Source organism: Taudactylus pleione, unplaced genomic scaffold (assembly GCF_031769625.1).
Source record: "Taudactylus pleione unplaced genomic scaffold, aTauple2 ptg000296l, whole genome shotgun sequence".
NCBI classification, from domain to species: Eukaryota; Metazoa; Chordata; class Amphibia; order Anura; family Myobatrachidae; genus Taudactylus; species Taudactylus pleione.
Window position 1 is genome coordinate 7025085 of NW_028284698.1, and position 144179 is coordinate 7169263.

A 144179-nucleotide genomic window follows, 5' to 3' on the forward strand; every position below is an offset into this window, starting at 1 on the left:
TTTTTTACATGATCTGGCGTCACGATTCGTCGAAATCAGCCAAATTGGATGAAAAGTCGGTATGTGTGTAGGCACCTTTAGCAGGCAATGATGGAATGTCAAATCCAATACAAGGTAACAAACCTGCTCTCCAGTATAGTAACAACTGTAGCGGCTTGTGGGGATAATGTACACACAGATAGTCCCGTAATAATTACCCAGATACCTTTTCCCCGTTGATCCTTAGGAGTGACGCTGGTCTGGAAACAGACTCCGCTGTGCTGATTATACTTCCAGTGATTCCTCCCTGTATTGAACATTGTTTAGGGAGACAATGCCGCAGTTATAGTCCACCGCACACTGCTGATACACATTCTTTATAGCGAGAACTTAAATGGAGGGTATTGAAAGAATACCAGTATATGAAAGCTGGATAGTGGGTGTAGTAGTAACAAATTAACTGACGCTTTTCTCCATCTTGTGGCGGGGTCCTCAAAGGGTCAGTAGACTTATAGAAATATATGCATGGTAATACAATTATCATCAAATTACATAACAATTCATACAAATTTGAATTGTTATGTAATTTGATGATAATTGTATTGCCATGCATATATTTCTATAAGTCTATAAGTCTACTGACCCTTTGAGGAGCCCGCCACAAGATGGAGAAACGCGTCAGTTAATTTGTTACTACTAATTTGCTATAACGACAAATTTACAACAACATGAATTATAACTTCCACACACTAATATTATATTTTGTTATGCTAATGTTTCCTAACACCAGACTAATGCTGGGAGTTCTGCCTGGCCAAGGCGTTGAAGGTGCACATTTCAAGGAGCAAACAATTTAGTAGATTAATATTTGCAGCTAAGTGGACTCATTTAGATTTACTCCTAGGAGGTTGATGCTTCAGTTATGCTGGAGCTCACGCTGCCTGTCTCCCTTATTAAGGTAAGGTTGACTGATGAGTATTACAAATTGGCTTCAGTCACCTCACCACAGGGACCTTTAACTTAATGCTGCAGGTCCTGAGAGGTCTATCACAAAATTTCAAGGGGAAGTCTATTAAGTGACTTTTATAGGGGTATTCAATATGGGAGCGAAAACATCGGTTTTGCGTTAATATCGCACCTATGACATCATTATCGCAGGTTTTAGTTTTACACCGTATTCAATTTCAAAGACTTTTCGCAGGTTCGAAAAGTCTTTGATAAAAAACGGGGATAACTTTTCACCATTGAATAGGTGTCGAAAAAAAGTGCAGAATTGGGGTTTAGGGGTGCAGGCTTAAAAAAAATAGCCTGCACCCCTGGGAATGACATTTAAAAAAGAACTGTGTCAAAAAAACGTAAAAAAAAAAAAAATAGGGACACCCCAAAAAATTTATTTAAAAATTGGGGTGAAAAAAAAAAATGGGAAAAAATTGTTTAACAATAGGGAAATAGGTTCAGGGCTATTCTACAAGTATGTGCACAATTGCAGAATTTTTAAAAACTTACTTTAGGGACTTACAAATATGCTAGTACCCATTTTCATGTACCCCAAATTTGATGGGACCACTTAAAAAACGAAAAAAATAACCTAAGTGCTCTTCTGCAACACTTCTTCAATGTCGGGAAAAAACACCTGCTGCGGCTATTTAAATCCCCGACTTTCATTTAAAGGCTAAAACGGGTGTACCCATAGTGATCCCCCATGTTTTTACAACTTTAGGGGGGTCCTACAATTTCTTTAAGGAAAAATTCGTAACTTTACGCAAATCCAACTTCGCAGGCTCCCGTTTTCGTTAATTTCATATTGAATACGGGGATAAGCGGGCGCGTGCCCGATACTTTAACGCAGGTAAAATCTCCGATATGAAACGTAAACTTCAACAGCGAAGTTTACGTTTCATATTGAATTCCCCTCTAAGCAAAAATGTGCCTATGGCTCTTGTGGGGTTAAACCAGTGGCAAACGCAGGATTTCTAGAGGGGGGTTTCGAAATGCTTGATTATAGAGTGAGTGTAGCCAGTCCATGAAGAGGGCATAATTAGTACTTATCCAGCTTTAATATACGTCATACAAAGTATATTGTGTGTCATAATTTCAGCATGTACAGGACCAGCGATCACAGTAGGCCATTACATGCGGCAGTATGGCCATCCTGCCTAAGCTGAATGTTTTTATTTTAGATGTGGGCTCCATTCCGGAGTATTAGAGCAAGCCCGGGAGTGTGGAGCAACCTAGCACTGGTCTGGACATATATGTACATATTGGGCTCTAAAGCAGCACATCCCTAACAGTGCATGTTTTCCAGATCTCCTAGTTGATGCACAGGTTATTTATTACTAGCTGATACATGTAAAAAAATCCACAGGTAGTTCTAATTATTTCATTTGTGATAGTGAGAATAACAAGGCGCACTTGTAAAATTCTATTATATTACTATTTCTATTGTAGTCATGGTGTGGGCTGGGGAGGGGGGTTTTCCAGGCAGATGGCATTTGCCTATGTTAAGCGACCACAGCTATCCCAATATGCCTCACTATAACCATGTACTGTGAAGTGTAATAGTGAGGGTTATTTCCGTGGTACTCTCTGACCGCTCCAAAATTGTTGGGTTTTTTTATGAGTGAATTAGGTGAGGAACATCCATTTTAACTTATCCAAAATGGTCTCATTAAAAAAAATTGAAGACGCCGCCATCCTGAAGAGATCAAGATACCAATGTCGGCATCCCGACTGCCAGCATCCCGATGGGGGTTAGGTTTAGGGACCTCCCGGGGTGGGTTAGGCACCGAACAGGGAGGGTTAGGCTGCGGGGAGGGGGGGTCAGGGTTAGGCACCACCCAGTGGGGGTTATTTTTAGGGTGTAGGAAGGTAGGGTTAAATTTAGGCACCACCAGGGGGAGGTTAGGATTAGGCACCACCAGGGGGAGGTTAGGGCTAGGCACCACCAGGGGGAGGTTAGGGTTAGGCACCACCGGGGGAGGTTTAGGGTTAAGGGGAGAGAGGGGGTGGGTTAGGCTTCTTACCGGCCCCTGACGGGATCCTAAACATCTGGATGCCACTGTCGGTCTTCTCACCGCTGGCAGCCCAACTCCAGTCAATCGTATGTATTCCGTACCAACTTCCTGACATCTCAGAGTGGCAGTCACATCAGCACCAAGTGACTTTGTGACAGTTCCTGATTAAAGCTCCTTTCTGGTCCAGCCCTTCACAGCTGGAGCACTTGATCAGGGAGGTGCTAATGACTATGCCCTCCATTCTCTTTATTACCATGGGTATTGCTGTATAACAAGAAGGCAGGAGCAGCATTACCATCCTCTCCTCAAGCTCCATCGGGACTCCGCCTTTTCTTAGTCACCATAGCCCGCCCTCTTATGACACAGCTGTATTCTCCTGGACACAAGTTTCAACAGACTCCCCTTCAGGTCAGTGACAGACAGTTACTTCAGCCAGAATAATGATCTTGGTCACAATGTCTCCTTTTATACAAGTGGGGCCAGGATACTCTCCCTCCAGCTGCATATTCTAGCAGTGACGTGCGGAGAGGTCAATGGCTGAGGAGGCATACATGGCAATGGGTCTGAGTGCTGGGAGTCTCTCACCCCCTACTCACTGTAATTCTCCCCTCACTACACTAAGCTAAAGTGTCCATTGATTCAACTACCTGCATCATTGTGTCTTCTCTTGCTGCTGCTGACTCAGGCTCTCTACAGCGGTTATGCCACAATTTCTGGATTTAACAAACAGCGTTAATCTAAAATTACTGTTGTTTGTCAAGCATCACTCTCGCCATCTTTTAGACGGACCGTCGTGCATTCACATAAAACTGTGCTCCGTCACTGGCAGCGTTAGGCTGCCAGCAGCCCAGGGGAGGACCTCGCCGAGGATGAGGACTTCGCAGGACCTCGCCAGAGGGTTAAGTATTGGTAAATAGCAGTGAAGTTTTCGTTAGCATCATAGTGATACTAAACGAAAAATTCTCCTGGTATTTGCTTTTGTTGGTAAATGGGGGCCTCAGTGAGCTCCAATCTCTAAACACTGCAGTGCACTTCCTGGTCACATGACACGTACAAGGTGTCCATCAGTGCTCAAGGTACGCCCCCCATACTCAGAGGCATGCCTCTATTAGCTCTCTTTCTGTGCAGTTTACTGGCTGTGGTGTGGCCCGCCCCCAGCTCTGCAAGCAGTGTCTGACTATACAGAAGCGAGGCTGAGCTGTTGCTGCCTCATCTCTCATCTCCCTGCAGTCCCCAGGGAGCTCCACAAAGCTGGTGAGTGCACTATAAAAATGATTACAATAAACAAAGATGTTTATAAGTTATAAATATCTTCTTTGCATTATTCTAATCATTTTTATATCAAATCTCAGGAGTCCTCCACTGCCTACTCTGACTGCATGTCCCTGTATTCTAGTACCTTCTGGCCCTTTCTTCTCACGCACCATTCCTTTCAGTTCATTCAGCAGTCATAATGTCATAACAATTGTAATTTTACTATTATTGCACTTATTTTATTTCATCTTATTTCTATATAATCCCCAACATAACATGGGATACATAACATACCTCAGGATAATCCCACTCCATTTTCCTTATCCGATAATTCCAATTTACCTTTAAATGGGGGTTACATTAGTGTAGTGAAACTAGCAGAAAACTACTGTTCTACTTTGATAGAATGACATTTGCAGAGACATCGCTGCTGGGGCACTACTGGGGGCATAATCGGTATGTCAAATACTGACAGCGGCAGCCAGACGCTTCGGAATCCCAACAGCATCAGGTAAGCAGTCTAACCCTCACCTCTCCCCCCCAAGCCTAACCCTCCCTTAGGGGGTGCCTAACCCAAACCTCCCCCCGTTAGTGCCTAAACCTAACCCCCCCTACCCCACCCTAAACCTGACTTTCCCGGGGAGGGGTGCCTAACCCTAACTCCCCCCTAGTGGTGCCTAACCCCCCCCTTTCCCTCCCCCTGCGCGGCTACACACTAAAACACCAAGCTTACCTTCGTTCGGGAAGCCGGGAGTCGGTATTTAGTAGTGGGGCTAATGATAGGTGTCGGGATTTCGACGCCTATCTTTAGTGCCATGTCGGGATGTGTCTGTCGGGATATTGGCGGGCGGGATCCCACTGGGGGCACTGCAAAATGGGCACTACTGGGGGCACTGTATAAGAGGCACTACTGGGGGCACTGCATAGGGGGACCACTATTGGGGAGACCACTGTATAAAAGGCACTACTGGGAGAACTACATAGGGGGACCACTACTGGGGGCACTGCATAGGGGGACCACTATTGGGGAGACTACATAGGGGGGCAGTGTATATGGTTGTCCACTACTGGGGGCTCTGTGTAAGACAAACTGCATAGGGGGGCGGCGGCGGCGGCAGCTGGTGCTGGCATAGGTGCTGGGGGGGTGGTACATTTTAATTTGTGGGGGCACCAACATTCATCATGCCCCCATGCAACTGGGATGAAGTTACGCCACAAGGTACACACCTCAATGATCGGATGCAGAATGTTGTGCAGCCGACCCGATTCCATCACCAGCCCTGGGTACTGCACCGGATGATGATTATTGTGGTATGTATCTAGCATTACACAATGTGATATGATCGGACCGACAGTCAAGACTGAGCTGATCATCCTAAATATTGTGCTATGTTTAGCCCACTTAAGTAAAGCCGGCCATACACGGTGCGATATGCACCTTGCGACGTGACGGGGATCCGACATCCGACATATCGGGCGGTCCCCACACAAGGTGCGATCGGGTGGCTGACCATCCGATATGCCAGCTCCCCCCTCCCCAACACGCATGGCACTGCATGATATCGCACATCGCATCCCCCGATTGACTGAACCTGCAGTAAGATCTGAGGGTGCGATGTACGACCCCACAAGTGTGTACTCTTGCACTGATTCAGAGGCGCTCGCTGTTTGCGAGCGCTCGCTCTGAATCAGGGCGGGCCGTTTTTCTATGCACCGGCCTCCAGGCCGCTCGCTAAGCTGTGGGTGACCACCCACAGCTTTAGCGGGCGGCCTGGCGATGGTCGCAATTATCGCGACCATTGGGCTTGCGACGAGACCCTTTGGTAGGGTCTCATCCACCGCAAGCCCCAGCGAACTTCCTGCTGTAATAGAGCAGGAAGTTCACTACTGACATCACTGGTGATGTCAATAGGGCCACCCACAAATGGCACGTGTTCCTTCAGGAATGCCTCCGTTTGTCAAGCCACCCCCCCCTGCACACCTACAAAACGGGGCAAGCTGTCAATCACAATCGACAGCCACCCCGTCTTGAAGTGAGTCCCGCAGCGAGTGAAAATTTACTCGCTACGGGGCTCGCGCACGCGCTCGCGATTGGGTCTGAATCAGGCCCTCTGTCCGATATCATGCCCATACACGATGCTATATAGTAGCCAAATTGTACCAATCCATCGGATTGGCTGATTTATCGCACCGTGTATGGGCCGCTTTAGTCAATGCTGGTGTGGGGAATGTTAACAAAGTATCATTATCAGACAGCTCATGCAAAGATATATCTCTAGCAGGGCCGCAACTAGGGTGGTGCGGCCGGTGCACCCGCAGAGAATGCACGTGCCCTGTGGGCAGAACCGGCGGCCTCCACCCGCTATCACGGCCACTACCTCTTCTAACGCCCGCTACAATATATAATAGTAGCGGTGTGCCCGGCTCTTTATCTGATGGGCGCACCGCTATTAATACATATCACTGCAGGCCAGGCAGCGCTGCAGCTGCCTGCCCCTGCGGTACGCCTCTTCCCTGTAGTGTCATTGTCTCAGGGTGGGACTGGAAGAGACGTCATGACGTCTCTCCCAGTCCAGTTCCACAGTCCCCTGTGCCGAGGAGCCACGCCTTGGCGGCAGCGCTGCTGTTTCTCCGGCGTTGGGCTGCAAACCTGCAACCGCCAGATACAGATACTGCGGCTTCCCCCCCCCTAATCTGTAAGGGGCATTACTACTGTGTGGCCATAATGTGTAAGGGGCATTGGCTGCCGTGGGCATAATCTGAAAGGGACATTACTACTGTGGGTATATTGTGTAATGGCATAATAACTGTGTGGCGTAATCGGTAAAGGGCACTACTACTGTGTGTTCATAATGTGTAATGGGCATTACTACTGTGGGCATAATGTGTAATTGGCATTACTACTGTGGGCATAATGTGTAATTGGCATTACTATTGTGTGGAGTAATCTGTAAGGGGTACTACTACTGGATGGTCATAATGTGTAAGGGCATTACTATCGTGTAGCGTAACATGTATAAGGTATATTACTGTGGTGTAATGTGAATAAGGGGCACTACTTTGTCTTGTAATGTAAATTAGGGGTACTATAGTGTGGCCATGCCCATTCCCTATGAAACTACACCCTTTTTTTGGTTGTGCGAACTGTCCTTGTTTACAATATGGGAAGGGGGTACCAGGGCTGGCTCCAGGAGCGGGAGCACCCTGTGCCGGCTCAGTTAATAGCGACCAATACCAAAATAGGGGCGTGGTCTAATCACCATAGGCCATGCCCCCAAGTGATGTTATTTGGAGGCGTGTCCACATGTCAAGCCTCCAAATAACATCAGGCTGGGGGTAAGCCCATCACTCCGTCACTAGCATGCACGCAGCATCCATTCAGCTACTCCGGGGTCCAGCACCGCCGCAGAACTGCGGCAGTGGAGGTCCCCAACCTCCCGATTTGACCACCCGCTGAAATCGGGATGTTGGGGAGGGGTGCGCCCTCTATGGGGTGGCGCCGTTCGACCGCACTGGTTGAACAACCCAAGAGCCGGCCCTGGGGGGGTACCAAAGCACTTTCTGGCACAGGGCACCAAAATGTCTAGTTATGGCTCAGATCTCTAGCTCTGTTTTCCTAAAAATCTTCAATATAGTGATCAAAGTAATGTTTTGCAGGTAACATTATTATTATATTTTATTTATAGGGCACCACAAGCTGTCAGTGCGTCTACAACAAATATAAATTTATACATATATACATGGGACAAACGCAACACTATAACAACCAAAGGTAGGGTGAAGGGGCAGGAGGATGAAGCAGGGGCAAACGCAGTATTTTTATGGGGAGGGGTTTATATATATATATATATATATACTATATATATATATTTATATACATATATGATATACACACATACACATACACACACATATACTGTACATACACACACATATGTCACACATACCTTACACACACACAAACATATGTCACATACATTACAAAAAACTTCCCTTGCAGCAGATCTTATAGAGACAGGATCTAGCAGGCTGGCACCATGTTCTTAAGCCCAGCCTCCTCGCGGCAAATTGCCACGATTCGCTGGTCAATCGGGAGGGGGCGGGGCCAAATTACTTAAATCTAATTAAAACGCATCATATTGGCCCCGCCTTCTCCATATTGACCCGCGAATCGCGGCAAAATTGCTGCGAGGGGTGGGGATTAAGAACACATTGCCTGCACTCCAGTCTGCCAGGGGGGGGTTCTGGGTACTCAGAACCCCCCCCTGCGTGTGCTACTGTGAAGTAGACTGGATAAGGTAGAGCAACATCACATGACCTGATAATTTTCATATCAGAAATTCACAGACAGACAGTTTAAGCAAACACAAGAAGCAATTACCTTTATTAAACATACTTAGAATGTGTTGTAGTTCTCCAAAGGTGCAGTGAGGCACAGGGGCAAATGCAGGAGTTCTAGAGGGGGGTTTCAAAATTCTTTATTTTAGAGGGAGTGTGGCCAGTCCATGAAGAGGGCATAATTAGCACTTAAACATACAAAGTGTAATGTATGTCATAATTTCAACATATACAGTGCCAGCAAACAAAGTTAACTCATTAGATGCAGCTGTAGGGCCATCTTGCCTGAGCTGAATGTTTTTATTTCAAATGTGGGCACCATTACAGAGCATGGGAGTAAGTCCAGGAGTTCGGCGGAGTGTCAGAAGAACCTAGCACTGCCCTGGACATATATGTACACATTGGTTTCCTTCTGCACTGGATAGTGTATGAGATACAGTATTAAAAATTATACCTATAGGTGGTCTATAGTAGTGCACCCCTAACAGTGCATGTTTTCCAGATTGCTTAGTAGGTGCACAGGTGTAATCATGACTGGTTGTGGTAATTATTTCATTTGTGATACGGAGGTCTTTAAAACATGCAGCTCAAGTAAAATTTAATTATATACTGTTATTCTGATCATGGTGTGTGGGCAACCGGAAACCCCCCTGCGTTTGCATATGAGGCAGGTCATGTTCTCCATGGTAAACAGACCCTTAAATGTTCATAAATCATGTCCAATACATATTCATCGCAGACATGTTATAAGTGTTTAGGGAAATCCCGTTAGGGGTGTGTTGTTGTTGATGATCATGGCTGTTTACAATAGCCCGGGTTTATATGACTATTGCTCAGTGTACAGTAGAACTAAGCTCTCCTACATTCCTCTAGTGCAGTGATGTAAAAAAATACTAATTTTAAGTTCATATTCTTGGAAGATAATGATACTGTTAGTAAACAGTTAGGGGCACATTTATTATAGAATCCTCATCACCGCATATCATGGCACTAAGGATTCTATTTTCATTGGAATGTATTACTCTAAATTGAGAGGACACAGGCAAGATGTACAGTGTATGTATATATGAGACAGCTCCCCGACTGGGCTACTGCACATGTGCGGAATTACAGCTGCGCATGCACAATATGAACTCACAACGTGCTTCGGGACCATCTGCAGCCTGCTGGAGAGCTATAGCAAGATCCCTCTCTGACAGGGCTGCCCCACTGAAGGTAATGGGCTAACACCATCTGATGATGGCATTAGCTCACACATGCAACATCCAGAGAGCTATGTTTTGCCAATTTTGTTACATACCTTTCTATAGAAAAGTATGGGGATGACTCCTGCAATGACTGGCGGCTGTAATGCTCTCCTGTTTTCTGTCTTATTACATTCTATAGATACTTATTTCTTCCTTAAAATTGTGGAAACAATAATTTCCTCATATTTTAAGGGCAGAATTGCTTAATAAATAGGCCCTTAGTCTTTGTGCTGCCATATGACTAAATACTAACATTTATTCATCTGGTCTACAACACTAAGGGCCGTATTCAATTGCCGGCGAGAAGCTGAGATCGGCAAAAAGTTCTCCCCGGTGACGGGCTTGCCGGCGAGAACTTTTCCCCATATTCAATTGTAAAGACTTTTCGGCGGTGCAAAAAGTTTGCGCCTTGTAACCAGAGGAAAAGATTCGCCTGTGAGTGGAGGCAGAAAAAAGTGCAGAATTGGGGGTTTGGGTTGCAAAGTTGTGGGAACACCCCTGCAGCCTTGGGACAGTCCCCCAAAGGTAAACGCCGTCAAAAAAGTTTTAAAAAAATACTTTCGAACACCCCAAAACAGTACTTTCGTTTTGGGGGCAAAAAAAAAACAAAGTTGGGGTACAAACTAAAAAAACTAGTGAAATAGACTCCAGGGGGTCCCCCAAGTATGCCCAAGCTGTTTTTTTTATTGCAGGTGCTTGCTGAAGGTGCATTTTTTAAAAACGCACTTTGGCTATTGTTAACCATGCTTGCACCCATTTTCATGTACCCCAAATTTGCAGGGACTATTTATTTTTGCTAAAAAAAAACCCCTGCTAAATGCTATTCTAAACCACTTGTGCAAAGACGCTAAATAGCACCAGTTGAGAGCATTTGAGCACCCCAAATACCTTCAGCAAGGCTATTCGGGGATATCCATAGTGATCCCCCATTTCAGTGTATCTTTTGGGGGGTGTCAGGTTGATTTCCCCAAATCTGACAGGACTTTTCGCCGATTTCAGTTTCGACAGGACGTGTTCTCGCGTCCTTTACAATTGAATAGGGCGAATCGCAGTGACGAGAGCAACACTTTTCAGGAGCCAAAACTAGCGATGACGGAGAAAAGTCCGGCATGCGAAAAGTCCGGGACTCCGCCGGCAATTGAATACAACCCTTAGAGGAAGATTTACTAAGGAGAGGGTTGTCAAAGCTACCGATCATCGGTGGCTTTGACCAATAGTTTTAAAATGGCAATAGGAGTTTATGCTAAACCAGCCTTGTTTAGTATTTATTTCTATTGCCGTCTTAAAACTGTCAAAACTGACACTGATTTGGCAGCTGTGAGATCCTTCACCTTAGTAAATCTAGTGTTGGAGAGAAGTAAAGCTACACCTAAGGGTTTACATTGTGTTGGTAGTCATCGAGTTGCTGGCTGCCCAACAAGTCTTTTATAGTAAATTACAACTAGTTTGAGTGCTGTGATTGCAAAGTAGTCAGCTGGCATTTCCTGTAGACAAGTAGGAGTGTAACAGGAGCTCTAATGTGCCAAAGCTACTCACACATGTTTAAAAAGCAGAGTAATCTGGTCACATCCACAGATAACAGAGCATGCATGGGCTCCTTAATATCAGTGTCAAACAGTTATAACATGAAGATAGGGGCCTGATTTAACCCGATCTATTTTGAGTTTCCTGGAATGGTTTGGGTGCGGTCACTCCCATAAAGTGTAAGATCAATGCTTCTTAAGGATATTACATGATTATTTCCCCCCAAATCTGTAGCATCTCTTTCTTGAGGAGTGTCTCCATCTAGACCACGTGTTCCTCCAGTGGTTCCATATGTCAGGACCTTCTCAGTCAACAGGACTGTACTCAAACATTTTTTGGATATCCTGAAACGATGCCTGTGACAGGGTTTCCCACCACCACTAACAGAGCATTAAATGAGAGTTGAAAAATTGTGCTCCATAACAATTTTTAGCCATTGGTAGACTTAATGACACACACGTGTTAAGATACTTTATATTGGTATTTCCATTGTTTTTGCTGCCCATTTAATGTCATGTGGAAGAGATGCTGATGTTAATATGCAGGAACAACTGCAGAGCAACCCAAGAAAAATGCATTATAACCGGTGGGATGTCCCGTAATTCTGTGTGCAGTTTTTGCACTCTGCGGCTGCCATAATCTGAATGTCCAGATATCTGTCCAATGACCTGGAATATCTGTCTGTCTCAGTCTGTGTACTTTGCAGTTACTCCTGCATTTTGCCCACAGTAGACCGTTCTTGGACTGAGTGGTCACTTCAAAGGCGTCAGGATTGGCTTTATCACACTTTTGTGCATTTGAAACTTTCTTTTAACATCAGATAAAGTTCTTATAAAAATTGGCTTCTGTGCCATAGTGCAACTGGAAATTATAGGACAGCACTTAGGGACTGGTGCAGAGCTGCATGCATGTCTGTTTTGTGGCAAGATCTTGTGGTTTATGGAACTGCATATGCTATATAGTCGGTGGATTTTGAAACTGCGCATGCTATATAGCCGAGCGTATGCGTCTCAGTTGCATCTGCATGTGTGGCAGAACTGGTTGGAATGTGGCTGTTCACACGTAGCCGAAGTGTTCAGAGAGTGTGTAGATGTAACTTCTGGCTATAGTCTGATTTCAGATGGATCTCTTGCATCAGGGGTACGGCTAGTGTGAGCGAGCACTGATGATTATGATGGCTATATCCACAAGGGTATAGATAGCGGTGGTGTGTTCGTATAGATGCATGCAACTGCATAATGGAAAATATCTGCATTCATTACCATGCTGCAAACGGGAACTGCAATTGTGGCCAACTTGCATGCAATTCTAAATTGGCCTCTCAAACTCTGCTAGCTCAGAGCTGTTGCAAACATCAAGCAAGTCCTTTTGCGAAGTGTAAATGGCTGTGTGCCTGAGAATGAGAAACCCTTCTCAAAACTAGCAAGGAACACTCTCTTTCACAAGGCCTCCCATTGGCCGGGAAAAATTTCTGCTTCCCCACAAATGCCATCTTGCTCCACATAACAATGTATTTTGGCAGAAATGTGGGTGTACCTCTGTTGTTTTAGGTCTCATAATCTAGACTCAGGGCTGCCATCAGAAATTGTGGGGCCCGGGACTGACAAAATAGGCAGGGCCCCCAGCCCCTAACCCCCCCACCTTATTCATACATTTAAAAAAAATGGCAAATATTTTAAACATCTGACATGCTGCAATAAATTTAACACAAGAAGGATCAGACACACTTACCTTGGTTACCTTGCTCCTTCTTCTGTTCTGTATGACTGTCTCCTCTGGCTCCCAAGTCCTCAGCGTAGGTGGGAGTGTAGGTGAAGTGGGCGAGGTGCGGACAGCTGGATGTCACTCTATTGTGTGGCTGGGCGATATCTGGAGCGAGCAGGCTCCACCGAGTGCCCAGCTGTGGTGTCTGCCCGCGGCATAGTAGGCGGGGCGGGAGGGCGGCCTTGGGCTGGGCCTGTCACTGTCAGCCACTTTTGATGGACTTTTTTTGCCTTCACTTCTAGCCAAAACCCATCATTCCCCCCCCCCCATTTCTGATACCGTCTGTCCAGATAGCAACAGCATCTTTCTGTGTGCTTGCACTCAGAATCAGGCCCTATATGAGTACACATGGGGTAAGGGGCTTACTGTGCGGTCTACTGACAAATACGACATGATTGGCCTAGAGTGGATATTACAGAATTGTGAGGGTGTCAGTGGGTGCTCAGGCACTACAAACCCATAATCACCTTAGATAGGGAAGATTTATTTGATCACTGCATATAGCTGTAAATTACCGATTAATCCTGTATTATTATGGTAAACACTGATGGCTCTTCAGATGTTACATTACCCTCCCATAGCTAGGCTAGTAAAAACAAAATACACACCATTATTGGTTTACCATGATCTCCACACTCCAGGCTGAGACAGATCAACAACCCAAAATCCTTTGCAGAAACAATTTCTCTGACATGTCTGTTTTTCTCCAGTCTCCAGCGACCTCCAATTTTAAGGAAACCATTAACATTTCCTTTTATAATCACAAATCAACCACCCAGAGAAACATGTGTAAAGGAGGCAAAGTTAATTATAACTTAGTTACCCGTGCTCATGGCGGACTGGAGGTGTACAGTACACAGTGCTCTGGAACAGTTCCCACACAGTTTACATGTACTGCACTTCATATCGCATTCCGCGGCTCCTCTCTCCTTCAGTGGCGTGACATCATGACGTCACGCCGTGCCGGCCCACTAGAAAAACTTTATTGCGGCGAATGCAACGAAGGTAAGCGGGAGGTGGCTTGGTGTCACTCACTCGATTGCGGTGGGGGGTGGGTGGGAGCGAGCCCCCGCATTGGCCTGCCACTCACAATCTTTCAACAGCGGGTGGGTGGTACTGGGAGTGGGCAGGCTCCCTGAGTATCCGGCCATGGCGTAGATAGGCGGGGTGGAGGTTGGCATCCCTGGGCTGGGCCTGTCACTGTCCACTTCTTTTATTGTGCGGTGACAGGTGGATAGGAGCGGCTGGACAGCGGGCCCCCTGAGTGTCCGGGCCCGGGACTCTAGTCCCTGCAGTCCCCCCTGATGGCGGCCCTGTCTAGACTGTTCAACATAATAGACCAACCACTGAGGATAGTGATTGATTATATATATATATATATATATATATATATGAGAGATGAGCGGTTCGGATTCTGTGGAATCCGAACCGTTCCGAACATAGGGGATCCGAGTCCACCCGAACCCTGTTCGGGTGTTCCCCGCCTGACACGGATCCCCATTCGGGGCCGAACGGCGGCCGCCTGATGTCGGATTCTCACTAGAGAATCCGACATCAGGGCTCCTCGAGTGTAGGGCAGACCGCTGTGATAGCGGTCTGCCCTACACAGATCAAACACACAGCCGCCAGTGGCAGCTGTGTGTTTGTTACAGCAGCCAATGAGAGTCACATTGTATGGGGGCCTGCTAATGGAGGGGCCTACTACTGGGGGGAGGCATACTACAGGGGGCCTGCTACTGGGGGGCCTACTACTTGGGGGTCATACTACAGGGGGCCTGCTACTGGGGGGGCATACTACAGGGGGGGCATACTACAGGGGGCCTGCTACTGGGGGGCATACTACAGAGGGCCTGCTACTGGGGGGCCTACTACTGGGGGGGCATACTACTGGGGGGGGCATACTACAGGGGGCCTGCTACTGGGGGGCCTACTACTGGGGGGGGGCATACTACTGAGGGCCTACTACAGGGGGCCTGCTACTGGGGGGGCATACTACAGGGGGCCTGCTACTGGGGGGCATACTACAGAGGGCCTACTACTGGGGGGCCTGCTACTGGGGGGCCTACTACTGGGGGGGCATACTACTGGGGGGGGCATACTACAGGGGGCCTGCTACTGGGGGGCCTACTACTGGGGGGGGGCATACTACTGAGGGCCTACTACAGGGGGCCTGCTACTGGGGGGGCATACTACAGGGGTCCTGATACTGGGGGGCCTACTACTGGGGGGGCATACTACTGGGGGCCTACTACTGGGGGGGCATACTACAGGAGGCCTGCTACTGGGGGCCTGCTAATGGGGGGGGCATACTACTGGGGGCCTGCTTATGGGGGCATATTACTGGGGGGGCATACTACTGGGGGCCTGCTAATGGGGGGCATACTACTACTGGGGGCACTGCATAGGGGGCCCTACTACTAAGGGGACTGCATAGGGGGCACCACTACTGGGGGCATTGTGTAAGGGACACCACTGCTGGGGGCATTGTATAAGTGGCACTACTACTGTGGGCATTGTATAAGGGGCATTACTACTGTGGGCTTTGTGTATAAGGGTCACTACTATGGGCATTGTGTAAAAGGGGCACTACTGTGTGTTGTAACAAATAAGAGACACTACTTTATGGTGTAATGTGAATCAGGGGCACTATGGGGGTCATTCAGACCCGCTCGTGAGCGGCAGTACGTTCGCAAGAGGGTCGATGTTCCCCCACTGCGCATGCGCGAGACCCGGCGAGCGACGGGCTCTCCATTGCTCCGGGTCTCGCACCAAAGGGGGCGTGCTGTCGATGTTGATTGGGAACGCCTACCGTCTGAAGCCGGCCCCACTGACATCACTAGTGATGTCAGTGGGAGTGATTTTGGCTGTGATAGAGCCAAAATCACTCCAGGGCTTGTGGCAGCGAGACCCTACCACAGGGTCTCCGTCGCAAGCCCGATGGTCGCGATGGTCAAGACCATCGCGACCATCATCATGGACGCTCGCATATGCTGTGGGTGGTCACCCACAGCTATAGGAGCGTCCAGGAGGACGCTCCTAAAACAGTTAGGAGGGCCCTGATTCAGAGCGAGCGCTCTGGTCAGAGCGTTCAGCTCTGAATCAGGCCCTATGTGCGGTGTAATGTGAATAAGATTGTGCACTGTGACTCATAGGGCCATAGTCCACTTTGTAAACAAGTACTCTAATTCTGCTGGCCATACCCCACTGGGTGGGTGCACTACTTTTCATTTCTGCCACTGCTGTGTGGCAATGTGTCATAGAAGTGCTTTATACTGTGGTGTCTGTGTCGTTGTGCCGCTGCTTTGTCGCTTAGTAACCAGTCAGCTCACTCCAACCTTTGTCGAATAATGCTGAAAACAATATTATAAGCTGTGAGGTGGTCTAAATTGACTGGAAATTAATGTTATTGAGGTTAATAATACTCTAGGAAGAAAAAAAAGACCAATTTATGTGATTTTAGCTTTTTTTGTCAATTTTTGTAAAAAAATCCAAATCCAAATCCAAAGCCAGTCACCGCAGTTTGGCAAATCCAAATCCAAATCCAAACGACGAATTAGAACCAAATCCAGCAAAAATGTTCCGGCGCACATCCCTAATATATATATACATATATACACACACACACACATATATACACATATATATATATATATATATATATATATATATATACACACACACATTGTATATTTATACACACACACACGGCGTGTATATACTGAAGAGACCAAAGTCATGGGATAGCAGTATGTAAGGGTAATGATAGATGGAGTCACTGTACTGTGACATCTTGGAAATGCCCAGATCTGCATCAGTTATAATCTGACATCTTGTGAGTCAATTTGAACACTGGCTGCTCATGGCAAGGCAACGTGAATTATCGGAGTTCGAATGGGGCATGATAGCGGGTGTCACGTGTGTACTGGGAATACCTCATGAAAGGCATTACCACCTACAGTAGACTGCGCAGTTGCCGATCATGGGTGCTTAATGATCGTGACCAGCGACATCTGGCCAGAATTGTCTGTAGTAACAGACAAGCGACACTGGCTGAAATCACATCCACATTTAATGCAGAGGGTACCAGTCACATATCCAGCAGGCAGGGCCAGCAACAGAAATCACGGGGCCCGGTACATTGATGTCTCTGGGGACCCCACCTTCTCACCACCAGCCCCGACACATAACTCCCCTGCATGTATGATATGTGAAGATTGATAATGTTATCTGAAAGATATGCAAGCCTTTCAATAAAGTAAAATACACTATGGCTTACCACACTGTCACTGATGGATGCATCAGGGGTAGGAGGGATGACATCTTTAGCCAGCCATCCTTAGTCCTCAGCCCCTCATCACCTTCCTCAAATTCAGCATCTCACCATTCTCAGCCCAATAGTCCCTTATCACCTTCCTCAGCCTCAGACCCTCATCACCTTCCCCAGCCTTTAGCCCCCTTCACCTTCCTCAACCCCCACCCCCTTCCTCCGTACTCAGGCCCTGATTCAGAGCCCCTCGCTCTGACAGACCCCCCACAGCTATTGCGAGCGGCCAGGAAGATGGTTGCAATGGTCAAGACCATCGCGACCATCGGACTTGCGACGAGACCCTTTTGGTAGGGTCACGTTGCCGCAAGCACCAGAGATATTTCGGCTATAACAGAGCCGAAATCTCCTCCACTGACATCACTCGTGATGTCAGTGGGGCCGGCCTCCCCACCAAAGGGGGCGTGCTGTCACTCAACATCAACAGCACACCCCCTTTGTTGCGAGACCCGGAGCGACGGAGTGCCCGTCGCTATCCGGGTCTCGCGCATGCATACGACGGAGCCGTCTCAGTCGTGCGCTTGCGCCCTGGCCCATCGACCCGGTTGCGAGCGCACAGCGCTTGAGACCAGGTCTGAATCAGGCCCTCAGCCCCTTCCTCTGTCCCCAGCCCCTTCCTCCACCCCTAGCCCCTTCTACCTCTGCCCCTTCCTCCACACTCAGCCGCTTCCTGAGTGCCTGTGTGGCGGCGTGGCCAATCACGTCATGCTGCTGATTGCTGAAGATGTCATATCCGGCCTGGGTCATGTTTGAGTCACTGACAAGTCCAGCCCAGCACTGCCCAGGCCAGAGTAGAAAAGAACAGGGTGGCGGATATGGGTACCGGCGGTCGAAGCTGGAGCACTTAAATCTGCCATCCGCAGCCCCTCTTTGTGCCTGTCTGGACCTTGGGGCTGGTACGGGTGTACCCTTAGTCCCCCCCCTGTCGCCGGACCTGCCAGCAGGACAGTGCATCGTTCTTTAGCTTCCATGGGATATGAGAGCAGAAGACCCACGAAAGTGCCCGTAAACACTACAACATTGGACACAGTGCCTCACCAGGGCTCATGATGTCTCTAATTGGACCCTGGACTGGCAACAAGTTGCATGGTCCGATGAGTCACGGTTCAAGTTGTTTCGGGCTGATGGTAGGGTTTGGGTGTGGTGCAGACCCCATGAGGCCATGGACAGGTGTCAAAGAGGCACCATGCAGGCTGGTGGTGGTTCCATAATGATGTGGGGTGTGTTCACTTGGCATGGGTTGGGTCCGCCTGAACACATCATTGACCGGTAACCCCTACATTACATTGCTTGATGACCATTGACAGCCCTCCATGGAATTCATGTACCACCACAACAATGGAATATTCCAGCAGGATAATGCACAACATCAACGTCATCGGTCCCAAGTTGTCCAGAATTGGTTTGAGGAGCACTCTGGAGAGTTATGACAAATGGTATTGCCACCACATTCACCCAACTGAACACAATCAACCATTTATGGAATATGGTTGAGAGGTCCTTTTACACAGATCCTGCACCTACAAATATCAGGGAGCTGTGGGAAGCTATCCAGACAGCATGGGTCAACACCACCCCAGAGGTCTTAAATCCACTTGTGGAATCAATGCCATGTCGAGGTGCTGCACTACGCTGGGCTAAAGGGGCTCCTACACGATACTAGGCATCTATCCCATGACATTTGGCACTTCAGTATATATACAGGTGTATATATATATATATACACATACATACACAGTGGTTGGACATTGAATTAGGAATTTTTAAACTTTTGTGTATTTTTAATGTTTGTGCCTCAAAAATAATGAATATATAGTATTTCACCACAGAGTGTAGGATAATCTACGAGGAAGTTGAAGTTAGGAGAACCAGTAATGCCAACGAAGCATTCGAACTGCAAAATCGGTCGTAAAACTACGCTGTGATATGACAGATTGATCAAGAAAATTGAGAACCCAAAATTGCCAGCCAAACGTGTGATGATGATGATGTGGAAGGAAGCAGGCGCTAACATTTCTTTAAAAACTGTTCAGAGGCACCTTACATGTTTGGGTTTAGGGCTTGTTGACCAGTCATTTGAGAGTGGTACTGGTAAATAATAAATATACAGGAGACTTTTTCTACTTCAGCATATGATTATCAATGTGAGAGACATACCTCTGATTCATATATCCTATACTACACTTTTTACCTATATACATTTTATGGAATTGAATATAATTATATTCTATCCATTTATATGTCATTATGTCTATGATGTTTATTAAATTGTTTAATGTATGAAGATTTTCACACGACTCTATTTTTATACCAGTTATACACCAGCTAATCATTTCATTGGTTATTATATTTATTAGCCACACATGCGCCGTAGTGTGTATATATATACATCTTTGGTTTAGGTCAGTCAAGAAAATGAAGCTGACACCAGCAATGAAGAAAAATCGCCTAGCATGGACCAACAAATATAAAACGTGGGCTGTGGATGACTGGGCCAAGGTAAGAAATTAATTTTATGAAATATTAATGGATCTTGTGCGTTTCCTAATCAGAATTAAGGGAGTGTAATGATTTACAATATATTTTTTTTTATTCACATTAAAAAAAATGCTTTGATATCTATCAATTATATGCAAAGGAGGCTGGTTCACATCACAGATGTTATTAATTCTAAATCTTACTGTATTTGCTAATTATAGGTGTGCTTTTCTGACGAGAGTACTGTACAGACTATGAACGAACGCAACCAGTATGCTCGACAAAGACCTGGTGAGCAGTTCCTTCCTGAATGCATCAAGCAAACTGCAAAGCATCCAGAGAAGGTTATGCTGTGGTGTGTTATTTCAGCACAAGTCCCAGGGAGATTGTATATTGTTAAAGGGATGATGAGAAAGGAGCAGTACATTGAGCTTGTTAACAGTTGTGTTATCCCCCAGATAAGAGAGTGGTTTCTGGGAAATGATGGAATATTCATGTAAGATGGGGCCCCATGCCATACGGCAAAGGTGGTATTAGAGCACCTGCGTAGAAAGGGTATCTCCATTTTGGATTGGCCTGGAAATAGTACAGACTTGAATCCAGTTGAAAACATTTGGAAGTAGATGAAAGATGCAATCAGTGAAATTGCACAAATAAGTGACAGCTGATTGAACGACCAATTCCAGGTTTGGCATCATGAAGAAAGAATAAAAGAGTTAGCTAAGAAACACATTGGGATCGTACTGCACAGAGTAAAAGCAGTTATCAAAGCAAAGGGTGGCCCAACTGAGATCTAGCAGAGGTATATATACATAACGCATGCAAAGGCCGTTAATTAAAAATATAAGTTTATGTAATGTATTAAATGTGCATTTGCCATTGTTATCAAAATTTAATAAGAAATTTAATAATTCCTAAATCATTGTCCAATCACAGTTATATATATATATATATATATATATATATATATATATATATTCATTCCAAAAGCATGTGGCAGCACTCAGAGATTTCCAAATAGTGAACCCTTAGTGCGGGTCAGAAATAACGGCACACAACTGTATGTAGACCAAAGTTTCGATGCTCTTATTCTAGCATTTTCGTCAGGGTGTAAAACCCGGCTTGGAAGTTTGTGGATGTGGCTACATGAGGATTCATGTTGGTTTTGGAAGGCACCGGACAGTAAATATTATCTTTTGTTCATTGCTTCATTGAGGAGTGCCGCTTTTGATAGGTTTGTGTATATATATATATATACACATACACACATACATACATGCACACATACATACAGTATATAGCTATATATCCCTTGCACAGTGTATACAAGAGTACATTTTGGGTAGGATACCTGTTTACAGTGATTGTTATATCTACTAAAGAATCCAGATGAGCTGTACAAAGTACATCTGAAATGATACACAAATATTCTTTGTTGTCACATTTGTTTTAAAAGGCCTTTGCCAAGATCCAGAAGAGAGAAAACAAATCTCAAGGTATTGCAAATTATTCTTTAACCAATTGGTAGATTAGAACAAGTAGGTGTAGTACCACTATAATATCCTGCTTTTCACTAAAGTGTAATTTACAGAGTTGTGGCACAGTGGAGCCAGCTTTGTGTGTGGATGCTTGTATGCTCCCAATATTTGCGCTGACGCAGCCACTTGCCTCGTCCATGCAACGCATGTTCCTGTTATATGGAGGGTAAAGTAATGTGAACTCCCCCAATCACTAAAAAAAAAAAAAAAGAAAGACTTCTGTTTCATGGTCTAATATTATTTATAAATATAATTTGTGAACATTCTTTTTCCACCTCCTAAAAGGGGAACTCCACGGTTGTAAAACGTATTTAATACAAAATACCACCCCGCTACCTAGGATCTGTGTTTGTACCAGATGCTTTCTGGATGTGCTGCAGATGCGTAGAGACACGTTGCAATATGACTCTTGATTTTACTAAAGTTACATTTATTTTTGGTTTTGTTAAATGCAATGCTGATGTGGTATAAAAAAAAGACAACTGAAATGTAATTAATTTTCTTTTATTGAAAATGTACATAAAGGTATTAAGGGAGAGATGGTTCTGGTTCTTGGTTCTATTTTCAGGAAGCAAAGATTTATTCAGCATTTTACCATCTGCACATTAACTTCATATAAAGCAGGATTAGGCAACTTGTGGATGTCCAGTTATTTAACAGTTACAGCATGCTGAGATTTGTAGTTCAGCAAGCTGACAATCCACATGTTTCTAGTCCTGAATTAGAAAGGACAAAACATAAAAAGCAGAACAAACACTTATGGGAAATGTCATTATCCCTTATGAACAATGCAATGCATGGACCCACTCTCACAGGAGATTAGTCATTTATCCTTCCCTCCACCAGCAGCAAATTCTGCAGTGTACATTTAGAGTATGAGCACTTACAGGCTTTTGCCCACTTTAAATGAGGTAATTTTGGTTTATCTTATGCATTGTGCCTTTACATTAACTTAAAGGTGTAATTACTTGGCTTTGAACATACAATATAACTTTATGCAAAGTAAAAATACACAGTGTTACAGTAACGTTTCAAAAGATGTTGAACTAGTTTGGTCAGTAGAGCGGTTATAGAGTACCAGCTGCAATAGCTGCCATGGGTGGTAATTTCACACTTTACAGCACTGGCAGAATCCATAATCTTAAATGGTTTCCAGAGAGATGTCTTATGGTATAAGGAGCATGAGGTCACATTAGTAGGCCTACCACTGCCACACTTATACATACAAATTAGTGTATTGAGAAGTTTATATTTTCAACGTCACAATTTTATTTGTTTGCCTGTCATTCTTTAGGTGAGAAGAAATGGACATTATTACAGGCAATTTACTTGTTAGTTGCAACAATAGTAAAACTTGAACTTATTGAATGGGCAGTATAAAAGGGGTCCTTATCCACTGTGTTCCTCTAATTCAGTGATTCCCAACCTCAGTCCTCAAGGCACACTAACAGTCCTGGTTTTGGTGATATCCATGCTAAAGCACAGATGGATCACAAATCAAAATAACTGAGGTACTAATTAAGTTGTATGGCTATCCTTAAAACCTGGCCTGTTAGTGTGCCTTGAGGACCGTGGTTGGGAAACCCTGCTCTAATCCATGATCAGTTAATGTTCAGTTTATCGGAAAGTCTTAGGGGTAAGCGAGAAGGAAAAAAAGGACAAGATTTTCAGCAAGGGTCTTTCTCCTTCCTCCAGATGTGTGATCCATGTGTGCACCAGTATAATGTGTAAGTAAATGAGCAAATCCCCCTGCAGAAAACTATTTTTGTGCATAATCTTTTGATTTGGTCAAGTGCACAGAGTGTTTCAATAAGTTCAATTTGTCCTCTTATTGGTGATCTGTACTAGGAGCCTGATACAGAGGTGGACGAAGGGTCAATGTTTGCACAATTTGTTTGTTACTGCGCATGCACAAAAGGTCAGAGAAACCCCTACAGTGCACGCATACCACAAAGTGTACGCAGAGACTGCTGCTGCGATCGGAGATGCTTGTAACAGAGCTGCCGGCGGATAGCCATGGGCGTTCCTGGGAGGCGGCTTGAAGTGAACGCAAGAATGGCCGTCTCATGGGCGTTATGGGAGTGTCAAATGCTTGTTAGTGAATGTGGGTGCATTCTCAAATGCATAGCTACAACAGAGGCCACGATAAGAGAATATTCAGAAGGAGACAATGTGCCAGCCATAGGGCATCATAAGTGTCGATGGTGCTAGCGATGCTGCAAAGGCAGAGTTTGCATAGGAAACTAAAAGTGGACATCTCAGGCAGGACCATAAGGAGGTTAGTGCAACCGATGCCACCGCACAGGGCGCGATGCCCTGGAGGGGAACCCATCATACTCATCAGCCATCGCACCCCACCCGGTACGGCCTCACGGCTCTGGCCCTCTGTGGAGAGGGACTCCCAAAGTCCTGTGGCCGTGTCCAGGCCAGTGTGGTAATTTACCGGCGGTTACGGCAGCGTCCCACCAACCCCCTGGGGCGTGACTTTATGGCAGCATATGCTCAGGGGGCGACAGCGACACGGTGCACTGCTGCCCTGCTTACTGGGCTGGTCTCAGGACTTGCACTGTCCATTGCGCTCAGGTACACAAGGGAAAGGCTAAGACTAGCATTTGCATATTTTCGCAGCCGAAGAAAATTGCAGCCGATCGTTTGCGTAAAGTGAGATGGCGGGAGGAGAGCGCATGTGGATGACCCATTTTGTGCATGTGCAGAATGGGTCAGGTGTGGTCAAACGCAGCGCTCCCTAAGTTGCGGTCTGATTGGCAGACTGAAGAAGGGCAGGTGCTGGGCAGCATTCCGGAAAACGGGAGCATGGCGACCCGTTTTTTGCGAGTGCATTCAAAAACTTATTTTTGAATGTACTCGCTGCCTCATGCTGCCTCTTGAAAGAGAGTGAGAGATAGAGAGAGACATGTTGAAATTGTTTGTATAATTCTGTACTAGTCTTAGAACAACAAATAAGTGAAAAGCTTTTATCTTTGTAATGCTAGTTATACAATGAAAGCAATGATCTGATTAGTGGCTGCTGTTTTAGTCCAAATGTAATGTTTTATTGGTCACAGGCTTTACATACTTTGTCCTTCAGACTAGGAATATAGCTTACATCTCATTAAACTGCTATACTTTACATTATCAACTAATGAGCGGTCATAGTAAATGGATATGAATTGAGTGCCTCTCCTATTTCATTACTGGAACTCTTGAATTTCATGTTAGTAGTCTCTTGACTAGGTATACATGTAATTCATAGATATATATCATCTGCCATGCTGCATGGCCGATGCGATAGATCGTGCACATATATCGTTCACATTGTTCGGTGTGTGCATACAATCAAGGTACAGAATCCATTGAATATGATGTCACAAGTGGGCGGGCATATTCAAATAGAGTCTGCTGGGCTGACACATCAGGTGGACGATTGGTAAGTGTGTATGCACAAGATCGTTTGTACATAAACCTTACCAGTTGCTGAATTGTTCGGGCGGTCAATCCGTCAGCCCATTGTGTACTCCGCATAACTGTAATTTTCTAGCACAGCCTGTAAAATGACATAAGCTGATTGGTTGGTACTTTATCGCTCTCTTGGTACTTTATCGCTCTCCAAAACTTGATACATCTCTACCTGCGAGTGCTCACATTACTCCTCATCCATATGCTATGGAAAGACATGTTAAATGACAACACAAATACTAAAAGGTGTTCAAGCATCCACATAGCTGGCTCCTATGTTTACAATGTCATTCAGGACCAATGAGTCTGAGCCCAGTCCTGAAGGACTCCTTAACATTGGGAGAAAGATGTGGAGCTGTGAGATATATGGTGACAATTTGGAGAGAGGTCTCTGGGAAACACCTGGCTGGCATTTGGAGGGACTGCTGTGTGTGTGCGCTTGTGCCCTTTGCCAGGAGATTGAAGATATTGCTGTCACAAAAGAAAAATTGCAACCTAAGAGCAGCTTTGTGCTGGAATGATTGGACATAGAAGGCACTCTGTTTTCACTCTGGGGGAAATGTATCAAAGTTAGGGCATGATGTATCAAACATTGCATTTTGGATACGATACTTACTTGCATGTACAAATGAGATTAAAATGGCAAAGGACAGCTCTTCCGAAAAGTAAGAACTTCCAGGTTTAGGACCCAGGAGTCCTTCTGCGTATGCCCATAGACTTCTACTAGGCAACACCATCTATAAATATCATTGCCTACAGGGTACAAACTCAGTTTTCAGGGTTTTGGCCACATTTTGACCTTAGTACATCCCGTCCTTATAGAGTTAAAGTGTACAAGTTGCCCATAGCAACTAGCCAACTTCTGTCATTTTAGAAACGGTGTTAAAGCTGATTAGTTGCTATGAGCAATTCCTCCGCTTTCTCTCTAAGGTTTGATACATCTTCCCCATAGTACAGAAAACCAGTGAACAATAAGCATCTAGAATAACTGGTTTGGGTGAAAGTGTTTATATTCTTTTTAGTATGTGGTACAAAATGGGTTTTGTTTCTTATAAAAGAAGAGCACACAAAATAATGTATCTACTTAACATAAACAGAGTGGGTATTACAAGTATCTCTTCTCAGCGCTTCACAAAGGAGCAAATATCATCTTGAGATATCGGAAGGCTATGTCAGTCTCACACTTTATGTAGTAACAACCTGACCTGCCAGAGGAGATAACAATGGTGGATTCGGAAAAATGCTTCACATAACAGAAAACCCTACAGCATCACCCACTTTAATGTTATGCTTAAATTACTGACCAGGTGTGGAATTGAATTACTGGAGTCAAACAAGGCTACATCGGGAATTGCATCAGTGAGGTTTTCACTCTTAGAAAAGGGACATTTAAAACTTAATGCAAATATGGTTTTTTTCCAGCCTAATGATCATGGCATCCCTTACATCATGTTAGATAATGGTTATTCATCCAGTATTGCATGGGAAAGAGACGTGCACTACACCCATTGCCTTATAATGGATAAATTAAAATTGTGTGCTTTCCATCTTGTTACCAAACCATAAGTCACATGGAAAGGATTCTTGCCCGAGCTATGCTGCCTTTTTTAAAGGATAACATTCACCAGATCTAGAACAAACTTGCAGAATGGCTCTCTCTTCATTGTACTGCTCTATGAGTTAGTATAATAGCAAGACACATATAGCCTATGTCCATAGGGAACAAGGCAATTACATGTAGGTATTGTGTTACTGGTGGACATTAAGATGAAATACTTCTTTAAGTTGTGTTATCAATACATTGTATACACTGTCAAATGTTAACCCTTTTCCTACCATCTTGATGTATACCATGCAAGTCACAGAAGAACAGCAATGGTTGGGATTAGTATTTTTTTTCTGTTATAAATTACTTTTTCATCTCCCATTCCCAAATAAAATGGGACCTCTAAATCTTCTATAAGGAGCAGTCTTCTCCTTCAGGCATATGCGGAGACAGATTAAAAGAAACTAGAAAGAGAAAATAAGGAGAGAAAACACGGAATTATCAGGACAGGGAAAGATATAAAAGAACAGGCAACGCAGTGGTTAAAAGCAAAAACAGTCAAATAGAAAGAATTGATGTTATTTAAATCTTGAATCAGTCAATACAAGCCATAAAATGCATTGTGAATGTTAAGGCCTATTGAAATATTAAAGGTAACTTCCATTCCAACACTTGTCATTTACATGTGCACCCTCACATTGGTGCACATCTAGTTTATGGAGGTGTCCCCTGAATGTGTAGAGCAGGAAGGTAGGCAGCTTCATAGGCGCTGGGCAGAACATCTAACTAAAATGTTTGATGTTGCACATCCTATGTATTTGAAGTCCAGAGCTTGCTGCTTCGTGTTCGCTTGATTGCTACTTTGGCCATTCATAAAATAACATCCAACAAATAATAAAAACATTCCTCTTTGAGATTACAGTCAACCAGATTGCTATTGGATAAGTTACTCTACTTGCCAAAACACGCAAAGCTCTAACAACTTGAGCCGATCTTTAAAAAAAATAAACAAGATAAGTGATGATTTTCTTAAGTAATGGTGAAGTTGGTCTCCTAGAACAGACAAGTGGTGGTGTTGTCCATAGTAACTAATCTAGCTATAATTTCTTTATAGCATGCTAGAAAATGATAGCGACAAGTGGTGGTGTTGTCCATAGTAACTAATCTAGCTATAATTTCTTTATAGCATGCTAGAAAATGATAGCGACAAGTGGTGGTGTTGTCCATAGTAACTAATCTAGCTATAATTTCTTTATAGCATGCTAGAAAATGATAGCATCTGATTGGTTTCTTTGGGCAACACCTCCACTTGTCTATTTTAGAAAATTTAGTAAATGTACCCCATAAACACAAAAGTTAATACAAGAGTCAAAGCATTTTCACAGCTTCAGATACATTAACACAAAAAGGTAAAGGTGAGGCAGTGACCAAGTTGTAACACATATTTATCAATCAAAATTGGTTTCTTGACAACTGACAAAAATGTAGTTGTCAGCAGACCTGCAGTAACTTATTGAATAGTGACTGGTCGCCTGACTGTCATAACTCATTCGTAAGGAAAATTAACAGGATATGAGTGAATCTGCAGCACCACCTGAGTTGGATGATTATATACTGTACATTAAACTATTATATATATATATCAATATGGTTTAAGGTAGCTTATGGAGATCAAACACTTAGGGTCACTTTATGGAGATCAAAAGGAAAAACAATACAATTCATTAGAAAAAAAAAAACAGTTAAATTGTTGCTCAACTAAAGATTTAGGGAGCCTATGTATCACACCATTTTTTACATAAAATTATGCAGAGAATTTTATGTATCGATCCTATGTACTAATAGCACTTTGCAGATTTCACAGAAATCTCCGGCAAAGTGCTAATTAGCACTTCAGATCGCAGTCCCCATTATTATCAATGGGGACTACGATCTTCCCCCTATGTACTAACTCCAAAGAGCGACGTTTTTCGGAGTATAGCCCCGGTAGTTTACACCATCTTTAGATGCCCCATGAGGTATTAATCCTGCCTTGTCCACTCTGTTCTGGCATGAGCCCAGACCCCCGTCCCCCAGCAGTACGTAAACCTATGTTAGTCACACTGTAACCACTACAGTGTGTTACTGAGTTCCACAGCCACCTCACAGTGAACCAACCATGCAGTTCTGACGTGGGCCAAGGCCTCCCAGGTACCTCTATCATTTCCCCTTCCTTTGGGCAATGAGACCTATTTTAATGAATTCAACCCACAGGCCTACTACTAGGACTGAGAATATATCCCTTGGCCTAGAGGTGCAGCAACAAAAATGTGAAGATAATAAGGATGCCATTAACAGAGTGGGATGTATAATTACTAAAGTGCGGGTTTATAGAAGTGGAGGTGTTACCCATTGTAACCAGATTCTACTTATCATTTATCTAGCACCTTCTAGAAGATAAATAGCTAGATTAGTTGCTATGGGCAACATCTCCACTTCTATAAACCCACACTTTAGTAAATATACCCCAAAGTTTGGGAGCCAATGCCCTAGACCAGTGGTTCCCAAACTGTGCGTCATGGCATCCTGGGGTGCCCCAGGACACTTGCAGGGGTGCCTCAGGTTGGTGGTCCAGCACCAAATCAAATTATTTATGGTCAATGTAATGTAAATATGTGAACAAACAGAAGCGCAAACCTGTCCACCACTACATAACTGACCCTAAGGATGATAGGTCAGCACAATATACTTCACTTTACTACTTCTCTACATTGTTTTCTGAATTTCTCAGTAACAAACAAACTTAGGGGTGCTGTGAAAACAATGCTGATACTCTAGGGCGTGGTTATTCAAAAATGTTTGAGAACTGCTGCCCTAGACTAATACACTTATAGCGACCTCTTGTAGTGCTGCTAAACACAGAGGCCCTGATTCAGAGCCGGACGCTCTGATAGAGCGCTCGCTCTGAATCAGGGCCGTCCATCTGAATTTTAGAGCGGCCTCCTGGCCGCTCGCATAGCTGTTGGTGACCACCCACAGCTATAGCGAGCGGCTAAAAAGATGGTCGCGATGGTCAAGACCATCGCGACCATCGGGCTTGCGACGAGACCCTGGAGTGCTTTCGGCTCTATCAGAGCCGAGAGCACTCCCACTGACATCACTTGTGATGTCAGTGGGGCCGGCCCCAGACGGTAGGCGTTCCCATGGGAACGCCTCTGTCTGGGCAGCCACGCCCACCAACGGGGGCATGCTGTCACTCACCATCGACAGCACGCCCCCTTTGTAGCGAGACCCATAGCGACGGCTTGGCCGTCGCTATGCGGGTCTCGCGCGTGCGCACGACGGAGCCGGCTCCCTCGTGTGCATGCGCACTTGGCCAACATCGACCCGCTTGCGAGCGCTCAGCGCTCGCGAGCGGGTCTGAATCAGGCCCTGAGCACGGTACATATGTATGCTCAGGAAATTCATACTACACATGTGCAGATAATGAAGGTTATACACAACTGACATATTTAATCTAGACATCTACTTATATAATGGTGTCTGTGGAGCATAAAGTAAATTTTGGCTTCTGGGGAATACGAGAAAGACTCTAAACATGTAGCTTCAGGTTACCCAGATGGCGCTGTAGCACAATGTGCATAAAGTAAAGGTTTAGCAGTTAGTTACATGGTCACATCAGCACAGCCATCTGACAGTCACTTTAAGAACTTTCCCCTCCACACTTCCTCAGGATGGCTGGATAACCAACAAGCTTCTTTAATTAAGCTGTGTGGCCTCTGCCAACATGGAATGAATTAGGTTTTCATTTTATTGTACTGCTTCAAACTGAATGCTCGGAATATTTCATATGCACAGTAGAGCAGTGGCAAAATGGCTGGATCACCATGTTCCTTGAGACCTGCGCAGTAGACTGGCACAATGTCAGTGTCTTCTGTCCTTCGGAGAGGACGGGGCCTGTACAGAGCCTTCACACCCTTGTCTTAAACTGCCCCCCATCTACTACCTCATTTATAAATTTTGTAACCTATATACCCCTTAAATTAGTATATCCCTTCCCTTTTAAAAAAAGTAAAACAGCATATTGTACATAAAACACTACACTTCACCACGGTCATTATACATTATCCGTTCAGTGTCAGGGGTGTAGGGTCGTGCTAACACATTCTGATCAAAGGTGAACCTGGCTTCTTTTAGCTGCACAAGAACCTCCCACAACCCCCATACAGAGGCATCTAATGGAGCGTACACACGGTCAGATTTGTCAGACTTGTCAGATGAACGACTGAACGATTAAACGATTTGAACGATTTGGACGATTTGACCAAAGTTTTGAACGATTTGAACGATTTGAACGATTTTTGCCTGCATTAAAATGAATGGAATCGTCCAAGTCTGACTGCAAACCCATCAGATGTCAGATATCGTTATCTGACAAACGGGAACGCGCATCGTTGATCGTCCATCGTTCAGGCATGTCAGATATGAACGATTTTCCATCAGATATGAACGACTGAACGATTTTTAAATCGTTATCGTCCATATCTGAAGAAAAAATCTGATCGTGTGTATGCACCATAATAAATGGCATAGGTCAGACAAATGACCAAGTAGGAACAGCTGAAATTAAAATGGTCCACAATCATTAATAGGGAAACTGATAATTGATGTAAAATGCAGTTTATCATGTTAAGTTTCTCTGTGGTTTAGTTTCCTTAGTACTGCTGTTTGCCCAACTTCTACATGATACTCTACCGATGTCTATCTGGTCATGTACACCAGCGGTTCTCAACCTAGGGTATAAGTAACTCCAGGGGTACTTGCTGAGATGCTCAAGGATACATGAACAATTTTCTGTATTAGTGGGAGGGTGGACATCCAGGTGATAATTAGACACAGGGAATGCAGTGTCCAAGGGATAGCTACCCCATGTATCACGGTAGTACCCTGATAACAGGCGGAAAAATACAGTGACATAGGGGTCTATTTACTAAGCCTTGGATGGAGATAAAGTGAACAGAGAAAGTCCCAGCCAATCAGCTCCTAACTGTCATTTTTCAAGCACAGCCTGTGACATGGTAGTTAGAAGCAAATTGGCTGGTGCTGCTGGGGAAGTGGATGCAATGCAGTGGTCACTGATTATCTCTTTGTACAAAATAAAAGTGTTCTATTAGACAGAAGTCCATAGTGTCTAATTTGCATAGCACCACTTACCTGCACATATTATTAACCTTCACTACCACCTCTGCGAGCACCGGGACTAAGAGAACCAGCAGGAAACAAACTGCAGCATATGGTAAGTACATACATTTCTTACCTATCCTGCACAATAGTGTAAACCTAGTTCCGGATACTGTGCAATGTATTATATTTGAGGTGGAGAGGAAAGTGCCACGGTACCATCAGCATTTATTATAAGAACACCCAACCTACAGCCATAACGGGATTATTATTCTGGGACTGACCATGAACATCCTCCCTATGAGATTTGTTCCTGGACATACTGTAACTAAGGACATCCTTACTATATAACACACTGGGATTATATACAGACTTTTTTGAAGTACATTAAAGAACACCCTCCCTACAGATTAAAAATCGGGACTATTGATATTCAGCGAGAAGCTTTACACAGATGACATTTAATTACTTTAAGAATATAGATTTATAATAGTAAGAGAACTATAATCGTGTAAATTAATAGGAATGCCCCAGAGCGCACCATAATTCTTTTATATGTCTGTATTGATTAGTAGGCAGGGATACCTCTGTATGAGGAGCAGCTAGGGACATTCCCCATAGGATCTAGGGCCTGATTCAGCAAAGAACGCACGGATGCAGACACTCGCAATTGGTCGAAAGTTTTGCTGTGCGCATGCATCGCAGTGCGTGTGCCGACCAGTGAGATGGAGTATTCGTACGCAGGGAGTCCGCAGCCCCAGGGACAAGTGATTGACAGGAAGTGCCGTTTGTGGGTGGTCGCAGGGGAGTGGACAGGTAAACGCAGGCGTGCCTGTGCGTTTGGACAGTGTTTCAAGGGAGTGCATAATTAAGCCCTTGCGATGGAGGACGCAGCCTGAGGTCTAGTTGCAGACAGGAAGTCTCGCTATGTCTGCGGGAGGGTCAGGTCAATCACTATTGTGCGTATGGGTCCGATGGTTCTCGATGTTACCGCTGTCTTGCCAGGTTTAGAGGACGCAAGTAAAGGGAAGTGGGTGGTATTATGTAGTGCTGGGCGTCTGCGTATTCTGCTGCGATTGCCGTGTGTATGCATTCATTAGCATATTCTCGCAGCGGCTGGGTGTGTCTGCATCGTTGCGTTCCTTGCTGAATCAAGCGCCTAGAGCGCAGTACTCTAACTTCTATCATATTATGCAGAATTGATGTATGTTGTATCGGATTGTCACCTTTTGAAACACGTATGTGATTAAATTTGTGATTTGTTATGAATCCTTTATAAATACTGTTTTTTTAAGAAATGTAATAGACTCAATTGGGGGAACCTGTGCCAGAAAGGACTTTCACTAGTACAAAATGCGTCAGTTTTCAATAATTTTTTACATTAACAACTGTTTGTCATATGTGCCCTAAATGCATAATAACCACATTCCTATAAAAGAAGAGTCTTCAATATATTTTGAAGATTAATGCGTTATTCAGTTCATAGAAAACCCAGAGATTTTAGTGAGTCTCCAAAGAGCTACTGCGAAAGGAAAAACAATGCTGGTGACAATGTAGAATTTATTTATTAGAAGCTAAAGGTGAGAGCAGTAATATAACATGGAGCATTTTACTAGGTACTGATAGGATAGCTACCAAAAAAGATCTACATTACAGTGATATTATGGGAGGATTCTTTTCTGAAGAGGAACATTCCATGACTAAACAAAGGTTACACCTAACAAATAAGCTATAATTGGATAGGAACACCTTAATGAGGCGAGTGATAAAAATAAACTGCAATAAACTAGAATCCTGGACATCATCACATAGATCCTAGAATTTCTGTTGCCGTTTATGCAAATGCATAGCTATGATCACACAGTTGTAAACAGATGTTTGTATCAATTCACATATCATGTATATGTGTGTAAATGTCAATTCCCACATATATCCCTGCATATTGACCATGGGCTTCTTATTGGGATAAGAGACACCGGTTTTAGCTACCTTTTGTAACAATGCAAAGAGAACAACATTGAAAGGGGAAACGTTGGCCATTCTTAATACACAGTGCCTAGCATTAACAACCTCCCTAACACATATTAGTACATTGATGAATCAAATAAATGGACCCAATAACCTACACTTAGCCAAATGCTCTTATATAAAGGGGGTAATAAAGCCACATACAGGTCTGATTGCTAGTCAATATTTTCCCAGACATTTCTTATACCCCTTTCAGATCGCAATCCCAAGTCGCAATGGGGATTTTGTTCATACATCCATCACGGGTGCAACCCGGCTGAGAGCCCTTTCAGACTAGTGGTCTGACCCTGCTTATTGCTGGGTCGATGACGTCACCGCCATCACATGCTGAGCCGATGCTTGGTGATGAGAGCTCTTCCTACACTGTCAGGCCGAATCGACCCGGGGTTACCTGTTCACATTGCATTGCGAGCCGGGTTGAACCAGTGTTCAACCCTGCTCGTTACCAGGGTTGAAATGCTTGTTCGCTTGACCTGGCTTATTTCAACCTGAACCGTGAGATGGCAGAAAAACAACAACAGTCAGGGCTTCTTGTTTATCAAAAATTCATTTTAAATTAAATATATTCAATAAAATTGACCATATATCACATTTAAAAGGTAACAATTAATGACAGTAATCGCGGATATATGAATAACTCAATATTAAAAACAAAATCTCAATACTTTGTAAAAGCCTTCTTGAAGCAGAAATCGGTGTTACTTCAATAGACTTAGTATTACATATTAGGTATTAAATAGCAAGCTGGCAGAGTCTTATCCCAAGTCTTGCATAATTACCATACCGGGTCCATCTGTCTTATCCGGAAACTGTGTCCTTAGTAGGGGTACCATTAGACAGCTTGCTATTCCTGTTACATAGGAACTATATGTTACATTTTTTGCATTCCATTCCACACGGATTTCCCATCCTTCCTACCTCTGGATCCATTCCTATGGATTTAATACTAAGGGGTAAATTTACTAAAGTGAGAGTTTTTAGAAGTGAGTTTGAAAAGTGATGTTGCCCATAGCAACCAATCAGATTTTACTTACCATTTAACTAGCACCTTCTAGAAGATAATAGCTAGAATCTGATTGGTTGCTATAGACATCACTTTTAAAACTCACTTCTAAAAACTCTCACTTTAGTAAACTTACCCCTAAGTCTATTGGAGTAACACCGATTTCTGCTTCAAGAAGGCTTTTACAAAGTATTGAGATTTTGTTTTTAATATTGAGTTATTCAAATAACCGCGATTACTGTCATTAACTGTATTACCCTTTTAAATGTGATATATGGTCAATTGTATCGAATATATTTAATATAAAATGAATGTTTGATAAACAAGACTGTTGTTGTTTTTCTGCCATCTCACGGTCCAGTAGTTTATTATCATATTAGCGCAGTCTTATTGGCTTTTCGTATTTTGCCGAGTACCAGGAAATCACAATCCCTGGAATTTAGATGTGCAGCTACCAGTTATATTGTTTCCAGATTCAATAAAGTGGGAGGATGATTAATTAAATACACAATTGATTTAGATTTTGTTTATGGTTTATTAGCACTGAGGTCATTGGTTTGGTTTTCTTTCAACCTGGCCCTTTCACACTGCAGAGTAACCCAGGTTGCTGTGCATTCACGTGCAATAACCTGGGTTATTGCAGCAAGTGTGAAAGGGGTATTGGACTGCTTTTCAATTTGCAAGCTCTTTAAGTGAAAATTATATTTATGTGACTCCTCATTTGACTAGTGATACATCATGAGAACATTATGCATAAATCTCTAAGGCCGGGATGTACTAAAGGGAAAATGCCGTAAAAACCCCTAAAACGGGGCATTTACCACATTTCCATATGTACTAAGGCACGGACGCACTTTTATCGGTGCATAGGGTAACGCCAGAAAAACCTGGCGTTACCCTATAGAAGCCTATGGGCTTCTTACTGCACCTTGCTCCCGCCGGTTCGCCGCTGCCTCGTCGCCCAGCGCTAGCCCCACTCACCTGCTGTCCAGGGTCGCCAGCCTGCGCTCCTCTTGGGTCCTCCGTCTCCTCCTAAGCTTCTTCCGGGTGCAGGGAGGAGGAGGAGGAGCCCGGGGCTTCCTGCACAGGTTACCAGCAGGAATCTCCCGGGGCTCGGAGGGGGCGGAGTCCCACGGAGACCCGGTCACCCGGCGTCGGGTACTTCGCAAAGGGCAGCTCTTACCGCAAGAGCTGTCCTTTGCGATACTAATCGCATATGTTAGTACATATGCGATTAGTAAGGTTGCGGTGACTGGCCGAATGGTCACCGCAACCTTAGTACATCCCGGCCTAAATGTCATAATGTGTTGTGGTACCTTATTATATCTTGCATGTGGCGCTATTGCAGCTTGCAAATGTTGCTATAGCCTAAAATGTGGGGCATTAAAATAGATCAGCAGTCACCAGGGGGGTTAACAAGTGCAATGGTCTAGAATTGACAGCAGAAATGGTAAAAAGGGTAGTGGAGTAAAGGTCCCATATATCTGCAGACAGGTCTTGCGATCCTGCAATGGGTTCAGAAACGCAGATCCACTGGTCGGAAACGTCGACAGGCGGCCATCGATGTTCTTCTATCCATCGGAGGATCGGTGAAATTATACATGTTAAATTTCACAGATTTGCAAATCATGATCATATTTTGATTGTGATTGGCAAATCTGTGAAATCCAACCTGCGAACTGAGCCTTTAGTGATAGTTTGGGGATCATACGCCCATGATGCAATATATACTAATAGTACTTTGGAAATAATTAACACAAACATTGCTGCTAGTGAAATAAATAATAGGCTAGAGTGCTAGAAGTAGGGCACGAATACTGGTTTCATCACGTTTATGGGTTACACTGTAGCATTACTATGATTTATTGGTTCTGATACATGCTCTGTAATGTTAATTATTTCTTTATTAGGAGATTATTACACACAGGTTTGTAAAATATAGGAACAATTAAGATACTAATTATCCTCCTTTGACATCAGTGTAAAATTGAATTTTTAAGGTGTTTTGGCTTTCAATATGCATAGTTTGCCTATATACTTTGAGATCTTGTTATCACATTTTAAAACCGATACCCATTTTTGGCTAGAAGGGTCATTTGACCAATTTACAAGATAGCACACCCATGTGATGTTTTAGTCAATGTGATAGTAATGGTTTAATAAAACAAGCAGGTTTTGCTTATACAGACAATGTGCTACATTTTTCCTTAGTTTAAACACCAAATATTAATCATTAGTTATACAGTATCCTAGACTTATATGAAACTCAGCTAATATATCATAATTGGGATGTTCTGTTCCTCCCCAAATTTTACTAAGCGATAATATAATAAGCCATTATTGTTCTCTGTTGCTTCATGCAATATTACAGCAATACTGCTACTCGGGCTGAGAGTGGAGTAACGAGATCACTGTCAAAGTTGGGCCGGTGATTTAATATAGCCTGGATCAGATCACTTCCATGGTTACTGGGGATGGAATGCCATAACAAGACACATACCAGATAATAAATGTCTTGTTCTGACCCGATTTGTCAATATTTCTTATGATGATCACATCTATTCTAACGGTATGCAGTCAGGAAGCAGACGGTCGAAATGCTGACCGCCGGCTTCCCAACTGTGAAATCCCGGCATGGGACTAATGATAGGCGTCTAAATACTGACACCTATCAGCCCCACACCAAAATCCCGGTATACCGAACGTAGGTAAACCGGGCGTCGGGTCCTGTTAGTTGTGGGAGGGGGAGGGGGGGGAACAGGATCAGGCACCCCCCCCGGGAGGGTTAGGTTTAGGGAGCGGGGGTTATGTTTAGGCATCCCTGGGTGGAGGTTAGGGTTAGGCACCCCTAAGGGAAGGTTAGGGCTAGGAGGGGGGAGAGGGGAGTGTTAGGATACTTACCAGGCGCCATCAGGATCTTCATCTGCCGGAATTCCGGCGTTGGTATTTCATCCGCCGGGCTTAGGTCTGACGGTATGTCATACAGATTCCATTCTAACAGGAACCAAGCATCTACATAATTGAAACAATTGCACAATATTGCAACCTGTGTGGCAAGCATTACAAAATATCATTTAAAAAATGTATTTTATGACAATTACAGTATGAAATTACAAGGATATAGTCTGGGCTCCTGTAGTAAAACCCAAGTAAGAAGCACTTATTACAAATTGTCATGGAAGTTGATTTCTACAAAAAGTGTCCATGTTTAGTATCTATAACGGATGCAGGGTGTACTGCTCATACCGCATACCCTGCACCCATATAATTATACTTACCTCTCTTGGAGTCCCACATTGGCCAGAAATCAACGGAAAAATGGTGCAACGGCCATTTTCCAGAGACTTGTGCATACGCAGTAGAGAAATCTCGGGGTACATAGCATGGGTGCCATGTTCCCGGAGACCTGCGCAGTAGACTCTGGCACAAAGCCAAAGACTACTGCGCTGCCGGAGAGGAGGGGAACCGCACGGAGGTAGCACACAGTCCCCATCCTCATCCGCCACCGAGTGTCAGACAATCTATTAATGCAAAAACAGACAGCGAAAATAGGTTTGGTAACTGAAAGGCATCGTTATAGTAAACAATTATTAATAAAGTATAAAATTTTTGAATCTTCACATTGAAAACTATATAAATGAACATAAGCAATACTGATGGGACTCAAAGAATAAATCTATCGCTCCTATTTTTAACCAGTCAAAATAAAACAAGCTGCAAGTATAATACTGTTGGTGGTTTAATAAAAAAACATCATCTAGTTCCAATATAAAGTATTAAATCCTGCCAATAAAGAACAAACATCCAGTCAAAGAATGGAAGGCTCCTGCAGGTAAGTAAATATTGACAAAAACAATTACCCAGAGAAGAGAAAGAATATGGTAACTATATACTCGCACGATGTAACACGCCTCCACAAACTCTGTTAGTAGCGCTTCTAGTTCAGTGATTAGCAGATCATACATAATGAGCAATCAGATGTTTGCTCAAAACGCTTACGTTGTTCGTTTACACTTTATATCGGGGCTAGATGTTCCCTGTTTGGTCAAAAATAGGAGTGAAAGTTCAATCATTAAAGTCCGACCAATGCTTTTATTTTATATTCATATGTATGTTATGCAATTTTTTATATGTGGCTATTAGGTTTTATGCATAAGAGTGACAATTTTTTTTCATTTGATTAATAATTTAGTTCAACAAATTAATGCACCAGTTAGCGCTGTATGTTTTTGTGTTTTGCGTCATTTCATAGGACTATTGCTGCCTCCAGATACAGCTGCTGAGGTTTTGGTAACAAATTTAGCCCCTGAAAAGAGGTATAGTTAGTTTTTCTGTTTTTGACTATCTTCTGAGATGGGTGATAAATAGCCCTAAGTGTTATAATGAAGCATATACAATTGTCAGCATTACATGTGTATTACTCTCATAAAAAACAGCATGTATAAATTTATGTTAATCTAATGTTATAAATTAGGAATGACTAATGAACAAAATTAGTAATAAATATGATAACAGTAGAAATTTATTTTTTTTAAAAGACAGGAATTATAATTTAAAGTTGCTCCCACTTTATGGGAAGGTGGATGAACATTTAATACTGGGTCAGTCTATGGTAACTCACATTACAAAGTGACATAGCAAGTATATGCATGGCTATCAACCGCAAAAGGAATTTATGTGAAATAAATTTTATTCAATGAGAAAATAATAAGACCGGTCATGCTTTAAACATTTTTTTATACAGGAATTGCTTATTGTTTGCTATCTCACATTGTAACGTGATTTACCATGGAATGACCCCACTGTTCAGTGTCAGAATGCTTTAGTCAGTGACTGTATGATGGATTTATATAAAATTCTATACAACAAAATTAAATAACACATTTATATGGTAGAAATGTAACACTTTCAGTAGCAAATTCTTACAAAATATTTTTTTTAAGGGTTATGGAAATTTTCCAGAAAAATAAGAATGCGTAATAAATTATTACATCAATAAAATCGTAGTGCTCTTCAAAAACATGCATTGGAAAATAATTTCTGCAAACATTCTCAATGACTATATAGTATTGAAACCAACATATTTATATAAATGTGGGTCACATGATATAAAGAACATTGATGCTAAGGCAGTTTCCATCATTTTACTCAGTGCACAGCCATGGGTTACTGGAAAGAAAAAAAAAGTGTAAAAAGAAATTAATGTTATAGAATACAATTCTAAATATAAAACCCAAAGAAATAAAATCATCCACTATAGACCTGCATTTTTGCATGTTTGTTTATTATAATAGAGTTGCATATTGCCATTTATTCTGTTTGTTACGCCTATAGGTTTTTTTTTTTTTTCATGCAGCAAATATTATTGCCTTCTATATCTGAATTTCTGATAAAAGGGAGTTCTCCCAAGAGAGTAGGTAATCTTCCTGCTTTTCTTTCTTGTGAACAGGATGGAGTCACACAGAGGTGGGTCATGCCTGATGCAATGGGTGTCATCATGGCCTCACTTTCTGCTACGAATCAATGCAATGACAACAGTGGGCCATATTTAATTAGAGGCGAAAAGCCGTAATCGTCGAAAAAGTTTCGCTTATTACTGCTTTTCGCCTGGTCGGAGCTTACCTCCAAATTCAATTCCAGACGGATTTTGCTTAAACGGAAACTCAGGGCCTGATTCAGAGATGGACGCTCTGAAAGAGCGCTCGTTCTGAATCAGGGCGTTTTTTGGTGTTTTTTTGGGAGCGGCCTCCCGGCCGCTCGCATAGCTTTGGGTGACCACCCACAGCTATAGCGAGCGGCCAGGTTGATGGTCGCGATGGTCAAGACCATAGGGCTTGCGACGAGACCCTTGTGGTAGGGTCTCGTGGCCGCAAGCCCCAGAGAGCTTTCGGCTCTAACAGAGCGCCTCCCTTTGGCCGGCCACCCCCCGGCCCGCCCACCAAACGGGGCGAGCTGTCACTCACCATCGACAACTCGCCCTCTTTGGTGCGAGACCCAGAGCGACGGAGCACATGTCGCTAGCCGGGTCTCGCGCATGCCCAGTGGACAAACATCGACCCGGTTGCGAGCGTTCAGCGCTTGCGCCCGGGTCTGAATCAGGCCCTCAATGCAATGTAATAGACAAAAAAGATTTGCCTATGAATAGCAGGTGAAAAGTGCAAAATCTTTATTTTGGGGTGCAAAGCTGGGGAAACTACACAGAACCCTTGGGACAGTACCCCAAAGGACAAATCTAGCCAAAAATATAACAAAAAACCCTAAGAACACCCAAAAAAAAGAACTTTCATTTTAGGGGTGAAAAAGTAAAAAGTGGGGGGACAAGCATAAAAACTAGCGAAACAGACTTCTTGGGGGGGATCTGCAAGGATGGGTCAGGTGTTTTTGGGATCGCATGTGCATGCCGCAGGTGCATTTTGGACATTTTTTAAAAGTTCACTATAGCAGCATTAAAATATGCTAGCACCCGTTTTCAAGTACCAAAAATTTGACTGGTCTACTTATTTTCAGCACAAAATATACTGCATTATGCCATTCTTCACCACTTTTGCATAGACACTAATAAGAACCAAATTAAACTACTTAAGTACCCCAAACACTTTTATTAGCGGTATTAGTACACCTGTACATTGATTCCCTATGTTAATGCACCTTTTTTTGGGGGGTACAGACTGATTTCCCCACTTCTGACAGTACTTTCCGCCTGTTCCACATTCACTGGGTTCCGATTTCGCGCGGTTTGAATTGAATAGGGCAAAAAGCAGGGACGTGCACGAAAAGTTTTCACCTCAAACAGGCGAATAAGGTGGAAAGTCGGACAGGCAAAGCCTTTCCGCCTGTAATTGAATATGGCCCAGTGTGTGTGTGTGTGTGTGTGTGTGTGTGTGTGTGTGTGTGTGTGTGTGTGTGTATATATGTATGTGTGGACAATTAAGTAAATCACGTAATCATGACACACAGACACACACTTTCCTCTTAGAGAAAAAGTAGGTAAGAATCGAATTAATTGAGAGACTTGTAAAACTGTTGCTTACAAAGACACACTATTTTAGAGGTTGGGCTAGGCTACATACAATAGCTGTAGTTGTGATCATACGCATGCAACTGGATTCATAATTCGCTGAATGATGAAGTTGGCCGACTATAACCTGGCTGAGATTACTTCTAACCATGGCAGGAGACTGCAACAGGTACAGATGACCCTGCGGAATGCAAAGAGTGTAGGTAAAGCTGCAGAAAATTGGCCTGTGTTCAGTACCAATGTATAAAACTGTACAACACTTCTGCAGATGGGGCCAGTAATAAACACCTCACATGAAATGTGCCTTTAGTAATGCTATATTTTGTTTCTTTAATAACTGTTACAGCTTTCCATCCCTTCAACTAGAAACGACAGGTTGATTAAATTTAAAAGCTCATAATAATGGACCCTTTCACACCGTTCTCAAAACTAAAATAAAAATAGCTGTAAGAAATTACCATGTGCATCTCTATCATCCTTACAGCAAATAACCACATTATACTGTGGAGATGCTGCCACGGTATTAGCAGTTACAAAGGAAAGTATATGACACAATGGAGCTTATTGATAAGAATGAAGCTTTGTGCACACAGCAGCTAGACAGACATTTGCTTCTATCTTATAAGCTGCGCTGGAAAAAAAAATAGTTTTAGTTTTAAACTGATGGCCTGCTATGGATTACAGATCACTTATGTAAGCAACATCATGCTAATAAAGAAGTCCCAATATGTGCATAGCTTATCAAAAATTCAAGTTTATTGTATCACAAGTAATAGAAACACTACAAATACACAAATGGTTCTGCCTTTTAATATTTTAGATTGTCTCTGGCCATAACAAATAAAAATCTGGACAGTTATACTCTTCGAGGTTTAACTGTAATAAGAAATGTATTTGGACTTTGGATGGTAATGCACTGTAATGAACGTGAATTTATCAGCAGCACATGCGATAAGGAAAATAACAGGAGAATGAAAAGCCGCTCCGTGTGTAACTGGTGAGGTCTTCTACAAACGGCCACAAAGTCACAGACATTCATGCAAAGGAATAAACGGTGATGGGGCTGGGATCACATAATGTATTACATGAGCATAGGGGTAGTCAATGCAACGTGCCAAGGGTGAGTATTACAGGAAACCAGAACTGTAAATGAAACAGAAATAAAATAATATGGATTAATGTTTTTATGACTAATAGTAAATCGTTAAGGTGAAGTGCAGGGGTTTATTAGTCAGCATAGGCAGTATGCAACGAAAAAAAAAAATTATAAATCACAAGTAATTATATAGCAAGAAAACTACAGAAAAATTAAATGTAATTAACTCTATGAAGAATGAAGAGGCAGATTATACTTTTCTTAACACTTCAATTTTCAATTGACACACTGTACTTGTTTATGACCTGCAGTAACCTTGGTCTTCCACAAGGTGGCTTTTCAAATCCACTCACAAAACAAAATGGACCCTTTTCTGTGTCCTATACACCCATCAGCCATAACATTAAAACCACCTGCCTAATATCGTTTAGGTCCCACTTGTGCGGCCAATACAGCTCTGGCCCATCAAGGCATGTACTCCCCAAGAACTCTGAAGGTGCCAAGATATTAGCAGCCAATCCTTTAAACTCTTGTAAGTTGCAAGATGGGGCCTCCAAGGGTCTGACTAGTTTTGCCAGTACATCCCATAGAGGCTCAATCAGATTGAAATCCGGGGAATTTGGAGGCCAAGTCAACACCTTGGACTCTGTCATGTTCCTCAAACCATTTCTGAACATTTTTTGCAGTGTGGCACAGCCAGGGGCGTAACGTGACCCAGGGGGGTCCCTTAGCAAATTTGACCCCCTCCCCTTCCTCACTCGCCTCTTCTCGACAGTAGACTTACCTGCTCAGTGGTCGCGCTGCGCAGGGCAAAAACACTTCCTCTCCCGGTCGGCTCCATCTCCTATATCCTCACTGACTGATGCTGGGAGTAGGCGATGAGAAGACAGAAGAGTCGGAGCAGACCGGGAGGATGCGACCACAGACGGGGGGGTCCGCGACCATGGACCAGGTAAGTCGACTTGAGGGGAGTGAGGAGGGTGAGGGTGTGCCGCAGACCGAGGATGGCCTGGCAGGGGGTGGGCCAGGTCCCAGGTCGGTCCGGGCCCCATAGCAGCTGCACCCCCTGCACCTACGATAGTTGTGCCACCTGACCATCCACATGATGTGAAACAAAATGTGATTCATCAGACCAGGCCACCTTCTTCCATTGCTCCATGGTCCAGTTCTGACACTCACATGCCCATTGTAGGCGCTATCATCGATTGACACGGGTCTGCATGGGCACTCTGGCCGGTATGCGGCTACACAGCTCCATATGCACTGTGTGTTCTAACACCTTTCTAATATAGCCAGCATGAACTTCTCATTATTAATTTGTGTTACAGTAACTCTTCTATGGGATAGGACCAGACAGACTAGCCTTCGCTCCCCACGCGCATCAATGAGCCGAGGGGGCCTGTGACCCTATCACCGTTTCATCGGTTGTCCGCTCTTGGACCAATAGGTACTAACCACTGCATATCGGGAACACCCCATGAGACCTACCGTTTTGGAGATGCCCTGACCCAGTTGTCTAGTCGTCACAATTTGGCCCTTTACAACGTCGCTCAGATCCTTATGCTTGCCCATTTTACCTGCTCCAACACATCAAACTCAAGGCCTGAGTGGTCACTTGCTGCCTAATATATCTAACCAATTGACAGGTGTCACCATAACAAGATAATCCGTGCTATTCATTTCACCTGTCAGTGGTATTAATGTCATGGCTGATCAATGTATACTGCTGTACGGTTCAACATTAAAAGGGGAAATATATCCAACTTTCTAAAGAGTGGAGAACTTGCTAATCGCAACCAATCAGCTTCTAGTTAGCATTACAGTCTATAAAATGATAGGCAGAAACTGACTGGCTGTTATGGGCAACTTCTCCACTCTCTAGAAGGTTTGATACATCTCCACCCATATGATGATGTGAAGGAGGGGGGCTGATTGCACATAAGGTAGCCTCACACTGCACTACAAGTAGATTTCATTTTTCATACAAGTAAAGGGAACTGCAAGTAGCAGTTGCTGTGCATAGACATTACTGTATATTAATAGTCAATTTTAAGACGTGGCCTCTCCAACTTCAAAAGACACATAAGACTAAAGCTGGGTACACACTAGACAATGTGTGCACCCAGCGACGGCAGATGCGACTGGACGATATATCAGGTGGTCCATATGTCGATCCCCCGTCGCATCCACAAGCATGGTGTCGTTCCTCATATCTTCAGATTGGCCTGCACTGCAGGCCGATCTGAAGATGCGTCGAACAACGCTCGGGAGTGCGCAGTATTGTGTGCGCACTGGACGATATTGACAATTTGTCGTCCATTTCTTCAGGAATTGGCAAATCATCCAATATATAGTCTAATGTGTACCCAGCTTTAGATTGAATTAAAAAAAACAAAAACACAATTTGGCGCCAAAAAATTAAATCTTTGTAGATTTTATAATTGAATGAGATGACCACCAACATAAGTATTTTACTAGTGATACTACCCCCAGGGAGGAGAACAAAAAGGAGTACAGTGCTTGGGTTTCCTGCAGGCCAGGGGATGCACTCCCCACAACTGTGCAGCAACTGATCCTCACGGCGGGGGAAATGTGAAATATCTCTCCCCTAACCCACTGCATCTTGTAATGGGCCCAAAGCACCAAGTGGTTCTCGCCATCAACACACAATGGGTCGCAATTTGTCATTAGAGAGGAATTTTAAGATTCTACTATCAAGAGAAGTAGCCATAAGATGGAACTGGGGAGTACCTCCCGACCATCTGATTTCTGGGGTGAGGGTTTTTTTTTTTTTAATAAGATACTTCTCTGGGTGGGCAGCTCCATTAACCTATCAAAGATCTACTGTAAATTAAAATACAGTATGTTTTACAGCAGTTTTTTAAAAAAAGGGTTTATTCTTATTCTACCCTGTCAAGTGTCTGTGCATCAAATGCAGGGCAGGATCTGATAATAGAGACCATAAACAGGTAGAAATTAAATAGATGTGATCATTTAAAAATACATAAAGTGAACATAGATTTATATTTTAAAACAAACAAGTGTTCAATATGAAAGCATCAGCTAATATAGGAAACAAATGTATTAAGGAGGAAATTAGATTCTTCCTATAAAAAAAAGAACAGCTGATAATTGTTTGGCTGAGGTTTGCAGGAGCTTCATACCGCTTTTCCACCTATGTCCTGGGTCTGACCCGAAATTTGGAACACCGTTCCAAAACAGGTCAGACCCATTTTCTACTGCGGCACCGATCCAGGTTATTCCTGGATCGACACCGTTCACACTGCACAGTGGAATACTGCTCCGGGCACTTAGAGATGTCATCTCCAAGCGCCGACAAACCTGGAAGTCCCCATGCTGTAAACGGGACCGGGCTACCTGTTCACACTGCAGGGTTGCACGGGTCGTTCCTGTGTTAAACCCTGCAAGCTATCTGGGTTGGATTGCGGGGTCACCCGACCCGGGAATCTAACCCTTGCCCCTTTAAGACCTAGCAACATCCCGGGTTAACCCTACAATAACCCGGGTTTTAGCTGTGGTGTAAAAGGGGCATTAGTAACACAGGCAGTGCAGTTTGCTACTGGTGATTTTGGAATTTATGTCCAAAAAAACCGACAGTGTTAAAAACAGACATTACTGCAAAACACACGGCTTAAGCCACACCTGAATGAAGACTCCTGTGCTGAATATGTCTGGTGTCTTGTTTGTACACATAGTTTAATAATGATCACAAGATTTCTAGATCCGCATTGCATTCAGATTGCTGTATTACACCTGCTTTCTAATTGCGCACTTGGCAGAAAATAGAATTACACCCCAGGTGACTTGCATTCCTTACCTAGGTGAAATTTGATTTAGCTAAACAGGCTATCAGCAAATCTATATATACAGTGCATCCAGAAAGTATTCACAATGCTTCACTTTTTCCACATTTTGTTATGTTACAGCCTTATTTCAAAATGGAATAAATTAATTTTTTGCAAATTTAACAAAAAAAAAAAAATACTAAGAAATCACATGTGTATAAGTATTCACGGCCTTTGCCATGAAACTCAAAATTGAGCTCAGGTGCATCCTGTTTCCACTGGTCATCCTTGAGATGTTCCTACAGCTTAATTGGAGTCCACCTGTGGTAAATTCAGTTGATTGGACATGATCTTGAAAGCCATACACCTGTCTATATAAGGTCCCACACTTGACAGTGCATGTCAGAGCACAAACCAAGCATGAAGTCCAAGGAATTGTCTGTAGACCTCCGAGACAGGATTGTCTCGAGGTACAAATTTGGGGAAGGGTACAGAAAAATATCTGCTGCTTTGAAGGTCCCCATGAGCACAGTGGCCTCCAGCAACCGTAAATGGAAGAAGTTCGGAGCCACCAGGACTCTTCTTAGAGTTGGCTGTCCGTTTAAACTGAGCAATCGGGGGAGAAGGGCCCTAGTCAGGGAGGTGACCAAGAACCCGATGGTCACTCTGTCAGAGCTACAATATTCCTCTGTGGAGAGACGAGGACCTTCCAGACGGACAACCATCTCTGCAGCAATCCACCAATCAGGCCTGTATGGTAGAGTGGTCAGACGAAAGCCACTCCAAAGTAAAAAGCACATGGCAGCCAGCCTGAAATTTGCCAAAATGCAACTGAAGGACTCTCAGACCATGAGAGACAAAGATTGGATTTGGCGTGAATGCCAGGTGTTCTGTTTGGAGGAAACCAGGCACCGCTCATCACCAGGCCAATACCATCCCTACAGTGAGGCATGGTGGTGGCAGCATCATGCTGTGGGGATGTTTTTCAGCGGCAGGAACTTGGAGACTAGTCAGGATAGAGGGAAAGATGAATGCAGCAATGTACAGAGACATCCTGGATGAAAACCTGCTCCAGAGCGCTCTTGACCTCAGACTGGGGCGACGGTTAATCTTTCAGCAGTACAACGACCCTAAGCACACAGCCAAGATATCAAAGGAATGGCTTCAGGACAACTCTGTGAATGTCCTTGAGTGCCCCAGCCAGAGCCCAGACTTGAATTATTATTATCCTTTATTTCTATGGCGCCACAAAAGTTCCGCAGCGCCTCACACAGTACATAAATGAGCACACAAAAAAACAGTTATTAGCCGTAAAATACAATGCAGGACAAGGACATGGTTTATAGACATAGCTGCATAACACAAGCAGCAGGACATAAGCAACCAAGTGTTAGGTGGTGTTGTGGGGAGTTAGAAGTAAATTATACTATACATAGGGGGAGGAGAAGCACATGAGGGACGAGGGCCGTGCTCGTGACAGCTTACATTCTAAAGGGGAGAGGTAGATAGACAGGGGTGACACAGATGGGGTAGATAGTGAAGGAGGAGCATGGAGCAGTGGGTTAGGATATGTGCCTCGGAATGTGTGTTTCTAAGATGACCTGATGTTATGTCAAAATTAAGTCCTTCATTCATATACAGTCAGGTGCATAAATATTGGGACATTGACAGAATTTTCATATTTTGGCCTCTATTCACCACCACGATGGCTTTGAAATGAAATAAACAAGATGTGATTTAACTGCAGACTTTCAGATTTAATTTAAGGGTAATTACATCCAAATCAGGTGAACGTTGTTGGAATTACAACGGTTTCTATATGTGCCTCCCACTTTTTAAGGGGCCAAAAGTAATGGGACCATCAACTCAAAAGCTATTTCATGGACAGGTGTGGGCTATTCCCTCGTTATTTCATTATCAATTAAGCAGGTAAAAGGTCTGGAGTTGATTCTAGGTGTGACATTTGCATTTGGAATCCGTTGCTGTCGACTCTCAATATGAGATCCAAAGAGCTGTCACTATCAGTGAAGCAAGCCATCATTAGGCTGAAAAATCAAAACAAACCCATCAGAGAGGTAGCAAAAACATTAGGTGTGGCCAAATCAACTGTTTGGAACATTCTTAAAAAGAAAGAATGCACCGGAGAGCTCAGCAACACCAAAAGACCCAGAAGACCACGGAAAACAACTGTGATGGATGACAGAAGAATTATTTCCCTGGTGAAGAAAAACCCCTTCACAACAGTTGGCCAAATCAAGAACACTCTCCAGGAGGTAGGTGTATATGTGTCAAAGTCAACAATCAAGAGAAGACTTCACAAGAGTGAATAAAGAGGGTTCACCACAAGATGTAAACCATTGGTGAGCCACAAAAACAGGAAGACCAGATTAGAGTTTGCCAAACAACATCTAAAAAAGCCATTACAGTTCTGGAACAACATCCTATGGACAGATGAGACAAAGATCAACTTGTACCAGAGTGATGGGAACAGAAGAGTATGGAGAAGGAAAGGAACTGCTCATGATCCAAACCATACCACCTCATCAGTGAAGCATGGTGGTGGTAGTGTCATGGCGTGGGCATGTATGGTTGCCAATGGAACTGGTTCCCTTGTATTTATTGATGATGTGACTGCTGACAAAAGCAGCAGAATGATTTCTGAAGTGTTTCGGGCAATATTATATGCTCATATTCAGTCAAATGCTTCAGAACTCATTGGACGGCGCTTCACAGTGCAGATGGACAATGACCCGAAGCATACTGCAAAAGCAACCAAAGAGTTTTTTTAAAGCTAAAAAGTGGAATTTTATGCAATGGCCAAGTCAATCCCCTGACCTGAATCCGATTGAGCATGCATTTCACTTGATGAAGACAAAACTGAAGGGAAAATGCCCCAAGAACAAGCAGGAACTAAAGACATTTGCAGTAGAGGCCTGGCAGAGCATCACCAGGGATGAAACCCAGCGTCTGGTGATGTCTATGCATTCCAGACTTCAGGCTGTAATTGCCTGCAAAGGATTTGCAACAAAGTATTAAAAAGTGAAATTTAGATTTAAGATTGTTTAGTTTGTCCCATTACTTTTGGCCCCTTAAAAAGTGGGAGGCACATATACAAACCGTTGTAATTCCTACACCGTTCACCTGATTTGGATGTAATTACCCTCAAATTAAATCTGAAAGTCTGCAGTTAAAGCACATCTTGTTTGCTTCATTTCAAAGCCATTGTGGTAGTGAATAGAGGCCAAAATATGAAAATTCTGTCACTGTCCCAATATTTATGCACCTGACTGTATCTCGATGTCAAAAAATAGATTTTGATTATGTGTTATTTACATGAGAGATGTACAAAATAAAGTTGTAGCACTTTAATTATTATGTTACATTTTAGCATCTAAATACATCCAGATAAAAATGCATACAATATGGGACTGTCCCGCCATCCTAATACAGTAGTTACTACTTTAATCCCAGCTGCTGGGTGCTATGCCATGCTCCTGTGTGTAGGTGCATCTCACATGCTAGACCCACCCACAAATGGGTGCAGCCATGCCCAACATGCTGTGGTCCCACAGGTTGTTGCTGTACCCGGGCCCAGAATTTGTCTTGGCAGCCCTGGAGGTGACAGGCAGAGCCAGGAGGGAATGGGGCTTAGTGGTGGGGTAGCAAGGCCATGGAGGAAGGGAGGTGGTTGAGAGTGGAGGAACAGGAAAGGCGGGGGAAAGAAGTAGAGGGTTGGAAAGCAGACCGATGAGAGAAAATAGGGGGAACAGCAAGCTGAGGAGACAAGAGGGGGAGGATAGAGATGGATAAAGCAGAGAATTATGTGGGCATAGAATATGGGGGTTGTTTGAAGTAAGAGTGTTCATGCTGTGGACGAGGTAATAAGTGAATTGAAAACTGGAGTTAAATGTTCAGAAATACAGGTAAAAGAACAGTGCTGCTAATGTATGAGCACAGCTCCAAAAGTGATGCATAAAGAGAGGTGTGCGAGTAGTGGGTGCAGGAATTCATTATTAAAAGAATGATTAAGGTGAACATATGTGACGCAAAGGAAAAAGGCAATACAAACAAGATTTTTTTGTAGTATGAAGGGAAAAATTACAATGTACAGAGCCAATTATGAACAACAAAGATCAATCAATCAATAGGAGCAGCACACAGATAGGGGGTTACTTGCAATGTCCAAGCAGTGAATGCAGCAAGGATTGTCCTGGGTATTCATACAACAGCAGATGGTGAATTTGGTAACTCACTTAAATATGTTGCTTGATGTCGTTCAGAAGGTGTTCTGGCTTTGAGGATGTTTTCCCTCAGTTTTCCTCCAGCGTAACTACTTCTTAGTTATTAAATTGTAATTACACTGATAATCTAGCACTTTGAATCTAATGCATCCTATGTCTTTGCAGCCTTACTGATCACTAATAACTAATGTTTCAAACATGTGTCTGTGTGCTCACTGTTTGGGACCCCACCCCCAGAGCTCAACACACACTAAATTGGAATGCAATAAAGTCTAAAGCTGGCCACACACTAGACCAACTTTCATCCAACTAGTTGATTGGTTGAAATGAAAATCTGGTAAGGAATGGGAGTAACTGATGATCAGCAATTTGCTCCTAAATGCCAGCGAACAGATGAAAATGGTCATCAGACAAGTTTGTTAAATGTTAGAAATAAACAATTTGTTCAAAGAACAGTTTTTGTCCATTTTCCAGCATTTAGGAGCAAATTGCTGATTGTCATTTGCTTTCATACCTTACCAGATTTTCATTCCAACCAATCAACTAGTTGGCTGGTTGGATGTAAGTTGGTCTAGTGTGTGGCCAGCTTAAGATAAACAGTTTGTGAGAAGGGAGTGGACCATCACAGATTCACAAAAAATTCCTAACTTACTCTATAAAAATTGCTCCCAATATAGCAGTAGTGATAACTTACCTAGAATAAATCTTTAAAGTTGTGCAATAGCAATCATGGTAACAGCATCTGATGAGAACTGTAGTAGCAGATTACCTTTCAGCAGTACAATGACCCTAAGCACACAGCCAAGATATCAAAGGAGTGGCTTCAGGACAACTCTGTGAATGTCCTTGAGTGGACCAGCCAGAGCCCAGACTTGAATCCAATTGAACATCTCTGGAGAGATCTGAAAATATCTGTGCACCGACGCTTCCCATCCAACTTGATGGAGCTTGAGAGGTGCTGCAAAGAGGAATGGACAAAACTGCCCAAAGATAGGTGTGCCAAGCTTGTTGCATCATATTCAAAAATACTCGAGGCTGTAATTGCTGCCAAAGATGCATCAACAAAGTACTGAGCAAAGGCTGTGAATACTTATGTACATGTAATTTCTTAGGTTTTTCTTTTTTTTTAATTAAATTTGCAAAATTTCAAAAAAACTTTTTACACGCTGTCATTATGGGGTATTGTTTGTAGAATTTTGAGGAGAAAAATTTATTTTTTATTCCATTTTTTAATAAGGCTGTAACATAACAAAAATGTGGAAAAAGTGACGCGCTGTGAATACTTTCTGGATGCACTGTACCATGGTGTTTTCCATATGGGATTCTTAGCTATTGGGTCTTGACAAAGCCAGGTCTATCATCAATTTATCAAAGGTCTATCATCAAATCAAAACATCAAGAAGTGTTAAGGATATTAATATGTGAGTAATAAATCTACACTTAGGAGAACCATGGTGACTGCCCTTTGTCTGTTTTGAGGGGAAAAAATAAAAATAATGAAGTCAACACTGCTACACTGGTGGACCTTTAGAGGTAATGGTGAAAGCTATAGGGATGGGTTTGGTATGTTAGGTCGACATTGATCAAGTTGACATGGTCATGATGTCCTCAGTGAATATGTCAACACTGATGAAATGACGACATGGTCAGAGGTGTCAAGCTAAATATATCCCTAGCATCGACATTTTGACAATGTCAACATTTATGATGTGGACATTTTACCAATATCAACTTAACTGTCGACATTATAAATGTCGACATTGTTAACATCAACAAACTGCACACCCTTGGGATGCATTTCCATCAGCAAGCTACAATTGGCCATACATTTTTTTTTCTTGAAAGACGAAGCTACAGTAAATACGTTATGAAGCTGTAACACCTCCTGACATTTATCTCATATCCCCATATCCTTATGTGTTATAGCTTACCAGAGCCAAGCGGCCATGCAGAATACATCAGCATTAACTGTAAAACAGCACATTATTAACAAAATGGTGAAATGTTAATATTACCAATCATAAGATTACACATAACAAGAACAGCAGCAGTGAGCTAAGACAACAAACCATGGGGAGATGTATCATCCTTCTACAGAGGACAGGTGGAGACATTACCCATACTATAGCAACCAATCAGCTTTTAGCTATCAATTTACAGCATATACTTAATAGAGCATAGCTAAAAGCTGATTGGTTGTTATTGGGAACTTGTCCTCTTTAGAAGATTTGATACATCTCCCCCTTAGATGCGTTTATACATCAATTGCAAACAGGAGAGCATTCAAGAGTTTTTTTCTTCAACCTTTTGCTACATCCTGCTAATTACTTCTTGCCATTGAGCTGCGCCGTGTCTACGACAAAATGGCGTCCTTAGTGGTGGTGCAAATTACAGCCCTGCATTATGAGCCAATTCCAAGTTTACATATAAATTATTTATTTGCTTTTGTGTCACAGCTATCTCATATTGCTGTTGTTTTCTTTAAATATGTACCTTTTACACATTGCTGCTCTGAAAGAGCTGGATACTTAATTGGACTTGAAGCAGTGTGGTGCCGGAACAAATTGGAGGAAATACCCCACCCTACTCTGACAAGTGACATATATAAAAACGGTTATAATACAGTTTGGATGTGGTAAACTATTTTTACTGTATTAAAGATTAAAAACACCAAAAATATGCCCATTTATTAATGGTGTTCATTTTTTTGTTTTGTTTTTTTTAAATACATAAATAAAATAAATAAATCAGAAATTTGTGTTTTTAACTACTGTGAAGAAAAAAAAAATCATCTAAGCAAAAAGGGCCAATGGTGTGTTAATTAGGGGTTGAACGTAAACTTTCACTGTTGGCAAGAGCAACAACATTATTAGAGGAGTCGTCTCCCCTCAACGTTTTCTTTTTTGAGCCAGATGGTGGAGGAGAGATAAGCACTCTTAGATTTTGCGGATCTCTACAGAGAGATGAACGGACCATACACACAGCTACTATACAGAGGAGAATGTCTGAGAAGGAATGGGGCAAAGTACAACAAGCTCTGTTTTCCTCATCCCTGCGCAGACATCTCTTGCTGTAGGCATAATGCGCCCATACAGTCTGTCCAGCTCGCTTACATTCTCCAATCAAACACCAGGACAAAGGACTGACGAAAATGGCCGCATAGACATGGCCATAAAACATGCACGTTGCAGTGCTCAAAGCAAATAGAACATTACAAAAACAAATTATGGAGAAAGCAGTGACCAGATAATAATTGTCAAAGTACAAACAAGATCATGAAAAAGCAGTAAGTAAGCAGTTAATAAAGCACAAACTCTGTTCTGTTGTATAAGTATTTGCATAATCAGCCTGACAGAGTCACACCATTATGTACAGTAACTTAACTGCATCACATACAAAGACCAAGGGGCATATTCATCATGAAGGAGTTTTCACTTGTGATAATTTAGATTTTGAATTGTTAGAGAATTGTAAAAATTATAGATATTCATCATACCACCCTTACTAAAGTATCACTTCCGAAAAGCTGCTGTTTTTGCGAAGCAGCTTTTCGGACTTGTGATACTTTTCCCCTTTATCTATGCTGCTATCTCCCTCTTAGCCCGCAACCTCTGGACCGTGTCTAACCCTCTTCCCACCCTCTGTATCTCCTATCCATGCGCTCCCCTGCCCGCTGCCTGTCCCCGATGTCCCTATCCCTGTGCTCCCCTGCCCGCTGCCTGTCCCCGGTGTCCCTATCCCTGTGCTCCCCTGACTGCTGCCTGTCCCCGGTGTCCCTATCCCTGTGCTCCCCTGCCTGTCCCCGGTGTCCCTATCCCTGTGCTCCCCTGACTGCTGCCTGTCCCCGGTGTCCCTATCCCTGTGCTCCCCTGCCAGTCTCCGGTGTCCCTAACCCTGTGCTCCCCTGACTGCTGCCTGTCCCCGGTGTCCCTATCCCTGTGCTCCCCTGACTGCTGCCTGTCCCCGGTGTCCCTATCCCTGTGCTCCCCTGACTGCTGCCTGTCCCCGGTGTCCCTATCCCTGTGCTCCCCTGACTGCTGCCTGTCCCCGATGTCCCTATCCCTGTGCTCCCCTTCCCGCAGCCTGTTATGCTCCCTGCGCTCCCCTGCCAGCGCCTGAGCAGTCTTCGGTGCCAGTGTAGGGCCGCCAGCAGTGTTGTAGATGGAGGCAGGAGCAGTGACAACCCTACGGAGGGGCTGCGCAGAGCCGGCCCTAGGCATTCTAGGCAAATGCCTAGGGCACTTGGAATGCCTAAGGGGCATCCAGCATCTCAGTACTCTTAGCGGTGCAGTGCACTGGGTCCCGCGACAATGAAGGGGCCTGCAGCCGGCAGTACTGATAATGAGTCACACACTGACTCATTATTACAGTACTCTGCGCTGCGGCTGGCCTCGGGCAGTCTGACTGTAGCTCCTTCTTATCCTCGCTTTGGCCAGGCTGTTACTATGCCTGAGACCATCCCCTCCCCCCCGAGTCCACATCCCCTCCTGTCTATACTACATACATGCCCACTGGTTTCCCTGCCCGAGACCACGCCCCCTAACCTCGGGTCTCTGCCCCCTGTCTATTCTACATGGACATTGCTTTCCCTGGGTCTCTGCCCCTTCCTCTCCAGTCTCTTCTCTGTCATCATCTCACAGGCTCTTCCCCAGCAGGGACCACACAACTTCTTCCAGGACAGGTAAGTGCCAGTATCATCTAGGGTGGTGGTCATGGAGTATTAATGTAGTGTGTGAGTGGGGGGGTGTATTCATTTTATGTGTATGTGTATAAGGGGTGCGTTTATATTATCTGTGCTATAAGTTATATGTGGGTCACTGATCACTGTTCTGTGTTATGGTGCTCACTGTGACGCACTCTGCACTATATGGCCCTCGCTGTGATGCACGCTGCTTTATATGTCCTCACTGCTGCACACTCTGCATTATATGTCCTCACTGTTACGAACTCTGCACTATATGTCCCTCACTGTGACGCACTCTGCTTTATATGTCCTCACTGCTGCACACTCTGCATTATATGTCCCTCACTTTGACACACTCTGCTTTATATGTCCTCACTGCTGCACACTCTGCATTATATGTCCCTCACTGTGACGCATTTTGCACTATATGGTCCTCGCTGTAACGCACTGTGCATTATATGGCCCTCACTGTGACGCACTCTGCATTATATGGCCCTCACTGTGACGCACTCTGCATTATATGGCCCTCACTGTGACGCACAATGCATTATATGTCCCTCACTGTGACACACTCTGCATTATATGACGCTCTCTGCATTATATGGCTCTCACTGTGACGCACTCTGCATTATATGTCCCTCACTGTGACACTCTCTGCATTATATGGCTCTCACTGCAACGCACTCTGTATTATATGTCCATCACTGTTGCGCACTCTGCACTATATGTCCCTCACTGTGACGCACTCTGCATTATATGTCCTCACTGCTGCTCACTCTGCTTTATATGTCCTCACTGCTGCACACTCTGCATTATATGTCCCGCACTCTGCATTATATGTCCCTCACTGTGACGCACTCTGCATTATATGTCCCTCACTGTGACGCACTCTGCATTATATGTCCCTCACTGTGACGCACTCTGCATTATATGTCCCTCACTGTGACGCACTCTGCATTATATGTCCCTCACTGTGACGCACTCTGCATTATATGTCCCTCACTGTGACGCACTCTGCATTATATGTCCCTCACTGTGACGCACTCTGCATTATATGTCCCTCACTGTGACGCACTCTGCATTATATGTCCCTCACTGTGACGCACTCTGCATTATATGTCCCTCACTGTGACGCACTCTGCATTATATGTCCCTCACTGTGACGCACTCTGCATTATATGAATGAGGGGTGCTGACAGAAGGATAAGGAGTGCATAATGAGGCATGGGGAGGTATTCTGGATGTGGGGTGCTGGATGAGGCCAGGGGTGCTGTGAGATGGGCAGCAACTGGATCAGCGTGTATGCTGTATGTGTGTACATGCAGCTATATATTTATCTATAGAGAGAGAGATGTAATAGATTCATAAAATGGGTGCAAATTAATCACAATTTTATGTCCTCTGCCAGACTCCTAAAGCAAGGAATAGTATGTATGAAGAGGTGGGGGAGAGTGTCTGCAGAGTGTGGTGGGATTATCTGTTAGGGGGCACCATCCAGGGCAGGCTCTGGGGCTGCGGGTGCTGTGGAGAAAGTCACTGCTCTCCCTCCTGGGGTCGAAACATCGATTGTATTGTATTTGGTAATGTTGAAATATATCAATAAATATGGATGATCTTTTCTATTGATAAGCGGTGAGTGCCCTCTCTCTAGCTCAAAGCCAGTATTTGGATAAATATATATAATACCGAAACTGGAACTCAGCTTAATATTGTACACTAACAAACAGTGTTTATAGTGATTTTGGCCCTGCATATTGCTGTTCCATATTATATATATATATATATATATATATATATATATATACACATACACACACACACACACACACACACACACACACACACACACACACACACATATATATATATATATATATATATATATATCTTTTTTGAAAAGGTAGCTACTGAAATGCATGTATCTATTTTATTGATACACACACATACGGATAATTAATCCTAATGGGTGGTACCATCTCATACCTCCCAACATTTTGGCTTTTGAAAGCAGGACTCCTGATTGCGTCAAAGATGCAAGAGCCCCAAAAAGAGGGCTTGGTCTCAATCCAGATAGGCCACACCCCCTGGAGAATGTTGTTTTAGTTACGTGATAGTAACACCCCCGTTTCACGTCATGCTAAGGGTGAGCCCAGCACTACTGCAGCTGCTGGGCTGCCCCCATCCTCTCTGCACTGAATGGACATCATCCATTCACTGGCACCGCAGACCAGAGCAACGGCAAAGACAGTGTCCCCAACCTTCCGACCGCGGGACAGTCCCTGAAAAGCTGGACTGTCCCACTAAAATCGGGATGTTGGAGGTACTCTGTATGTGTTTTCACTGTGTTTGCATTAAGTTTTCTCTGTGTGGTCAAATTTCCTCCCACAGTCCAAAAACATTTGTGTTAGATAATTATGACTGTGAGCTCCATCGAGGCAAGTGCTTATTCTTGGCAAAGCTCTGTATAATATGTTTGGGCTGTATAAAAGGATGAGAATAATGAGAATGATAACACTGCCAGTGCACCTTCTCCCTTGACATACTACAAGGCAGCAGCTGCAAAGGCAATTATAATAATGAGACGCATAAAGATAGTGTTTAATTTTGGTAACTAGGTGTCTCAGATGTGACCTAATTAATATGTCTAAATGCAAATGAGGTCAAAAACAAAAAGGACAGTCTAATAAACTTATTGTACGAAGTACCTTGCTACAGACCAGTGCTTCTCAACTCCAGTCTTCACACATACATCCCAATATTTGGGAGAGTGGAGTTGGGACATTGTGCGCACACCTCCAGCACACTCACAAAATGAAGGGTGTGTGATGGCGTGTCACCACCCCATTGCGGGTCAGATTGAAGGTCTGGCCACTCATCACGCCCCAGCTGCTCATCATGCTTGGGGCATGCCCATTGCTTCCAGATCTGCTGGGATGCCCTCAGATTCTCTCTACACTGCTTAGATGCCGCATGGGATGTTGGGAAGTATGCTCAAGTATCCCCAACAGGTCATGTTTTCTAGATATTTTTTAATCATGCAGAGTTTATCTATTTTGCTAGGTCAGTAATTATCCCATATATTTTCACAGACAGAAATCCTGAAAGAGAAGCAAACCAAAAGTATAAAAACTGGGTGCTGGCCACATTTAAATGTTTAAAAACAATGATTTCGGAAAGCCACCGATTGGTTAAGGCGGAGAAACGCGTCAAGTCATGTCTGCGGATGTTGTTCGGCACTCTCTGTTCCCAGCTACATGCTGCAAATACCAAAGCAAGTCAGTCTTTAAAGCCGGGGACCACACTCCTGTGAGCTACAGTCACATTGCCTAATTGGAAGCCAGCAAGTTCTATGCACATGGGACTGTCCTCCCTAGAGCTGTAAGCAAACTATACAGCAGCCAGGAGGTAAGAACCTGCTTATTAACTCATTACGTCATTACTTGCTGTCCTACCGCGGGCTGCACAATAGGATTAGCAGCAGCCCGGATCCGCAAGATACAGCGGTTCTTGGAGTTCAGAATAAGGTTTAATAATAACCCATGTGCAAGTGTGTTTTAGACTTTATCCATTGGGACACTGTTTGAGTCTATATAAGGAATACTAACAAGTTCCTTACTGAATACTAACAACTAATATCACTACAGTTTTGCCTTCAGTGCGAGCTGGAAAAATTTGCATTCTAACATTTTTGCATAATTCTAACTAATGCATGCCAAGCATATAATGGATTAACTAAAGAATCTTTCTCTACTAATAATACTCAATTAATGAACTGTCCTATGTAGGTTATTATATAATTATTCTGCATGCAAGTTGTATGTAGTTTACATTGCATTGGTTTCTACCTTTAGAGTTAAGGGGGGCTGCAAATGCCTAGCTACTGCTTAATCAGGTATAAAATATAAATCAGCGGTTCTCAAACTCAGTCCTCAGGACTCCACACAGGTCACATTTTCCAGGTCACCTAGCAGGTGCACAGGTGTATTCATTAATCACTGACACATTTTAAAAGATCCACAGGTGGAGCTAATTATTTCACTTGTGATTCTGTGAGGAGACCTGGAAAACATACACTGTTTGGGGTCCTGAGGACAGAGTTTGAGAACCTGTGATATAGGGGATTTGAAATTGCAGATGATGCTATAACTTTTCAAGCACTTATTTGGTGCACTGCATAACTTTCACCTGAATTAGTCACTGAAAGTTTGCACATGCATACCTGCAGTAAAACGGCTTCTAGGGTTGCACAGTCTGCAGCCCTTAGAAGAATGTTGTGGCCGGCGATTCAGCACAGAGTGGCTTACTGCTGGAAGCGGTTGCGAGGGTAAGGAGTTTTCCCCCCTAGGACTGCCAGTCCTGCCACTAAGATTAGCAGTAACAGCTTCCAATAAGAAGCCACTATCCGGCAAACTCCTCCTCACAGGGCAGGTCTACACAAGGAGACGGCCTCTATTTCCCTGGTCGGCCTGCCCTGCACCAAGGACTCGGAGTGGACTATCAAGCACAAGGGTAGAGCAGGACTGGAACAGGGGAGGTGGGGCACAAGACTAGAGTGGGGGCGCAATTGCTGCAACCAGCGACGGAGCTAGAATAGTTGTCTTAGTGGTGGGTATTTTACTGGAGGGGCTGCAACCCTGCAATATAACTATTGTGATATTAAATTCTTATTTGGATTCAGAGCTTCTTTATGTATCTAGAAATCCTGAAAACATGGCCTGTTGGGAGTACCTGAGGACTGGAAATGAGAACCTCTTTTACAGAGGATGAGGAGTTATTAACTTAGAATAGAAGATAGAACGTTTCACCATCAGCACAGGAAATGAAGGGTGGTTAAATTTGATTGTAAATTTACTTTAGGATCATATAAAAATAGATTGGACAAGAAATGGTACCTGCAGCTAATTTAGTGGTGAGGAAGGTATTTTTGGGCCCCCTTTGAGATTTAAGTGATAAATATCAGCCTAGGGCCCTCATTCAGAGCCGTACGCTCTGAGCAGAGCGCACGCTCTGAATGAGGGCTGCCCTCCATAAAAATGGAGCGTCCTCCTGGACGCTCGTATAGCTGTGGGTCACCACCCACAGCCTATACGAGCGTGCAGTTTGATGGCCGCGATGGTCTTGACCATCGCGACCATCGAAACTGCGTGCCGGAGCCTGCGGTTGAGGTTTTCAACCGCAAGCCCCGGAGTGATTTTGGCTCTATCAGAGCCAAAATCACTCCCACTGACATCACTAGTGATGTCAGTGGGCCGGCTTCTGACGAGAGGCGTTCCCGTGGGAACGCCCCCGTCAGGGAGGCACGCCCCCGGCACGCCCACCAAAGGGGGCGTGCTGTCAATCAACATCGACAGCACGCCCCCTTTGATCAGACACAACGAGCGAAGGAAAGTCCTTCGCTCGTCGCGTCTGGCGCATGCGCACGACGGAGCTCCCGCCATCGTGCGCATGCACAGAGCACAACATCGACCCACTTGCGAGCGGACAGCCGCTTGCGAGTGGGTCTGAATCAGGCCCTAGGTTTTTTGTACTTAGAATTCCGGGGAAGTGGGAGAACCATGGGTCAGGTGGCAAAATTACCAGCCCCTAGTGCTGGTACAACAAGAGTGTTGCAATCAAGTTTGGAGCTGACAGCTATCTCTGGACAGGAGCCATGTATAAACTGTTTACAGCCGCCCCTGTATTGCACTTGACGGGCCTGCCTCTGTTTTTCATTATTATTAATGATGTTACTATGTAAATGTAGCATGCTGCACCGTGGTAAGTGAATAGAGAAGATGCACTGCTGAAGGATCAAATATCCTGATGCCTTCTCTATTTTCAGTGCTTTTAGCAATCAGCATGGTCTTATCGTGCACAAATCATTGCTGTAACGTTTGGGAAGTCATTCGTATACTGAAATCAGGAAAGCAGATAAAAATCAGATACCTTACTGAATTGATGATGTCTCTTCTTTACTATTGTATTTGCAATATCTTGTTGTTTTGTATTTATTTGTGTGTATTGTAATGCCTCAAATAAAAGTTTTATAAAAAAAAATCAGTCTACACAAAAACATAGCGTTCTGTAGTTCTCATGATCGTATACTATAGGCAATGGCCAGAGCTTGGCTTAAGGTGCGTACACACTGGGCGATAAAGTGGACGACTGAACGATAACGATATCGTTATCGTTCAGTCGTCCACTTTATCGTCCATTTTTAAGCCCAAAAAGATGAACGATGACGACGACACGCGTTCCCGCGGGTCGTTCGTCATCATCGTTCATCGGGCTGACATGCAGGCCAACCTGACTATCTCGTCAGGTTGCTGCATGTCAGGGAATGGGGGAGAGAGCCCGGCGCTGAACGATATCGTTAATGATATCGTTCAGCGGCTGTGCTCAATGTCATGAACGACGTTGAGCACAGCCTGCCGGGGACACACTAGACGATATCGCTCAGGGAGCATATCGTGTAGTGTGTATGCACCTTTAGAGCTGCATCAATAAGTATAATTTTAATTTAACATCTGTATATTCTACGGTTTCATGGTGTAATAACTTTCACTAGTTACTAAGATCATGCATAAATGATACAGGCTGTAGAGCTTGTTCCACAGAACAGGAAAGGAGAAGCACAAACAATATTCTATCTTCCATGAGCACATGCATATCAATTATCTAAACACATGTCCAGTTATACATCCACATATTATTTATATATACTCTATATATTTGGCAGATTTCACAAAGTAGTATGTTCTGTACATTTTCTTGATACATGTGTTCTGCGGTTACTTACTTTTTTCTCTCTTTTTCTCTTTTTAGGGTCTGTGATCCTCCTGCTTGCTGTGCCTGGGACTGGAGTAATTCTGCTGCAGTCTTCCGCTTTTTAAATTCATTGAGCTCATCGTCAAGGCTTTTCTTCTTGTCTTCTAGCTTTTTCTTTTCATCTTGATGGAGTTTCTTCAGGCGGTCAAACTTTTCATGGAGCTTTAACAAAGGTGTAAAACAGACAATATTTCTCACACACACAAAAAAGAGACAGAGTAGTAATATCTAGTGGCGAGCAGAAATCCCTAGTGCTCACACACAGAATATTTGCTCCACGTTATTCTGGTCACAGAAGCCCAGGGCAAATAGAATGTTAACAATTTAAAATGAAATGACCTATAAATAATCCTGCCTCAAGGAAGATTATGGGGTCTATGTACTAAGCCTTTGAGACAGATAACATACAGTAAAGAGCAGTCGTTGATGGGGCAGGGGCAGGCAGCGCAGGAAGAGGAGGAGAAGTTTCCCTACCTGTTCATGGCTCTGATCGGGATGGTGCTGGATGAAAACCCGGGGAAGCAGCTGTCAATGAGCGGTATCTATGAGGCCATAGCCCAGCGCTTCCTGTACTACTACACCCAGCTGCATGGAAAGGGCTGGCAGAGCAGCATCTGCCACAACCTCAGCCAGAACAAGTGCATCACCCACCTGTCCGGACACAAAGCCATCCTCTGGGCGCTGGACCCCTCATTCCACAACATGTTTGAGTGGGTCAACTCCGCCTGCCCAGCGCCGCACTCAGCATCCCATTGCCTGCTTTCCGCTACCAGGAGCCAGCTGCATACCACTATCTGCTACTCAGTGGCCCCTGGGGGCCCGGGGGCCCATCTACTCATTTCACAGGCTCCCACCCCATCTACCCGACCAATAGCCCAGACAGAACCCACAGCAAAATGTCCGCATCACCCTATACAGCAGGAGATGCAGTATGCAGCTGAGCCTAGCAGACTAAGTAAGTGTGACTGGCATGTGAAAGGGGAGGAGGGGGAGAGATGCCGGGGGGGGGGGTGGGGGAATAAAACAAAGCAGGAGGAGAGGGGATATCAGGTGGCACAACAGTACAATTCAGTCACAGAAATCCTGGGATTGAGTTTTTTTCAATCCAGAATCCCGGGATTACAAAAATAGAGCATGAAGTTCTGCACTGATGGGGACAGCATATAATTGGATAGGAGCCAATCATATTATATATTCCCCAGCTCATATCCAATCATGGTGGGCTGCTCTCTTTTTGGTGGGGGACTCCACTGTCTCTAGTCTTTGCAGTGTGTCACGTCCAAATGGGATAACTAAAAGCGGGAAAACAGATTACTTGTGTGCACATCATTTTATTTTGGTAAATTCTAAATATGAGGGCCTCTGTCAATTCAAACAAATACATAAAACCTAAAAAATGAGGTTTAGGCTAATTCAAAAGTTCAAAATGATGCAACATAGATAGCAGCTGGAAAAACGCAGTTTATTTACAGTGGTTTGTGCCAAATTAAAATAAGGAGGGAGTCAACATTTCTCTAGTAAGATATGTAAATCTGCAAATCATTTTTGGTCATTAGCCACCACTTAATCAAATCCAGCAATGAAAGCAAAATGCACCCTAAATAAATAGAACATAATGAGACGTTGGAGGTTACCATGTGCATATTTATTATAAAGAAGGCCAAAACAAATATTCAAAAAGTAACACAAAGGAAAGGATAGATTTGATATAAGAACACTCCCAGTTTAAGGTTAAGTGTAACTGAGCTGCTTCTCCTCCTTAATGGAGCTGGGAACTGCTGAAACCATGTTTCCTGAGGCTCCAGAATTGTGCACAGAGCTTATGGCATGTGAACACATAGACCATTAGGAGAAGCAAATCGAGATCTGCGACTTCCTATTGTTCTGCAGGAGAATACCCCCAATCTAGCAGACATTCAGCTGGTAAATAATATTAAAACAGCCAAATAAGCCAAAAACAGTTTCACAGAAACAGAGGAGTCTGGGGAAAAGTGCTTTATCATGCAGTTCCCAGGCATCACTAAGGAGAAAGAGCTTACCTGGAAGTGCACAATAACGATACATTGTGCTTTCCGTACAATCTGCACGATCCAAAGTAAAACGGCACAATGTATCATGTAACTACACCGCGTCATTCATTGCATCGTCCTATCTGATGTGCAGGACAACAATGTGTAGGATATATCGTTCCGATCCACAACTAAACTATATATTGTACAATTGATCATATAGTGTGTACCCAGCTTTATGCGCACTTGGACGATTCTTGAACAGTCTGCCAAAAAGAATATGTGCGGTTTCAATTCACTTTATTTCTTTTAGTAGTTGGCGCACTTCTAATAAAGGTTGCTGATCCCTAGAGGTAAATTTAATAAATGTCGATTTTGGTATTTTGGTAGTTTTTCGGTCGGTTTTGCAATCCAACCATTTACTAAAGGTAACACCAAGGCAAAAACAAACATATGATCGGACCCTTTCACATAGGCAAGTATACAAGCCGCAGATTTACTAAGCATAGGTTTGCAAACCGATCATAAAACGATGGGAGACAGTGGCAGACTAGTTTGGGTGAAGCACTGCACAGATCACTATGGGGACGATTTAAGGTCTGACGCTATTGCTATCGCAGCTGCTATCATAGTAGCAGCTGCGATAGCACTATAATGCAGCTATATGCAGTAGGAGGCATCACGCCTCCTGCATGCATTACTGTTCCGAGCTGCAACCATGGACGCATCATTGGAAAATCTGCGTGATCCGCTGCCGGCTGAGTGACCAGGGGGTCACTAAAGACTGCAAACGCAGTTGCTCAAAGAAGGCCAGGAAATCTCCACCAGCCAATGGAGATCCTAGCCTCTTCCCTCCATCAGAACGGTGGCGAGACACCTCCGTTTAGGGAAATGACAGCCGTCGCCGCCCCCTTCCCACCCAGAAATGGCAGCAGACTGTCAATCACTGAAATCTGCTGCCGCTCTGAATGCGCTAGCACAGCATCCATACTGCACACGAGCAGTACACGTCTTACGCCGGTGCAATCAGAGATGTGCGCTAACCATTGGAAAATAAGGGGAAGATTATTGGGTTCCCCCTATTTTTCATTAACCAGCATTAGGCTAAGCCGGGTGGGGGGGGGTTTGACTATAGCAGATGGACACAAAGTGTGGGGTCCCCCTACCAAAACTGCAACCAGCCCCAATCTGGTCAGGCAGGGCTAGAATCAGTAAGTGGGAAACCCAAAAAATGAGGCCCCCCCACCCCAACCAGCTCAGGGCTCTTCTCCACACCCCACGGGCTTTGGGTGCAGTTGTAATGAAGGAGTTGAATAATATTGGGGGGTTTTTTTACAGGTGGCTTACAGGTCCTAGCAAGCCTGCCTTGGCATCATGGCACTTGGCATGCTGGCACTTGTGGATAGACAAGACATTAAAGGCCCACTGGCACCTGTATTTCACCAGTAAAAAAAAAAAGAAAAAAAGACAAGACACAGACCTGAGGGGGAAAATCAATTAGCCATGATATTTTATTCAACTAGCCCCGAAACCGGTAGGTGGTAAAAAAAAAATCCCGATCAGTAGTCCTGTGTTCGTGATCGCAGGCCGTGAAAACACATAGGATGCGTGATAGGGTCATGGACCTATGTGTATTTGCCTGAAAACTGATAATATTTTGGGCGAATTGTATTGACGAAGGCAAAAAATGTGGTCAGTCCTGTGTTACTCACCCAAAAAATTATCGGGGCTAATTGAATTCCCCCCCTGAATGTGGAAGTGCTTTATTAAATAAAAACATTCCCACACCGCCCTCACTCTCAAATGTATTACTATCGGAAGGGGTCACGTCCTCTTCGGCCCATGTAGCATCCTGCGACTTGTAAAACAATAACAAAGTCGCTACTGCTGCTCATGGAGCCCCGTCGCAATGACAGGTCACTCTCCATAGGAATGAATGGGGACGCACTAATTGGTCAGAGCGTGGGAACGGAGGTTTTGGCGTCAGATATGCTGCGGAATAGGGTGAAGAAAATCGAAGAGTATCAACATTGGCTTTTAAAAGAAAATCAAGACTGATGCATAGTAAATTGTGTTTTTTATATAACTGCAAAACCAATGTTGATACTCGTTGGTTTTGGAAACAAGACAAACTGACGCTTAGTAAGTTAACACCCTCCTCTTACCTGGACCCCCCATCTCCCACCTCTCTTCATAACCAATCTGTCCACAATGCTGCAGTCCGGCTCATCTTCTACAAGCCCTTCACTGTTTCCCCTTCAGAACCCAATTCAAACTCACTTACAAAACACTCACCCAATCCCTCCTATTTACATCTCTGACCTCATCTCCCATCACACCCACTTGGCTCCAGAAATGAACGCTGTCTCTCCTTAACTACTAATTACTTCCTCCAACTCCTGCCTCCAAGATTTTGCCTCTGCTGCTCCCTACCACTGGAACTCTCTCCCTCTCCCAACCAGACTCTCCACAATTTCAAACGAGCTCGCAAGACCCACTTCTTTATCAAAGCTTTCCAGCTGTTATCCTAACCCATCGCTCCATTGCTCACTATCTCCTCCCCTCTGTGTCACCCGTCTGTCTCCCACTCCCCTTTAGAATGTAAGCTTTCACAAACAGGGCTGTCTTCCCTCACTTATACTATCATCTCCTTCCCATTGCCAACAACAGCACCAAACCTACGGATTTGGCCACCTTGCTGCTCATTTCAGCTTTAGGACTACTGCTGCAGCAATGTTTATACACATTGTCTATGTTCTGCAATGTTTTAGTACTGGAAGTCACTTTTTCTTGTTTTGTTTATATGATTTCTGCTATTGTATTCTGTAAGGTGCTGCAGAGCCCTTGTGGCGCCATATAAAGAATGATAATAATCTCTCATTGATATCAGCAGTAAGGCGGTTACAGTATTTTATTTAGCAGCAGCAAGTAATGAAGTTGAGACTTCTAACCGAATATGAAAGATTAAGGCTCTACCTCTTTTTCAGCTTCTTTCAACTCAGCTTCTTTCTCTTTTACCCTTTGTACAAACATCTGTCTCATTTCTTCCTCTTTCTTCTGCAATTCTCCCAGAAATTCATTTCTTTTTGCTTCATAGGTCTCCTGCAAGCTAAATAGAGAAATAAGAATATATAAAATAAATAACCCCATGACTAGGACTTGGACATAAGTTGTTCACACTTCAAACATATAGGAGTATATGTACTAAGTCACGGAGAGAGAAAAAGTACCAACCAATCAGCTTCTAATGGTGCATACACACAGTACATCCTGCACAACCAGCGATATCGCTGATAGATTTCACTTCAACTTTCTGGAGTGCACGGCAAAGGACTTTGGGTGTACAAACTGATAGATATCTATGATAGATATTTCAGTGAAGTCATCTCTTAACATACAAATCGTGTTGAAATCGTCCAAGTTGGCCAGTATGTACGGACGGCCATAGATATCGTTATCGTCCATGCTGAACTGCGCATCGTTGGTCGATGTCAGGTTGGTGACTGCAAAAAAGTAAACGATATGAACGATATCATTATCGTTCATTAAAATCGTACCGTGTGTGCGCACCATAACTGTCATTTTACTGGCTGTGTTTGAAAAATGACACATAGGAGCTGATTGGTCGGTACTTTATCTCTCTGCAAGGCTTAGTACATCTACCCCATAGAAATAAAGCAGTTATGATAACTGGAAAGTGATCAATGTGGAGAAATGTGTAAGAGCAGTAACATGCCGTTGAATAGAGTTCCTGCTGATTACTTTAAACATTAGATTTTTTCCTGCATTTAATATTTCTAGGCTATGGAATGAACCCCTGATGCACTGCAAATTGTTATTTGGAGAATTGGCTTCTGGATTCTAGTTAACAAAGGAATAAAGGACGACTAAGACTCTGTATTAAACAACATAGGATTTACTAAGCAGGGACGTAACTAGGGCTGTGCAAGAGGGGCAGCTAGCCTGTGCAGAAATCGGTGGAACAGAAAATTACCTTTTTACTTAATATGATTACAATTAAGGGCTTGGGAGGGCGTCAATTTTCCTTCATACCACATGCACTAACATTTATAGTTACAACTCTATAGTTAAGTATCCTACATTTAATTTGACTTAAAAGAGAAACAAATGAAGTTCCAGAGTGAATATATTACTTTTCTATTCATATGTTTGTAGTCTACACTTGGCAATACACTACATGTTCAATTATTTGTGACATATTTCACCAATATTTCACCATTTTCTAAGTATTAATAGTTCAACACATTGGGCCAAATGTAATAGGGTGAGAGATTAGAAAATGTGAGAGTTTAGCAGTAAACGCTCACATTGGTTGAGTTTTATCTTCAAAATGGGAAAACATTGAATGAGATTTTAAATCGTGAGTGTTTTTTAAATCTAAAAAAACATGCAAGTTCGCTCTGTTACTTTGTTTTTGGACTCTATTACATTAGCAAAGTTTAAAAAGTGTCAGAAACTCTCACTTTTCTAAACTCTCACCCTATTACATTTGGCCCATTGTCTTTTATTCCTTGTTATTCATATTATACTGTTATTTGAATTAAAACTAATGAATATTTTTATTGGCTAGGTTATTGTTTGAATCCTTTAGCATTCTGTATGCTTTTTCAAATACATCCTTAACGCTCCTTATATGGTTATATTATCTTCTTGCATAGTAACTAATTTAGCTTCATTAACAGCTTAAATCAGGGCCGGACTGGCCATCTGGCACTTATGGCAAATGCCAGAAGGGCCGATGGCCTGATTGGTTGGTCCAAACTGAAACCTGGCTGAGTAGCTCCGCCTCCCAGTGCACTTTCATGCCAGGGATGATTTGGAGCCCCAGTCCGTCCCTGGCTCAAATTGATCATGAACTAGAGTGTATACTGCGACAGTCTTTAATAGACTAATAAATTGTGCAAAGTGCATCAAGAAGTCTTTGTGGAAGTGTAACCCGAGAGGTGCGAGGATACTTTTCTAGCTGCATCTAATACGAGCACTCTCACATCTTAATTATTGGCTACACAGAAACCTGTGCAACAGAACATAGGTATTGTGTGCAGTGTTCTAATGTTGCGTGAAGGTTGGCAGGGATACATATTCCTATAGAATAGCCATAACATGGCAATTATACAGAAGCTGCTGGATGTCTAGATGACGCAGGAAATAAATCCATCTGGTCTGCAGAGAATTTGGTTGAAGTCCAACATATATTTCCCCAATAACAATACTTGACAGAAAATATTTTCACCAGTTAATCTGTTGATAAATACAGCAACGGAGGAATGGCCAGGTTGTCCTATGATTTGCCATATATCCAAGATATTAATTGATCCCATGAGGATTTTCCGCTACCTGAATGGTTTACTGTCTGGGTCAGTGTCTTTGAACCCCATTTCTTCCAACTTGCACCTTCGGTACAGCTCATAATGACGTGTGTGTGTTTGCTCACGCAGATCCTCCATGTTTACCCGTATCAGCATCTCTCGCAGCTTGACAAAGTCACAATGAGTTTCATTTTCAACTAGGAAGGAAAGTGAAAAGGGGAGGGAGGTGTTAAAGGCCTAATATTTACCGTCCTTTTATTTCCTGTAAATATTTAGTACAATATGTGGGCAGCGGTTACTCTACATAGAGAACCTTAGTTGTGTTTTATATGAGTTGCACCAGTCACAGTAGAGACACGGTTGTATCCCAGACACAGTAAGCAGTGGCAGTGACTTGATTCGTATTCACTAATTATTCATTATCATGACCATACTCGGGGTACGCAGTACCGGCACCAATTTTAGGACATAATTTTTAATTAGTTCTGGAAATAGGAAGAAATAATTTCAGGAATTCAGTAAATGTCTGAATACTTGTACAGAGTACGGCAGGTACTATAAATTTTGCATCAACTTATAAATCTACTGACATACCGGTAACTTTTTAGTGGACCCTTTATTATTAATAGAAGTAAAGCCCTGCAGGTAGTTCACACAGAAGCAAAATCTGGCATACGTGTGAATTTGGAGGATTCAGATATACCTTGTACAGTTCCCCATGGGTACTGCCGAACCTTCATCATTTTGTTTCCTATTTTGGCTTCTTCTGTACTCCCAACAACCGCAAATGGTAAGTGAGCCTGCAGTAATCCAAGTAAAAGGTGTTAATGTTCTAAACACGGTTTGGAGTCATAAAATCAAACCTGTCAATATTTTTAATCTTTCAAATCGGGACTCTTCACATGCCGAAGGCTAGGCTTCCCCCAGGCTCTCCCTGCGCACTGAACAGAGCACCAAGCTCATACGCTTGGCATCCGTCCACCCACTGCACTGCTATGCAGAGCAGCAGTGAGACCGATTGCTCCTGCTTCTCCCCAACTCCGCCCTCCTCTCCCCACGCAGGAGCCTGCAGCCTGCGAGTGGGATGCTAGTAAAGTCGGCGAGAAACATTGGGGAGGTATGTAAAATGCACAATAAAAACTATATTAAACTGCACCAATTAGAATAAATTGCATTTCTATAAACATTCACACAACTAAAATACAGACTGAAATAAAATAGCAGTAAATAAAAGAGATCTATGTCTAAACATCATTTTGTCTAACACAATTTTGACAAATTCTTATTAAAAATATATTCATACCAGAACGTCTGGCTTATCAGTACATGACAGGTGGGCCATACTGCAATGAAGCACAAATCATACTTACATTCATTGTCCCATTTATTTCTGCCACGGTCTCATCGTCGGTGGGAAACTGGTAGATTTGCACGCCATTACTAACCAACTCACTTGTGATCTTAATCTTGAATTTTGTCAGCTCACTCTTTGAAATGGCATCTGACTTTGCAATAATTGGAATGATATTGACCTAGAGAATTAAATTAAATATTAATAAACATAATAAAGCGGATGTACGGATCGATCAGCATTAGCATGTCTTTAGAGTGTGTAAAATCCAAAATATACATTATTTATTAATTAATTTTTTTAACAGAGGTACAATTTAAATGCATACTTCAACATAAACAGCTGGATATTTACATTTATTTATTTGAAAAGAGGTGCTGAACAATGGGATACTTTTATTTTTACCATGTCCCCTGCCCAGTATTCAAATTTGTGCTTCCACTGGCCAACTTGGGCCATTCAGCATAAACCTCTCATTACCATAGCGCTTCATGGTCCCAACATTCAGAGTGTCTAATACACAATGTATATGACAAAAATAAATGTATATTGCCAGTAACTGAAATGGTTGATTATGCTGGCAGGTATACATATGTTGGCTTCCCTTTGTGGTTTTCTCAGGAAAGTCCTACTGCATACTGTGATCAATATACACACTGAGCTAGGCCGTGCATAGTACATAGGGGACCAAGATATTTGTGCACATGGGGAAGACATGTGACATGTTCAGTGTATTCATGCACATGGGTCATGTACCAAATATCAGTATTTGGAAAATGTATAATAATACAATGAATAGCAGACCCCATTACAGACATGTGTCTTCCTTAAAAAGGACAATACTTAACTATTATATGGTCAAAGAGCTTCTCATTATAGTTTACACTTGGAGATATACTGCATCAGCCCATGTGAAACCAGTAATATTAACAGTAAGAATTGCAGACTAGAAGCATCTTCAATTCAAATCTATCCTCTGTGCGCTATGAGTCGCATTACACAACGCGTGAGCGCCGTGTGACTCGGTAGCGCCGAGCGTCTTTTGGTGCGACTTTTTACCTTCCAGTGCATCTTATGTGCACAGTGATGCAAATAGGGCGCACAAGCAGCTTGCCTATATTCTGTGTGCAACTGCGGGTGTATCTGCATGTGAAACACTAAACACATGTACACGCACACACTAGGGTTCATGTATCTGTTGGGAGCCAGTTAACCTACTAGTATATTTTTTGGAGCGTGAGAGGAAAGGAATGCAAGTACGGGGAGAATATACAAACTCCACACAGTTGTGATAGGGTTGCCTACCCTCCTGATTCGGCCGATAAACGGGTGCAGCTCCCGGCCCCCCGGAAAGGCTGCTACCGATTCCCCCCCCCCCCCCCCGGCCCCTCCGCAATTACCTGTTAAACCTCCGCTACTTGCTTCAAATTGTGTAGTGGGGGAAGGGCAGATATGACACGATCGCATAGTTCCACCCCTGTTACGCCCGCAAATGTCATCAGCCCACCTGGCTACACCCCCTTTTTGTCGGCCACACCCCCTGCTCTGCCGATCTGGCTCCTCCCTCCTGGAAGGTGCAGCCGGATAGTCAGCAAGTATGGACTGTGGTGGAAATCAAACCCATGACCTCAGTGCTGTGAGGCAGTAATGCTAACCACTACACCATGTTTGTAACGTTTAAAGCTTTGAAAGGAGGAAAAATAACAAATAATCTAAGGGACATTAATCAGGAATGAAAATATAGTGTGATGGATTGTGTAAGGGAAGGGGGCCCCAAACTGGTATCCTTGCCTGGGCCCCATGAGGTCTAAATCCGGCTCTGGGTGTTCCTCGCAAGATTTCTGACAGAGGAGTGAAAAGAATCAGAAGAGTTGTCCAAGAACCAGGGACCACTTGTGGAGAGCTTAAGACCGAGAATTAGCAGGTCCAATTGTTTCAAAGAAAACAATAATGCACTCAACCGGCATGGCCTGTATGCACGATCACCACGCAAGACTCCATTGCTGAAGATAAAGCATGTTTAAGCTTGTTTAAAGTTTGCTGCACAACATTTGGACAAGCCTGTGAAATACTGGAAGAATAAAGGGGGTCATTCAGACCAGCTCGCGAGCAGCAGTACGCTCGCAAGCGGGTTGATGTTCCCCACTGCGCATGCGCACGACGGAGGGAGCTCCGTTGTGCGCATGCGCGAGACCCGGGGAGCGACGGGCTTTCCATCGCTCCGGGTCTCGCACCAAAGGGGGCGTGCTGTCGATGTTGATTGACAGTACGCCCCCTTTGGTGGGCGTGCCGGGGGCGTGCCTGCCAGACGGAGGCGTTCCCATGGGAATGCCTACCGTCTGAAGCCGGCCCCACTGACATCACTAGTGATGTCAGTGGGAGTGATTTTGGCTCTGATAGAGCCAAAATCACTTCAGGGCTTGTGGCAGGGAGATCCTACCGCAGGGTCTCCGTCGCAAGTCCGATGGTCGCGATGGTCAAGACCATCGCGACCATCTTTTTGGCCGCTCGCATATGCTGTGGGTGGTCACCCACAGCTATACGAGCGGCCAGGAGGCTGCTCCATTTTCATGGAGGAGGGCCCTGATTCAGAGCGAGCGCTCTGGTCAGAGCGTCCGGCTCTGAATCAGGCCCATAGTCTGGTCAGATGAGACCAAAATGTAACTCTTTGGATGCCATAATACACACCATGTTTGGAGGAGAAATGGCACTGCACATCACCCCAAAAAGGAATCGGTATGAAATACCGCCGGCCGCATGAGGGACTCACTGGCGCTGGACATGCACCTGAGAAAATCAAATCAATAAAGAGATCCCCAGAGATCCCCGGCCTGGGCTGACTAGCGGTCAAGGGTGATGCTTCGGTTGGAAGGCCTGGTGAAAGGGCTCCCCTTGCTGCGGAATTACCCCCCTGCTAGAAAGGGTCCGGTGATGGTTCTGGATTATACAGGTGAACCCTACACATTTTTTTTCCTGTATATCCAGAACCAGTGTACCCTCTGGAGTTCTCTATGGAAGAATTCTGTTTTTTAGATGCAGCCTTAATATAAGGGCATGACTGTGAGCTAGCACCCATGTACCACTACTTCAAACTCCCAGTTAGATTAAGTATAAGCGTGATCTAATGGTAGCTACTCCTGAGCTCCAGTGTGGTCAACGTTTAATTTGATCCAACCTGAATCTCCTCTAACTGACTTTTGTCTACTGCCAGCTGTGGTAAAAGCCAAACAAACATGAAACTTTCTATTCCCTACAGATAGACGTACATGCTGTATATCCATGCAAAATAATGGCCTACAATAAAATGGTTAATAATTTCACAATTCCATGTTAAACTATTAATTTTTGGTCACCTACCTTACTGTCCAATTTCTTCATGGTCACCAAGTCCAAGGATTTCAGGGAGTGGCCCGTGGGAGCGATGAAATAGAGGCACGCATGGATACGAGAGTCATAGTAATTATGAAGAACTCGCTTAATCTTCAGTTCTTCCTGCAGGTACGACTCAAACTGGGAGTCGATGAATTCAATGATGGGCTTGTAGCTTTAGGAAAAAAACAAAAACGAATCAAGACAGTATAAAAACTGCCACAGATATACAAATACAAAATTGTGTAACTGAAACCAGAAACTGCTCATGGTATCCATTTGCTTAAAAAATGGTAACTGTCCAAAAATAACTGGTTAAAGATCGATCAAGTCTGGCTCAAGCTGGGTACACACTTGCCGATATTTTGTACTAACAATATATCGGTAACAGATCGGCAGGTTTGTACACCCAATATGATTGTGAACAGCATTGTTCACAGAAATATCAGGTCAGCCCTGCAGCACAGCTGATATGTCTTGCAGATATATCTGTACGTCTGGTTGTGTGTATGAGCGACCTGCTGACACTGACTGCAGGGACAATCGACACTGAGATTGCAACAGTGCGGGCAAATTTAAATGGCTGCCCAGTTGTGATGTCTGGAGAGACAAATCGAGTGGCCGATTGGTAAGTTGGTATAGTTTACCAAATTGGACACTCAGCTGGCACAAAGGCTGGTCGGTCGTTTCGTCTTTTAAGTGTGTACCCAGCATTAGTAGGGAGAATGTTTCTCTTACAACTGCTTGTATAGGTCAATCATTTCCATAATGCACCAGCATAGGTTTCATAGATAACTGAATAAAACCCTGTCCCAGAAGTTACTTTGGCTATATCACGAACGAGATGTGTTCTGTGAAGACTATAGCGTCACTGACTTTACCCATTACCCTGCTACAATCCCTATAAAGTACGCAATGCATTATTATGAGCCCGCTAAAGTGCAGTAATCTTAATGTGACTGTAAATATCACGGCAATAGCTGTGACTATTTGTTATAGTCCACTTAAAACCCACCTGTCTTCTTTATTAATTTGATCTCCGAAGCCTGCAGAGCTAACAATGGTCATTTTCAGACGTACGTTGCTCTCAGTCAGGTCATAGGTGCTGGATTTCAGCTGAACGCCAGGCTGAGAATGAGACGTCTGTTCTGCTTCAAATTTTGTATTAAATAACGTGTCCATAAGAGTTGATTTTCCAAGACCTGTCTCACCTAAAAATTAGCCACAAAGAAACTTAAAATTTGATATTTACTGTTACAAAAGGCGTTAGGTAGGCGGGCATTAACGCAGTTATAGACATAAGAAAATAATGATCGTGTTACAAAGGCATTATTCAGTATATGTTGTAGCAGTCACATTCATACAAGCAGGAGAAAATAGAAAACAAATTAGAGGAGGGGTAATTTGCACATTGTCCCCAGCAATCCCTTTCTTAATAATAATTGTTTACTGGGTCTTCTCACAGTGACTAGAAGGAAACTCAGAGCTATGTCTGCACATTACTGCCAGAAAGCTATGCTTACTCACTATCCCTTAGGTGAGATATCCATTAATATAAAGTTCTGGGTTTGTACCTATCAGGAGGTCGTAAGGAGGAAGCACCAACGTTCTGCAGAAATGATGCAAAAGACTCGGCCTTATTTACAAAGTGCCAGGCTGTAAAACCCGGAGCTTCTGATCGGGTTTATTCACGATATTTAAAAGGACAATCTTTTACTTGCAAGACACAGCTAATAAAAGCACTGGCCTTTTTAAATATCGTCACAAACCTGATCATAAATAAACCCCTCAAAGTCCTATAAAAAACAAATTACTTATTAGTTGTTGCTGCTAAAGATGTGGCAACAAGCTGAATAATGGTGGGTGAGTGGGTGAGTGAGTGAGTGGGGGAGGGGGTAACCTACAGTACATTTTCACACAAAGCTTCTTGTGTTGAATAAACAACGAAAAGGTAAAATCTGATATGTGGTGTCACATGAGATTGGATTTTAGGCCTGCTCTTGTTTTTTTAAATGTCCTCCCAACATGCAACATATTTTTCAGCTACATTTCTTTAAAAAAAAAAATAAAAAAAAAGGAACATGCCAGTGACAGTAAGAGGGCGGAGACACGTCTGACTGGGGTGTGGCAAGTCTTCACCTGACCCTACCTAGCGCTTCTGAGCAGTGAGTGGGGAATATCTTGCAACTGTCCTACCAGTTGGAACATAAGTCCTGGCTTACAGCACAGTCCCCTCTAATCAGGGCTGTCCTGCTTATATTGGGACAGTTGGGCTGTATGACTGAAGCACTGCTGATATGTTAACACTGATCTTCAAAGAAAATGTAATTTCTTTCACATAACACGATATGGATTTGTGTGTACATTGATCTTTACTTACCCAACCTCCCCTCTTAGATTTATGAAGCACATTATACTTATGGTTTTATGTGTTTTAGAGAAGTGTTTATTTTACATGATTTACACTTTTTGCTGAACATAATAAACACCCATAGAAATCAGACTTATGTGCTAAGGGCGTGTTTGTCGCACTCTGGTGTAAATGTCATTGTTAATGCAGATGAATAGTGTAGTGTATAAACAAACAGTCTTGTTGCTGGCGGACAGAACAATCAAGCGTTCATGCCTTTATTACCAAAATAGGGGATGGAAATAACATTTCCTCTCATCAGTAAAGGAATGGAATATACAACATATGTAAATCAGATTACGAACAGCAGAATATACTGGAACTCTAACAAACCAAAATAACCAAACTATATTTAGTATTTTTTTAGTTCCCCTAGGTATAATAGCAGCTTGCAAAGCAAACCGTTAGAGCCATGGAAAAGTTCAGCTTTGTGGAAGATTTGCAAGCTATAGTTTTAAACACACAAGAAATCTCTTTGAAGAAAGAACCAGAGTATAGACTTACTATGTCGGCTTTTGCAAAACTCATATTTTAACACAAAATTTAAAACAGCAATAATATTGAATGCAAAGCACACCTGGCCTTGCATTTACAATGCATCCGGAAAGTATTCACAACGCTTCATTTTTTTCCACATTTTGTTATAGCCTTATTCCAAAATGGAATAAATTTATTTTTGTCCTCTAAATTCTACACACAATACCCATAATGACAACATGTAAAAAGTTTTTTTGAGATTTTTGCAAATTTTATAAAAAAAAAAAAAAAAAACTAAGAAATCACATGTACATAAGTATTCACAACCTTTGCTCAATACTTTCTTGATGCACCTTTGGCAGCAATTACAGCCTCAAGTCTTTCGGAATATGATGCCACAAGCTTGGCACACCTATCTTTGGGCAGTTTCGCCCATTCCTCTTTACAGTACCTCTCAAGCTCCATCAGGTTGGATGGGAAGCGTCGGTGCACAGTCATTGTCAGATCTCTCAGAGATGTTCAGTCGGATTCAAGTCTGGGCTCTGGCTGGGCCACTCAAGGATTTTCACAGAGTTGTCCTGAAGCCACTCCTTTGATATCTTGGCTGTGTGCTTAGGGTCGCCCCAGTCTGAGGTCAAGAGCACTATGAAGCAGGTTTTCATCCATGATGTCTCTGTACATTGCTGCATTCATCTTTCCCTCTATCCTGACTAGTCTCCCAGTTCCTGCCGCTTAAAAACATCCCCACAGCATGATGCTGCCACCACCATGCTTCACTGTAGGGATGGTATTGGCCTGGTGATGAGCGGTGCCTGGTTTCCTCCAAACATAACGCCTGGCATTCACGCCAAAAAGTTCAATCTTTGACTCTCATGGTCTGAGAGTCCTTCAGGTGCATTTTGGCAAACTCCAGGCGGGCTGCCATGTGCTTTTTACTAAGGATTGGCTTCCTACCTGGCCACTCTACCATACAGGCCTGATTGGTGGATTGCTGCAGAGATGGTTGTCCTTCTGGAAGGTTCTCCTCTCTCCACAGAGGAATGCTGTAGCTCTAACAGAGTGACCATCGGGTTCTTGGTCACCTCCCTGACTAGGGCCCTTCTCCCCTGATCGCTCAGACGACCAGCCAACTCTAGGAAGAGTCCTGGTGGTCCCGAACGTCTTCCATTTACGGATGATGGAGGCCACTGTGCTCATTGGGACCTTCAAAGCAGCAGATATTTTTCTGTACCATTTCCCAGATTTGTGCCTCGAGACAATCCTGTCTCGGAGGTCTACAGACAATTCCTTGGACTTCATGCTTGGTTTGTGCTCTGACATGCACTGTCAAGTGTGGGACCTTATATAGACAGGTGTATGCCTTTCAAAATCATGTCCGATCAACTGAATTTACCACAGGTGGACTCCAATTAAGCTGTAGGAACATCTCAAGGATGATCAGTGGAAACAGGATGCACCTGAGCTCAATTTTGAGCTTCATGGCAAAGGCCGAGAATACATGTACATGTTATTTCTAAAGGTGCATACACACTATTTTTGGAACGATATAACTATAACGACGTCGTTCTCGTTCAATCGTTGAAAAAATCGTTCAGTTTCTGAGTTATAACAATGAGCGATTATCGTTCATGTGCGTTTCCGTTTGTAGTTCATTCTGACTGACCAACTGAACGATTTTCATTAAGGGAAGTTACAAAAACGTTAGTAGTTCAAAAAATCGTTCATTACACTTTAAAAAATCTGACAGAAAATCTGACAGAAAATCTGACAGAAAATCTGACAGAAAATCGTTAACAAAATCGTTGTGTGTGTATGCAGCTTTAAGCTGCATACACAGACAACGATTTTGTTACCAACGATTTTATGAACTGTCAGATAGTCAGATTTTTTAGAGTGTAATGAACGATTGTTTTGAACTACAAATGATTTTTGCATATTCCCTTAATGAAAATCGATAAGTTGGTCAGTCTGACTGAACTACAAACTAAAAAACGTGAACGCGCATGAACGATAATCGTTCATCGTTTTAACTTAGAAAGTGAACGAATTTTTCAACGATTGAACGATAAATATCGATAATCGTTCAAAAAATCGTTGTGTGTGTATGCACCTTGAGGTTTTTTTTTTTTTTAATAACATCTTCAAAAATCTAAAAAAAACTTTTTACACGTTGTCATTATGGGGTATTGTGTGTAGAATTTTGAGGACAAAAATGAATTTATTCCATTTTGGAATAAGGCTGTAACATAACAAAATGTGGAAAAAGTGAAGCGTTGTGAATACTTTCCGGATGCACTGTATTATTATAGCGCTTTGAAATTACAGGGGTCAAATCGCAGAGAACAAGCAGTTTCCAAAAGCAGACGCTTAGTAAATCTAGTCCCGAGACATAGTAGAGCTATTCTCCCCCCCCCCCCCATAAAAAAGCAATATACCCTATTTATAGGAAGGGTTTATCTAATATTCAGTAATAACTATAAACACAGTTAAAACCTATGTGTTATCGTACAACACAACGCAAGAAATGTTGAACTTGATACCACGTGAACACTTGTCAAAACAGTAATTAAATGAGATTGAGGGGTGTATTTACTAAAGTGCGGGTTATTAGAAGTGTAGATGTTGCCCATAGCAACCAGTTAGATTCTGCTTAACATTTATCTAGCACCTTATAGAAGATAATAGGTAGAATCTGATTGGTTGCTATGGGCAGCATCTCCACTTCTAAAAACCTGCACTTTACTAAATATACCCGTGTAAGAAGTATATATTTAAAATAGGAAAACTCTACTTAAAATAATGTAGATTTTTTTTTAGAATAGCCCCAAACTAGCATAACCAGGTATCAGTGGCCATGCTGTCACTGCTGTACTCCCCCTATTCTTGGTCGGATAATGGTCAATTCTCCAAGAATCCACACTGTACAGAGAGATGTGCATGTGTATAGAGATCGTTTTTTTTACCTACTTCTTTTATTATTTTCACACAATAAAATTTTACATTTCAATATGTCTTGTGAGTATTATATGTTCAAACAGACTAAATGGAGAAATCAAATATTTACTTTCACACAATTTGTGCCACCCCATTGATTTACACTAAAATGTAATAAGTTAGTTCACTTTAATTGCGGGATATTATTTTACCACGGTATTATCCCTTACAGAGCCACGTGCTATCCCCTCTTCCCAGCACTAAAATACCCACTACAGAATAAATGGCCAGTTACTAAATTACCTACTAGATGAATCTATTAGTGCTGCCTGACAGAGGAGGCCAGATGAGTCATACAAGTCTGACTCTGCCATTAAATGATATGGACCCACAACTAATGGAAGGTAATGGTAGGTAAGTGCCACTGAGGGTAGCATGACTCTATAGTCAGAATTATATAAAAACGCTACTAATTGGAATTAAATCCTGCTCAAAACTTAAATAGTACAGGTCTCTGGAAATGCACACACAAAAAATGGCTACACAGGAAACACCTATTTGAAAAATGTTTAGAAAATATGATGACTATTTAGTGAAATAAGCCTAAAAGCGCATTCGGTATGATTTACCACTGGCCGCATTCAAATCCCGGCAGCGGCAGCCTGACACAGGAGGAAATCCGGATTGTCCTAAAGGCGAGTATAAACTAACCCAATTTTACCCCCTAACCCTCCTTTAGGGTGCCTAACCCTAACCTCTCCCCCCTGTACCTAACCCTAATCCCCCCTCTAAGTGCCTAAACCTAACCCCCCCTTCCCCGCCGCCTGACCCTAAGTCCCCCGGGGGGGTGCCTAACCCTAACCTCCCCCTGGGGGTTCCTAACCCTAACCCCCCCCCTTCCCCTAGCCTGACCCTAACCTCCCCCCGGGGGTGCCTAACCCCAAATCTCCCCCGGGAGCCCTAAACCTGACCCTCCCAAAATCCCCCCCCCCCCCCCGCGGCTGTCCGCGCCCGGCATCCCTTCGATCGAGATGCCGGGCGCTGGTGTCGGTAAAATGACAGGCGTCTAGTAGTTTAACCCTCGCCGGGATTAAGCAGTTGGGAAGCCGGAGGTCGGCATTGCGTCCGCCGGCTTCCTGAACGTATACCCTAAAAGCCTGTGTCACTTGTGTCATGTAACTAGTTTTAGAAGTGCCCCACATCTGTCACTGAGATTAAATCACACCTAGGCGTGAGGTATCAGTTTATACAAACAGCTTCTTCTTATTTTTATTTATTACCAGTTCTTTATATAGCGCACACATATTCTTGAACAAAGCATCTGAGATATAAAAGAGGAAAAATTAACATGCACAAAAATATTCTTTTCAGTAAGGTGAATGAGAACCTATGTTTGAAGTTTCATTTGTGGTTTCATTTTCCACGAAGACAGCATCTGTCCCTTCAGTGTGCGTGCAAGCGAGCTCTGCTGTCAGAACCACTTCCTATTGAAACTGTTATTATTCAATAAACAGGCCTCAAGCCTAGTAGCTACAATGAAAGAGGAAAGATGTCAAAGCATACCTATTAGCTGATAATTAAATTGCAGACATAGATACAGTATAAAGGAGGTTTTTGAAACTGGGTGGACAGATAAAAGGTGTGGAAAAAGAAAAAGTGCAGTAGAGTAATGGAGCGTACACACGGTCAGATTTGTCAGACTTGTCAGATTTGTCAGATGAACGACTGAACGATTAAACGATTTGAAAGATTTGAACGATTTTACCAAAGTTTTGAACGATTTGAACGATTGAACGATTTTTGACTGCATTAAAATGAATGGAATCGTCCAAGTCTGACTGCAAACCCATCAGATGTCAGATATCGTTATCTGACAAACGGGAACGCGCATCGTTGATCGTCCGTCGTTCAGGCATGTCAGATATGAACGATTTTCCTTCAGATATGAACGACTGAACGATTTTTAAATCGTTATCGTTCATATCTGAAGGAAAAATCTGATCGTGTGTATGCACCTTAACACATTAGAAAATGAAAGCAAACATCTTATTGGTTGATATGTCGCAGTAATGTTCTTCAGTTAACTGTTTTTCAGTTATATAAATGTAATTCGAGCAAATCCACCAAATGATTAAATAAAATTCACCTGCACATATCAGATAACGTAAATGCAGAAACCCTATTAGCGCTGATATAATTAGTACCACAGAGGGCTGAGTCTGTAGAGTATATACATCAGCATCTATCTGCTAAGTGCAGTGATACAGCATAAAAGCACCAATGATTAGTGGTCAAATAGGCCAGTTTATAAAGGCATGTTAGTTTTCATATTGTAGGTAGACTGTCAATGTGCACGACTAAGATTAATTATATCTGATACTAACAAAATGTTAGCCCCAGCTACTATGATAAACCACTGCTATTATGACATGAAGCTTGGGATCGACTTGTTACAATGTACTGTGTAGCTGGCTGTAAACAAGTCATACACACAATGCACTGTATTCATCTATATCCGGCCATTGAAAGGACTCATTTTCAGGACAACTACAGAAGACTTGCTCCTCCTGTGCTATTCAAACACGGGCTATCCTAATAAAAGTCAGCGTATCTGTAAATACTCACCCACACAGAGTATATTAAAACTAAAACCATGATTTATTGATTTGTTAACCAGCTGGTCCGGCAGGCTGTCAAATCCCACATGTCCAGAGAGAGGAAGACTGCGGCACCCTTCACCCTTAAATACAAAATCAACATTTGAGTTACATCTCATGCATTATTTGCACATGTAAATTGCACACAGCAGTGTAACACATACACATCACTACGGCAACGATATGGTCCTCACACTACTGAGCACAGCATGGGTCACTGCACAGTCCTTGGACACTAACAATTAGGTGCTGGACTGAACAGGATGTTTAGTTATTCAGGTCAGTAAAAGGATCTGCACAGAGGTGCTTCATGCTGCATGCAAAACAGGTGCTCATTGTGTGTGTGACATGAGCCGTAACAGACCCAGGCTTAATAAGGAGCAGAAAACACTCGTGTGTGCAAAGGACCAATGTCCGGGAGCTGTAATACAATACAGGATGTGCAGCAGTAATACTACACTGTATATAAACTAAAAGCATCATCCTTCTTATACAGGGTGTTTCACTCGCTATTGGCTCCAAACTTTTTCTTATAACTTTTAAAGTAACTGATGTAATTTAGTGAAATTTGACACAGCTGCACCTTGTGTCTGTGTGTTACGTGCCAATATGAACAACGCGTATTTATTGTCCAGACATACTGGAAAATTTAGTCAATAAAAGGTTCACATCGGCACGTAACACACAGGCACGATGAATGTGGACGCATCAGTATACAACACCACTGTCAGGTTCAGGAATACCTACTGACTAGCAGTGGCAGCTCCAGCACAGTCCAAAAATTCAAATAGGGGAACCATGCAGACTGGCATCCTCACTGGCATCCTCACTGGCAGTTGGTGTGGCTCCCCTATTTGAATTTTGGACTGCGCTGGTGACTAGGGTGGAGAACAGCTGCCCTTCACATCACGCATGCATGAACAGCTGGCCTGGATGCTAATGGTGAACACTTTCAACACTCACTATGACTTCCTCATGTTTGTCATAGACCAAGGAATGTCTGTGTCACATTTCACTAAATTACATCAATTACTTTCATTAAAGTTATAAGAAAAACTTTGGGGCCAATAGTGAGTGAAACACCCTGTATTAGAGAGAGCAAGGTATGGATGAGGGTAAGTCTATATTTTTCTACCTATGTTTAGTGCACCACTTGACCTGGTGAAAAGGTCTCATTCTAGCAGTAGAGATAACTGGATCACAGGTGTTCCCAAACTCGGTCCTCAAGTAACTTTAACAGTCCAAATTTTAAGGATATCCAAGGCTGCGCACAGATGATTTATTCAAAATGTATGTAGTACTAATAGAGGGGTCTATTTACTAAGCAGTGTTAAGCTGGGTACATACTGGCCGATATATAGGGGCCAATCTAGATCAGTCAATATATCGTGCCCCCGTCGGCCAGTGTGTACAACGTCGTTCAGACATATCGCATTGGCTGTGCTGCACAGCCAATGAACAAATATGTCTGCAGACATATCTGTCCATTGGCAAGTGTGTACGGGCGGTCAGCTGATTGCCCGTACACAGGGGTGCAGAGAAAGGGGGGGAGCCGTGCGAGCGGGTACTACTTACCAGACTCCGGCACAGCTCCCTATCCACAGCAGCACAGATCATGCTGATCGCGCCCCCCATTGGCTGTTCGCTGGGCTGAGGGGCACACAGCGCCCCCTTCCCAGTGCCGCAAATGTTTTTTTCCCCCTGAAGAGGGCGTGGCCACGCATGCTGAGATTAGGCCATGCCCCCCGGGACCCGCTGCAGCACAGATGATGGTCGTTCAGTGTGTATGAACGACCATCATCTGCAGATATATCTGCAGACCACTCGATCTGCAGATATATATTTCAGGTCATACTTGCCGACAATCCGCTCCAGCCTGCCGGAGGGAGCCGATTGTCGGCTAACAGCGGGGGGCGGGGCCGGCCATTGACGTCACATTGGGGGCGGAGCTGGGGGCAGGGCCGGCCATTGACGGCACATTGGGGGCGAACCAATGAAAAAGGGTACCAAGGTGGACCATCATGGCAGACAGTTTCTTGAAAGGTTATGATTAGGTTATGGGAAAATCACAACATGGGATGTAAGTTGGTGTAAGACTCTGTAAAGTGCTGCGGAATATGTGTGTGCTATATAAATAACTGGTAATATACTTTGGGGAAAATAAAACAAGCTGTGATTAACGCCAAAAAAAGGCAGTAATTACTGCTCCTCCACATATTAAAAGATAGTCTGTGGAGAAGTCAGATTTCTTCAGCTGTGTCTTTGTTTCCTCCTAATAACACTTCTACCATAGCGGTGAAGAGCGCTAGCAAATAGCCAATCGGCAAAAGCTGAGATTTTTGGCGACTGCCAAGTAACACATATAAGAATGGCGTTTTGATTACTTGCAGTCCTGATGCTGCCTCCAGATGCTCTTGGCTAAAAGCAACACTTGATCAAAATATTATTGTATGAAACGAATGGACTGCAACCTGAAATGGTTCTCAAACTCAGTCCTCAGGACCCCAAATAGTTCATGTTTTCCAGGTCTCCTCACAGAAAGTAAAATAATTAGCTCCACCTGTGGATCTTTTAAAATGTATCAGTGAGTAATGAATACTTCTGTGCACCTGCTAGGTGACCTGAAAAATGTGAGCTGTTTGGGGACCTGAGTAGGGGCGAAAAGAGTTAGGGGGCCTGTAGGAGGGGCCTAGCGGGTGCCCAGGTCCGACGCTCCCCTCCCCCCCCCAACCTCTTACCTGCAGGGCTGTAGTGGGGGCAGGGAGACAGTTGAGCAGAAGCAGCAGTCTCCTCTGCCGGCGGGGTGGAGCGATCTCACTGATTGCCTGCCTGGCCCCCCCCCAGGTTTGCGCCGGGCTGAGGGGTTCCCAGGACGCCCCTCCCCGCAGTGCTGAAAAAGTTTTTCTTTCCCCCAAGGGGTTGTGGCCACACCTCCTATGATTAAGTCACGCCCCTCTCCCAGGCCAGTTCTCTACGGCCCTGGTCCTGAGGACAGAGTTTGAGAACCACTGGCCTAGTGGATGCTGCACCCCTTTTAAATTGCATGCACTGTCCATTCAAAATAAAAAAATAAAAATTCTAAATCACACACATGCACATTGGGCCACCCAGGAGCCATAATGCATTTTATCAACACTATGCTGATGCATTATTGAAGAACAAAGATCGCTGGAGGGTTGCGTTACTTTAACGCTCTCACGGTGACTTTTTCTCATACACTGCAGCACTAAGTAACTGAGAAAAGGGTAATTATACTCTTCCATAACGATCAGGGGCGTTTCTAGAGAGGAGGGGGCCAGTGTGCAGTCTCCGACATAGGCCCCCTCCTCTCTGCCCGGCAGCCGGCAGCGCACTGAGCTGTGCGTGGTCAGCGCCGGAGTTATAGACGCTGGGCACTAGAATGCGCCCAGAGTCTATAGAGTATGCACAGGTCACCGGGAAAATGGGCGCGGCAGCCATTTACCCTGTACTGCGCATACGATGGGAAAATAACCGCGGCGGCCATTTTCACAGCGCCAGTCCCCTGCGCCGACTTGGGACTCCGGAGAGGTAAGTAATACTATGGGTGCAGGGTGTGCGGTGCGGGGCCCCCCTGGACTTAGGGGCCCGTGTGCCTCGCACACCCTGCACCCATTATAGATACGCCCCTAATAACGATCGACACAAGCTAAGGCCCAGGCCGTTTGAACGGTGCTCCAGGCCTGAATCCCTATTTTTCCTTAGGGTTGATCACGAGCACCTTTTACAAAATCATGAGGCACTAATAAAAGACTAGACTCAAGCAGTAAATTCAACCTCAGCATCACCACTTATGTCACTAGAGCAGTGGTTCCCAAACTTTTTCGAATCACGGCGCCCTAGAGTCATACTTGTCTACTCTACCGGGACTTTCGGGAGCCTCCCGAAAATCGGGTGCCGCTCCCGACACCCCGCAAGAGTAGGCAAGTCTCCTGCAACGTCCGCTACCCCCTGCGACCGCATGTAAGAGTGGGCGGTTTGAGTGACGACGCGATTCGCGCTAAATCGCATCATCGTAACCCCCCCTGCTTTGTAATGCCAGTGATATCGCCATTATAAAGCGGGGGGAGGGGCGCAATGATGCGAACTTGCGGACGCGCCCCCGCTCCGCCCTTTACAGCCGCCCGCAATCTCCCTGCTGGACCGACCTGGCAGCCCCCTCCCGGAAGTGGCTGCCAATCGGCATGTATGCCTAGAGTATCAGCATTTTGTCCATGTTACACCTGGGACAACAGTTTCTTATTGAGAAAATCAGCAAAAATGAACTGAAGTAAAGTGTGCTTATATGTCACCCTTAGGTTCAGTTATGTGGTGGTTGACAGGGCTGCGCTTCTTTTGGAACACACACTATGTGGCCTGCGCTCTCTTGAAGTCACGGGTTATGTTCTCATAAGCTGCTGGACCTAAATAGGGCAACCCATCCCTATTGCTTGATGGTATTAATGAAAAATGTGGAGGTCCGCGCTAATATAGGGTTAAATAGGTGTGTTGTGGATAAATATACTGTACAATAGTTGTGTGTTTAATCAATTGTCTAATTTATTTACTTTATTAAGTTTTCTAGCTAGATATTTTAGGAGTCACATTGCTCCAATCTTGAACATAAAACAATGTTGTAATAGTGTCCTTGATTGCTTAAAATTGTAGTTGGTACCCTAACCGGGATTTTATCAGTTTGTGAATTAGAACGTTACCCTGACCGAGATAAAGGTTCTTAGTCAGTTCCCTAAACGGGTATAGTCTTTACAGGGTTAACCTATATGTATACCACGAACTAGTAAATGTTAACCCAGTGTTGTGGTGTCCAGGGGCTGTGTCTGGTGGAGCGGCGTCCCGTTTCTGCCAGGTGCACAACTTACCCAATGTAGCGCTCACCTCATGGTGAGCGTTATCTCAGTCCTCATTCTTCAACATCCTGCTTGGGCATCCGTGTGTGCTGCTGTATGTCCCCGGGTGCAATGAGGTCACCGGTCCGTCACGCTCCTTCTGAGGTGCTGCACTCTCGCGAGATCACGCGGTCCTCAGTGGTCATGCTCCGGAGCCGATCGCTCTACTCGCTCGTCGCGAGGAGACATGATGGTACACTCGTGTACTTGCTTCTCCAATGTGGATGGGTGTATTGCTCCAACGCATATCGGCCACCTGGCCTTCCTCAGGGAATTCAATGCGCTTCTTTTTGTCCACATATTTTTTTGATAGCCAGCCATTAGCACTGGTTTTGCCCATCACACTGACTAAATATTTGATTTGGTACTGGACCACCAACCAGACCCTGCAAGTGTCCTGAGGCACCCAGTTTGAGAACCACTGCACTAGAGCACAGTTGCATTTCTTTAGTGTGGCTCAGTGTTTCCTTCTTCCATTCATCATAGACACTACTTTTAGTCAATATTATTGGATTATGGATAACACTGAGTGTTAAGGGTACAATTCCCACAAATGTCCAAAATCTGAACTCTCCCTCACACCGTCTACATAAAAATAAAGACGCCTTAAAAACAATAAAAAATTTTAATATTTCACTTGCTTTAAACAGGTGAATAACTTAAATAATATGGATTAAGTATACATGTACTGGACAGCAAGAAATGCCTTCAGGTGTATGCTACTTACAAAGCCTCTAATGGATCTATGTGTCATTAATGGAAAAGTGACCCTTGCCATTATAGATTTTCATCCCTATTCATTATAACAGCTCAGTTCTGAAAGCACTTCTGAAAACAGACTGTCCTGGCAAACAAGTTCTTTGGGATTCCGTACTCTCTTGCAGCAGTCCAGAGATTATTTATGTATTTTATTACCAGTTATTTATATAGCGCACACATATTCCACAGCGATTTACAGAGGATATTTGTCCATTCACATCAGTCCCTGTCCCAGTGGAACTTACAATCTATATTCTCTACCACATGTACACGCACATACTTACACACTAGGGTTAACTTTTGTTGGGAGACAATTAACCTACCATTATATTTTTAGTGTGTGGAAGGAAACAGGAGTACCCAGAGGAAACCCACGCAAGCACAGGGAGAATATACAAACTCCACACAGTTAGGACTGTAGTGGGAAACGAATCGTAGATGTGATATATCCTATGGTAGAGAATTGATAAATAGGATTGATGCTTATTTTTGAAAAAAATCTTGAAGAAACTTGTGTTTTTGCATGATTAACGGGACAAAAAACCTTGGAAAAAAAAACCCAAAGACTTTGTAGCTCGTTACAACTAGAGATGAACAGGTCCGGTGTTCTGGAAACTGAACCCGCCCGAACTTGCCTTAACCAAGGAGATCCGAGCCGCTGGTCGGATCTCCGCACCATTTTCAGATTAGAAAACGAGGAGTGATGTCATCTTCCCCGCGTCAGATCTCATTTGTCCCCCCACAGTGATTCTGCGTCATTTGTCACCGGACCGCGGGAGAGGAAGGAGGGTAGGCTAGTTGGCTTAGCTAGACTAGTAGTGACAGAGCGAGTCAGGAGTAGGACGGGTTTAGTGACACAGGGGTCTATTTACTAAGCAGTGTTAGGAGACAGTGAAAAGTGATAAGTCTGTGATAAGGTGACAGCCAATCAGCTCCCAACTGCCATCTCACAGGCTGTGTTTGAAAAATGACAGTTGGGAGCTGATTGGCTGGCACCTTATCACTTTTCACTCTGTCTCTTAACACTGCTTAGTAAATAGACCCTTTAGTCTTTGAAGGGCAGTGCCACCTACCGTGACAGTCCCCTAGGTAAATCTGGCCACGCTAGTTTGTTCAATAGGCAGTCAGCAAATCATTGTTTTTTTTTTCTATAGTGCAGGAACATCAAAAGAAAAAAAATATTTGATGCTAAAAAGTAAAAATTTTAAGTAACTTCAGGCCGTGATACTGTGTCTATGATATATGTCAGTCAGTAACGGGCAGTAGGTCAAAGGCCACTGCGCAGTGTGTCCTAATCAGTGGGCACATTTTTTTTATTGGTAAAACCAAAATTATATTTTTGTGTGATAAATTCAGGCCGGGATACTGTGTGTGATATATAACAGTAACGGTTAGTAGTCAAGGACAACTGTTTATACTGTCTGAGCAGTGTTTCGCAGTCGGTGGGCAAATTTCTTTGTAAAAATATATATAATTTTTTTTTTTATAAAAAATTACTCGATCTAGAACATGACGATCAGTCAATAGAACAGCAGGAGCAGCAACCTAGCACTAGCACTGCAGCTGCTGCCACCACCAGTCACCAGGACGATACCACTTCAAAGTAATCTATGAAAGCCAAAGCTCAAAGATATTGAGGCTTTCAGTCAGACATCTAAAGTCCAAAAACATACTTTACTACTACTACATTGCTAAAGAAAAAAACACTTTTAATAAAGTTATAGGCAGAAAGACCTAAAATTGAGAATATACCATACACCAGACGAAGTGGCAAGAAAAGGCCTTTATGAGTTGTGGTTCTGCAACTGCTGTCAGTCAGGCATTTGCCTCACATGACTATGCAAGAGCGTCTCACTCTCCAAAAGGTGTCAAAAAAATTAAAGCTGGAATATCAGTGGTGAAAAAAACTACTAAGGCAGTAGAACAAACCGTGGGCCTGATTCAGAGTTGGGAATAGAGTAAGAAATTGCAAATAAATGTGTACTTGGGTCAAACCATGTTGCAGTGCAAAGTGTGCCTACATGTATTTTTTTTGCATGCGGGGTTAAAAACTGGCTACTTTTGCATGTAACTCACAAATGCTTGACAGCTTATTTTTATTACACTGCAATTCAGATTTTAGTTAGGACACTCCCCTCCCAAATCTAAATCTCTCTGAAAATTCGAAATCTGTCCCACCTGCAGTGCAGCATGGCTTTGACCAATATGCACAGTCAAACCCCGTACACACTGGACGATTTGTTTGAACGATAACGATATCTTTGAATGATAGTCCAGTGTATATGCACTTACAGATGAACGATGCACTGGTTGTTAACGATATCCCCAGTCGTCTGTACATGCAGTCCAATCTGGGGATATAGTTAGCGATACCATGCTGCCGAATGCAGCATGGCCCCGCTTCCCCCTCCCCGCCATCATTTGCCATTGCCGACATCAACAAGTGTGTATGCACTTGCCGATGCCGGCACCCCCCGCATCTGACATCTCTCCGTACACACATTGTCCAGTGTTTACAGGGCTTTACTTGCTTCTTTCTTACTCTATTTCCAACTTTAAATCAGGCCCTGCGTGTTGTTCAGAAACATCAAAAAATCCCTGAGGAGAGCCTAAGTGTATCCGCGAGTGCTCACCTTTCTGTATTCATAGAGAAGCCTCCTTCCTCCACTTCTGCACCCTCTGCCAATGTGGGCATGAGCAGCAAAAGTCAAGAAGTTGCTGACTTATACATTGAGGATGCTACGGTAGAAGTGCAACCTCTTATGTGTGAAATTACTTTTACTCAAATCCAGACAACAATTGTCTTGCCATCTGTAGCGTTTGTAAAGCCACAGTAAGTAGAAGTAGGGACTTTAACTATCTAGGAACCTCCTCCCTGGTACATAATTTGCATGAAAAGTTTTTGGCAAAATCAGAAAAGCAATTCCTGCATATACATGGACATTAAAAAAAGAAATTAGTGGCCTCCAAAATGCCATTGTAACCTCTATCCATAAGGGTGGGTGGGAAGGTCCAAGGACAGTTCCATCTTGCACCTCTATATGTGCTGATTGTCTTTTTGCAGAGACAGTTTCATAGTTTATTAAACTGCCATCCTGTCTACCACTACTGTGTGGCAATGTTTCATGGATGTCCTGTATTCTTTTAAACTGCCGTGCGTTTGTCCTGCTGCTCTGTCGCTTAGTTTAGCCAGCCAGCTCGCTGCACCCTTTGGCCTATATTGGTGAACTAATATTGTGAGCTGTGAGGTGGTCAAAAGTGACTGGAAATTAATGTTATTGAGATTAATAATACAATAGGAACAAAAACATCCCCAAATTATGTGATTTTAGTAGTTTTTACCAATTTTTTAATAAATTACAGATCCAAAACAAAAAACACACTATGGCGTTTTTGCCAAAACAAAAACCCAACGACGAATTAGAACGAAAACACGGGGGACGGCGCACATCTCTAGTTACCACACATGGCTAATAAAATACCATTGTTATTATACAGTTGCAGGGCTAGAGTATTTGAAGTATTAAATACTGTACTGGATTTGCTTTGGTATAACACAGAAAGATCCACAATATACACATTGTTTATTTTAGTTTTTGAGCTATAATAAATTTCCATAAACACGGTTAAAAAAAAACACTTATTTTATTTTTACCCATTCCATGAGGATATAGATGAAACATCCACACTGAGAGCCTTAGAAGTTGGAAGTGGCTACAGAAACTCACCATGGTGATGGCAGAACGTTATTGTACAAAATATTTATACGTGTCTGAGAGCTCCCACTATGACACATCTGCAACAAAGTACAGCGGCACTACTCTGGAAAGCCACGTAGAACTCAGGGCTGCTAGTTATAAACACTTACTCTAGATCTCTTGCCAGCAAACTGTTTATAATGCAATTGGGGAACCATGCTAATAAAGTACAGATGACAAGCTTACTAAAATAAAAACACAGTTTATACTGAAGACGTTCGGAACTGTAAATTGATCAGGATAACAATGCATTTTAGTCACCTATGTATCAGGTGTTAAAATTAAACCATGGTACTGAGCAAGGATTCAACACTGTGATAGGGAACTAGCATATTCTCTTCCATATAGGGTGTCACATCTTAATGATGCTTATACTGAAAGCAGGTGGAGCTAATAAAGGAGTGCATGGGCAAACAATCACTGCACCTGTGCTCCTGCAATACTGAGGGGTCTATTTACTAAGCCTTGGATGGAGACAAAGTGGACGGAGATAAAGTACCAACTACCCAATTCTTGTCATTTTTCAAGCACAGCCTGTGACATGGAGGTTAGGAGCTGATTATCTGGTACTTTATCTCCGTTCACTTTAACTCCATCCAAGGCTTAGTAAATAGATCCGAGACCTATGGTAGTTTCCATACAGGAATCATAAAATGCTGTAGTACAGATTACAAAGAAATTGGGACAATATCTATATCTATGCTCACTGTTTATTCAGAATCCCCACTGTTGTAAGACACCTATATTGTAAGAAGTGCAGAGACTTTAAAGTTGACTTCTCAGATGGAGCCAATGGTGATAATACTTCAGCTAAAGAATAAAATTATCAGTACAGTGGACTTTATATGTAAGTTTATTTATGAATAGGTAGAAGTAGCCAACATAGGCATTAGTAGTCCCTCTGCAGTTCTGACTTATGGGCAATGTGGCTGAGGTAGTCGATTTAGTCCCCATGTCTCGGAAGGTTCCATCATTACTTCATTGTGTACTGAAACTGGGTTGTCAGGTACTATCCTCATCCTGTCCAAGTACCCTCCACCATCTCCTCCTTCCCTGCACATAGCTATTGTTGCATTGTCACCCTCAGATGCCCCCCTTTCCCTCGTCTTGTACACGGGCACCTGCTGCTCTGTAACCTGTAACAAAATGCTTTACAGTAATACAGGACAGGTAAAGAAGAATGAGAATATACAGCACTGGGAGAGGTGAAGGAGATGGAACATTCGAGCTCCTATTTCCTTGCAGTGGCTATACCAGACAGGAAAACCAGGGTGGGCTACATAAAAAGTGGGCTTCATTGGAAGAGACAAGCCAGAGAAAAGAGGTAAACAAGACATCCACAGTGTAAATTACATGATAATAGACTAAGCCTCAGGACTGGCTTTTTTATTTAGTCAAAACAAGTGCTACAGTGTCCTGCAGCACAAAACTACAGCACAGATTTTGGTGTAATGCAGTTCTTAGTACTATTCTACATGCATGGGCTACTACTACACAGTATAATGGGGCAGATGTATGAAGCTCTGGAAAGTGATAAAGTGCAGAGTGATAAACCACCAGCCAATCATCTCCCAACTGTCATGTTACAGGCTGTGTTTAACAAATGACAGTTGGGAGTTGATTGGTTGGTCGTTTATCACTCTACACTTTATCACTTTACAGAGCTTCATACATCTGCCCCAATATCTCTTGTGCTGTATGCCAAGGTGAATTCACTTGTTACCTACTTCTATAGCTAAACTGAGCATCTGCTCCTATTATGTATTTACAACTATTTAATGCTGGGTATTGTTAATAAGCCTTGCTAGATATTGTCTCAATCGTGGGATTATGCGCCACATTTCACATTTTCTTACATGTTGTTTACCATTTGAAATACAGTACTATGCACCTGCTGCAGAAACACCATTTATATGTGTGTATATTATTGCTATTAGTAGCTCTTTTATGTAAAGCTGGTCACACACTAAACCAACTTTCATCCAACCAGCCAACTAGTTGATTGATTGGAATGAAAATCTGGTAACTTATGGGTGTAACTGATGATCAGCAATTTGCTCCTAAATGCCAGAAAACAGATGAAAATGGCCGTCAGACAAGTTTGTTAAATGTTTGATCAAAACAATTTGTTCAAACAACAGTTTTTGTCCATTTTCCATTGTTTGGGAGCAAATTGCTGATTGTCATTTGCTTTCATACCTTACCAGATTTTCATTCCAACCAATCAACTAGTTGGATGGTTGGATGTAAGTTGGTCTAGTGTGTGGCCAGCTTAAGGCAGTAATGGGCCCCATACACCTGCAATGGATTGCAGCGATCCCGCGATGCTGCAATCCGTCATCGCAGGTTCGCGGAAATCCAACATGTTGGATTTTCCAGATTTGACGATCGCGATCAAAATATGATCGTGATTGTCTAATCGGGGAAATTTAACATGGATAATTTCAGCGATCCTGCGACGGATTGCTGACCATCGATGGTGGCCGGCTGGCGTTTCCACCCGGCAGATCGGCATTTCCAATCGCGTCGCAGGATCGTGGAAACCCCTCTCTGATGTATGGGCACCTTAACTCTGTCCTCAGGGAACCCTAACCGTGCATGCTTTTATGGTATCCTCAGTAATAATTAGTGCCGCCAGTAGATTTATTGTTAGTCATTTAACACACCTGTGCTCCAGCTAGATGTCCTGGAAAACATGCATTGTTAGGTATCCATGAGGACTGGGTTTGAGAAACACTGATATAAAAGGCAACTGGTATTTTAGGCTTAATGATCCTTTAATAAACCTGCACAGGCTCAGGAATGGTTTTATTTGGCTCCAAGTCAGGCTTGCCTACCCTCCCGATTTGGCCGGGAGCCTCCCGACTTTCGCTCCCGGCCCCCCGGAAAGGCAGGCAAGCCTCCCGGCAGCCGGCAACCCTCCCGACCACCCCCAAGAATAAATGAAAAACCCCCGCAGCGGGGGGGCCGGTGACGCGATTCGCGTTGAATCGCGTCATCGTGGCCCCGCCCCCTGATTCACAATGCCAAAAATAATGGCATTGTGAAGAGGGGGCGGGGCTACGATGACGCGATCACGCGGCTCCGCCCCCGAAAGTGACATCATTGCCGGGCACGCCCCCCGCTGTTAGCTGACAATCAGCTCCCTCCCGGAAGGAGGGAACTGATTGTCGGCAAGTATGCTCCAAGTCACAAGGCGTTTACAAGCAGTTTATAAAACAGAATGTTTCTCTCCAATGCTACATAGCACCTGAGCACTTGTACACGGTAACAGGAAATCCTGAAGATGACACCGCCACCATCTGACACCAGAAGGCATTTCCTCCAGGACAGCAGGTTTGGATCCTTGCTAGCAAAAAATACTTTAACTATTAAATGTATTGGATTCATGCTGGAATGGATCTATTAGTAACAACTACTTTAGTTAGTAAAAGATACAGCTTGTATCAGATCTATTTTTACTAAACATAGGTGAACCTATTGGAGTTCCTTTCATAGTGGTTTCCCAAACTAATGTTAAAAGAAAACACACTATTTCACTATAATGCTAAATAAAAATCCTGATGTCCAGGAGAGGTAAAAAAAACAAATACTTGTTGGGGTAGAATGAGAAAATTAAAAAGGGATTTGAACCAGCCACAATTAATGCTATCTGGTCTACTATCTGATGGAACGTAACACCTTGGTAATTCAAGATACCCCAGACCACTTTGCAAAGGTCTGGATTCCCTGGAATGCCCATTTTGAGGCCGAATCTCCCTTAACTACTGTATAGCTTAGCTCTCTTCATGCTTAATCCCTCTATTATTACAACTCACAGTGTTTATTCCCTCACCCTGCAGTTCCTCTTGCCTGCCTGGGGTGTCGCTCTCTGCTCTGGTGCTTCTAACACACAAATTGCTGTATCTCAGCGGGTATTTGCATCAGCTGAGTGTTCTAGAAGCACCAGAGCAGAGCGCAACAGCCCAGGCAGGAAAGAGGAACTGCATGGATTGTGACAGGTGCAGGGTGCTAGAATGAAGACTACTCACATCAACTGGTCTCCTCACCCCACTTTCTTCTTCTCCTCTACTATCCCTCTTTAGTTCTCTTCTATTCCTTACTACTACTGTTATGTTCTACATATTGTCTATAACGCGGCTGTAATATTTCAGCATTCAGTAACTTTTGTATTCTCTATGCAACATGTTGGCTCCATGTTTCTCTCTCTCTCTTTATTTTGTATGTATACAGTTATGACATTGTTGACCATATCTTATGGTGGGTACAAACAGAACGATCGTCAGCGATAATGATATCGCTGAACGATCTTCCTTTAAAAATCCTGGTGTTCTGGCTGAACGATATTGGTCATCCACACACCCAAAAACCACCAACGATCAACGATGGGGGAAACCTATAGGAGAGATAACGATATCGCCCATATTGGCCTGCTTGCATAGCCGATCGACGAAATCGTTATCGTCCAGCAGGAGCGCGCATCGTTGGTTGCAAACACACGGAACGATATATCGTTGAACGATATCGTTCATATTGTAACAATATATCGTTCCCTGTGTACACACCTTTATTCTATGTCATATACACCTTTATTCTATGTTTATATCTTAAAAACCTTCAATAAAATATATATATAAAAAAGGGGGATTTGAAGCAAACATGCATCATAAAACACGGGTGTGGTTTCAAATGGGTTAAAAAAGTACTAAACCCAAACTTAAAATGCACTAACAGAAATCCTATGTACGTATTTGAAGTCACTTAACAGATGTTAATGCCATTGTGGAGAATTATATATGCTTAGTTTTGTATGCTCAATCCTGTCAATATTTTTTCTGCAGTCACTGGTATAATCAGTAACTATGCCAAAGGCCCCCATACGTCAGCAATCTGAAAACCACAATTGAACAATTTGAAGGTTTGTTGCCCGATTTTAGGATTTCCCAATCTAGCAATCTGCGCCCATACATTACAGATCTTTTTCAGTGATTTGCCGATCATTTTCAGCAAACACATATCTGCCAATCTTGAAAATCCCATCATTTTACTAGTAACAGTCTGCAAATCTGCTGATCATCTCCATACACTAGCAATCTACAGCCACAATCGATCTGTGAAATCCAACATGTTGGACAATCTAATTTAACAATTCCAATCACTTTTTGGTTGCAATCTGCGATCTGTGAAGCCCATACATTGCAGATTTTTTTATACAATCATCTTCAAATTGCAGAATTGCCACAATTGATTGCTGATGTATGGGGGCTCATGGCAACAATACATCAAACCATTGTTTAGGGCACAGAGTTATTTGATCTTTAGGCTCATGTGTCTGACCAGAGACAGCTCTACTACTATAAAAACCAATTCTATTGTATGACAACTGCAATACGCATTTGCTTTTACCCAATTGGAACTAATAAAAAAAAGTCATAGACATAAGTAGAATGAACAGGTTCACCCTGCAAATTCACAGATTATAATGCCGAATTTAATTGGGATTAAACCAAGGTCTGAATATTTTCAAAAAAGTATTCCATAAGGATACAAAGACATAACTATTCACAGGCTATTTAAGTATTAAAGGCATATTGTTATGCACAGAAGTTATTTTTTGAGACTGACTACATTATTTTTCTATTACAGGAACACAAGTTATCAATTGAAAATACAGAAAGAATTCCCAGGTTATTGGTCAATCTCTGCCAAAGCTGGAAGATATTGTTGCTGGGAGTTTAGTAAAAGTAAATACAGGTTGAGTCTCCCAAATCCAAAATGCTTGGGACCAGGGGTATTTTGGATAATGGAATATTCCGTATTTTGGAATATTTGCATATCATAATGAAAAATCTTGGGAATGGAACCCAAATATACACACAAAATGCATTGATGTGTTATATACCCCTTATACACACAGCCTGCAGGTTATTTTATACAATATTTTCAATAATTCTGTGGCTCAAGCAAAGTTTGTGTACAGAAATTAAATTCATTTATGTTTCATATACACCTTATACACACAGCCTGAAGGTAATTTTATACAATATGTTTAATAATTTGTGCCTTAGACAAAGTTTATGTACATTGAACCATCAAAAATCAAAGGTTTCATTATCTCAGTCCTGCCAAAATTATTCCGTATTTCGGAATATTTGGATATGGGAGACTCAACCTGTAATATTATTGCTGATCTAAGCCATCCATTCCACTATCTCTTTACTTTGCTGCCATCAAAGAAATGTTACAGGTGCCTAGGGTGCTATACTAGCAGACTGCAAAAGTTTTTTTCCCCATCTGTGTTGGTGATTCCATTGTTTAGGGAGTGGCTATTTTTTTTTAAGCATCTGACGGAATTATTTAATTGTTGCTCCATCTGAGCATGTTAGCTGCTGGCGACGGCATTTCTGCTCGAACCCTCATGAAGGTGCGAGCAAAGATGTGCGATAAACCCATGGTTAGGGCGCCCTAACCGCAATCTAGAGGTCTAATAGGGCGTGAAAACGGCTATAATTAATGGGCGCCAGAACAATTGAATTGCAACACTGTGCACCCAATTAATCACCACCACCCACACGATAGAATCGCCCCCAGTGATTGTTAGCTTAAATTGTTAGCCTGTAGTATTTTAGTATTTATTGGGTTGTCAGTTTTTGCACTGTAATTTATCTGTACATTTTTCTATTGTGGAAGTAATATAAATAAAGAACTTGAACAGACACACGCTGAATGGCAGCACTGGAATTAGGTCACTAGCTTGCAGGTATATACCACACTTGTATTGCATCTATGTAGAGGTATAATTCATATATACTGTATCTGGATTTACATGGTCAATCGGTTTGTAGTCATTATGTCGACATTGAGACTGTCAACGTGGTCACAATGTCGACGTGGTTGTTATGTCGGCAGTGAACATGACGACAATGTCGCCAGAGACGATGTTGGCATTATCATTATTTTGACATTGTGAATGTTGTGACTTACAATTTCAACATTGCAGATTTAGGGTTAGGCTGCAGTTAGGGTAGGGCTGTAACAGTAGAAAAATATTATGTCTACATGCACAATTTTTGACATTGTGACCATGCTGACACTGTGCATGTCAACATGTTATATGTCGACAAAGTCAAAATCAGTGCAACTGCAGTAAACAGCGACATGCCCACATCTGGCTAGCCACTCCTGTTACCACCCAAGAATGCCCACTACGTTGTTTATCTCTGCGTATACCCAAGACGGTAGCCGATTGTTTGTGGCATTGACAGCGTGCACCTCTGAATCAGGTGCTATGGGTGGGATGTACTAAAGGGAAAATGTGGCCATAAATCTGAAAGCTGCAGTTTTCAGAGTTCTGGCTGCATTCCCCATATGTACCAAGCTCCGGAAGGCAGGACTTTCTGGAGCTTGGACCCAGTGGGCAACACTAACTACAGAGTATTAAGTGTCAATTTCTCTCCAACAAGATCAACTCGACATCTTGTATTCTAAAGTTATTGTTCCCCACCTGTATGTAAAATATGCCACAAACAAGAAATAGGGCAACACTTGCAAGTCAGGAAACAAAAAAATACAATGAGAAGTAAAGAGAATTCAAACAGGAACTAGTTATATGTTGGAGCCTAATGCTGAGTACATATTGGCCGATATATTGTTCGTACACAACATATCTGTAAATGACGTAGCTCACAGATATATCACATCTGCCGTGCAATATATTGTGCAGATATATCGTTCACATCCTTTGGTGTGTATAAATGAACGACTGAACGATATATCGAACACATAATCCATTAAACATGATACAAGTGGGCGGGCATATTCAAATTGAGTCTGCTGGGCTGACATATCAGGCGGACGATTAGCAAGTGTGTATGCACAAGATCGTTTGTGTCTAAACCTTACCAATCGTTGTAGTGTGTCTGAAAACAAACTCTTTCAAGACAAGCAGTAAACCCCTAGTCATTAATATAGTTACTGCTCTAAAAGGGTGACTGTGGTCATGATCAATTCTCTGCAGCTTTACCATACAGGGGTTGGACAAAATCATGTAGATTTCAGGAGCCAATAAGCCAAATACAGGAGCCAGTGGAAACTTTTAAGAACATTCCAAAGAAAATTAATAGTAAAGATCCAAAATTTGCAAAATGAGGAAGGTCTAGCAACTAATGAGTCTAGCTGTATATTTAGGATGCCTGGAGGAAGGCTGCGCAAATTTGCCTCCAATTGTTTATTTTTTAACCTGCATTGTTGGGAGGTATGTAACACTCATGCATAAATATAGTGGGGTGATGGCAGCTTGTACAATTCAAATTGTAATATGTCTAGAGATAGATGATGGATTCTTGGGACATATTTGCCAAGAGCAACAGTGACATATCTATTCAACTTGACAATGCTTCATTAGAGCAGTAGCTAAGGTGATGTTGGCTTTGAAGCCTAAAAGGAAGTCGTAATCAACTAGAGGCATCTGTCGATGAAAGATTCTGGAGAGATGCCCAAAACATGCTGTTTTTCTACCATCATTAATGGTACCATTTCTACATACACACATTGCTGTGGTATTTTAGTATTGTCAATTTACAGTTTCAACATAACAGAAAGTGAAAAACTATTGCATCTCTATAGCGCTCCCTATAGGACAAATTCACATGAAAAAAACACCCTGTGAATGTAACACACAAAATGGGATATAATCACCTAAATAGACATATGAGAGTCCTCAATGGTGGAACTACTATGGTAACTTGTCACTCCTTTGGACCTGGATCCATCGATCCAATATACATGTACAGGAGAGAAAGAAATATAATAGTGTAATAGTCCTTAAAATGTTGAAAGGTTTAATAGTGGTTGCACTTACAAACATAGAAGAAATAAAAGCATGTCATTGTATCTCCCAAGGCATGTAGCAGGTCCGTGAGTCTTGAAAGCCAGATGGTAATCAGATTAGGTCTCCGGATACCCAGTCTGGATAGGCAAAAAGACAACCACGATCCTCCAATTCCTTGGGACAGCAGAAAAAAACGATCTCCAGGAGGGCTGCTTAACGCGTTTCCGACCTAAATGGTCCTTCATCAGAAGCATAGCCCTTGGATGTGAAACAAACCTAATATATACCTACACTAATACAATACACCTGCTAACTAAAACAGCCGCTAGTCGGTAAGTCCCGCTCTCTGCGCATGCGCACAGCTGATGCTGGTCACGTGAACTGTCACGTTCCACCTGCGTCACGCTGCCGCTGCGTTCCAAAGGTCCGGAAATCCATCCATAACGTGGAAGTTCATTTCCCCCCACGTGTTATCAAACATCACGTCGCCGCTGCGTTCCAAACATCACGTGGTCGCTGCGTTCCAAAATACAGAAACTCCTTTTATTCCATAGCGCGGATCCAAAGGGTTGATGTATCCGTGTTCCACGGTGGGTTTCCATGGAAACAAACGGGGAGAAAAACTATGTCCTTATTCCACAACAGGATAATATTATCTTCTTGGCAATGTATTGCGTTAGATGTTAAAGTTCCTCAAATCCAATTATGCGGCACATACAACAAAATAAATAAAAATAAAAGATTAGAAAATAAAATCCATATAATTATATGAAAGTGCTTATCATGCAGGAAAGTGTCTAGTGTGCATAAAGTACAGAAAAAATAAAATAAAAACATTAACCCAGAAAACATTTTATCTCAAAGTCTCCATTTAGGCCCTTAGGTGTAAGGGTACCTAATTTATGGATCCACTTCATTTCACTTTGAGACAAACGCCTCTCTATATCTCTCGTTCTCCACCTAGGTAAAATTTGTTGAATACCAACAAAATTTATTAAACCACATTCCTTGGAATCATGGAATTTTTTAAAATGGGCAGAGACTGAGTGTGTTTCTAGGCCTTTACGTATATTATACACGTGTTCAGCCAGTCTTGTTTTTAAACACCTACTTGTTTTCCCCACATACAGGAGACCACATGCACACTCCAGTACATAAATAACATTTTTCGAGTGGCATGTGATGAAATCCCTAATGGGGAAAGTACCTTTCTTTGTTTTTAATTCTATAATTTTACGATTTTCTGATTTTACACTCCTACACATTAAGCAACTTCCACAACGGTGAAACCCTTTAGTTCTCACACTATTCATTTTGTCCTCATCAATGCTACTTTTGACAAGTTTATCTCTGAGTGCAGGTGCTTTTCTGTAAATAAAAACTGGTTTTGTTGGTAATATGTCACCAATAATTGTATCCTGTTTAAGAAGATTCCAGTGATTATTAAAAATCTTTTCTATCTCTTTAAAAGCCACATTATAACGACTAATAAATGCCCATTGGAACTTAACATCCCTACTAGGTTTTCCCCCTTTGGGTTTAAGGAGGTCCTGTCTATCTATTAAATTTATTTTTTCTTGAGCTTTCTTTATCACTCCATTTGAATATCCCTTTGATAAAAAACGCTGTGATAGGTCTTCCATTTGACGTTCGCAGACCTCCTTTTCAGTACAATTTCTTTTAATGCGTGCATACTGACCAAAAGGAATATTATCAAGCCAATTGGAGTGATGTTGACTAGACCTATCAATAAAAGCATTAGAATCTGTCGGTTTTCTAAATGTCATTGTGTTCACATGATCATCTTTAATATAAATAGATAAATCTAAAAACGAGATCTCCTCATGACTACAAGAAAATGTCAAATTGATAGAAAAGGAATTAGTATTTAAAACATTACAAAAATTTAAAAGGGCCTCTTCCTCTCCTCGCCAAATAAAAAAAGACGTCGTCAATAAACCGTTTCCAGGACACAAGGTTCGCCACCATAGTCCCATTAGGCCATATTGTCAAATCTTCCCAATAGGCCATAAACATATTTGCGTAACTTGGGGCGAACCTGGTGCCCATCGCTGTACCAACCATTTGTAAATAAAAAATACCATCAAAATAAAAATAATTATTTGATAGTATAAAATCAATACTTTCTAAAATAAAAGTTATTAAAACCTCATTATAGTTACTGGAATCTAAAAAATAAGAGACTGCTGCCATTCCTTTATCTTTCTCAATAATTGTATACAGCGTACTAACATCGGCACTACAAAGGAAATCTCCTTTTTGCCAAATGTATTCCGAAATCTTATTGAGTACATCACTAGTATCTTTAAGATATGCTTTTGTGGTCTGAACCAGTGGTTGAAGATAAAAATCTACTAGTGCAGATAAATTACTAGTAAGACTGTTACAACCCGAAATTATCGGGCGTCCTGGGGGATCTACAGGGTTCTTATGAACCTTTGGCAGTATATAAATAGTCGGAATAGAAGGGTTCTTGATATTTAGAAAATTAAATTCATCTTGTGTTATAGCACCCTTCTCCAATGCTTTTGTTGTCAGATCTAACAACTGTTTATTAATCTTATTCGTAGGATCTGATCTAAGTTTTCTATATGTAATACCTTCATTTAATTGTCTGTATATTTCTTCCATATATTTTTCTTTTTTCAAAATTACAACCCCACCACCCTTATCCGCTGGTTTTATAATCACATTCTTGTCCTCCTTCAAGGATCTAACAGCTTGAAACTCATTCTTACTCAGATTTAATTTCCTTCTCTTGTTATCATTACATATCATTTTATCAATTTCATCACATACCACTTTATTAAAACCATCAATACAGCTTCCTTTACAGGAAACTGGATAAAATGTTGAGGGAGGCTTAAATTTAGATCTATTAATAGATTCATCACTCGTAGTGACCTCTTTTTCATTTTCTCTACTGAGAAAAAATCGTTTAATAGTCAATTTACGTATGTATTTTTGAACATCTAAAAATATTTCAAAAGAGTTATGTAAATTAGAGGGGGCAAATTTTAGTCCCTTTTTTAGGATTACTTCCTCATGTTTAGTTAGGACACGATCAGTAAGGTTAAAAATGTTTCCATCATTTTGAACTCCTTCATTTAATCTGTCAATTCCCAACTGTTTCCTTTTTTATTATTTTTTCTCTTTCTATTAGGTTTACTCTTTCCCCCTCGTTTACCCCTATGATTTCTTTTATTAGTGATATTCTCAGTTAATATCTCTGTCTTTTTGGAATCCTGGGTCCCCAGTCTAAAAAAGACTGACAGGATGTAGTGGGGTCCTCTATATCCATATCATCTAAAAGAGGAAAATTTGTTAGATAATGGAAGTACACATAATTGGTCTAGAGGCCTTTTATCCCTTAGAGGGTACTTCCTTATTTCCTTTCTATTCAGATGTGGATTATAACTTTTCCATTTTCGCCCTGGATTAGTATATGTTGGAGAAAAACTTATGTCTTTATTTATATGCAATCTCTCAACATTTCTTTTTCTTCTCCAGAATGGAGTTCTATTAACATTGTCTCCAATATGAATCGATTTCCTTGTTGGTATATTTTGAACTGTAGTCTTAATTTCTGTAGGCACAAGAATACTACTATCCTTATGATTTCTAGATAAATTAATATCCCTCAAAAATTTCTTGTGCTTTTTTTCACTTAAATCTTTTGTACTTTTACCTATTTTGGATAACAGTACCTCCTCATATTCTTTAAAATCCTCTAGCTTTCTAAATGGATGTGCAAGAGTTTGTAATGTGTTAATTTCTTCATTTAGGGCTGTTAGAGTTTTTCTTCTATCTCTTAATATTAGAGCAATCAGAGATAGTGAACAAACATCTAGAATGGACTCCCATTCTTCTTTAAAAGTCTCATCCGCTGAATCAAAGGAGGGTGCTTTAACAATTTTAAGCCCCTTAGGGACAAGCTGAGCTGCTTGATATTGTTCTAAAGCCACCACCTCCCACCATATTTTATTTTCTTTGATCATAATAGGTTCTAGTTTCTTAAAAATAGATCCTAAATCTTCATCACAAATACTAGGATCTTCTCTATTAATTGAAAAGGTAGAAGGAATCATTTCTTTTCTAGTTTCCCTAAATGTGAACATGTTTGCAGCAAACAAAATAGCTGGGTGTCACAATAAACAAAGTAAAAAATTCAATAATGAATGCGCAATAACAATAAGGTGCAGGTGAGGTGCAAAAGAAAGTACACACCCAAATAGTACTTAAATAAAGACAAAACAGAAAGTGAAAAACTATTGCATCTCTATAGCGCTCCCTATAGGACAAATTCACATGAAAAAAACACCCTGTGAATGTAACACACAAAATGGGATATAATCATCTAAATAGACATATGAGAGTCCTCAATGGTGGAACTACTATGGTAACTTGTCACTCCTTTGGACCTGGATCCATCGATCCAATATACATGTACAGGAGAGAAAGAAATATAATAGTGTAATAGTCCTTAAAATGTTGAAAGGTTTAATAGTGGTTGCACTTACAAACATAGAAGAAATAAAAGCATGTCATTGTATCTCCCAAGGCATGTAGCAGGTCCGTGAGTCTTGAAAGCCAGATGGTAATCAGATTAGGTCTCCGGATACCCAGTCTGGATAGGCAAAAAGACAACCACGATCCTCCAATTCCTTGGGACAGCAGAAAAAAACGATCTCCAGGAGGGCTGCTTAACGCGTTTCCGACCTAAATGGTCCTTCATCAGAAGCATAGCCCTTGGATGTGAAACAAACCTAATATATACCTACACTAATACAATACACCTGCTAACTAAAACAGCCGCTAGTCGGTAAGTCCCGCTCTCTGCGCATGCGCACAGCTGATGCTGGTCACGTGAACTGTCACGTTCCACCGGCGTCACGCTGCCGCTGCGTTCCAAAGGTCCAGCGACCACGTGATGTTTGGAACGCAGCGGCAACGTGATGTTTGATAACACGTGGGGGGAAATGAACTTCCACGTTATGGATGGATTTCCGGACCTTTGGAACGCAGCGGCAGCGTGACGCAGGTGGAACGTGACAGTTCACGTGACCAGCATCAGCTGTGCGCATGCGCAGAGAGCGGGACTTACCGACTAGCGGCTGTTTTAGTTAGCAGGTGTATTGTATTAGTGTAGGTATATATTAGGTTTGTTTCACATCCAAGGGCTATGCTTCTGATGAAGGACCATTTAGGTCGGAAACGCGTTAAGCAGCCCTCCTGGAGATCGTTTTTTTCTGCTGTCCCAAGGAATTGGAGGATCGTGGTTGTCTTTTTGCCTATCCAGACTGGGTATCCGGAGACCTAATCTGATTACCATCTGGCTTTCAAGACTCACGGACCTGCTACATGCCTTGGGAGATACAATGACATGCTTTTATTTCTTCTATGTTTGTAAGTGCAACCACTATTAAACCTTTCAACATTTTAAGGACTATTACACTATTATATTTCTTTCTCTCCTGTACATGTATATTGGATCGATGGATCCAGGTCCAAAGGAGTGACAAGTTACCATAGTAGTTCCACCATTGAGGACTCTCATATGTCTATTTAGGTGATTATATCCCATTTTGTGTGTTACATTCACAGGGTGTTTTTTTCATGTGAATTTGTCCTATAGGGAGCGCTATAGAGATGCAATAGTTTTTCACTTTCTGTTTTGTCTTTATTTAAGTACCATTTGGGTGTGTACTTTCTTTTGCACCTCAGCTGCACCTTATTGTTATTGCGCATTCATTATTGAATTTTTTACTTAGTTTCAACATAACAGGCAAAATGGGTTTAAAATACCACAGAACAAAAAGTTATGAATAAATATACGTGACAATAAACTGTATATAAACCCCTATTTGTACAGAATCATTACCCAAGGCCACTTCTGGGAGACTTAGGCACAAAGCCAGTAATATTTTATTTTATCATTGTTTGAGTCAATGGCAACAATTTTACAAAGAAGTTCAAAAATAGAGTTAGCAAAAAGAGATAGATATTTGCGGCGCACAATGTACCATCACAGTCTAGGCGGCAAGTGGAAATGCAGACAGATTTTGCGGATTTCAGCATATTGCGTATGCACCAAAGAAAGAAATTTGATAAGAGTAAATAGGCCAATTAAAAAACCATTAAAACATTTTTTAGAAACAGAGAATTTGACGACAGATAAGAACCACTTGGCCCATCTACTCTGCCCCATTTTTAAACATACTGTTACCTCAACCCTTATTGATCCTTACTTCTGAAGGATATCCTTATGTCTATCCCATGCATGTTTAAATTGTTCTACTATCTTAGCCTCTATGACCTCTGATGGGAGGCTAGTCGCTCCACTCACCATGCAGATTGTGTCAGATTATTACGATGGCTTCCTTAAAAGTTGCTATTTTTTGTAGAGTGCTTGACTTAAAATGCTATATGCAGGTTAGGTGCCTACACACTTGGCAATGTGCTCATGATGCGATATCGAGTCCGATTTACCTTGAACGCTCCCCGGCAGTCCTGGACACGATATGGTGCTAAAAAGTGTACAATCTGACTTAAGATCTATTGTGCACAAAATCTATCTATTGCACCACATCGTGTCCGAGATTGGCAGATCTTACCTGCAGCAGGCAAGATCTGAAGATGCTATGTACGACAAGCGGGTACGCGCTTCTGAATCATGATCGTGAGTGGGCACACATGATTTAGACATATTTTACACGATTTGTCATTCCGATGCTCCGAAATCGGGCGAATCGTGTAAAATATCGCCTAGTGTGTAGGCACCTTAAGACTCAATAAATGAAAAATAGAATAGTCTATATGGGTTGAGTACAAGATCTGACAGCGGTATCCCGATAGTCCGAAACCCGGCAGATTTTTGTAAGTATTATAACCATTACCCTAACCCTCCCCCACCCTAACCCTTCAATCCCGCAGCCTGACCCTAACCCTTTCAATGATCAGTCCCTCTCAATGCACACTACAACTTCAAGAGGTTCCCAGTGAAGACATCTCCCATTGACCTTAAATCACACTGTTCTAATACAGCAGTCACTGAGGGAGGGGAGGGGGCAAATGGCATAGAGGGAGTGGCTTGATTGGATTTATGTGATTCGAATACAGATCATAACATGGGGGTCTGAATGATTTCGGTCACAAGCATTACGCAGGACAACAGAGTGGATCCAGAGGTCCTGGCGTAGTGAGCTTCCCATTTATGTTGCATTTGTAACAGTGCTTGCATTTAGTTTGGAGAACTATAAAAACTAAATTAGATTATAAAATGGACATTCTGGGCCTAGTCAAAGCCATGGTGCTAGGTTGTAGCAATGAGTTTGAGATCACAACAAGGGGTCTTATGTCCTTGTCCATGTTTGAACCATCTCACCGTAGAGTAAAATTATTGATGTAGACCAGGGGTGGCCAATTATTTCAGCTCGTGGGCCACTTAGCCACTTTTGGGAAATAGTTGAGGGCAGTACAGAAACTATTATGCAGACAATTATTGCTTATTTTATAACAAGGATGAAAAGTACAATAACAGCCCATCATCAAACACTGTGTGTGTGTCTAAATCACATGACTGTGCATTATTTCCAAACGAACACGCGACTGGACTACTTCCGTCACTCCAAAAGTTTTAGCATTACTCACAGAGAAACTATATTTCTGCCACCTCAGTGAGTCAGTGCAGTCCATGACTTACACTCCTCAGTGAGCTGAACCTAATTGCCTGGCGGACCACATACGGCCCACAGGCCGTATGTTGCCCAGGGCCGGCTCTTGGGGTGTTCGACCAGTGCGGTTGAACAAGGGCACACCCCTCCCAACTTCCGATTTCTGCGGGACAGCACTGTCCCACCTGTGGGCCGAAGTGTCCTGAGGGTGGTCTGGTCGGGAGGTTGGGCACCCCGACCGCCGCAGCTGTGCCAGACCCCGGAGTAGCTGAATAGATGCTGTGCACGCCATCCATTCAGTGCCGGGAGAGGGCTGGGGCGCCCCCAGCCTGACATTACACGGGAGGTGTGCCATGCGGGCATGCTTCCAAATAACGTCACTTAGGGGCCGTGGCCTATGGTGATTATAACTATGCGTGACTAAAGGGTGCATTATACAGATCCAGCACAGGGCGCGGCTCATCCTGGAACCGGCACTGATTTTGCCCACCCTTGCTGTAGACACTACTTGCTTGGAATTTACACAACATTTTTCAACTTACACAGGCTACATGATCTGAAAACAGTGAAACCACTGCTATGGTCACTAGGTTTGCCAATGATACCTATATGTATACAGAGATTTATAGGAGTCTATAAACAATGAGTATTGGGGTCATCACCAGGGACGTGCAGTTAGGGTAGGCAGAGCCTCCTCTGTCATACTCCTGAGACTTGATATAAAAATTATTAGAATAGTACAAAGGAGATATTTATAACTTGTAAACACCTTCTTTGTTTATTGTAATAATTTTTATAGTTAACACTCACCAGCTTTGTGGAGCTCCCTGGGGACTGCAGGGAGACGAGAGATGAGGCAACAACAGCTCAGCCTCGCTTCTGTATAGTCAGACACTGCTTGCAGAGCTGGGGGCAGGATCACACCACGGGCAGTAAGCTGAACAGAAAGAGAGCTAATAGAGGCATGACTTGAGCACTGATGGAGACCTTGCATGTGTCATGTGTGCCCTGCAGTGTTTAGAGATCAGACCTCAGTCAGCAGCAGCAAGAAAAGACAGTGATGTAGGTAGGAGAATCAATGGACACTGAAGCTTAGTGTAGTGAGGGAGAGTTACAGTGAGTAGGGGATGAGACAGGCTCCCAGCACTCAGACCCATCTCCATGTGTGCCTCTCCTGTCATTGACCTCACTGCAAGTCACTGGTCATCACGTCAGTGTCATTAGGAAACCTTGTGTGTTATAATACATATAACATAATGGATTGTAAATTACTATTCATGTTAGAAGTCACTTTGAGATATGTGACCTGCATAGATCTCAGCCTGAGCCCCAATGCTTTTATATGGCCAAAGAGCCCCTTAATGATTAATAATTTAAAGTACACTACCTAATACGTGAGGTCGCATCACAAATGCTTCTGTCCAGTACCAGCATTAGAGCAACTAAATAAAATAAGACTGACTGCTGTCACTGGAGAAATGTAATCTAATGCAAAGATACTTCTAAATATTTAGAAACAAATATAGAGAAAAGTTGTGGTCAAATTTAACCATTTCAAACTATTATAAAATCCAAAAACAAAACTAAACTCAACTGGACTCTCATTGTTTTAGGATAATGTGCACTGTGCCCGATAATGAGATTACAAGCCATCATAGTTGTGTTCCAATGTATAAATCAATCATCAATGCACGCTTGTAAGACCAGGCAATGGACTACGGATGTAGGAAGGCAATATAATCAGAGGACTCATCCTTCACTATGTTCTTGACAATCAGATGAGTGACTGTGTAGTTTGACCTAAGGAATTAAACATACCTAAGTGCTTGTTCCAAACAGTTATTTATTATTTATTAACATTAATTTATATAGCGTCAGCATATTCTGATGAGCTTTACAATTGGGAACACATTATGCTTTGGGTAAACAGGAGTTTGTTACACGAGGGGAAGTGCTACATATTGCATATGGCCCAGCAAGTTAGCAAGGATAATATGTACTTAGTGGGCTTCATAATCTGGTAACAGCAGTATTGGTGTGGGCAGTATTAGTGTGGGCAGTATTGGTGTGGGCAGTATTGGTGTGGGCAGTATTGGTGTGGGCAGTATTGGTGTGGGATCAGAGGGCTGTTTGAGAATGAACAGTGAAGTCCATGGGTTCCGGACTATAGAGAGACAGCAATTAGATAGACAAGGTCTAGATAGACATCAGATGTAAGACAGTCAATAGTTAGACAGGGACAAAAGTCAGACACACTAAAGTTCAACATGTACAAAAGGCCGAGAGTGCCAAAAGCTCGTCATGAAAATGAAAGACACTTTTTTATATATATTTTTTTAGGGTTAGGCACTTACCCAGACTGTTAGGCACTAGGAGGGAGGGTTAGGGACCAAGGGGAGGATTAGGGTGAAGATTAGGGCTAAAAAAAAAAACAAAAAAAAAACCCACACATTGAAAAAAATGTGTCGACCATTTTCAGGTCGATCTTTTGACCCGGTCGACCTTCTTACATGTTGAACTTTAGTGTGTCTGACTTTTGCCTGTCTAAGGGTGGGTACACACCTAAACGACCGGCAAACGTGCCGATGTTCAGTGCGATTTGCCTTCACCCTGGACCTAGCATGATTGCGGGTACACACTGCACAATTTAATGAACGACGGAACGATTACTTGTGCCGTCCGTCATTAATATGTATGGCGCCGCATGCAACATCATGTGATTGTCTGTGCAGCACAGCCAATCACACGATAACGCATGCGACCAGTGGGTGTGTATGCACCCTATTAGACAATGTCTACACCACGTTAGACAGTCATGTAATTACTGTCTATCTCGTATACCACACCCGAAGTAAATAGTGTGTTGTTGGGTGTATTATCCTGGCATGGTTTGGGTGCAGAATCAATTCTAATGTCTAGTGACCATTGCAATATTTCTATCCTGACAGGAGAGGTGTTTTTCAGGACGACAACAATGATATTCACCCACTGGCTCCAAACATTAGATCTGAACCCAGTTGAGAATTATGGGATGTTATGGAATGAGGTCAAGGACTACGTTTTCAACTGCCATCAGTCAGGCGTAAATAGAGCGTCTTTCTTAGGAAAAATTGTGATGAGTCCATCTTGAACTATTGCAATTATTAGTAGACTAAATGCCACCATGCACACATGCCATACTGGCCACAAGTACGTGCCTTTATTTTGGTGTTTTGGTACTTTTGGCAATGCAATCCCCCGCCAGCACTGCACAAAGCCCAGAGAACTGGACAAGTAGACTATTCTCCACAGCTGTCATTAAGAGGCTTGCGAGTACCCAGTCCTGGCAGGACTGTGACTATTACCTACTTCAACCATAGCTGACTGGCACTGACATGGCATTGTACTCCCTGCTCCTCCATGGCTGGAGAAGCACACTTCTTCCTTGGCCTGGAATGTTGTGGCAATGTAGTACAGGGAACAAGCATCCCGCTGCTGGGTGAAGTTGGCACCTGCATAAATAACAAGAGTACCCCTTTTTGCATTTATTACCTAATTTACAGTATACACGTTAAACATTGTTGGCTGCTATAATCTATAACAATCCCACATTGTGGATGGCTGTATATGATTTCATGCAGATAGAATACACTATACCACTGGGCAGCTCGACATAATGTCAGCTCTAATACTGTGCACAATCCATATTCCACCCCCAAAGGCAACACTACTATTTATTTACTGCCAGGTCCTCCTGCCTGAACTAATTGAAAAGGACACCAAGGTCGCAGCCTCAGACTAGCAGTCAACACAGAATAGTCACAATTAAAGTCTATCTATGAAAAAGTGATATTTCACATTGGTTGCATGGGACCTATTTAATGTTATTAATGATTACTTACCACAGTCTTGTAAAACTCATTCTTCCATGACTTATAACGTTTGTAGTCTAGTCCGACGCATCCATTCAAATGCATTTTTATTAACTCTGAATGACTAAGTTAAAATGGCATTATAGTTACTGATTTGGCTATCGTTTACAAAGATTATTGACATTAACATAGTATGGGATGTTGTAATTACTATGACACAGATTTAAATTTTGTTTTGAAGTTTCTAACAAAACAAAAACATTGTTACCATAAACTTCATGGTCACTCTTTTAGCAATATGGCAATTAACATGCAGAATCAAAAAGAAATGTATATCTTCCAGAGGGCACCCTGTGATCTCAGACAGTGTAAAGTGTTGCAGCATGACTAGGATGGGAAACACAACATCTATGCAATTTATACACGACAACAATTAGATTTATGGTGCGTACACGGTACGATCAGTCAGCGATAACAATATCGCTGATTGATCTCCCTGCACCTTCCCAGTGTGCTGGATGATCGAGATCATTCATCCAGCACACCACCACCGACGGGCCAGCGACCCGCAATCTATGATCGCGGGTCCCTATGTAACCTGGACGATATCAACCAGGTTGGCCTGCATGCACGGCCGATGGATGATATTGTTATCGTCCATATGTGCCCGCGCATCGCTGGTCGTTTCAGGGTTGGAAGGCACAAAAAAAATGTATGATCTGAATGATAATTTTAATTTATATCGTACCGTGTGTACGCACCATTAATCTATTATCACAACTCCAAGTGTCAAAGTGAACTACACTAGAAGCACAGAGGTTCCCTTTCACAGTTCAGCTGTCGGCTTGGTTGTAGTTTTGGCGACATGCCATTGCCAAGACCATTACCAGATTTCTTGGTCAAAACAAAATACGAGGTTTATACCCAATATTTGTAAAGACTATATTGATATATACTACATCTGACCATCAGGTAAAAAGAATATGTTGAGCTAGTTACTACTACATATGTGTTATTTCAAATATAAGAGCCTTTCAAGAGAGGTAAAATCAACAGCATTACATGCTAAACTCTAGTCAGCTGTACTTCCACACATAACACAAATATGACAAGACCAGATCTAACACTCATCTGAGCAGCAAGCCCAGCCTTGAGGGGTACACCAACCCCATCACTGTGCCTATCTATTGTCTGGGCTGCTCATTTATCAAATTATTGCCTGTTACCCACTGATTTGCATTGGTCCTTATAACACACAAAAGAAATACAGCATAGATGAGAGGAAAGCTATGAAACAAGGAAGACAAACACAAGCCATACAGACTAACTATTGATTTAATACACATCAGTGGACCCACCAAAAGGAACACACAATCCATTCATGTAACATAGTAGCTAGAATAAGTAGTCAGTCATTTAGAAAATAAAAGGAAGACATTGGCCTCGACCAGAGCAGGGAGCAGCAGATCAGCAGCATTTCCTTGCACCTGTTATGCAAATAGTTAAAAAAAAATTTTTTTCTCTCTCATCTTCCCACAGTGCCATGCACCCCCCATACATTGCCAACGCCCTGCATTTAGCTGCAGATCGGGTGTAACACATTGTGCGTACAATGGGGGGAAGCTGCTGCTCCCCACAATCAGCAGCAGCAGCACACCGCAGGCTAGATGAGCAGAGGATGCTGCATGCTACTGCTGACACGATGACACCATGGTCCATGCACGAACATCACTCCGTGATCAGGATCCCCAGTGTGTGCTCACATTCAGCTCTCACCCAACACTGCACCAGCTCTACTCACCATCTGCCGAGCTATCTCGGTGGCGGCCATGCTCTCAGTCCCTCAAAGAAACTGAACAGGAAACCTTACAGAGAAACTGTTACAATCTGAGCGATACCAAGTGCTGAGAGGGGGGTGTGCATAGTGCACAAAGCTATCTTACTTTGTTTTAGGAGTAACCGATACTAGTGTTATAGCATTCACAGAATACTAAGCGATTCTTTTGATCAATTAAACATAGGTTTATTGCATTGTGATTGTGCTTAGGAGGTTGAAAAATAGAGGTGTGTAAACCCGACCCCTCTGCAGTCAGTGGATCCTTCTTCTTTTCATTAAGATTTGACTTGTGTGTGAGACTGGATGGAACAGTGTGGTGCAGAGAAATGATGGGCAGACACAATACACCAGTAACACTACTACTAGCTTCTTCTGAGAAGTAACATGACTTTTTAGCAGATTCAGACATTTTATCATTAACCCATTACCTGCTAGTGATGTGGTATATCAGGGTTGCATATTTTGTATAGTGTTTTGTATAGTATTCCCCAAAAGCATGCTTTATATTCATATTACTAGCATTATGCATATAGATTATGGGAAGGCTATGTAGAAAACAAATTCATCTGTACTGTAGAATATAAGAATTTCAGAAGTCACAGAAACCATTTAAACTACAAGGCTATAGATTGAGTGCTTAAAGGCAGGTTACCTGTCCCTACTCCCTACAGAGGGGCCTGGTATTCAAAATATATTTGCTGCTTACTCCCCAAAAACACCTGTTTTCAGAGGGTAACTGCAAATAATTAGTATGCCCCGAATGTATGACAGAGGGACAACAGCAGACATGGGCGTAACTACCATAGGTACAAGGTGTGCAGCTGCTATGGGGGGCCCATTTTTTTTTACAAAGTTACATGTGTTATATATTTTTCACCATTGGGTGGTACATAGGTCATACTTGCCTACTTTTGAAAAAGCATTTCAGGGAGATTGTGAAAGCAGCACCTACAGTATGAGTGCGGAGGTAAAGTGGACGTGTACTGCTACATCTGAGAGGTGTGTCATAAAATCAATTTACATCCAAATTTAAACGAGACCCAAAGCAGTTAGTAAAATCTATTTGTTGATGAAAACACACTGATACTTTTCAGAATATGCATGTAGCCATAGGGATCACTGTGCCTTATAATAACCAATGCAGGGAAATTATACTAATGATCCCATTTGAATGTGTATATCTCTGATTTTTTTTAATATACCAGCTACATAATGGGGGTAAGGTGCAATCAGGGAGATTTCTAGACTCTTCATAGAGACAGGGAGATTGCTAGACTCTTCAGGGAGATTGCTACTATACCAGGGAGTCTCCCTGACAAAGGGAGAGTTGCCAAGTATGACATAGGGACCCATACAAACTTTTGCTATGGAGACTTTTAATACTTAGTAATGCCCCTGGCAGCAGATATTTCAGATACCTGCTGCAATCCCTCCTTTCCTGCCGGCAGCCGCAACCCCCATAGGTTTCATAGGAACCCTTCCCTGGCAATGCCCGCAGTGCATACATGGTCAGTAGACTGCGAATGCGCTGGAGACCTGGCACAAGACTATATAGACAACTGACGCGTCACTTCACTCCTGGCACATCTAAGGGACAGGCTCCTCTGTCCCAGCGTGTGCTTTTTGTTACATCCAGGCGGTATGATCGCATCCTGCAATGCGATCGTGGGTGCTAATATTGCAAATGCGATCATTAATAAACAGGCCCTAAAGTGACTATGAGCCGAATTCAATTAGCCCTGTTAATTTAACGGGGATGAAAAAGGGTGGTAGCCTTGGGCTTTAACACCTGGGGCTATTCAATTCCAGCCCCTTTTTCACCTGAGCCACCGAAGCCTGCAGTGGATGTCTGTTTACTAAAGACGCCTCCCAAGGCTTTTCCATATTTTAGCACAGCCACAGCGTACAAAGACGCAGCAGCTGTGGGAAAGCATACATCTCTGAGTCAGGCCCATATAACGTCCGTACAATCTAAACAGCACACAAAAACTATATTGTCATTGCACCTTTAGCTGTGGCATGGCTGATCTGATCTTATGTCACATGACTTATTCTGAAAGTGTTTTAAAATGGAACGCAGTAAAGGTGGAAGAATATTTGTGTCACAAAACGCAGGATCCAAAGTATGTTTACCAAGTCCCTCCATAGTTCGTATCCCAGTGGTTTCCATGTGCTCCACGCTGACTGTGTTACTGGCACTATTCCCCTTTCCTATAGGAGCAGGCATTCACCACTTTATCCACACATTCACATGACCACTGACATCATGGAGGTGGGCAATACAAATTAGTCTTCCCTATTTATACTTTGCTCTGGCGGCAGCAAGCTGCCAGATTATTAAGCTGGGTACACACCTACAGGGGAGTAGCGAGGGCGGTTCCAGTGGAGCGTGCGCCAAAATGGATAGAGGGCACCATCCAGGGTTCAGGAAGTGATGGGGCGCTGCACAGTATGTTGGCTGCCTGTTAGTTTTATCTTGGTTTGTTTGCTTCATACCCTAAATAAGTTACAGATCTGAGATCCGTTTCTACATTTCGTGCTCCCCCAAGATGCCCAGATTGCCTCCCCTCCGGCCCTCCCTCCTCTGTGATCATATTCTGTCACCTCCCCTTTCCTGTCAGAGTGATTACATTCACTTCTCACCTCTTTAATTCCCTCCACTCTCTACCCTGAGATCGTCTCTTTGCCCCTGTCCACTCCTTTCTTATTGGCTTCTGTCACCACCCCTCTCCTTTTCTTATTGGCTTCTGTCAATGGCCCTCTCTGATCAGCACTTTCCTCTCCCCTCTCTTCTTTGATCCCCTCCCTCCTTCTGTCCTATTGCATTCATTGTGTTTCAATGGACTTAAAAGTGACACATCTGAGGTAAAATCCTAAACTTCAATTATAAGGTATGAGTTTAGAAAAAAGTCACTGCTTTGCTATTTAAAGTAATGGAGGTGTTCCCAGGCATGACCACAAAGTGTTATTTGAAAGTTCTTTTAAGAAATATTAGGAGACCTGAAATAATAATAATGGTGGGAGACAGAACATGATTAGTAGTACTCACATTAATATAGGTGCAATGTATATTTGCAAAGTAGGAGCATAGCTGAGATGGGAGCTTACCATAGGTGTCCTCACTTCAGTGAAAGCTGTTTGGGGCCGTAAATGCAGGAATAAGCTGTGCAATTTGGATTTTCACTATAGCACATGTACTCTGTCAATTTAAGGTAAATGATCAGAATATATAATACAATCGGCTCTATTGACTAATAACAATGATTCAAAGAAGCAAAAGTGAGATCCTAGGTGCTATACATAAATAAATAAGCTATCCCTTAATGTCAGATAGTGTATCACTGAAGCATTCTATTCCCCCAATGGGACCTCAATGCCCAGCGTGATACTGCCACTGTTTGCTGTTTTTCTCTTCACTTCAGTATTCCCCCGCAGGCTGGCCATACCCCACTGGTACAGTTCAGTACAGGGGGGGTGCTATCACATGCACTTTCTCCCGGCGCCATGGTTCCATGCTACTCCTCTGCACACCTATACAATCGTTGGGCCATTCTTTCAATATCGAGAGAACAAGCCGTTGGATTGTATAGGTGTGTACGCTGTCCCGATGCAGGAGCGTTAGCCGATAAACGGCTTTTAATGCTCCTGCAAAGGTCGGGACGGGAGGTCGCATCTTATGTACTGTTTAATATTTATTAGTTCAACCTCCCGATCCCATAGAAGCCTGTACACACTGTGCTATGTCTGCACAGTGTGTACGCAGCTCACAGGCAGCTGATTGGGAGGTCACCCTGAGGACAGACTGCACAGCTGATCGGGACAGTTTTACCTGATCAGCCTGTAATCGAAAAGGTGTGTACCAGGCTTTAGGCTCACTACCTTGCTTCAGCTATTTTGTATACGCCATTGAAAGTGTGCTCCAGGATATGTCCCGGCCTGCCATTGACTTTTATCTATATTATCCATCTTCATTATCCGAGACCTCTCAATGTTCTTGCCTAGGCTTTGTTTGAGACTCTTCATTGCTATATCCCTGTGGCTTATCTGAGACGTCCCACTGTTTTCACCTTGGCTTTGTCCGTGACTCTTGCTGACAGCTATTAGTGTTAATTCCTACCAGCCTGTCATGCTAGGAACTAAAGGGAGCTACGACCTGCATGCCGAGTGCCATGAAGCCCAAACCTCTTTGCGTTGGTCCCTGATGAAAACCTTTAGAGCATTAGACCCCACTTCTGTTTCTGGTAGCACAAATACTAGCTGATAGTTAAAGAATCCAGAATTATCTGCAATTTTGCAACATTATACTCTGCCAAAAAAAAATGCTGCTGGCAGCATTTCACCTAAAGAGCTTTTGCAGCATCTGGTGGCTCAAGATGGGAAACAAGAAAATAACGAGCACAGATTATGCACTACCTGTAGCTGCTGTAGTCCAGGATTCTAATTCCAGGTCCATCGAATAACGCCCTAAATTTGAGAGACTCCTCTCAGTTGCATATTCCCACTCCTCCAAACTTTGATGGTGATCCTAAAGTATACTTACTGACTTTTCTTATCTGCTCCCCGGAAGATGCCCGGAGAGCAGACACAGCTGGCCACTATGGGTTACTATGTCATTAGGCCACACCCCTGCCATGGCAATCGGCTTTGAATTGCAAAAACGTAAGGAAGGGGTGGGACTAAAAGATGCGGTTTTGTGCCATTTAGCCCCACCCCCTCTTTACTGGGCCGTGATTCACGGCAAATATGCCGCGATTCACAACAATTATCTCCCCCATGCGGGAGATCCGGATACTCTTCCTGGGGTCCGGGAGTCTCCCCGAAAATTTGGGAGCCTCCTGCAACTTCCGGGAGAGTAGGTAAGTATGTCCTAAAGTCTATATGGGCTTTCTACATCTATGTCCTATTCCAGAGGTTCCCAAACTTCGCCATTACAGTCTAGGGTTTAAGGATATCCATCAGTGTCAGAACTAGCGAGTGATGCATAAATATGATTTGCCCCCCCCCCCCCCCCCCCACTATGCAAAAATAAACTGTGGACACAGAAGATTTATTTTTTCTTGCATTTATTACACTATATGTGACACATACAGGGGCTTATTTATGAAATGTTGGGTTGTAAAACCCTGTGCTTCTGATCGTGTTTTTGCCAGAAATTTAAAGGGGCAATGATTTTACTACAGTAGCTGTGTTTTGCTAGTAAGTATTGTCCTTTTACATTTCGAGCATAAACATGATCAGAAGTGTCAGGTTTTACAACACAACGCTTTGTGCATAAACCCCAAAGTGTAATAAAAGCAACACAAACTAAATGTGGCATCTCCTGAGATGACACCGAGCACATATCTGCCAGATGTTGGGCTAAACGATGTAGCTAAATATGCAAAATAATGGGCATATTACTGTTTGCATCAAGACACACATAAGACTACACTATGCAGAAGAATCAGAAGTTGGCCCACATAAATATATAACTAGCTGCTTTATAATGTGTCTATTCAAAAGCTGCTTGTCTGATATGCACCCACTCTACTTTTGAGAAAGCATTTCAGGGAGATTGTAAAAGCAACAATTATGAGCATGCCGGTACAGTGGGCCATACTTGCCTACCCTCCCGAAAATCGTGTGCTGCTCCTGGCCCCCCGGAAAGGCAGGCAAGCCGACCCCTCTGATCCCCCCGCAGTAACCTGAGAATCCCCTGCAGCGTTGACGTCATTTTGGCCCCGCCTTCTGCTTCACAATGCCTGTAATATCGGCATTGTGTAGCCGGGCCAAAATGACTCGATGCCCAATGCTCTGCCCACAAATGACAGTAAGCTGTCCGGCCCTGCCCCCCTGCTATGCCGATCTGGCTGCTCCCTCCCGGAAGGGGCAGCCAGAATATCGGCAACCATGCGTTGGGTGTGTACTGCTACATCTGGGAAGCGTGCCATAAAATTTACTTACATCCAAATGTACTGTAAATGAGCCCCAAAGCAGTTATAGTGGATACACCCTACACAGATATATCTGCAGTTGATGGTCGTTCATACACACTGAACGGCCATCATCTGTGTCTGGCCGCGGGTCGGGGGCGTGTCCCGCCCCCCTCCCTGCGGCTGCCGCTGTGTGTGTACGGGGTGTACACACTTACCGAAGGACAGATATGTCTGCAGACATATCTGTGCATCGGCTGTGCAGCACAGCCAATGCTATATGTCTGTGAATGACGTCGTTCATAGACATATCGCGGGTACACACTGGGCGACAGACAGCAGATATATAGGCCAATCAATTGATCGGCCAATATATCTGTCAGTGTGTACCCAGCTTTAGTAGGATCTATTTGTTGATGAAAAGACACTGATACTTTTCAGAAAATGCATGTAGCCATAGGGATCATTGTGCCTTATAACCAATGCAGGGAAATTACACTAATGATCCCATTTGCATGTATATATCTCTGTTGTTGTTTTTTTTTATATATATATACCAGTTACATAATGGGGGTAAGGTGCAATCAGGGAGATTGCTAGACTCTTCAGGGAGTCGGGGAGATTGCTACTATTTCAGGGAGTTTCCCTGATAATCAGGGAGAGTTGGCAAGTATGTCTTAACATATATGACCTTTTTAAATATAGCTAGAATTCTTTGGTATAAAGCACTCCAAATTTTGGAAATTTTCATATTTTTTTACTAACACTATATTATTTATTTCTACCATTTTAGTTCTCACCATATACACTAACCCCCTTGCAGTGCACACTTACCCCCTCTCAGCTCTCACTGCCTTCTTCAAAGCTCACTGCCCTCTCACAACACTCATTGCCTCCCTCATGGCACTCACTGCCTCCCTCAAGGCTCACTGCCCCATTTCAGCACTCTCTGCCCACCTCACAACTTATGAACGTCCTCATAGCACACACCGACCCCCTCACAGCTCATGTCCACCCTTGTAGCAATCATTGACCCCTCACAGCTTAAGACCCTCCCTCGCAGCACACACTAAGCCCTCACAGCTCACTTCCCACTCATTGACCCCCTCACAGCTTAAGACCCCCTCTCATAGCACATACTAACCCCCTCACAGCTTCCCCCTCATATCTCACAGCCCCCCTCATGGTACTCACAGACACCTGCCCCCAGGCGCACCAGCACACTCACCTGTAACCTGCTGTCCTTCCTACATTCCCGGCTCTGCGCTAGTTGGCTATGGCTCCTCTTCACACTGACTGACTGGAGGGCAAGCGGCAGCTGTCTTCTTCAGTTCAGTAGCATGACTGACTGAGTGCCATGGGTGCAGGGGGAAAAAGCGGGCCCCATAGCAACTGTAGTTCAGCATTTGGGAAGGGGCCCTCCTCTCCTTCTCCAGCTGGACCGCATCATCCTCAGTCTTTGTTAGGGCCTGTGGCTGGCCGCGGTATACTGTAATGAGTCAGTGTTACTCCTTACAATACTGCTGTTGATAATGCCACCAGCTGTGGGCCCCTTAATTGCCACGGGCCCTGGTGCACTGCACTGGCTGCACCACCGGTAGTTCCACCCCTGATATCCATGCTTGAGAACAGGTGACTTAATTAGTACCTCAGTCAATTTGATTTAACCATCTGGACTCAGGCATGGACATACTTAAAACCTGGACTGTAATGGCAGAGTTTGGGTATCTCTGCCCTATTCAGTTTGAGTTGATGCCAACCAATTTTCTTTTCAGAGAAAGTGAATTTCACATACATTATTTTCTTGCTCTCTGAACATGCTTTTCCTGGATTTCTCCACTCTGGGAAAAAGATGTCTCGCTTCCATATAATTGGACCCCCTTTGTGGAATATTTTAAGAAGATATTTGATGCTTTTAAGTCCAGAACTTTTCAACAACATGAAAGGAGATTCTGGGCCTGATTCAGACCGCTCGTAAGCGCCCGCATGCTCGCTCTGAGCGATGGTTGCACAACTGCGCATGCGTATGGTTCGCAATGCGCATGCGCAAACCAGTCATTACGGTCGGAAATCGTGTGCTCGTAAAACACAGAGGGACTGGTATTTTGAGCGACAGAATGTGCCGTTTGTGGGTGGTAACGGGGGAAGGTGCTTGAAAACGGGGGAGTGGTTGTGCGAACGCAGGCGTGCCCAACGGTCAAAAGGGCGTTTAATGGGAGTGCATAATTAGCAAAGGAGCGTCATCGATCACGTCACTTGGTTGTCTTTTAGCCTGAACTGCTCGCAGTGATTGCGGGAAGTAATTCCTACCTCAAGCGCTGCGAGCAGTTCAGATGCCGTTCGATGTTCCCGATTAATCTAATAAAAACAGGAGATGACGTGATTTGCGAACGGCAAAGGGGCGTCTTGAAAAAAATAGCGAGCGCATTTAGCGGACGCTAGCACAGACATAGAGGCGTCCTCACACTGCAAAGAGCGAGCGCTCAATTTAAATATCCAGCCCCTTTTTTAGAGTGAGCGGCCGTAAATAGCAACCGGGTCTGAATCAGGCCCTCTGTGTTCACCAAATTGGATTTAAGAGGTGCATACAATCTCATCAGAAAATTACAGGGGGATTCGCATAAGACTACTTTTAACATGAGAGATAGACATGAATATTTGTCAATGTGTGTTGTTGAATGTCCTCCATTAGTAATTAATAAATGTTTAAAGCTGGGTACACACTTGCGATATATCACTTATTCTATCAATAAGCGATATATAGTCAGTGCATCTGTTAGTGTGTACACCCTATATGTCTATGAACGACATTCACAGACAAATCAGGTCAGACATGCAGCACTGCCAATGCCAATATATCTTAACAATATATTGGTGCACCTGCATGTGTGTACGGGTGACCAACACTTTCATCTGCATGTGTACTGGTATATGTACGGGTGACCCACCGACATTCACTAATAGTGTACTAAGGGCCTGATTCAGACCCGCTCGCGAGCGCACAGCACTCGCAAGCGGGTCGATGGTGGGCCATTGCGCACATGAGCCCCGGAGCGAGTGAGTAGTCACTCACTCTGGGGCTCGCAAAAAGACGGGGTGGCTGTTAATGTTGATCGACAGCTCGACAGGTGGGGAGGGGGGCTGCACAAATGGAGGCATTCCCGAAGGAACGCCTGCCGTTTGTGGGCGGCCCTATTGACATCACTAGTGATGTCAGTAGTGGATTCCTGCTCTATTAGAGCAGGAAGTCCACTCGGACTTGCGAGACCTGAGTCCCTACCACAGGGTCTCCTCGCAAGCCCGATGGTCGCGATAATCGCGACCGTCACCCACAGCTGTGCGAGTGGCCTGGAAGCCAGTCAAAAAAAAAACAGGGACGTCCTGATTCAGAGCGTGCGCCCTAAGGTCCTTTTTCAGAGTTGTATGCAAACCCAATTGCTTACGTATGAATCCAATGTTTGCCAAGCTACCCATGCGCAGAATTTGTACTGTAATGTGCAGTCTGCGACCATGGTTGCAGTGCCCCGTAATCATGCTGCGGCCATTTGGGGTTGAGGAAAGGACAGCGCCATGAAGCATCCCAGAAATGGGGACGTGTCTGTCCCGTGTTGTGGTCGTGCCAGAGCCAGTGGCTTTGTTCTTGACGCAACTCACCCGGACATCCTGAGTAATCTGAGGGTTACGCAGATGTCCGATGGTCATGCTTGATCCGATGGCTGTGCATCCGGATGCACCATCGGCTCAGAGAAGCTGTCAGTGGTCATCTTATTACTTAAGACGCCTCGGGCAGCCTTCGCATATTGTAGCACAAAGAATCAATGGTCATAAAATTAGCTCTTGAAGAAGGAGCTAATCCCATTTTGCCTGATTTGCCTTCCTGTCTTTCTGGTTCAGTCCCTGCTGTGATATCAGTTATACACAACTTTTCTGAGGACTAGAAAATGATCCGAAAAAAATCTTCAAGCAAACGTTATAAGATTTTTGGCGACAGAAAAAGACATGTTCCTAAATTGTGTCCCAGAGATAAGGTCTGACTTTCTACCAGTTGGAAAGTTCCTAGTATGAAGTTTATTACTGGATTTATTGGATATTTAGACTTCTGTGGCTATATTTATACTGTCATGTGACCACTGACTGTTACGCCTGAGGGTTAGGTTTGGTGGAAAAGGCGTGGGAGGCTGAAGAGGAGACTTGGGAGGCGTGAATATATCTGGGTGGCTTGAGCCAGGACTTCCTTATGTATTGATGTGAGGAGGTAGTGGAAATTCAGAGTCAAGGACAGGAATGGAATGTCTTTTTTTATACTGCATATTGGTATGAGAATTGAAGATGATGATATCGTGCTGAGACCGATGATGTGGAACTGATGATGAGGGGGATAGAATAGAACACAATTGGAATTGATGAGTAGGATAGGTTTGAGACCGATGATGCTGAATTGATGAGGATTGGTTTGAGACCAACATTTGGAGATATCTGATGGGACCGATGTTTGGAGAAATCGAATGGGACCGATGTTTGGAGATATCAGATGGGACCAATATTTGGAGATATCTGATGGGAACGATGATGGTAGGTAGAAACAAGTCTCAGTGGAATAACCAGATTGGATTACAGATGGAATTAGAGTCTTGAGTAACCAGAATTGGAACTGGAATCACACTGAGTAGAACCGTTCAGATACAGAGTACCTGGGAGCTCAGCACAGAGCTGTAACTTCAGCAGAAGCAACATTGTACTGGCAATGGAAGCCAACCATGAATTGGAATTTATAGGGGTGGATCCCCAGGGATTGGATGCTGAGATCAGATGGTCTGGGAGCAGCGCTCTGAGTGGAAGGAGAGCGTCAGGTGACTGCACCCATTTTGTGGTTTTAGAGGGAACTCTGGCATGCAGCTTGTGTACCATCATGCTAAGGAGACACGCTGTGAGCAAGGAGCTGCAGGGAGCCATCTCTATGCTCAATGACAGAACACTGAGCGGACTGGGCAGGAATAACAAGTGAGCGGACCTCTGTGCTGTCCAGGAGGGATGCACAGTGTGAGCAGACTTCAGCACTAGCCGGGACAGACACCGGAGAAGTAAAAGTAGTTTTTTAGGGTCCGGAGAGTGACTGCACCCCCTTCCTTCATGAGTGGCCCCAGGACACCTCTTAGGCTTTGGTGGAAGCTTGGCATGGAACACTTGGATCATATGAGGAGCATGGACATCAGAGGCAAAAGTCCAGACATGGTCTTCTGGGCCATAGCCCTTCCAATCAAAGGGCTATAATGGATTCTAGAGTCCAGAATTTTTGCCACTTTATATTTGACTCCACGTTTAGTCTGGGCACTGGATGCATTTGGAAGTGCTGAATGAAACCGGTTGACTAGGAGTGGTTTCAGTAAAGAAATATGGAAAAAATTTGGTATCCTCATGAAGGGAAGTAGCTTGAGTTTGAATGATACTGGGTTGATTACACACTCAATGGCGAATGGCCCAATGTAACGGGGAGCAAATTTCATGGATGGAACTCAATCACAGATTTCGTGTAGGGAGCCAAACTCTACCTTGCTTGAGGCTGGGAACTGCTCTCCTCTTTTTGTGAGCGAACTTCTTGTACCACTCAGAAGCCTTCACAAGAGAGATCTTAGAAAAGTGCTGCAAGATGCAGTCAGCAGCTGGAACCTGTGAGGTAGGAAGAGGCTAAAACTCAGTAACTAGAGGGTGAAGACCATAAGTGACATAAAAGGACGTAGAACCAGATGAAGAATGGTAGTGATTATTGTGACAAAATTCCACCCAAGGAAGCAGTTCAGCCAAGTTGTCCTGAAAGGAGGATATGTGTAGACAAAGAAATTACTCCAGCTCTTGGTTGACTCTTTCCGTGTGGCCATTGGACTGGGGGTGGTAGGCAGTGGAGAAATTAAGTTTGACTTGAAGTGTAGAACACAAGGAATGCCAAAACTTGGTGACAAACTGCATTCCTCAGTCAGAGATGATTTCCAGAGGTAGTCAATGAAGTCTGAAGATTATATGCTCCTCGCAAGTCCAATTTGGTGATGATGGTAGCTCCAATGACCCGGTCAAAAAAGGTGTCCCCCCTCTCTCGAAAACCCTGGGCCTGGTCTGAAGCCCGGGGCTCTTCCCCGCACCCCTGGGCTCTGGGTACGGGGGCAATAAAGTGTTAAATAAAATAAACTATTGTATTTTACAGTGGAACTACAGGTGCCAGCATGCCTGCCCTTTGGCACTTGTGGAAGAAGTTTATTACACACATACCTCACTCACACATACTTCTAATTTAACCCATTTTCAACTAATTAAAGGCAGAAACATACACAAATCACAATGATTTGTGTATGTTTCAGGCTAACTCGCAGCTCAGGCGGTGGTGAGTTTGAAAAGTGATTTGGGCAGAGAGTTTGGTGTCATCGCACCTCAGCTTGTCATCCCGATTCTTGGTAAATTTGAGAGATGTATATTTTAGGTGAAAAGTACTTCTGATTTGCCCGATGGTGAGTTGATTCGAGTTAGCTATCTCCCCCAAGTTTTACGAGTGAGAAATCTCTCTATCTCACCCGACTTTACCTTTAGTAAATTTGTGAGTTGAAAATCAACCCTTAAATCACCCGAGATTGGCATCTCAACCAATTTCGATTGTTAGTAAAATTACCCCTTAGTCTCTGGTATGTTGGACCCAAGATTTCATCACTTTGAAAAATATGCAAATGACATTACCTTTAGAATATGTTTAGAGGCAATAGAACAGGTGCTAGCAAACTCCAATCTTTACCGTTCTGTAATTTTAGGCTTTGATGTTAATGTCTGTTGTCTGACCATACTAATGCAAAGAGAAAAGGTAGATTGCTGGCCTCCGATCACTGTGGAGTGGTTTCAGGAGGATGGACCTTTATACTTTTGTTTTTAAATTCTGCACCTATTTAATATCACTTGCCATCTCTCGGTGTTATTGTGAGTGGTGCCTGTGTGGAGAGGTTATGTGCAGCTTCCAGTTCATCTCGTATACCTGCAAACACCTGCCGCTCCATGCCACTACTGTGAATGGCGCTTAAGGGGACCAGCATGTCCATCCTCCGGAGACCACTCCAACACAGTGTTCGAAGGCTTGCAGTCACCGGCAGCGCTCTGAAATACACTCTCCGGTGCATTAGAAAAGTATGCTGCTCTATTAAATCCAGTTAATTATATCCAGAATAAATATTTTTTTACTGATCTAGGCATTATACCAGTAAAGATCTATTCAGATTCTTTTTATTATGTGTAATGATGTATTTATGTGATATTTATTAAATTGAATTAACTTTACTAAGTGTACACAGGCCCTGATTCAGATCCGGACGCTCTTTCAGAGCGCTCGCTCTGAATCAGGGCGTTTTGTTTGTTTTATTGAGCCGGCCTCCTGGCTGCTCGCTAAGCTGTGGGTGACCACCCACAGCTTTTGCGAGCGGCCAGGTGATGGTCGCGACCATCGTGCTTGCGACAAGACCCTTGTGGTAGGGTCTTGTTCCCGAATGCCCAAGTGACCTTCCGGCTCTAACAGAGCTGGAAGCTCAATTACTGACATCACTAGTGATGTCAGTAGGGCTGCCCACAAACGGCAGGTGTTCCTTCGGGAAAGCCTCTGTTTGGCCAGCCATCCCCCCTCCCTGCCTACAAAACGGGGCGAGCTGTCGATCAACATCGTCCCGTTTTGTTGCAAGCCCCGCAGCGAGCGATTTCTCCAGAGCTCGCGCACGTGCAGTGCGCACACGGTGTGTGCACACTGCCTGGCCATCGACCCGTTTGCGAGCGGGTCTGAATCAGGCCTACAGTGCTACAGTTTGTTGGATGTGGTTTCACGTTGTTGATACACTGTCCTTAATTAATGATTAGGTCTGTGGGGTTGCAAATTCCCCTTAATTTGAAAGCTGCAGGTACACTTTTATTGGATTAAGATTTTTCCAGCGCAGATTTCTTTATCTTTACTTCTTTACTCAGTAGATTGTTGTAGAAAGACCGGTCTCAGAATTATTAATAGATGTGTAAAAAATTTATCGGAGTTGCGCTAAACACTAAGGTGAAGCGAATGGTGGTGTCCAATAAATTGAGGGAATGAATGAAACTGGACAGAAGGTCAACTCGGCGAGTCTAACCCTTTCCTCAGTTAAAATTATACTCCTGAAGCAGAGTCTGATGGTCAGCTGAAGTCCCAGCACAGGGTACTATCACACATCACGGTGCTGCTACAATCATACAACAAAAAGCTAAAAGATTACATTAAATCTTTCATCAAAATCGCCAGTTTATTAAAAAACTTCCGTGTCTGGAATAGATGACAGGGGTTCCGTACTTATACAGACTGATGAAATTACATAATCATCATGGTTCCTAAATTTGGAGATCAGCTGATAACATGCTGTCCTGGATACACACCGCACAAAGGGCCTGATTCATTACGGATCACAACTGCAACAGTGTATGCAGATCGGCCGATGGTGTATACTTCTAATGTGTGTGCTCCGCAGTGCGCATGTGCTAGCATTGCGATCACCTACGCAGATACAAAGCCATCGCAGACCGAGGGATGAGACGTCAGCATTTGGGGGTGGTGACAGGGGAAGTGGTTGGAGAAAAGCAGGCATGTCTGTCTGTTTGAACGCCGTTTCTTCGGCGCGCATCAATTGGTCACTGCGACGACATACGCAGCTTGAGTTCGACAAGGTTATCAATTTCTGAGTAAGGTCAGACTTGTTGTAATTGTGCGTGAGGGGCCGATGTTACTCGATGTTATCGATGTATACGCAGGACTGCAAGGTATTACAAATGTGAGATAGCGGTAGTGGGCGCCTCTATGTTGGCTGTGCGATGGCTTTGCGATTGCTTTCATTAGCAAAGTTTCACAGCAGATCTGCTTGAGTAATTGGGTCCAAAGAGAGTAATTAATAACACTATGGGCCTGATTCAGACCCACTCGCGAGCGGCTGTCCGCTCGCAAGTGGGTCGATGTTCTGGACTGAGCATGCGCACGACGGAGGGAGCTCCGTCGTGCGCATGTGCCAGACGCGACGAGCGAAGGAAAGTCCTTCGCTCGTTGTGACCGATCAAAGGGGGCGTGCTGTCAATGTTGATTGACAGCACGCCCCCTTTGGTAGGCGTGCCGGGGGCGTGCCTCCCTGACGGGGGCGTTCCCACGGGAATGCCTCCCGTCAAAAGCCGGCCCACTGACATCACTAGTGATGTCAGTGGGAGTGATTTTGGCTCTGATAGAGCCAAAATCACTCTGGAGGCATTCAGAGCCGTACGCTCTGAGCAGAGCGCACGCTCTGAATGAGGGCCGGTCTCCATGAAAATGGAGCGTCCTCCTGGACGCTCGTATAGCTGTGGGTCACCACCCACAGGCTCCGGCTCGCAGTTTCGATGGTCGCGATGGTCACGACCATCGCGGCCATCAAAATGCACGCTCGTATAGCCTGTGGGTGGTGACCCACAGCTATACGAGCGTCCAGGAGGACGCTCCATTTTCATGGAGACCGGCCCTCATTCAGAGCGTGCGCTCTGCTCAGAGCGTATGGCTCTGAATGAGGGCCTATGTTTTTTCTTATCTTTGTATTATATTTTCTGCTAATTTTCCTGGCAGGGACTCCGGGCCTGATTCAGAGCCGCTCGTTCGCTCCGAGTGATGTTCGCACATCTGCGCATGCATATGGGTCGTAATGCGCATGCGCCAACCAGTCATTGCGGTCGGAAATCGTATGCTCGCAAAATAGCGAATGCCTGCTAATTTGAGTGACAGGATGAGGCGTTTGTGGGTGGTAACAGGGGAAGGTGCTTGAAAACGGGGAGTGGAGATCCGAACGCAGGCGTGCCAAACGGTCAAAACGGGCGTTTAATGGGTGTGCATAATTAACAAAGCAGCGTCATCGACCACGTCACTTGATTGTCTTTTAGACTGAACTGCTCGCATGATTGCGGTAGGAAAATCCTATCACAAGCACTGCGAACAGTTCAGACGCCTTTCGATGTACTCGATTAATCTAATATATAGCGGAGATGACTTATGATGCGAGCGGCCAAGGGGCGTCTTTACAAAATAGCGAGTGCATGCTTCATTCGCTCGCTCAGACATAGAGGCGTCAACAGACCGCAAAGAGCTCTATTTAAATATCCGGCCCCTTTTTCTGAACGAGCGAGCACAAATAGCGTCCAGCTCTGAATCAGGCCCTCCAGTAGGTATCTCTGAGTTTGCACTCTGACTATGGTCAGAGCCTATGACTATATCACTTTGACTGTTATTACACTAGCATCAGGACTGCGATTGTGCAGATCCCCAAGTCCTGATGTAGTGAGGGCAGAGCTGAATATAATACTCACAATTAATATTCTATCTCTCTGCCTTTTATACCTTATACCTCTTTACTGCCACCACCTATGGTAAATACACAAAGGGCCACAGGTCCCCTGCCACTCCATCACAATTGCGCAGGCTCGGTAGACTAAAATTAGTCGGTCACCCCAGGGGGCGGATTGGGCCACCGGGACAGCGGGCCATTTCCCGCTGGGCCGGTTCCCTCTCCCCTCTGGTGGGTCACTTGACACCCTGACTGACGGGCCGCGGCTAAGAGCCACTACCGCAATCAGAGCGGCCATGACTGAATAGCTCACCTGTAAAACTTTAGACGTGAAATATATAAAATGGCCGCGGGAGGGCTGCTGCGCATGCCCAGCCGCAGCAGCTCCTCCCATTGGCCATTGCGGAGCTCGTGAGTGACTGGCTGCTCGTGGCTCCGCCTCCCGCAATCACAAGCGCACCAGGCCAGCACAGGAGCCGGGACTTGGGAGCAGGCCGCCGGCAGCTGCAGTCTGCAGAACTCTGGAGCAGCTGCGACTGGATGGCTTTAGGAACGTTGCAACAAGTTAGTTGTGTACAGTGTACAATGTTAGTCTAGGTACTTGTAAATCATTATCTTAAGTTTATAATATAATATATTGCAGGAGTCGGGGGAGGATCTAGGGGGTGGGTTGGGAGGGGCTGGGGGGGGTCTCATAATGTGAGCAAAAATGGTTAGTGTGTGAAGATTACATCATAAAGATCCACATGCATGTGACATAGGACTCCTTCATACATTAATATTTATATATATTTGACATAGGATTCATACATATATATATATATATATATTATATATATATATATACACATACACACACACATATTATGAGACATTTCATCACATCACATCCCACTCAGGCAGCATCACCTAAAATACTATGACAACTTGTGCAGTGGAATGTGATATATATGTATATATTCTGAACATTAACCTTATTATAATGTATCTGGGGATGGCCTAATAGCCGCAGCATCATCAATATTCCAGGACACTGTTATTCTACAATGTTTAGAATAACAGCTATGGAATACATGAGGTCATGTGTTTATAATAATTTTGTATATTTGTAATATTTTTATATATCTGCAATTTTTGTAGGATTTACACTGTTTTTTTGAGGTGCATAGGGTGGGATGTACGAACATTGCATTCGCGATGCGGTACATCTTGCCTGTCTTTGGGTACATACTGCGGTTGATTACCGCGGTATGTACCTAGAATATCGCAAAGGACAGCTCTCCCGATAAGAGTTATCCTTTGCGATGGCTCTGGAGAGAGCGACGTCTGGGTTAACACCCAGAAGTCCCTCTGGCATCCTTCTGGTGAACCAATTGGGTCCCTATCAGGAGAAGCATCCCGAAAAAAAAGGATATGCTTCTATTGGGTAACGCCTCCTCAAGATAGCGTTACCTATCGTGGGTATGTAGTAAAACCCCCGAAAACTGCATTGTTGGGGGGTTTATTGCATTTTCCCCTTTAGTACATTCCACTGACAGTCACTTGTCCACTTGTGTAACAATGGGTCAGCTGATGTGGTGAAGGGGGGTAATAACCCGGGAACAGAGTGTACGGACCAGGTGGAACGCAAGCGGATGGTTTCCCTGGTTACTGCCATGGTTTTGTTACCGGAAGTCCGCACAATGGAGGTTCTCTAGGAAGCAGGATACCGAAGCAATGGCGTGCTTTCTGCAGGTTGGGTACATATGTGGGTGAGTGTTAATGTTATTTTGTTTATATCGCTTGTACGGTCCTGATGACAGAGAAACGTGGATATTCTGTAATACAATATATGTTTGCATATAACATGGCTCCTAGTGCCGTATTGTTAATCGGGCACAGGAACAAATTGTGACTTTGAGCGTGTGTGGCAGCAGTTTTGTGAATTATATATTACTCCCCGATTTTCATGTTTCTAGGTCCAGGGTTTGGGCTGGGTGTTGATGAGTCAGTCAGTCAGGGCATTTGATATATTTACCATATATCACAGGTTCTCAAATTTAGTCCTCAGGACCCCAAACAGTGTATGTTTTCCAGGTCTCCTCTCAGAAACACAAATGAAATAATTAGCTCTACCTGGATCTTTTAAAATGTTTTAGTGAGTAATGAATACATCTGTGCACCTGCTGGGTGGCCTGGAAAACGTGACCTGTGTGGGGTCCTGAGGACCGAGTTTGAGAACCACTGCCATATATGATATAGGCCCGTATTCAATTAGGGAGCGAAAAGTCCGTGCTGGACTTTTCGCTCCACATCGGAGCTTTTCTGGGGATAAAGTTTTGGGCGCGTGCCCACTTTATCCCCATATTCAATTTGGAGCCGGCGAAAACAGGAGACTGCGGAAACGAAAGTATTGGGGAAAAAATAGGGTGGGTACCCCCCGTTTAGCCCTGCAGAATGTGTTCTGCATTTTTAAATAGGAGCGACAGGTGTTTTTTTCCCGGCATTAAAGAAGTGATGCAGAAGAGCACTTAGTTTTTTTTTTTCGTTTTAAAAAGAGGTTCCATCAAATTTCGGGTACATGAAAATGGGTACTAGCATATTTTTAAGTCTCTAAACTTTTTTTTTTTTTTTAAATTCTGCAAAAATGCACCTGCCACTAATAGCCTATTATAGAAAACATCTGCCGCATACTTGCAGAACACCCCTGAACCTATTGCACTATTTTTAAACATTGTTCCCCATTTTTTTTTTTTACCCCAAAATTAAAATATGTTTTTTGGGGTGTCCCTATTTTATTTCTAAACTTTTTTTTGACACATTTTGTTTTTAGCTGCTATTCCCAGGGGTGCAGGCTATTTTTTTTAAGCCTGCACCCCTAAACCCCAATTCTGCACTTTTTTTCGCCAAGTAAAACATGGTGAAAACTTATCCCCGTTTTTTTTCAAAACTTTTCGAACCTGCGAAAAGTCTTTGAAATTGAATACGGGGATAATTGAAATAGGCGAAAATGGCGTCATCAGCGATAAATTATCGCCCAGATCGACTTTTCGCAGCCTAATTGAATACCCCCCCATAGTATGCTGCAGCATGTTTGGTGTGATGGTCACCATAAAGTCATACCAGCTGCTAACCACTAACATAGAATATTTCCTATTTTTTTTCTTTTTTGGTAATTGCTATTTTCTATTGCACCTCCGAACATTTTTATTGGTATGATCAGCAGATAGAAGGGGAGTTACATTATGTAAATATTCATGTAGTTATATAGCACGTACCAGTACGGCAAAGTAGTATACAGCATTGTGATGTTCAGTGATGTGCGGTGAGGTCAATGGCTGAGGCACTGATTGATTAACACCCCCCATCCCCCTTTTTACAAAAAAAACACCAAAACAGCGTAGGGTTAACAGTAACCGGCATCAGGCTAAACCAGCCAGGGAGATAATGCCATAGCAGGGGGTACACTCAGTGTGGGGTCGGTATTGCCCGCTACTGCCACTCTCACCGCACCAATTCCCACTACCGTCGTCGCCACAGCTAATGCTCATCCACTCCTGTGCCTGCCCTGCAGCCACTCTCCCATAGAGTATCAGTACAGCACTGACAGTGACAGCCAGATACAGTCACTGTGAGTGCTGGATCTGATGGTGCCCTGTGCCCAATCACATCTGCTTCAGTGACAGGGGCATGCTTTGATGTGGGCTGAAAGCAGGTTACTGTCACTGAGGCATATCTATATGTGCCACTTTCTAGTGCTATTTTTCAACGCGCTTTTACTGCCCCCCATTTCCTATATTTTACAATACACAACGGGAGTCACCACTCTCAATGCCTCCCAAACTCTGTCTGTCCTAAATGATTATAATAATATAAAGCAGATACTTATGATACAGAATATGTGTCATAAGTATCTTCTTTGTTTTGTTTTAATCATTAATGACGAGAGGCTCTGCCTCCTCTGACTGCATGTCCCTGGAGATGTTTTTTGTCTGCGTTGCATCGCGCGTACATCCTGATGGTGTTCGTACAGAGTCCCGGTACTTATTCAGATGAACACATGAAGAAGTGAATTATAAATGTGTTGGGCATTCCTGGGTAGTTACAGATGATTGGCTAATCAGATGCAGATGTAATGTAGTATAGGTGTGTTATAGGAGTGTGGCGGGTGTGTCACTGCAAGTGGTTGCATACAGAGACGTGGAATCGCTCACAATGGAGGCCATTCTCAGATGGATGATCTGCACCTAGGATAGGACTGGTGCACCTTTCACTGATACATCCTACATGGAGAAACCCATAAGTATACCATATAGTTCAGGAAAACAAACATTGGCAGTTTCAGTTTTGAAAAAAACTATTGCTTCTGGGAAGTATCCCACCCCCCTCAACAGTCCCTGCCCCCTAAACAGACTCCACCTCCGCAACAGTCCCCACCCCTGCTTCTGGGCTGCTTCCAGAAATTTCCCGGGCTGGTTTTCCATCCCAATCCGCCCCTGGGTCACCCCCTGCTTCTAAAAATAAATAATAGTTATAGCATAACCTAAGCCATCTAATAGCTTCCTCAACGACTGGGTTCTTGGGCACATATGAAATAGACTAATAAAGGAACACTTTATTTACAAAAGAAAGTACAATGATTAGATACAGAAATTATATATATATATAAAAAGGGTTCCACATTACATAAACAAACATGTTGCATTTTCAAAATAAGAAGGAAGAAATTTACACATAATTACAAACGGCTTATCCAGGGCCGGGGGGAACGGCAGAAAAATGCAGGTACAACTTATAATTGATCCCCCAAGTCTGACACAGAACAAAAGGCTTGCATATCTTTCATCCACTGTTCCCCCACTCCAAAAGGGATGTCACAACATAAGTGCCTGATGACTGGCTGGCTTGTTAATTAACCCAGGATCCATACTTGGACTGTCCACATAACATTTAACCTAAGTACAAATAACTTGACATTATTTCCCCTGTATAATATCTACAGGAAAAATGGTATGTTCATATTAATGTCTTTTATTTCAGCTAGGAGTACAAACACAACTGCTGACAGAGAGGACGGAGACTGAGACAACGTAAATACTGGGGAATATTTCTACTTGGAAGATTTTTTAAATGTTTGTTTTTTCTGTTGTGCTGATCTTACTATAAAATTTTTTCACTATCAACTTGTGGAACAGACCTTCTCTTTTTCACTTTGTTTGGATGTAAAAAGTTACCTCAAACCAACAAAGAAACCTTTACAGGAACATAGATACCTGGTTTCAGGTGAGTGTGGTCCATAGGGGTCACAAGTGGGGGATGTGAGACCGTGATTCCCATTCAGTCTTTTGGTGAAAACAGAAAGATACCTTTATGTGAATGCATTTTATTTCTGGGAGGTGAGCCCCATGAGAAAAGATTCATAGAAGTCAGACATATACTGATGTTGAAGGCATAATTTATTATACATCTCTCTCTTCTGTTTCAAGCCAGTACATTTACTTGGACGGATATCCTATTATACAATATCAAGGAACCGCGCTTCTTGGACCACTTTATTTGTTTTACTTGGTTTCTGGAGGTGTGGTGCACCTAAGAGTGGACTAAGCTGCGGTTTGTGGGGCGCAGGTTGCATCGATCTAAACCTTTTTTTGTTGTATGTGAGGTGAGATTGCTTAGATATCTAATTTCTCCCAAACCATACATCCTAGTGACTCCCAACGCACATTAGACCAGTGTATAAACTTCAGGTATATTTCTATGATTTTGCTTCACTAATGTTGCTTACCTTGAAAATCTGTCATTGAAGGCAACCAATCCAGCTTGCCTAATTATACAGTTATTACTCACAGAACCAAGAAATAACTAGTTCATTAAAGCACACTTTCAAAAACAGAAAGTACTGTAATAACATATGATTAAGTATATTATGGGTACATTTCTGTTGATTAAAACGGAAACATTTCCATTGTAGGGTAATGCATTGTTCAAACGTCATAAATGCCATTGCAATATTTGCAGTGGTGTAACTATAAATTTTGCTCCGCCATGCCAAAAAAGTTTCAGGCGCACCCCCCGCCCAAAGTTCAAACGCACCCAAAGACGATGTGTGTGGTTACATGATACAGCAACCTGCCTTACACATTATGACACACTAAGTAATGCCACTTATAACACAGTGTGCCACACCGGAATGCCCCTTACAACACATTATGCTACACTAGAATGCCCCTTACAACACATTATGCCACACAGCAATGCCCCTTACACATGCCACACAATAATGCCACGTATAACACATAATGACATACAGTAAAGCCCTTATAACACATCTATGCCATGCTGTAATGCCCCTATTTCACATTATGCCACACTGTAATGCCACATACAACACATTATGATACACAGTAATGCCCCTAATAGCACATTGTGCACTCAGTAATGCCAAATACACATTATGTACAACACATTATGCAAAACAGTAATGCCCATTACATCCCACCCTGACAGATATACTTCACCAACCCTCCTCTCTGCTCCTGCCAGTCTGTCACCTCAGCTCAAGACAGGTTGCACAGTTTTTATGTCCGTGTAGAACCAGATTATTGGGAACATAGTTTATAACCTGTAAACTGTGTGTATCAAGTTAGTGCCCCTTATACAGTGCCCCCTGTAGTTGTGCCCCAACATGCAATGCCCCCCTATACTAGTGTCCCTTATGCAATGTCCTCTGTAGTAGTGCCCATTATGCAGGGCCCCCTGTAATTGTGCCCATTAAAGTAGTGCCCCCTGTAGTTGTGCCCCATATGCAATGCCCCCTATACTAGTGCCCCTTATGCAATTCCCTGTGCAATAGTGCCCCTTATGCAATGCCCCCTGTAGTAGTGCCCATTATGCAGGGCCCCCTGTAATTGTGCCCATTAAAGTAGTGCCCCCTGTAGTTGTGCCCATATGCAGTGCCCCTTGTAATTGTGCCCCCTGTAGTTGTGCCCCTTCTAGTAGTTCCCATTTTAGTAGTGCCCCCTGTAGTTGCACCTAGTTGATCCCAGTAGTGAGGCCCCAGTACCCTGTAGTTGCTCCCCCCCGCGCGCGCACAAACACACACAAAGAAAAAAAAAAAACCAACCACTTACCTTTATCCCCGCTCCAGTGCTGCTGCCGTCCATACCCCGGCGTCCGCTCCTCGGCACTATGGGAGTGACGTCATTACGTCACTCCCATAGTGCTATGCGGGAGCGGAAGACGGAGCTCAGGAGTGAGCTCCGTCTTCCGGGGTCCCGCAGAGCACTATGGGAGTGATGTTATGACGTCACTCCAATAGTACACTGCGGGACCGGAAGACGGAGGGAGCTCCATCCTCCGGCTGCCGCTTGAGGTTTGAATAGGAGCCGGGCGCCCGCTGGTAACACACTCAGCGGGCGCCCGTAGTTACGGGAGTTCCGCCACTGAGTGGCATAACTACTGCCCCCTGTCGCCCCCAGGCTACCCAGCACCTCCAAGCCACCGCGGGGGCTGCGGGGGCAGTAGTTACACCACTGAATATTTGCTGTACTGACGCTTCTCTTCTACTCTGCATGTATAGCTACACCATCAGTTTTAAATCATTTACAACAGTGGCATCTGCTGGTCATATTAATAACTGCATGTTACTTTACAACTGTGGTGCTGATTCAGCGTCGTACACAAACCCAATGTTTGAAGACCTGCACATGTGTGGGATCTGTATTGCGCATGTGCAGATCTCATTCTGTGAGCTCGTAGTGCCTGGACACCGCAGCCTGATTGTCAACCGCGTTGGCTACGTCCTTGTACGCAGCCTCACTGGCTTCAGCTGCATGAAAACACCAGCCATCCTGAGTAACCTGAAGGTTACTGAGTGGACCGATGTTTACGCAGAGTGACCCAATGTTGCATCTTCGGATCACGCCAGTATATAGGAGGCATCTATTTACAGAAGACGTCTCCTGCGGCATTAGCACATTTTAGCACAGCAGCTGCATCCAAAGACACAGCTGCTGTGCTAATAGTATTTAGGGCAGGACAAAACAGCAAATATAAACTATACAATTTTTACCTACTAGGACTCCTTGTAAGGACTCCTCCAGAACTGCCCCTATGATCAGTATGGGTTAGAGTAAAAAGGTGCCCCTCCCAATATGGTGCGGTCACGCCCCCTCTGCATACACCAAACAGCTTCCTCAAATGGCACACAATGGCCACGTCACATCTAGTTTTGTGGCCCACCTGAGCTCTCGGTGGCCCTGCCTATGTTAGCATTTCTGTAGGCAGACAGTAGAACTTTGTACAGGGCCGGATTTAGGATGGTGGGGGGGGGGGGGGGGCACACACAGATGGGGCCCCACACAGGGTCGGTGTGACCCTGCCGAGAACAAGTCTCCAGTGGCACATGTTCCTGGATGGGGGCTCAGCATCCATGGCTCTGTGTTCTGAATGAAGCAGCACAATCAGTGCTGCTACATACAGCACAGAGCGACTCCCAAGTCTCCACATCAGCATCTCGCTGATCACTGATGTGGGGTCTCAGGAGCCACTCTACTCTGTTTGTCCAAACAATTTTAAAATATAAGGCTGTTGTAATACATAACAAGTGGCCGTAATCTGATGTACGAGTAACTTTACTCCTACACATATAGGGGTCTTGTAACATATTAGTGTAATCAGTCAGAGAAGTCAATTAAAAAGAAATCATGCTGCACCCTATGAATATAGGAGCCGGTACATTTTTGGTGCAGGAAGTGTACCGCTGTGGCATGTGAGGATTCTGAAGGTGCACAGAGAAAACGCAGGATTTTTTTACAGGGGGGTTTCCACAAACATATAGATATATACACACACACACAAATATACACTTATATGCACACACATACATATGTCACACATACCTTACTCACACAACATATACACACACACATCCATATGTCACACATACATTACACACAACTTACCTTGCAGCAGGTGCGGGGGGCCAGGACCTGGCAGGCTGGCACCATGGCCTTAAGCCCACCCCCTCATGGCAAAATGCCACCATTCGCGGGTCAATCGGGAGTGGGCGGAGCCAAATGACAATTCTAATAGAATCGTGTCATATTGGCTCTGCCTCTTCCCTATTAGCCCGCGAATCGCTGCATTTTGTCGTGAGGGGCGGGGCTTAAAGACATGGTGCCCTGTCAGGGGGGTTTCTGGGTACTCAGAAACCCCCCCTGTGTTTGCGATACTGGGTGGAGGGGTCAACCAGAGAGGAAGCACAGATGCTGTTCTATTATTATATATTAATATTATATTATTTAACAGTTGTCCTGACCAATCTATGCTTGCCCTTGATGCTCCCAAATCCTGCAACCCTATCTGGAAGCAGGAAACAAAAGCAGAGCATCATGTGATATCTTGGCTGTCTAGCTCTCCAATATCTGTTTGTAACACAAGTTTACAGATGGGAACACTGGGCCTGATGTAGAGCTGGGTGAATGAATCTTTTTTCATTTTCACAAAACATGCATTTCTGTATTGGGTGACAAGCAGAGTGTGAAGGGGAGAGGGTGACAAACAGAGGGGGGTGGGAAGAGGCACTGGTAACAGGGAGAGGCAGAGGGTGACAAGGAGAGAGTGACGGGAAGAAGCAGCGGGTCACGGAGAGTGGGGGAAGGGGAGAGGCACTGGTGACAGGGAGAGGCAGAGGGTGACAGGGAGAGGAAGTGGGTGATGGGCAGAGGGCAGGGCCGTAACTAGGGGTGTGTGAGTGGTGCGGCCGTACAGAGTGCAGAGCTCCGTGGGCAGTACCCCTGCATCTGGCTAACAGCCAGATTCTCTGCAGCAAAGCCGCCTGGAGCGTCCTTAGGACGCTTCAGACGTGCACACTGCTGCCCTTACAGTTCCCCGGAGCATCCTGAGGATGCTCAAGGCAATGCTGTAATTCCTGGTGTTCGTGGCCCTGCCCTCTTAGTATGATGTCACACGGAGGGGTGTGGTCTGTTGCAGGCGCCAAGACCACTGGTTACGGCTTTGGCAGAGGGTGATGGGCCGAGGGTGACATGGAGAGGTAGAGGATGACGGGGAGAGGCATGGGTAACAGTAAGAGGGTGACGGGCAGAGGCAGAGGGTGACGGGGAGAGGCATAGGCAGTGGGTGACAGGGAGAGGAAAAGGGTGACTAAGAGGCAGAGGGTGACAGGGAGAGGAAGAGGGTGACAGATATATTACAATTTACTTACCTGGGCCCACAGTAGAACTGCAATGCAGTGTAACACTTGTACTTGTATTATTAACAGTTGTGCTGCCTGTAGTGCGGCTGTAGCTGCTTACCGCCTGGTAAAGTCACTGGCTATGTGTGGACTACATCTCCTGGCATGCTCTGTTCGATGTCTGTGTTCTGTCGGTGTGTTTTCCATGTGCTCTGAGAGTGGGGTCCCTCCTCATCTCCTCTGGCCATACCGGTGTATCCCTTTATTGTTACTGGCAAGGGGACGGCAGCGCAGCTTTGGCGTACTATAATGTGTCAGTTTGACTCATAAAGCTACCGGCTGCTGGTCCCTTCATTGTGGCGGGCTGCGTTGCAATGTACCGGCTGCATCGCAAGTCTCTACACTTGTTACAAGTGGCGCAAACATGGTGATTGTGCTGCTGTTGTGGATCTAGATGCATCTGATATAAGCTCAGCTTACTGTACACAATTGTGTCTTTTTCTGACACATTTTAGCCTTGTGCTTTTCACGTATATGAGATCACAATTCTTAACATGAGAAAAACTAATATTGCAGCCAAATCTCATTTTTGCCACTTTCTTTTCTCGTCAACACTTCCTGAGATAGTTGCCTATCTATCTCCTCCACACTCTCACTGCCGACATCCTCTCTTCTTCATCTCTCCATAAGATTCCACAAACACTAAACACAGAGGAAAAAAAACACCACACTTATACCCAGGGGCTGGCTTGCAACTCTCAGGCTGGGGAGCAAACACAAGCAAGTGGCCCCGGCTTGTCAATGAAAAAATACTGTGACAGAAAACTATAGATAGAGTATAAATGTTATATAGATTTACATGATTTATTATCCATATATTATAGCTATCTAGTGTGTATACGCATATATACTGTATAGTAATAATAATCTAGATCCCACACTGTGCTCCCCCCTCCCCTATCAATATCCCACACTGTGCTCCCCTATCCACATCCTACACTGAGCTCCCTCTCCCCTATCTACATCCTACACTGTGCTCCCCTTCCCCTATCCACATCCCACACTGTGCTCCCCTTCCCCTATCCACATCCCACACTGTGCTCCCCTTCCCCTATCCACATCCCACACTGTGCTCCCCTTCCCCTATCTACATCCCACACTGTGCTCCCCCTCCCCTATCAACATCCCACACTGTGCTCCCCTATCCACATCCTACACTGAGCTCCCTCTCCCCTATCCACATCCTACACTGTGCTCCCCTTCCCCTATCCACATCCCACACTGTGCTCCCCTTCCCCTATCCACATCCCACACTGTGCTCCCTCTCCCCTATCCACATCCCACACTGTGCTCCCTCTCCCCTATCAACATCCCACACTGTGCTCCCTCTCCCCTATCAACATCCCACACTGTGCTCCCCTTCCCCTATCAACATCCCACACTGAGCTCCCTCTCCCCTATCTACATCCCACACTGTGCTCCCTCTCCCCTATCAACATCCCACACTGTGCTCCCCTTCCCCTATCCACATCCCACACTGCGCTCCCTCTCCCCTATCTACATTCCACACACTGCGCGCCCCTTCTGCACCCCACACACTGCGCTCCCCTTCTGCACCCCACACACTGCGCTCCCCTTCTGCACCCCACACACTGCGCTCCCCTTCTGCACCCCACACACTGCGCTCCCTCTCTCTATCTACATTCCACACACTGTGCTCCCCCTCCAACACTGTGCTCATTCTCCCTTATCTACATTCCACACACTGCGCTCCCCTTCTGCATCCCACAAACTGCGCTACCCTTCACAATCCACATCCTACACACTGCGCACCCCTTCTGCATCCCCCACACTGCGCACCCCTTCCACATCCCACACACTGCGCTCCCCTTCACAATCCACACCCTACACACTGCGCACCCCTTCCGCATCCCACACACTGCACACCCCTTCTGCATCCCACACACAGCGCACCCCTTCCGCATCCCACACACTGCGCACCCCTTCCGCATCCCACACACTGCGCACCCCTTCCGCATCCCACACACTGCGCACCCCTTCCGCATCCCACACACTGCGCACCCCTTCCGCATCCCACACACTGCGCACCCCTTCACATTCCACATCCTACACACCCCTTCCGCATCCCACCCACTGCGCTCCCCTTCCACATCCCACACACTGCGCTCCTTCTCCCTTATCTACATTCCACACACTGCGCACCCCTTCCGCATCCCACACACTGCGCTCCCCTTCACAATCCACATCCTACACACCCCTTTCGCATCCCACACACTGCGCACCCCTTCCGCATCCCACACACTGCGTACCCCTTCCGCATCCCACACACTTCGCACCTCTTCCGCATCCCACACACTGCGATCCCCTTCACAATCCACATCCTACACACTGCGCACCTGTTCCGCATCCCACACACTGCGCTCCCCCCCTTCCACATCCCACACACTGCGCTCCTTCTCCCTTATCTACATTCCACACACTGCGCTCCCCTTCCGCATCCCACACACTGCGCTCCCCTTCACAATCCACATCCTACACACCCCTTCCACATCCCACACACTGCGCACCCCTTCCACATCCCACACACTGCGCTCCCCTTCACAATCCACATCCTACACACTGCGCACCCGTTCCGCATCCCACACACTGCGCTCCCCTTCCACATCCCACACACTGCACTCCTTCTCCCTTATCTACATTCCACACACTGCGCTCCCCTTCCGCATCCCACACACTGCGCTCCCCTTCACAATCCACATCCTACACACTGCGCACCCCTTCCGCATCCCACACACTGCGCTCCTTCTCCCTTATCTACATTCCACACTGCGCTCCCTTTCTGCATCCCACACACTGCGCTCCCCTTCACAATCCACATCCTACACACTGCACACCCCTTCCGCGTCCCACACACTGCGCACCCCTTCCGCATCCCACACACTGCGCTCCCCTTCACAATCCACATCCTACACACTGCGCACCCCTTCCGCGTCCCACACACTGCGCACCCCTTCCGCGTCCCACACACTGCGCACCCCTTCCGCGTCCCACACACTGCGCACCCCTTCCGCATCCCACACACTGCGCTCCCTCTCCCTATCTACATTCCACACACTGTGCTCCCCCGCCGCATCCAACATTGTGCTCCTTCTCCCTTATCTACATTCCACACACTGCGCTCCCCTTCTGCATCCCACACACTGCGCACCCATTCCGCATCCCACACACTGCGCTCCCCTTCACAATCCACATCTTGCACACTGCGC

General features: G+C 43.8%; 1 protein-coding gene across 5 annotated transcripts; it reads right to left on the bottom strand.

The window, feature by feature from the left end:
* Positions 1 to 21948: 21948 nt before the first annotated feature.
* SEPTIN6 (septin 6) lies at positions 21949 to 114626 on the bottom strand. Of its 5 annotated transcripts, XM_088482828.1 has the most exons (11): positions 114440 to 114563; positions 82811 to 82925; positions 75380 to 75575; positions 74353 to 74539; positions 71015 to 71176; positions 70348 to 70444; positions 69673 to 69841; positions 67291 to 67423; positions 62277 to 62467; positions 52746 to 52782; positions 42412 to 42814 (listed from the first exon to the last, which is right to left on the bottom strand). In XM_088482828.1, exons 1-10 carry the CDS (start codon positions 114467 to 114469, stop codon positions 52779 to 52781), a joined length of 1284 nt encoding a protein of 427 aa, XP_088338954.1. In that variant the 5' UTR covers positions 114470 to 114563; the 3' UTR covers positions 42412 to 42814; positions 52746 to 52778. The 5 variants fall into 5 exon arrangements, with proteins under 5 accessions (XP_088338952.1, XP_088338950.1, XP_088338954.1 ...); XM_088482826.1 differs by lacking the exons at positions 42412 to 42814; positions 52746 to 52782 and adding an exon at positions 21949 to 26926 and having other exon boundaries at positions 114440 to 114564; XM_088482824.1 differs by lacking the exons at positions 42412 to 42814; positions 52746 to 52782 and adding an exon at positions 39630 to 39822 and having other exon boundaries at positions 114440 to 114626.
* Positions 114627 to 144179: the final 29553 nt, after the last annotated feature.

What these genes read in the sequence shown, in the direction of transcription:
- SEPTIN6 (XM_088482824.1), bottom strand. Translation starts at nt 114,469, where the DNA reads ATGGCCGCCACCGAGATAGCTCGGCAGATG. An exon ending in TTTTAATATACTCTGTGTGG is followed by an intron (nt 75,576 to 82,810) that starts GTGAGTATTTAC and finishes GCTAATTTTTAG; the next exon opens with GTGAGACAGGTCTTGGAAAA. An exon ending in CAAATTAATAAAGAAGACAG is followed by an intron (nt 74,540 to 75,379) that starts GTGGGTTTTAAG and finishes TTTTTCCTAAAG; the next exon opens with CTACAAGCCCATCATTGAAT.